Source organism: Pongo pygmaeus, chromosome 6 (genome assembly GCF_028885625.2).
Source record: "Pongo pygmaeus isolate AG05252 chromosome 6, NHGRI_mPonPyg2-v2.0_pri, whole genome shotgun sequence".
NCBI classification, from domain to species: domain Eukaryota; kingdom Metazoa; phylum Chordata; class Mammalia; order Primates; family Hominidae; genus Pongo; species Pongo pygmaeus.
The window spans coordinates 22,935,035-23,079,213 of NC_072379.2; the positions used below are offsets into that span (position 1 = coordinate 22,935,035).

A 144,179-nucleotide genomic window follows, 5' to 3' on the forward strand; every position below is an offset into this window, starting at 1 on the left:
CTGCACTCCAGCTTGGGTGACAGAATGAGATTCTGTCTCAAAAAAAAAAGTAAAATAAAATGTAAAAATTATTCTTACTTGTGAGCCATACAAAACCAGGTGGCAGGGTGGATTTGACCTACAAGCCATAGCTTGCTGACCCCTGACTTAAAAGATTTTTTTTCCAGGCCAACTTTAAATGGCATTATTCTGCCAACTGCATTGGTTGGAAATCAGTTGAGCAGTGGGTTGGTCAGCTGCTTTGAGTCTGTTTTTAACCACAGTCTATTCTAAATATAGATTACTTACATCACTTGTGTAGCCTTCTATATATGACATATTAGTCTCTGATGGGAGGCTGGTCTAGGCAACCTTGAGGATCCCTTTCACCCTAATTCTAGTCCAAAGATTTTCTAAGAAATAAAGACCACGCATGGGGGCTTATGCCTGTAATCCCACCATTTTGGGAGACCTAGGTGGGAGGATTGCTTGAGTCCAGAAGTTCAAGACCAGTCTGGGCAACATAGAAGACCCCCATCTCTACAAAAAAATTTTTAAAAATTAGCCAGGCATAGTGGTGCATGCCTGTAGTCCCCGCTACTTGGGAGGCAGATGCAGGAGGAATCTCTTGAGCCCGGGAGTTGGAGGCTGCAGTGAGCCACGATCACACCACTGTACTCCAGCCTGGGTGACAGTGAGAACTTGTCTCAAAAAAATAAATAAATAAATAAAGTTCGTTTTGACTCTCTGCCTCTGCAGCTTCTGTGGCGTGTGCCTCCCAGAGTTTCTTCCTGTAACTTCACCATTTTCCTTCTCCTGCCCAGGCTCAAGTGAGGACGTAAAGGTGGTGGTCCTGCAGGCTCTGTCCTTAGTGCTCTTCTCTTCTCCCTCTCTCTGTTGTCCCTGACCTTTACTTTTATAATTTTTTATTTTCTTGAGACGGTCTCACTCTGTCACCCATGCTGGAGTGCAGTGGCATGATCTCGGCTCACTGCAATCTCTGCCTCCCAGGTTCAAGCAATTCTCCTGCCTCAGCCTCTCGAATAGCTGGGACTACAGGTGCACGCCACCCTACCTGGCTAATTTTTGTATTTTTAGTAGAGATGGGGTTTTGCCATGTTGACCAGGCTGGTCTTGAACTCCTGGCCTTAAGTGATCCTCCTGCCTCAGCCTCCCAGAGTGCTGGGATTACAGGCATGAGCCACTGTGCCCGGCCTTTCCCTGGACTTAAATCAGACCATGTCTTCAACTATCCCCTCTACATTGGCGACCTTGTGTATGTTTAGCCCTTATATTTAGCTCTGACCTTTCTTCTGAAGCTTAAAGCATTTTCCAGTACCTGGAAGTTAAAGTCTAAGCTCCTTAGCCTGGCCCTAGGACCTGCTTAGTCTAAACTCCTGATGCACTGCCAGGCCCCTGGGCCAAGCCATGAGGTAGCTTCCAGCAGGTCATCTGCTTCTTCCTCCTCCTCATCTTTGCTCATGCTCCTCCCTCTGCCATCACAAGCGTCTCTCCTTGTCTTCACCTCTCTGCCTCTCCTCCCAGCACATGCCAAATCGATGCCCTGCCCTTTGACAACCCACTTAGAGGGCCACTTACCTGTCAGATTCAGCTCAAATACCTGTGCCTCCTTGAAGCCTTCTTTCTTTTCTTTTCTTCTAGTTAGAGTCAGGGTCTTGCTCTGTCACCCAGGCTGGAGTGCAATGTTGCGATCTTGGCTCTCTGCAGCCTCCACCTCCCAGGTTCAAGTGATTCTTCTGCCTCAGCCCCCCGAGTAGCTGGGATTATAGGCGTGTACCACCATGCCCAGCTAATTTTTTGTATTAATATTTTTAGTAGAGACTGAGTCTCTCTATGTTGCCCAGGCTGGTCTCAATCTCCTGGCCTCAAGAAATCCTCCTGCTTTAGCCTCTCAAAGTGCTGGGATTACAGGCATGAGCTACCACGTCCAGTCTGAAGTCCTGTTTCATAGATAAGGCTAAACATTTTTCCTGTGTCCCCACAGAGCCTTATGCACACCTCCACTTTAATGCTTGCTTTCTTGCTACAATTAGGTCAAAAATAATTGAATATTGTTTCAACAATACATATATATATTTGATGATATATATAAAATATATATTATATGTGTATCTTTTTTTTTGAGATGGAGTCTTGCTCTGTCACCCAGGCTGGAGTGCAGTGGTGCGATCTCGGCTCACTGCAGCCTCTGCCTCCCAGGTTCTAGCAATTCTCCTGCCTCAGGCACCTGGGTAGCTGGGATTATGGGTGCACACCACCACGCCTGGCTAATTTATATTAATTTTTATTTTTATTAGAGATGGGGTTTCACCGTGTTGGCCAGGCTGGTCTGGAACTCCTGACTTCAGGTGATCTGCCTGCCTCAGCCTCCCAAAATGTTGCGATTATAGGCGTGAGCTACCGTGCCCGGCCTCCACATCAAATATAGTTAAAAGCTGGTACCAGCTGGGTGCGGTGGCTCACACCTGTAGTCCCAGCACTTTGGGAGGCCGAGGCAGGCGGATTACCTGAGGTCAGGAGTTCTAGACCAGCCTTGGCCAACATGGTGAAATCCCATCTCTACTAAAAATTAAAAAAAAAAAATTAGCTGGGTGTGATGGCAGGAGCCTGTAATCCCAGCTACTCAGGAGGCTGAGGCACGAGAATCAATTGAACCCAGGAGGTAGAGGTTTCAGTAAACCAAGATCATGTCACTGTCCTCCAGACTGGGCAACAGAGTAAGACTACATCTAAAAAAAAAAAAAGAAGAAGAAATAGAAAAGAAATTGGTGTCATGTGGGAAGTAAAAAAGAAAAGGAAAAAGAAAGGAATGAATTCATGAGTACACTGTTATGTGGCCTGCACTGACTTTGACACAAATTAGATTGGCTTATTAGACAAGGTAGGATCTTTTCATAATTTTATTGGATGTCTTTAAATATATTTATCTTTTATTTTCTATAGGAGGAAAATTCTTCCAAGGATGGTCTCCCGCTCAGAGCTGAGGAAGCTTTTCCCCTCAGCAGATGCTGTGTGTTTTGATGTTGACAGCACAGTTATCAGAGAAGAAGGAACCGATGAGCTAGCCCAAATGTGTGGCATTGAGGACGCGGCGTCAGAAATGTAGGGATAGCTTTTATTCACTTTATGAAATGATAAAGAATTTCTAAAGAGTGACTGTTTTGGATGAAGTGCTAGACCCTGGCTATGGAACATGAGCACTAGGCTTTTTCTTTCATTCCTTAGAGCTGAATTTGATATATTCATTCATTTATATAAATATTTATGGCAAACAGATATGGATAAGACATGTTCTTAGCTTGATCAGGGGAATGACAACTGTCACTAACCAAAGAAGATGGCTTGGGGAGCGGGGCCCAAGTATCTAGCAGCTTTGTGTCATGGTTGAAAGTGTGGCCTTAATGATTCCCTGGAAAGGTTCAGAGCCTCTTGGTGGGTCCTGGGTCAGAGCCCCTCCCTCCCTCCTGCCCTCCTGCCCTGCAGCTGGGCACCTCCCTCCACAGCCCCAGTCCCCCAGTCATACACCATGTCATTTTCTTTTCTTTTCTTTCTTTTCTTTTCTCTTTTTTGTTTTCTTTTCTTTTTTCTTTTTGAGATGGAGTCTCGCTCTGTTGCCCAGGCTGGAGTGTAGTGGCATGATCTCAGCTCACTGCAACCTCCGCCTCATGGCTTCAAGTGATTCTCCTGCCTCTACCTCCTGAGTAGCTGGGACTACAGGCGTGCACCACCACGCCCAGCTAATTTTTGTATTTTCAGTAGAGACGGGGTTTCACCATGTTGGCCAGGGTGGTCTCGATGTCCTGATCTCCTGACCTCATGATCTGCCTGCCTCTGCATCCCAAAGTGCTGGGATTACAGGCATGAGCCACCGTGCCTGGCCTTTTTTCTTTTCTTTTTTTTTTTTTCGAGACTGAGTCTCAATCTGTAGCCCAGGCTGGAGTGCAGCAGTGCAATCTCGGCTAACTGCAACTTCTGCCTCCTGGATTCAAACAATTCTCCTGCCTCAGCTTCCTGAGTAGCTGGGATTACAGGCATGCACCACCATACCCGGCGAATTTTTGTATTTTCAGTAGAGATGGGGTTTCACCATGATGGCCAGGCTGGTCCCGAACTCCTGACCTCATGATCTGCCTGCCTCGGCCTCCCAAAGTGCTGAGATTTTCTTGATTTTGACAGCTCATGGCTTTCAAGAAAACTACCTATGGATAGGCTGTGTGGCTTCTTTTGTTTTGAGACTGAGTCTCACTCTGTCATCCAGGCCGGCGTGCAGTGGCGCGATCTCAGCTCACTGCAACCTCCACCTCCCGGGTTCCAGCAATTCTCCTGCCTCAGCCTCCCAAGTACATGGGATTACAGGCACACACCACCACACCTGGCTAATTTTTGCCTCTTTTTTTAGTAGAGATGGGGTTTCGCCATGTTGGCCAGGCTTGTCTCAAACTCCTGGCTTTAGGTGATCTGCCCACCTCAGCTTCCCAAAGTTTTGGGATTATGAGCATGAGTCACTGCACCCGGCCTGTTAACGTTATTTTCACACATACCTTCAGAAATTTATTCCAAGGCCTTGCTCTCATAGCAGCAAAGCCTGTCTTTTGCACAGTGGGGCTCTTGGTAGCATCTTCCTTTTGGTGGATGTTGTGTAGACCCGAAGCAGTAAGGCATGTTAACCTCAAGGACATCGGAACTGCTGGCCTGACTATTGGGTCTCCCTCCCAGGACACAGCGAGCCATGGGTGGGTCAGTGCCTTTCAAAACTGCTCTCACGGAGCGCTTAGCCCTAATCCAGCCCTCCAGGGAGCAGGTGCAGAGACTCATAGCAGAGCACCCTGGACACCTGACTCACTGCATAAGGTAAGCGGAGTCCCGGTTTTAGGTGTATTTCAGCACCAGTGTTGGGGGGCACATCCTCCTGAGAGTATCTGACTATTGCTTTAGAGTGCCCTCTGGGTGGCTTATTTATTTTCATTTTTATTCTTTAATTGTATTACTATTTTTTTAAATTTTTTTTATTTATTTATTGTTCTTTTTGAGGCAGAGTCTTGCTCTGTCGCCCAGGCTGGAGTGCAATGGTGTGATCTTGGCTCACTGCAACTTCCACCTCCCGGGTTCAAGCAATTCTGTTGCCTCAGCCTCCTGAGTAATTGGGATTTCAGGTGCCCACCACCATGCCAGGCTAGTTTATGTATTTTTAGTAGAGACAGCGTTTCGCCATGTTGGTCAGGCTGATTTCAAACTTCTGACGTCAGGTGATCCGCCCACCTCAGCCTCCCAAAGTGCTGGGATCACAGGCGTGAGCCACTGTGCCTGGCAAAATTTTATTTATTTATTTTTGAGATGAAGTCTTGCTCCATTGCCCTGGCTGGAGTGCAGTGGTGTGATCTCAACTCACTTCAACTTCTGCCTCCCAGGTTCATGCAATTCTGCCTCAGCCTCCAGATTACCTGGGATTACAGGCATCTGCCACCACAGCCAGCTAATTTTTGTATTTTTAGTAGAGATGGGTTTTGCCGTGTTGGCCAGGCTGGTCTCCAACTCTTGACCTCAAATGATCCACTTGCCTTGGCCTCCCAAAGTGCTGGGATTACAGGTGTGAGCCACCGCACCTGGCCTATTTTTTTTTTTTTTTTTTAAGAGTCAGCGTCTCATTCTGTTGCCCAGGTTGGAGTACAGTGGTATAATCATGGCTCATTGCAGTCTCAAACCCCTGGGGTCAAATGGCCCTTCCATCTTAGCCTCCTTAGTAGTGGGGACTACAGGTGCATGCCACCAAATCCAGCTAATTTATAAATAAAATTTTTTTTGAGAGACAAGGTCTCACTTTGTCACCCAGGCTGGAGTGCAGTGCCACGATCACAGCTCACTGCAGCATCAACCTTCTGGGCTCAAGAGATCCTCCTGCCTCAGCTTCCTAAGTAGCTGGGACTACAGATGTAGGCCACCATGCCTAATTTTTAAAAAAAAAATTTTTATAGACACAGGGTCTCACTATATTGCCCAGGCTGGTCTTGAACTTGTGGGCTCAAGTGATCAATTTTCCCACCTCAGCCTCCCAAAGTGTGGGAATTATAGGTATGAGCCACTATACCCAGCCTTTAAAATTTTTTTTGTAGAGATGGGGTCTTGCTATGCTGCCCAGGCTGTTCTCAAGTGATTTTCTACCTCGGCCTCCCAAAGTGCTGAAATTAAAGATGTGGCCTGTGTGGTTCTTTTTGGCACTTACACGTTGTCTTGTCTGGCCGGTTGTCTGGTCCTGTCTGTTTCTACCTTTCCTCTTTCTCCAGGGAAAACCTAAGTTTTCCTTGTTTGTCTTCACCTTGTGTTTTTCTAGGCCCGTGGGCAGAGTAGAATTCTGGAATGGTTTCCTAAAGCAGCCAAGCCCTACCCATTGATTTCTAAGTGCATTTAGAAAAACACATATAAGGCTGGACATGGAGGCTCACGCATATAATTCCAGCACTTTGGGAGACCGAGGCAGGTGGATCATAAGGTCAGGAGTTCGAGACCAGCCTGACCAACATGGTGAAACCCTGTCTCTACTAAAAATACAAAAATAAGGCTGGACATGGTGGCTCATGCCTGTAATCCCAGCACTTTAGGATGCCAAGGTGGGCGGATCACCTGAGGTTAGGAGTTCGAGACCAGCCTGGCCAACATGGTGAAACCCCAACTCGGCTAAAAAAAAAATACAAAAATTAGCTGGGTGTGGTGACGCACGCCTGTAGTCTCAGCTACTTGGAGGCTGAGGGAGGAGAATCACTTGAAGCTGGGAGGCGGAGGCTGCAGTGAGCCAAGATCATGCAGCTGCACTTCCAGCCTGGGTGACAGAGTGAGACTCTGTCTTAAAAAAAAAAAAAAAAGATGGCGACTTCAGAAGGGAGACTTTTGTAAATGGATTACTGAACTACAGCTGCCCCTGGGGAAGCCTCCTGTCCCCTCTCTGGTCCATAGCGGTGCCACAGCTGTTATCTTATCTTAGATCTCCAGATATATCAAGGAGTGACTGATAGTGATATTCTTTTTATTTTACTCTTTATTTTATTTTTTTGAGACAGGGTCTCACTCTGTTACTCTGGATGGTGTGCAGTGGCTCGATCTCGGCTCACTGCAACCTCTGCCACCCGGGTTCAAGCAATTCTCCTGCCTCAGCCTCTGGCATAGCTGGGATTACAGGTGCCCACCACAATGCCTGGCTAATTTTTGTATTTTTTTTTATTAGAGTCAGGGTTTCACCATGTTCGTCAGGTTGATCTCAAAGTCCTGACCTCAGGTGATCCATGCACCTCAGCCTCCCAAAGTGCTGGGATTACAGGCGTGAGCCACTGCGCCCATCCTAGGGGGCTGATATTCTTAAAACCAAATATTTTAAAAATGTAAATATGTTAATAGAACGTTCTTGAATGGTCTAGAGATAGAGATCATTGAAAAAAGAAGTCAAGAATGAGTGTGGTAATTATTGTAAGAATAGAAATAATTGATCAAAAATAATCTGGAATTTCCTTTTGGGTGACATTATATATTAACATTTTAAATTTAATGTATTAAGGCCAGGCATGGTGGCTCACGCCTGTAATCCTGGAACTTTGGGAGGCCAAGGCTGAGGTCAGAAGTTCAGGACCAGCCTGGCCAAAGTGGTGAAACCCTGTCTTTACTGAAAATACAAAACTTAGCTGGTGCGGTGGCATGCACCTGTAATCCTAGTTACTTGGGAGGCTGAGATATGAGAATGGCTTGAACCTGGGAGGCGGATGTTGCTGTGAGCTGAGATCATGCCATTGCACTCCAGCCTGGGCAACAGAGTGAGACTCTGTCTCAAAAATAAATAAATAAATACATAAATTTGATATATTAATATTTTATGGTGTTCTGCCATCTCAACAAGGTTTTACAATTACTGGAAGCTTAAAGGATACAACAAATTCACCCCTAGGTATTTATGACCTAATAGAGCCATCTCTACAATTGATATTTGTAATTTAAAAGCAAAGGTTAGCTGGGTGTGGTGGCTCACACCTGTAATCCCAGCACTTTGGGAGGCCGAGGCAGGAGGATCATATGAGCCTAGGAGTTCCGGACCAACCTGGGCAACGTATCAAGACCCCATTTCTATATTCATAATCGTAATCATAAAAGGAAATAAAAGCAAAGCAAAGCTTATTTATTCCCAGCAACAGGTATGGAGCTCCAGGTTGTGCGACTTTACCGAGGGCCATTTTTTGCCTTCTCAATGACATTTAAGTGAATATATCATTTATGCAGAAAGCTGGAACTGGTAAGATACATCTGTGAATCTTTAACCCTGTTTTTATTGCTCTTTTAAGGTGAATATGTAGGTTTTGATGAGACACAGCCAACAGCCAAATCTGGTGGAAAAGGAAAGGTGATTAAACATTTAAAGGAAAATTTTCATTTTAAGAAAATAATCATGATTGGAGATGGAGTCACAAACATGGAAGCCTGTCCTCCTGCTGTATGTATTAAGGGTGCTAATATTTTTTCAGGGTGTATTTTTGTTTATTTATTTATTATTTCTTAATTTTTTTTTGAGATAGATTTTTGCTCTTGTTGTCCAGGCTGGAGTGCAATGGTGCCGTCTCGGCTCACTGCAACCTCCACCTCCTGGGTTTTCAAGTGATTTTCGTGCATCAGCTTCCCAAGTAGTTGGAATTATAGGTGCCCACCACCACGCCTGGCTGAGTTTTGTATTTTTAGTATAGACAGGGTTTCACCATGTTCGCCAGGCTGGTCTTGAACTCCTGACCTCAGGTGATCTGCCTGCCTTGACCTCCCAAAGTGCTGGGATTACAGGCATGAGCCACTGCGCCTGGCCATACTTTTGTTTTAGACAGCTGATTTATCCTATAATCCCAGCACTTTGGGAGGCCGAGGCAAGAAGATCGCTTGAGCACAGGAGTTTGAGACCAGCCTGGGCAACACAGTGAGACCCCATCTCTACAAAATAAATAAATAAAATAAGAACAGCTGATTTAGAACTACATAAGATTTAAAACAGGAGTAAACAAAAAAACCTCTCATTAGAAGATAAAAATGAAATAAAAAGAAATTCAATCTTGTTATGTCAATTGACTTTGTGCAAACCCAAGAAAAGTTATGAATAAGGAACTAAAAAAACCTTTTAAAACTTTGAACAATGCCTTATCCCTGTAGGATGGGCACCACCTTTTAGCCTAGGTGCTTGCTCCATAAGTTGGTTTCATTTCCCCAAATAATACCATCAACAACTCTTATAACCAAGATTTTAATATCATTTTATACTTTATATACTAGTTCCTCATACATTACCTCATTTAATTCTCATAACAGCCCTGTGAAGTCAAATATTATGTCTTGTTTTGTTTTGTTTTTTAGGCAGAGTCTCATTCTGTCACCCAGGCTGGAGTGCAGTGGTACGATCATAGCTTATCACAGCCCTGAACTTCTGGGCTCAATTGATCCTCCCATCTCAGCCTCCTGGGTAGCTGGGATTACAGATGTGTGCCACTGCATCCCAACCACCACAACACTTTATTCCTCTGAATTAACGTCATTTTCTGAGACTAGCAGAGGTTTTATATCTTTTTTGAGACGGTCTTGCTCTGTCACCCAGGCCAGAGTGCAGTGGCACAATCTCAATTTACTGCAGCCTCGACCTCCCAGACTCAAGCAGTCTTCCCATCTCAGCCTCCTGAGTAGCTGCGACTGCAGACTCATGCCAGTACACCCATCTAATTTTGTTCTTTTTTTTTTTTTTTTTTTGTAGAGATTAGGTCTCACTATGTTGCTCAGGCTAATCTTGAACTCCTGGCTCAAGTGATCCTCCTGCCTTGGCCTGCCAGAGTGCTGGGATTATATGTGTGACCCAACATGCCTGGCCAGGGATTTTATTTCTAAGCATTTAAAAATCAATTCAGGAAGCAAATGCTATATAGCAAGTGTCATAAATATCAAAGGTGTCCATTTAACATAGGGCTTAGCCTTTATCATTGTCATTCTAACATAAGAAAAACTACACCAAAAATATAGTGTGGCCAGGAACGGTGGCTCACACCTGTAATCCCAGCACTTTGGGAGGCTGAGGTGGGTGGATCACCTGAGGCCAGGAGTTTGAGACCCACCTAGGCAACATGGTGAAACCCCGTCTCTACAAAAAATACAAAAAAAAAAAAAAAATAGCTGGGCATGGTGATGGGTGCCTATCATTGCAGCTACTCAGGAGGCTGAGGCATGAGAATCACTTGAACCTAGGAGGTGGAGGTTGCAGTGAGCCCAGATCATGCCACTGCACTCCAGCCTGGATGACAAAGCGAGACTCCGTCTCAAAATATGTATATATATAGTGCTGAAGTTTTTACCACCTAGATTCCTGAGATCTAAAAATAGGGGTTGTCAAAAAAAAAAAAAAAAAAGAGAGAGAGATAATCTTTGTGAATGATGAATGAAAAAGGATTAAAAGGAACCTTTTTGGCTGGGTGGGAAGGTGACTCATGCCTGTAATCCCAGCACTTTGGGAGGCAGAGACAGTCAGATCACCTAAGGTCAGGGGTTTGAGACCAGCCTGGCCAACATGGTGAAACCCCATCTCTACTAAAAATACAAACATTAGCTGGGCATGGTGGCAGGTGCCTATAATCCCAGCTACTCAGGAGGCTGAGGCAGAAGAAGCACTTGAACCCAGGAGGCGGGAGGTTGCAGTGAGCTGAGATCGCACCACTGCATTCCAGCCTGGGCATGACAGAGCGAGACTCCATCTCAAAAAAAAAAAAAAGGTTCCAGCCACGCTGGTATCCAACTCTCGACCTCAGGTGATCTGTCCGCCTGGCATCCCAAAGTGCTGGGATTACAGGTGTGAACCACAGCACCGAGCCTTTGGATCTTTTTTTTTTTTTTGACAGAGTCTCACTCTGTGGCCCAGGCTTGAATGCAATGGTGCTATCTCGGCTCACTGCAACCTCTGCCTCCTAGGTTCAAGCGAGTCTCCTGCGTTAGCCTCCCAAGTAGCTGGAATTACAGGCACCCGCCATTCCCAGCTAATTTTTTGTATTTTTAGTAGAGACAGGGTTTTGGCATGTTGGCCAGACTGGTCTCAAACTCCTGACCTCAGGTGATCCATCCACCTTGGCGTCCCAAATTGCTCGGATTACAGGCATGAACCACTGCACATGGCTGCCTTTGAATTGTTAGCTTAGATAATTTATTGTTAGCATAGATAATTTATAACCAATGTTGGGATTGGCTAAGCAGTGAACATTGGGCTAGTTTAATGAGGAATACATACAAGTAAAATGAAGAGTTTTTTCAGGGAGCTCCCAATCTTATTTTTAAGAAATGACAAAATCAGACAGGAGCGGCGGCTCACGCCTGTGATCCCAGCACTTTGGGAGGCTGAGGTGGGAGGATCGTTTAAGCACAGAGGGTCAAGACCAGCTGAGCAACATGGCAAAACTCCATCTCTACAAAAATTAGCCAGGGATTGTGGTGTGCACCTGTCATCTCAGATACTCAGGAGGCTGAGGCAGGAGGATCACTTGAGCCCAGAAGTTCAAGGCTGCAGTGAGCCATGACTGTGCCACTGCACTCCAGCCTGGGTGACAGGGTGAGACCCTGTCTCAAAAAATCAAAAAAGAAATGACAAAATTGGTTAGGTACAGTGGCACATACCTGTAAATCCCAGCACTTTGGAAGGCTCAGGCAGGAGGAGTTTGAGAACAGCCTGGCAACATAGCAAGACCCTAAAAAAATTTAAAAAGTAGCCCAGCGTGTGGGGCACACCTGGAGTCTCAGCTACTCGGGAGGCTGAGGCATGAGAACCACTTGAACCCAGGAGGCAGAGGTTGCATTGAGCCGAGATTGTGCCACTGTACTCCAGCCTGGGCGACAGAGCATGACTGTCTTAAAAAAAAAAAAAAGTGAAGATAAAAGGCAAATAACAGAATTTTGTACTTTCAAATGAGTATATGCAGTATTGTGTCTATATCCTGGCAGAAAAGAAGGAAGTACTATTTTCAGAAATCATTAAAAAGCGGTATCGGTTAGTACAACCAGTGAAATCATAATAAGTGTAAACAGTTTTTATTCATTTGTTGTTTTTTTCTTGAGACAGGGTCTTGCTCTGTCACCCAGGCTGGAGGGCAGTGGTGCAATCACAGCTCACTGCAACCTCAAACTCCGAGGCTCAAGTGATCCTTCTGCCTCAGCCTCCTGAGTAGCTAGGACTGCAGGCATGAGCCACTACCCCCAGATAATTTTTAATTTTTTTTATAGAAATGGGGTCTCACTATATTGTCCTTGCTTGTCTCAAACTCTGGCCACGATCTTGGCTCACTGCAACCTCCGCCTCCCAGGTTCAAGTAATTCTCGTGCCTCATCCTCCCAAGTAGCTGGGATTACAAGCATACACCACCATGCCCAGCTAATTTTGTGTTTTTAGTAGAGATGGAGTTTCACCATGTTGGTCAGGCTGGTCTTGAGCTCCTGACCTCAGGTGATCCATCCATCTTGGCCTCCCAAAGTTCTGGAATTACAGGCGTAAGCCATCGTGCTTGACTCCATCCTTACCTTTGAAAGGACTGATTGCTGAAATCATCTCTCTGAAATTCCACGTTTAAACATATTTATACTCCCAAATCATGTTTTTCAATACCGTTCAAAAGGCTATTTATAAAAATGCATTTTTTTTTGAGACAGAGTTTCACCCTGTCGCCCAGGCTGGAGTGCAGTGCTGCAATCTCAGCTCACTGAAACCCCTGCCTCCTGGGTTCAAGCGATTCTCCTGGCTCAGCCTCCTGAGTAGCTGGGATTACAGGCATGTGCCACCACACCTGGCTAATTTTTGAATTTATGGTAGAGACGGGTTTTCACCATGTTGGCCAGGCTGATCTCAAACTCCTGACCTCAGATGATCCACCCATCTCGGCCTCCCAAAGTGCTGGGATTACAGGCATGAGCCACCTTTGGGAAGATATCCAGTAGTGAGATTGCTGTTTGAACGGCAGTTCTGTTTTTATTTCTTTGAGAAATCTCCATAATGTTTTCTGTAATGGTTGTAACAATTTACATTCCCACCAACAGTGTATAAGCATTCCCTTTTCTCTGCATCCTTACCAATATCTGTGGTTTTCTGACTTTTAATTTTATATTTATTTTTTATTTTTATAGATATGCGGGTCTGATGTTGCCTAGGCGGGTCTCGAACTCCTGACCTCAAGTGATCTGCCCACCTCGGCCTCCGAAAGTGCAGAATTAAAGGTGCAAATCACCACACCTGACTGTTTTCTGACTTTTTACTAACAGCATGTACTGGGTGCGGTGGCTCACACCTGTAATCCCCGCACTTTGGGAGGCCGAGGCAGGTGGATCACTTGAGGTCAGGAGTTTGAGACCAGCCTGGCCAACATGGTGAAACTCCATCTCTACTAAAAGTACAACATTTAGCTGGGTGTGGTGGCATGTGCCTGTAATCCCAGCTACTCAGGAGGCTGAGGCAGAAGAATCGCTTGAACCCAGGAGGTGGAAGTTGCAATGAGTCGAGATTGCACCACTGCACTCCAGCCTGGGTGACAGAGCAAGACTCCCTAATAATAATAATAATAATAATAATAGCACGTGCTGTTCTGCAGCATGAGCTTAACATTGCTCCCACGGTGAGGTCGGGTCTGTGCTCCTTCTCCTTGAATTCAAGAAGGTCTGTGACTGGCAGAAGTGATTCAAGGTAGGTCATGAAAGGGGACACTTTTCTCCGCGGTCTTCCTGGGATGTTTGCTCTTTGAACCCAGCCACCATGCCGTGAGGAAGCCCAGATCACAGGGAGAGGCCACATTTTGATGTTCCAATCAACAGTCCCAGCTCAGGTTTCAGATGACAGCCAACATCAGTTTCCAGACATGGGACTGAAGAAGGCTTTGCGAAGACTCCAGCCCAGCCACTGCAACAGCATGAGACACCCCGAGTGAAAATCACCTACATGAACCCATCAACTCCCAGAACTATGAAAAAAAAAATCTTTTTTTTTTTTTTTTTTTGAGAGGGAGTCTTTCTCTGTCCCCCAGGCTAGAGTGCAGTGGCACAATCTCGGCTCACTGCAAGCTCCGCCTCCCAGGTTCTCACCATTCTCCTGCCTCAGCCTCCTGAGTAGCTGGGACTACAGGAGCCGACCACCACCCAGCTAATTTTTTGTATTTTTAGTAGAGACAGGGTTTCACCGTCTTAGCCAGGGTGGTTTCGATCTCCTGACCTTGAGTGATCTGCCCCCCTCAGCCTTCCAATGTGCTGGGATTACAGGCGTGAGCCACTATGCCCTGTTAGTTTTCATAATTTTCTTTACTTCCACTGTGGTGGGAGAATTGGCTTCAGAGAAAGCCATCCTGTACAGGTAAGTTGGCCCCACCAGGAACAGGTTTCCTTCAGGTGTTTTGGAGGCAGTGATGCCCGTGCACCCTGGTGAGAAGGGGCGTGGTGTGAACATCAGGAACCAGACTTCACCCTGGAGGAGAGGCCACAGGTGGGGCTGAAGGAGCAGTTCTCACAAGCGATCCTGTGGGCACTGGGGCCACACCACGCACCTTGGTGCACAAGTGTCAGTGTGGCTCAGAGTGGGGTGGAGGACTCAGGGTATTAAAAGCATCAAGGAATCAAGGGGAGAGCCACCACACCCAACTTTACTTTCACCCACAGGCTGATGCAGCCTGAGGAAATATTACTCCACAACGACCTCAATTCTACACACGGAACCTGTTTGCCAGCCCTTGCCACAAAATGGGGGCTGCCAAGCCTTGTTGGAATACCTGAGACTCAGAGGAAAATAATTTTTTTTTTGAGACAAGGTCTTGCTCTGTCACCCAGGCTGGAGTGTAGTGGTATGATCACAGCTCACTGCAGCCTCTATCTCCCAGGCTGTCGCCATCCTCCTACCTCAGCCCCCCAAGTAGCCAGAACCACAGGTGCACACCACTATGCCCAACTAAGAAAATAATTTAAACATTTAATTAGTTTGTTTGTTTATTATTAGTTTTTTTTTTTTTTACACAGAGTCCCTCTCTGTCATCCAGGCTGGAGTGCAGTGGCACAATCTTAGCTCACAGCAACTTCTGTCTCCTGGGTTCAAGCAATTCTCCTGCCTCAGCCTACCAAGTAGCTGGGATTACAGACGTGTGCCGCAACACCCGGATCATTTCTGTAGTTTTAGTAGAGACAGAGTTTCACCATGTTGGCCAGGCTGATCTCAAACTCCTGACCTCAGGTAATCCGCCTGCCTTGGCCTCTCAAATTGCTAGGATTATAGGCATGAGCCACTGCACTCAGCCTAATTTAAACATTTTAAAATCTTGTTTAAATTTTGAAATAAAATCTCAAGTTGGTTTTTAAAAAACTCTGTCCGGGTTGTGATGACTCACATTTGTAACTTCAGCACTTTGGGAGGCTGAGGTGGGAGGATCACCCGGGAGTTCAAGACCAGCCTGGGCAACATAGGGATACCCAGTATCTCTAAAAATAATAATAATAATACAAAAATTAGCCAGGTGTAGTAGCAGGTGTCTGTGATCCCAGCTAGTTTGGAGGCTGAAGCAGAAGGATTGCTTGAGCCTGGAAGGTCAAGGTTGCAGTGAGCTGAGATTGCACAACTGCACTCCAGCCCGGGCAACAGAGTGAGACCCTGACTCAAAAAAAAAAATAAGTGCTTAGTGCCACATGCCAGGAACCACAATGACAACAGATCGGAAGGTTGTTGAGTCAGGGCCTACCAAGAGCTGGTGGGGAGTCTGACTGGGGACCCTGCCCTTTTCCAAAAGGTGGAGGTGCAGAGAAGCTCATAAGGATCACGGCTTCTCACTCTGGCCCTGAATCCACTCACATCAGCAGCTCTCTGCACAGCCAACCGGACAGCTCACAGCAATAAATTAAACCTTATTTCTTGCTGGGCACAGTGGCTCACACCTGTAATCCCAGCACTTTGGAAGGCTGAAGTGAGAAGATTACTTGAGCCCAGAAGTTCAAGACCAGCCTAGGCAACGTAGTGAGACCCTGCCTCTACAGAAAATTAGGTGAGAGTGGTGGCATGTGTCTGTGGTCTCAGTTACTCAGGAGGCTGAGGCAGGAGGATCTCGAGCTCAGGAGGCTGCAGTGAACTATTGCACTACTGCGCTCCAGCCTGGAGGACAAAGCAAGACCTTGTCTCATAAAAAAAAAAAAAAAGAAGCAAGCCAGCAGGTCTAATCCAGACGTAAAAGGAGGGTATTGGCCAGGCACGGTGGCTCATGCCTGTGATCCCAGCACTTTGGGAGGCCGAAGTTGAAGGATCACGTGAGACCAGGAGTTCAAGACCAGCCTGGCCAAATGGTGAAACCCCATCTCTATTAAAAATACAAAAATTAGCTGGGCGTTGTGGCACGCACCTGTAATCCCAGCTACTCGGGAGGCTGAGGCAGAAGAATCGCTTGAACCTGGGAGACGGTGGTGGCAGTGAGCCGAGATCGCACCACTGCACTCCAGCCTGGGCAACAGAGCAAGAGTCCATCTCAAAAAAAAAAATACAAAAATTAGCCAGACGTGATGGCACATGTCTGTAATCCCAGCTAGATGGGAGGCTGAGGCAGGAGAATTGCTTGAACCCAGGAGGCGGAAGTTGCAGTGAGCCAAGATCACACTGCTGCACTCCAGCCTGTGTGACAGAGTGAGACTCTTGTCTAAAAAAAATAAATAAAAAATTTTATTAATTTGCAATACTGAGTTTGCAAGAAGAGTGATCTGTGGTATGGTGACCAGCACACAGTATTTTAGAGTTCACAGCGTGCTCTCTGGGAAACTGTTTTAGCCAGAGTTGTGGCATCATCTCTGACCACTCACTTTGTTCAAAAGACCTGGCTCAAAATGACTATGGAAATCAACTCTAGCCTCGAAATACAAAATCAATGTAGTTCTAAAGATATTCAAAAGAAGGTAATTAAGTTTATTAAAAAGCAATGAAGGGCCAGGCACAATGTCTCAAGCCTGCAATCCCAGCACTTTGGGAGGCTGAGGCAGCAGAAGGATCAATTGAGGCCAGGAGTTTGAGACCAGCCTGGGCAACATAGTAAGACCCTGTCTCTACAAAATAATTTTATTTTATTTTTATTTTTGGTTTTTGTTTGTTTGTTTTGTTTTGTTTTGTTGAGATGGAGTTTCACTCTTGTTGCCCAGGCTGGAGTGCAGTGGTGTGACCTTAGCTCACTGAAACCTCCACCTCCTGGGTTCAAGTGATTCTCCTGCCTCAGCCTCCAAAGTAGCTGGGATTACAGGCGTGCACCACCACACCTGGCTAATTTTTTGTATTTTTAGTAGAGCTGGGTTTCACCATGTTAGCCAGGCTGGTTTTGAACTCCTGATCTCAGGTGATCTGTCTGCCTCGGCCTCCCAAAGTACTGGGATTACAGGCATGAGCCACCGCCCCCAGCCCAAAATAATTTTTAAAATTAGCTGGGCATGGTGGTGTGTGCCTGTTGTCCCAGCTACTCTAGAGGCTGGGATGGGAGGATCGCTTGAGGCCAGAAGTTTGAGGTTGCAGTGAGACAGGATTGCACCACTGCTCTCCAGCCTGGGTGACAGGGAGAGATTTTGTCTCTAAAATGGAAATAAAGGAAGCAAGGAAGGGCTTCTCCTCCAAACACTACCACTTCATCTTGGGCAGTTACATGATTCCAGGAAACATGGAAAATCTACCTTGAGTACTTTTTTGGATGTATGCTAATGGGAAAACAAATCTCATTAATTAACTCATAGAACGGCTAAGAGGAAAGAATCTTAGGGGATGTGTGGTTTCACTCTCTAATTTTAAACATGAGGAAAATGGGTACCAAAGAGATGAAGTAACTCACCAGGTAAAGAGAGAAGAGCCTCTCTTACCACAAGGGGTCTCTCATTGGAAAATGGGCAAAACTTGTTCCCTGCCTGCATTCTCCAAGATCGTAGCCCAACATAGAATAGAGTGTCTCCACTTCAGAGGACAACCGGTTTGTCCTTTGCCTTTTACACCCCTTTCAGCAAGCAGTATTTCTCAGCTTTGTGTTTGTGCAAACTCTTGAGTAGCACACACTCCTGAGCTAAGAGACACTCCACTCTGTTTGCAATTGAGGGCAAAGGCTGGGATGCTTGGGCACAGCTCCAGGCTCCTTTCCCAGAAGACTGGGGTGGCAGAAAAAAAAATAATTTATTTTTCACACACTGAGTAGAGATGTGACTCATCATGTAGAGGTAAATTGTTTTTTTTCTTGAGATAGAGTTTCACTCTTGTTGCCCAGGCGGGAGTGCACTGGCACCATCTCAGTTCACTGAAACCTCCCCCTCCCGGGTTCAAGCTATTCTGCCACCTCAGCCTCTTGAGTAGCTGGGATTATAGGCACCTGCCATGACACCCAGCTAAATTTTGTATTTTTAGTAGAGAAGGGGTTTCACCACGTTGGCTAGGCTGGTCTCAAACTCCTGATCTCAGGTGATCCAGCTGCCTCGGCCTCCCAAAGTGCTGGGATTACAAGTGTGAACCACTGCGCTCGACCTTAGAGCTGGTATTTATTTATAAAGAATAGAAGTTTACATAGCTCTCAATTTTAGATTATGGAAGTCCAAGAGCACACCATTGACATCTGATGACAATCAGATTTCCACATCACAAAATGGCCAAAGGCATGAGGATGACAGAAGGTGAACATAAGAGAGCTTACTTTTATAATAGACCCAATTTCCTGCCAGCTAACCCACTCTGGAAACAATGACATTCATTCATTCATGAGAGTAGATCCCTCAGAACCTAATATCTTCTTAAAGGTCTAATTTATAATTTTATAACAATGGCAGATAAATTTCAACATGAATTTTGAATGGGGCATTCAAACCATAGTGATGTGTTTTTATTAGATAATTAAATTATTTGATATTTTAAAAATTATTGATTTGCCATTACTTTTAATGGCAGAAACCGCAATTACTTTTGCACCAACAAAATAATGTTTTCTTGTGTTTTCTTTTTTTTTTTTTTTTTGCTTTTGTTGTTATATGCTTTTATTCCCGTTTCTTTTCTTTCTTTTGTTTTCTTTTTTTTTTTTTTTTTTTGAGATAAGAGTTTCACTCTCGTTTTCTAGGCTAGAGTGCAATGGCACCAACTCAACCTCCATCTCCCAAGTTCAAGCAATTCTCCTTCCTCAGCCTCCCGAATAGCTGAGATTACAGGCACTTGCCACCACATCTGACTAATTTTGTATTTTAGTAGAGATGGATTTTCTCCATGTTGGTCAGGCTGGTCTCGAACTCCCAGCCTCAGGTGATCTGTCCATCTCGGCCTCCCAAAGTGCTGGGATTACAAGAATAAGCCACCGCACCTGGCTGCTTGGTTCCTTTTTCTTTTGTGTGTATAGTACAAATTTTCATTTAGTTACCAAGAGATTTACATAACACATCTCATAGATATAACAGTCTAGCTTACGATAATAACAATTCTACTTTGATGTGTAGAAAGACTCAACAGGTTTACTCTCTTCAATACATGATTTATATCACACTTTACATTTTTTATATTGTGTATCTCATAATGAATTATTTAAGCTATATGTATTTTGGATACTTTTGTCTTGTAGCTTTTATCCCTAAGTTAAAAGTAATTCATGCACCACCATTACAGGTGTCATTAGTATTTTATTCATTTTTCTCAACCTATACCTAAATAATGATATAATTTAATTCCAATATTTATTTTATATAAAATTAATCTCACAGTATTCTAAAAAATTATATTGTTTTTGCTTTGGAATATTATTTTCTTGTGTTCATATGGTTGTATTGTAGATCTTATATTTTGTGTAATAGCAATAATATATTAATAACATAAATAACTTTACCTAGTATCTTTTAAATACTTTAAAAGGTTCCATTTTCATTAGACTTTTACTAATTCTTCTAATGTATTTTTTTGTGGAAATTTACTGCTATACATTGCATGCCAATAATTAAAAATGCCAGATTTTCATAAGTTCATAGTCATATTTGAAAACTGTAGTTATTTAAAGAATTATTTTCTGATACATCTATGCTAATATTCCATATTTTATAGGTCAACATGTTTTATTTTTGTTTTTAAGTCCATTATACTGCATTTTTTTTGGTACAGGTTTCTTTTGATGATTAAATTGTATTTTTGTTTTTAACGTTACATTTATGATGTGGAAGGTAATTTTTCACTCTGTATTATTTATAAAAATGTGGTGTTTAATAGGGCCAGGCATGGTGGCTCACGCCTGTAACCCCAGCACTTTCGGAGGCCAAGGCAGGCAGATCACCTGAGGTCGGGAGTTTTGAGACCAGCCTGACCAACATGCAGAAACCCTGTCTCTACTAAAAATACAAAATTAGCTGGGTGTGGTGGTGCATGCCTGTAATCCCAGCTCCTCGGGAGGCTGAAGCAGGAGAATTGCTTGAACCTGGGAGGCGGAGGTTGCAGTGAGCCAAGATCATGCCATTGCACTCCAGCCTGGGCAACAAGAGTGAATCTCCGTCTTAAGAAAAAAAAAATGTGGTGTTTAACTCAAATATAAATCCCTGGGTTTCGTTTGGAGCAAATTTTAAAAAACAAGTATAGGTCAGATATTTCTTATTTTTGTTTGTTTGGATACGGAGTCTCGCTCTGTCACCCAGGCTGGAGTGCAGTGGCAGGATCCAGGCTCACTGCCACCTCTGCCCCCAGGTTCAAGCAATTCTCCTGCCTCAGCCTCCTGAGTAGCTGGGACTACAGGTGCGCACCACCAAGCCTGGCTAATTTTTTGTATTTTTAGTAGAGATGGCGTTTCACCATGCTGGCCAGGCTGGTCTTGAACTCCTGACCTCATGATCCACCTGGCTCAATCTCCCAAAGTGCTGGGATTACAGGCCTGAGCCACCACGCCCAGCCCCATAAGTCAGACATTTCTATTGCCTATAAAAATTACTTATGTGATATTTGCATGTATAAATATTGATCCATTTTCTTTATTAATTATCTTGTTTATTTCTTTTCTCGGGTGGTTGTCAGTGTTCTATTGTCTGGATGAGTAGTCAGAAAGGCAGTCTAAAATTACTGTCTATTTATTGTTTGAATCTATGTTATTGTGTGAGAAAAACACTCGGTATTTGAAGTAATTTTTGAAAAATGCAACTATTTTTTGACAGTTGTAAATATTTGTGATTAAAAACATAAAATTACCATCTTAAACATTTTAAAGTTACATACTTAAGCTATATGTTTAGTACTTTTAAGTATATTTACGTTATATGAAACAGATCTCTAGATAATTTTATCTTTAAAAAGTACAATCTACTGTTCAATAAACTGTCTTCTCCTTCTCTCTTTTCCGCATCTGAAGAACATCATTTTACTTTCTGTTTTGTCTGTCTCTTTTTGACTATCTTATTTTAGTCAACATATTTTTTTCTGTGTCTTTAATTTTAACAAATAAGTTATTCTCCTGTCAGTTCAGATTCATCATGAAATTGAATCATATCCAGAAGAATTAAAACTAAAAGACTAATATGTTTGTTAAAGCAATGCAGGTTGTCATACTAATAAACCCTACAATTTCAATGGCTTAGCAAAGTAATACATTTTCTGCACACAACACCCTCCCCTTTGGTTTATTTCTGGTTAAGAAAACTTCTTCATGATTATTTGGAGATTAGATTTTTTTCCAAATTTTCTATCCACATTCTCCTCTTTCTAAAGCCAATAGATGAAAAATGATGCAAAGAAGACACATTTGCTTTTTATCCACACATCACTTCCAGTCACTATGCTGAGCAGAGTCAATGTGAGCAGAGCTGAGAATAGCAGTTTTCTGGCAGGACAGCCACTTCTTGTCAAAAAATGACACAATGAAAGCATAAATCTTTCATGGAAAGCTAACATGTTTTCAGCAAATTAAGCATATGCATGAATAAAATTCTTGTGGTAAAATAAAGATTCATTTTGTTGATTCCTATTGAGCTAAGGTAATAGCAAATAAAAAGGCAGTAAATATAGAGCAAAAAAATTATTTGAAATAGAAATAATGTGGATTAAGATATTCTGTCAATTAAAGTAAAAATATTTTTATCTCATACTAATCATCTTACCTATAGTTGTATAATATCAAATGCTACCTTTTATTAACAATTGTACTTCATATAAGTATTCCATTTATATCACCCTTCTTCACTGTTTCAATGCCTTCTGCACTTCATATCAGTGAAAAACAGGCCGGCTGGTACCAGGAAATGGATGTGGTGCTATTGCTACTTTAAGAGTAATGATGAAGAGCACTTGTCTGAATTGTTCCCATGTAGCAAACACTGTTATATGGTCTAAAGTAAACACATTTATTATTTTCTTCTAAATTTACTGATGAAATACAATTCTCAGCTAAGGAAGACTTGATCTCATTCAAATACATTTTGTGAAATTTGGTTGACATTTCAGTGGCTTTGACTTAAATGGCATATTGAAAATTTCTATGAATCCAAGTAGAGTGCTATACATGAACAGTCTTTTATTAAAAACCTTTCTGGGTTGGGTGCAGTGGCTCATGCCTGTAATCCCAGCACTTTGGGAGGCTGAGGCAGGCGGATCAACTGAGGTCGGGAGTTCGAGACCAGCCTGACCAACGTGGAGAAACCCTGTCTCTACTAAAAACACAAAATTAGCCGGGCGTAGTGGCACATGCCTGTAATCCCAGCTACTCAGAAAGCTGAGGCAGAAGACTGACTTGAACTCGAGAGGCAGAGGTTGAGTTGAGCCAAGATCGCGCCATTGCACTCCAGCCTGGGCAACAAGAGTGAAACTCCATCTCAAAAAAAAAAAAAAAAAAACTTAAGATTCATAAAATTTCTTCATAATATAGAAGAAATGCGTTAACTATGTTCCCAGTAATCAACTCTGAACACTGAGCATTCTCAGTTCCCAGTATTCACTCTGAGTCATTCAGAAAAATTGGTATCTCTGTAAGGAGTCAGAAAAACGTGTTTGGGGAAGGGTCACAACATTGCACATAAATGCTTTCTACATGCATCTGTTAGGATCTTAATCTAATTGGTCTGTCATTTGCATGGCTATATAGTTACTGGATCTAGTCATACTATTTTGTGTTTTGCAGATAATGACATCTGTTACCTGTAAGTTTCATACAATAATTTGCTCAGCTGAAACATGAATCTTTTGCTAATTTACCCAAAATTGACGGACTAGATTTGCAATTTCTAATCTTCCAATGTTAGAGCAAAGTAGAGAAGAGTAATGTGTGTATGTGGTATGCATTTAAAATTCTTCTCATGTTGCCTTGGACACTGTAGACAGCCACCCAAAAAATATTCCCTACTGGTTTTTTTAGCCAGGATATTAGATTTCAAAAGGTCAAGGACTTAATAATTGGGCTAAGCCAAAATCTTGTCTTTGCTTCTTTCAAAGAGCATGGCAATTATGCCAAGCCATTGAAAGATGTGGATCTGATGACTTTTATTTGATTTCAAATGTTTTTTCTAATTGTTTGCTCTAATTGTCTTATTGTGTTAATCTAAAAGAGAAACTATCTACATAACAATTTATGCATTCAAGAAACGTTCATGTTACGATGATCAAAGTTCAATATTGTATTATAGAATAGTAGAATAGTCTAAAATTAGAAAGTCAGATTATTATTAATAAATTCATTATTTTTTTTCAACATTTTCCAATGTTGAAATTAAAGAATTGGCAAGGCTTTTTCATGATAAGTTCAATTCTAGGATAGTACTCACTGGTCTGCATGGTGTTTTTTTCCTTTTTTTTTGGCAAGAGGGGATGGAGTTTTGCTCCTGTTGCCCAGGCTGGAGTGCAATGGCATGATCTTGGCTCACTGAAACCTTCGCCTCCAGGGTTCAAGCCAGTCTCCTGCCTCAGCCTCTTGAGTACCTGGGATTACAGGCATGCACCACCATGCCCGGCTAATTTTATATTTTTAGTAGAGATGGGGTTTCTCCATGTTGATCAGGCTGGTTTTGAACTCACAATCTCAGGTGATCCACCCACTTCGCCCTCCCAAAGTTCTAGGATAACAGGCATGAGCCACTGCACCCTGCAGGTATTTTTGTCATGAATTATGTAAATCCGAGTTACCAGAATGGTGCAGAAGTGCTAATGCAATCAGAATGAAAATGAATATGGCCTTGTTGGTAGACTATTGGTATCCCAGAGACTGATCATTTACTTCAGCTGTGTAGACATTGCTTCATAATGCCAGGGAGCCCTTTCAACCAAGTTGCCTTTATTTCCCATTGATGAGGTCATGTTCTGGTCTCTGTTTTTCTTAAGCTGTCCCAGATGAGGGGTGATTATTTCTTGCATAAATGAGATCCCTTCTTTTTCCTCTGCAATGAGATCCTCCTATTCTCCTTACTGAAGGCAATATGTTGAAGGCAGAAATGGAGACAATCTACAAATATACACCTTGCCATGTGGCCACCATAAATACTTTACGACACTGCTTAAAAAGAAGTTTGATTAATTTCAGGGAAGCAGGGATATTTTTCTATGATGTGCTCTTTCGCATAAAGCACCTCCGATTAAGTTTAGCCTAATCAAGATAATCTCTCATGATAAAAAGGAAACCAATAATTAGTAATAGAAATACATGAATACTGTTTTGCCACAGTCACACACATTTTGTGACGCTCAAGAGAAAAGGATTACACAGCAGGTGTGCACTGAAGTGGGAACCTGAGGGTCATCTGAGAATTTTCCCTACCCACCTGAATAGATTTCTAAAATCACCTTTCAGTTGCTTTTGTTGTCTTTCTAAGTAAACAAAGATATCATCTGCAAATAATAATCAATTGAACTGCTTTTCAATTGTATTCATTAAAATAATTATTTTTTGGGGGCTTATATGAAGTATTTCTTATTTGTAACATACATTCACATATATACAAATATATAGCAATACAAATGTATCCATTTTCATTTTTGTTAAATTTTTAAGAATAGATGTTAAAGGTAACTTTTCTGTTTGAAGTGTTTTTATTGTTTTATTCAAGAGTATTATCTCTGGAGTTAAAGTTGATACTGTTTTAATACTGACTCTGCTATTGTGAGCAAGTTATTTCTCCCTCTGGCCCTTTTCTTTTTTTTTTTTTTTGTAAATTGAGGATAATAGTGACACCTTTGTTATTAAGTTACTTTGTCTATTAGTCCATTCTCACACTGCTGAAGAACACACCAAAGACTAGGTAAATTATAAAGGAAAGAGGTTTATTTGACTCACAGTTCAGCATGGCTGGGGAGGCCTAAAGAACCTTACAATAATGGGAGAAGGTGAAGGAGAAGCAGATATCCTTTTCACTAGGTGAAAGAGAGCAGGAAAAATTACCACTTATAAAACCATCCAAACTCATGAGAACTCACTCACTATCACAAGAACAGCATGAGTATCATTCTGCCTCTGGCCCCTTCCAAATCTCATGCCCTTTTTATATTTCAAAACCAAACGTGCTTTCCCAAAAGTCCCCCAAGTCTTAACTCAAGTTAGCATTAACCCAAAAGTCTAAGTCCAAAGTCTCATCTGAGACAAGGCAAATCCCTGCTACCTGTGAGCCTGTAAATCAAAAGCAAGTTAGTAACTTCCAAGATACAATGGAGGTACAGGCATTAGATAAATTCTCCCATTACAAATGGGAGAAGTTGGCCAAAACCAAAGAGCTACAGACCCCATGCAAGTTTGAATTCCAATGGGGGCAGTCATTAAGTCTTAAAGCTCTGAGATGTTCTCATTTGACTCCATGTCTCACATATGGGCCATGCTGATGCAATGGGTGAGCCCTCATGGCCTTGGGAAGCTCCTTTATGGACTAGAATTGTATGCCTGTGGGTTTTCTAGGTGTACAGTGCATGCTCATGGTGAATCTGTTATTTAGGGGTCTGGAGTATAGTGACCCTCTCACAACTCCAGTAGGCAGCTTCAGTGGGGGCGGGGACTCTGCATGAGGGCTCCAACCCCACATTTCCCTTCTGCATTGCCCTATCACAGGTTATCCATGAGGGCTCTGCCCCTGTAGAAGACTTCTGCCTGATCATCCAGGCATTTTTATACATCCTCTGAAATCTAGGCAGAGGTTTCTAGAGCTCAACTCTTGTCTTCTGTGCACATGCATGGTCAATACCACATGAAAGCCACCAAGGCTTGAGGATTGCACTTTCTGAAGAAACAACCCAAGCTGTACTTTGGCCCCTTTTAGCCGCAGCTGGATCTGGAGCAGCTGGGATGCAGGGCACCCAGCCCCAAGGCTTCATAAAGTAGTGGGGCCCTCCCTGGGCCTCAACCATGAAACCATTTTTTCCTCCTAGGGCTCCTGGCCTGTGATAGAAGAACCTGTCTCAGATCTTTGACATGACCTGAAGACATTTTCCCCATTGTCTTGGCTATTAACATTCAGCTTCTCTTTACTTTTGCAAATTTCTGCAGTGGCTTGAATTTCTTTCCAAAAAAATGGGGTTTTATATTCTACCTCATGGTCAGGTGAAAACTTTCCAAACTTTTATGTTCTGCTTCCATTTTAAACATAAGTTTCTCATCTCCATCTGAGACAATCTCAGCCTGGACTTTATCATCTATATCACTATTAGCATTTGGGTCAAAAGCATTCAACAAGTCTCTGGGAAGTTCCAAACTTTCCCACATTTTTCTATCTTTTTCTGAGTTCTCTAAACTGTTTCAACCTCTGCCTATTACCCAGTTCCAAAGTCACTTCCACATTTTCAATTATCTTTATAGCAGTGCCCCAAACTACTTGTATTAATTTTCTGTATTAGTTTGTTTTCACACTACTATAAAGGTACTACCAGAGAATGGGTAATTTATACAGAAAGAAAGTTTAATTTACTCACAATTCTCCATGGCTGGGGAGGTCTCAGGAAACCTATCATTATGGTGGAAGGCAAATACCTTCTTCACTAGGCAGCAAGAGAGAGGCAGAGCAGAAAAAAACACCACTTATGAAACCACCAGATCCCTTGAGAACTCACTTACTATTATGAGAACAGCATGGGGGAAAATTACTCCCATAGTCCAATCACCTCCCACCAAGTCCCTCCCTTGAAACATGGGGATTACAATTTGAGATAAGATTTGGGTGGGATAAAATTTTACAGTAACGAATTCAATACAAGTCACAGAATATAGAATTTTTTGAGAATCTCTGAGGTTTCCAGGTTTCTCGTTAATTATCCACCTTATTAAAATAATCTCTTTTGTTTCAATATTTTTCTTCTCTTCTGAAAATACATACAAACTCAAATACAAACACACTCACTTGCTACATAACTTTCTTACATATGTGTATATATATATATATATTTTTATTATATATATATATATATATTTTTTTTTTTTTCTAATGGTGTCTCGCTCTGTCATCCTGGCTGGAGTGCAGGTCTGCCACCTTGGCTCACTGCAACCTCTGCTTCCCAGGACCAAGCGATTCTCCTGCCCCAGCCTCCCTAGTCGCTGGGAATACAGGCACGTACCACCATCCCCAGCTAATTTTTTGTATTTTTAGTAGAGATGGGGTTTAACCATGTTGGCCAGGCTGGTCTTGAACTCCTGACCTCAAATTATCTGCCCCACTCAGCCTCTCAAAGTGCTATTACAGGCATGAGCCACCATGCCTGGCTGATATATCTTTAGAGTAATATATTTGTATATATCTCTGTGTAAATCAAAACTAAAAGTCTGTTTTTGTTTATCAGCAGAGAGGCCACATGTACAAAAAATATACAAAACAATTTTTTAAAAATATTTAATCAAGACTCAGAAATGTATATTAATTATAGTCATGCAATTTTTATGACCATAAAATGACCCTATGGTTAGTCATAATTCAATTGCATATATTAAAATAAAACTGTATAATGAGATTGTTTGTAATACAAAGGATAAATACTTGCTCGAGGTGATGAATACCTCATATACGCTGCTGTGATAATTAACTAGTGTATGCCTGTGTTAAAATATCTCATATATGGCTGGGTGCGGTGGCTCACTCCTGTAATCCCAGCACTTTAGGAGGCCGAGGCAGGCGTATCACGAGGTCAGGAGATCGAGACCATCCTGGCTAACACGGTGAAACCCCGTCTCTACTAAAAATACAAAAAAAAATTAGCCAGGCATGGTGGCGGGCACCTGTAGTCCCAGCTCCTTGGGAGGCTGAGGCAGGAGAATGGTGTGAACCCAAGAGGTGGAGCTTGCAGTGAGCCGAGATCACACCACTGCACTCCAGCCTGGGCGACAGGACGAGACTCCGTCTCAAAAAAAAAAATTTCTCATATATGCCATAAGTGTGTATGCACACTACCCACAAAATTTTTTAAAAAATCTAAATAGGGTAAAAAAGAATACAAATTTGATTTACGAGAAAAAAATTCTTCTACTTATTTGCAGGTTAAACCACTGGCAGGACAGGCGTGGTGACCCACACCTGTAACCCCACCAATTTGGGGCACTGAGGCAGGTGGATCACCTGAGATCAGGAGTTAAAGACCAGCCTGGCCAACATGGTGAAACCCCATCTCTACTAAAAATACAAAAATTAGCCAGGTGTGGTGGCATGTGCATGCAGTCCCTGCTACTTGGCAGACTGAAGGCAGGAGAATCGCTTGGACCCAGGAGGTAAAGTTTGCAGTGAGCTGACATCGTGCCACTGCACTGCACAGCCTAAGCTACAGAGCAAGACTCCATTTCAAAACAAACAAACAAAAAACACTGGCAAAAAAGAGATTACTAAAGATGTCATTCCCCTACATTAACAAATAGTATACTGTTACCATCTTTTACTTAGAACCTTAAGTAAAATGGGACCCATTAAATTTTATGACAAATTAACACTTCATTCAAAGCACAATAGTTTTAACACATTAAAAACAACTTTAATGAAAAAATTGACACATAATCTTTAAATATTTTTAAATTTATTGCATTTTATTACATAAATGCACAATTGATAAAAAACAATCTCTCCTATCTCTGATGAAACAACTGTTCAAATACTTTCACAAACAATGGGAAGAGTCAACATGACGGAATCTGAGACTTGAGTTACATTATTATTTGCTTTTCAGAAACTATTTTTTATAGAAGAAAGAAGCATACCTCGAAGGTAATTATAAATCTCCAAAAAAACCTACTTCTTTAACATGAATATGGTGTTAGCTTTGGATCTCTTTTACACTCAACACTCTGATTTCGTGTAATGTCTGAAGTTTCAGTGCCTTCATCTTTCTACTGTGCCTCCTCAGATGTTTATATAGACAATTTTTGATTTAATATGTTTTCCCCATTTACTGGTTCTGCAAAAATATTTAGTATAAACTGGTGTTTTCTAAGCCATAGTTTTTGAACAAATGTTTTTCACATTCATTACATGTTTAGACTTTCTCGCCAATATAAATTCTCTAACGTTCAACAAAGTTTGAGCATCTTTTTCAGATCTTCAAATTTTTCCTTTAATATAAAATGTGTACAATAAAATCTGTAATGGAAGTAAAGGTACAACAATCCTCTTTATGTTTGTATGTTTGTCTTCAGAATAACTAGTCTTTACTTTAAAGGCCTATATTTTCCAAAAGGTCTTTTTACAGTAATCACATTTATAATTTTTTTTTTGAGACAGAGGGTTTGCCACATTTTTCCCTACAATTGCAAGGTTTCTCTCCAATATCAATTATCTTACATTTATTCAGGTTTGAGGACTTTTTAAAGACATTGCCATATTCCTTATTGTAGGGTTTCTCTTCAGTATTAATTCTCTTATGTATAATAAGGGTTCAAGACTAAGAGCTTTACCACATTCTTTGCTTTTGTAGAGTTTCTCTCTAGAATGAATGATCAGATATTATGTAAGGCCTGAGATGTGCTTAAAAGTTTTGTCACTTTTTTTTTAATGTTTCTAGGGTCTCTCTAATATAAATTCTCTCAGGCTTTGGGAGGCTGACAAAGGTGGATCACCTGAGGTCAGCAGTTCAAGACCAGCCTGGCCAACATGGTGAAACTCTATCTCTACTAAAAATACAAAAATCAGCCAGTGTGGTGGCACACGCCTGTAATCCCAGCTACTCAGGAGGCTGAGGCAGGAGAATCGCTTGAACCCGGAAGGCAGAGGTTACAGTGAGCTGAGATCATGCCACTGCACTCCAGCCTGGGTGACACAGGGAGACTCCATCTCAAAAAATTTTTTAAAAATAATTTCTCTTAGGTTCATTAAGGTTTGAGGGTTGGTTAAAGGCTTTGTTACATTTTTTTAAGTTTATAAAATTTTTTTCCAATATGAATTCTCTTACATTCAATTAAGGTTTGGAACTGGTTAAAGGCTTGGCCACATTCTCTACACTTGTAGTGTTTTTTTTCCAGTATAAATTATTTTATGTATTATGAGGCCTGAGGGTGGACTTTGCCACATTATTCACATTTGTAGGGTTTCTCTGCAGTGTGAATTGTCTTATGTTTAGCAAGACTTGAATGCCACTTAAAAGCTTTGCCACATTCTTCACATTTGTAGGGTTTCTCTCCAGTGTGAATTGTCTTATGTTTAGCAAGACCTGAATGCCACTTAAAAGCTTGGTCACATTCTTCACATTTGTAGGGTTTCTCTCCAGTATGAATTCTCTTATGTTGCATAAGGGTTGAGGAGTAGTTAAAGGCTTTGCCACATTCTTCACATATGTAGGGTTTCTCTCCAGTATGAATTCTCTTGTGGTCAGTGAGGGTTGAGGATAAGCTAAATGCTTTGCCACATTCTTCACATTTGTAGGGTCTCTCTCCAGTATGAATTCTCCTGTGGATAGTAAGTGCTGAGGAGCGCCTAAAGTCTTGGCCACATTCTTCACATGTGTAGGGTTTCCCTGCAGTATGCATTCTCTTATGTCTAGTAAGGTTCGAGGATAAGCTAAAGGCTTGGCCACATTCTTCACATGTGTAGGGTTTCTCTCCAGTATGAATTCTCTTATGTCTAGTAAGGTTTGAGGACCAGGTAAAGGCTTTGCCACATTCCTCACATCTGCAGGGTTTCTCTCCAGTATGAATTCTCTTGTGGTCAGTGAGCGTTGAGAGTAAGCTATAGGCTTTGCCACATTCTTCACATGTGTAGGGTCTCTCTCCAGTATGAATTCTCTTATGTCTAGTAAGGTTTGAGGACCAGGTAAAGGCTTGGCCACATTCCTCACATCTGCAGGGTTTCTCTCCAGTATGAATTCTCTTGTGGTCAGCGAGGGTTGAGGGTAAGCTATAGGCTTTGCCACATTCTTCACATTTGTAGGGTCTCTCTCCAGTATGAATTCTCTTGTGGTTAGTAAGTGTTGAGGAGCGCCTAAAGGCTTGGCCACATTCTTCACATGTGTAGGGTTTCTCTCCAGTATGAATTCTCTTGTGGTCAGTGAGGGTTGAGGATAAGCTATAGGCTTTGCCACATTCTTCACATTTGTAGGGTCTCTCTCCAGTATGAATCCTCTTGTGGTTAGTAAGTGTTGAGGAGTGCCTAAAGGCTTGGCCACATTCTTCACATGTGTAGGGTTTCTCTCCAGTATGAGTTATCTTATGTCTAGTAAGGTTTGCGGACCAGCTAAGGACTTTGCCACATTCCTCACATCTATATGGTTTCTCTCCAGTATGAATTATTTTATGTGTAGTATGGTTTGAGGAGCAGTTAAAGGATTTGCCACATTCTTTGCATTTGTAGGACTTCTCCCTAGTTTGAATTACCTGATGTTGATTTAGGTGTGAAAGCATGCAAAATGATTTGCCATATTTTTTACATTTGAAATGTTTCTTTCCAGTATATCTTGTTTTATGTCTATTGGAATTTAAAAATTTACCAAAGACTTTGACATATTTATGAGTCTGAAATATTTTGTTTTGGGTAGTTGACAAACATTGGTTAACTTCATTATAACCTCCTTTGTGCACCTCACATTCACCCACAATTTTACAGCATTTTTTAAATTGTAAATTCTCATGTCCACATTTTCCATACGTTCTTGGTATTACTTTTTGGAGTGAATCTTTTATGCCCTGCTCTGGCTGAAGGTCTTGGGTGAAATGGGAATGCATAACTGAAAGACATAAAAAGCACAAGTTACTCCACTTTCTGGACTTATATAAATATATTCTACAAATGAAATATATAAAATTATACAAGGTACATTAGCAAAATGCCATATCAAAATACCACAGGCCATAATTCCTTCATAGATGTATAAATGTAACAAAATCACAGTGACCAAAATACCTTTGTTGGAAATTTATAAATAAAGTGTGTGCACCATGTGAGCACAATGTCCAGAGCCATATAGAGACAAAAGAAAAGTCTGCTATATTTACCCAACATAGCCCTTCCTCATGCCCAGTAGAAGAACATGGTGCCTTTAATAACAGCTTTAAGCCTTCTGAGCTCAAAAGTGAATGTTACAACTGCAGAAAGACTGCAGTATCATGGGCAGAAGATAGGTGTAGAACGTAGTTACTGACCACTAAGAAGAAATATGAAGAAGTCTTTTAATTGAAAAATAAATACAAATTGCAGACAAAACACATCCTGAGAACATGTTTGTGAGAATCCCAGAATCTCTATCAAAGACAATTGGTGTCATGCTATGACAGGAAGGAGCTGCATTATAAGGATCATGAGAGGTAGTTTTATGTTAGTGTCTAAATCTCAAACAAAGATTACAATGTATATAAAACATGAGGACAACATGGTCCAATCAAAAAAATCAAAAATTTTGAAAAAGCAACTATAAAAATAAAGATGTACATCTTGATTTTTAAAATTTAAGATAATCCATATTATGCTCAATGACAAAAATGGAAAACCGGACACCCAAATAAAATAAGAAAAATAAGTATACCAGCAAAACTTGCAATGATAAAAATAAACAATGTGGAGGTAAAAAAGAATAACTGAAAAAATTTTAAAGTAAGAAAAAAATATGTAAAAAATGAAGAAGCTAAACAAACAAACTAGGATGTACACAAAAAGATCCGCAACACAAATTTAAGCAAAGTTTCAAAAGTCACAAACCAGAAGATAATCTTGGGAGCTGCAGGATAAAAGTGAGGTATTATTTATAAGCATAGTCCTCTGAGACAACCAGTGAATTTGTAAACAGAAACCGTGCAGGTCAGAAAAGAACTGTGTAAAATGGTCAAAGGCTGAAAAAAATTTTCATGGTGAGAATAATAAAACCAGAAAAAAATGTACTACATAACATAAAGAAAAATAAAACTCTTCCATAATAAATAAATGCTGGAAAAGCTATAATCATTGCATGTGCCCTAAATAAAATGCTGTAAAGAGGTCTTTCCACATAAAATAACATGATGAAAAATATATGTAATCATATGAAAATACATAACTTTCTGAAAAACATATGCATATACAAAAGTAAAATTCTGTGGCATTATTGTGATGGTGCAGAAAATACTTTTAGTTATTTTTTAAAATTTGAAAAATATAAGCATAAAAATAATCATAAAACATAAAAAGATATAATTAGCAACATCAATAAGAAGTATAGGGTAGATTTAATGAAGACAAATTTTTCTATGCAACTGAAGTCATTTTTTTACCAGTTTAAAATATACTGTTGTAACATTTAAAATGTTTTACAGAATCTCCAATGTAGCACAAAGAAAAAATCTTTTTAGACACACAAAAGCAAATGAGTCAATTACTAGCATGAGACAAAGACTGATATTATATAATGCTAAAATGAGTCCATTTACTAGAAATCTATACCTATTGTGTCTATCTGTATGTATATGCATATATAACATGAGGGCTTCAAAATATATTAAGCAAATATTGACAGAAATGAAGCAAGAAATAAAATAGCAACACAAAATTATAAACATTAAGACCTCACTTTCAATAATAAATAAAAAATTTAAATAAAAAATCAATTAAAAAAACTGAAAACCCGAAGAATATTGTATTGCGTATGAATTTATTTTCCATTGCTATAGAAAATAACCTCAGACTGGGTAATTTATAAAGAAAAAGATTTTTTTGATTCACAGTTCAGTAGACTGTACAAGAAGTATATGCCAGCATCTCCTTCTGGTGAAGATATGAGGAAGCTTACAATTATAGTGGAAGGCAAAGAAGAACCAAACATGTCACATGGTGAAAGATGATGTGAGTGTGAGGTGGAGGAGCCAGGTTCCTTTAAGCAACCAGCTCTCATGTGAATTAATAGAGTGAGAACCCTATGATTACCAAGGGGATTGTGCCAAGTCATTCATGAGGGATTTGTCTCCATGATGCAAACAGCTCTCATTAGACCCCACATCCAACAGTGCAGATTACATTTCAACATGAGATTTGGAGGGCATCTACACCATATCACAAACCAAATAGGCTAAACAGACATGTACAGAACTCTCCAGTCAAAAGTAAGTGGATACAAAATATTCTTATTTGCACCTGGTGCATTCTGTTAGAACACATAAGTCTTAGTAAATTTCAAAAGATCAGCCAGGTGCAGTGGCTCACAGGTGTAATCCCAGCAGTTTGGGAGGCCAAGGTGGAAGAATCACTTGGGGCAAGAAGTTTGATACTAGCCTTGGGAACACAGTGAGACCCTGTCTCTACAAATAATTAAAAATTAGCTGAGCGTGGCAGAGTATGCCTGTAGTGCCAGCCACTCAGTAGGCCAAGGTGAAAGGATTACTTGAGTCCAAGAGGTTGAGGCTGCAGTGAGCCAAGATTGTGCTACTGCACTACAGTCTGGGAAACAGAGTGAGAAACTCTGAGTCAAAAAAAAATTAAGAAGAGCAAAATCATACAGTATATGTTTTCTAACCCAAACTGAATAAAACTAAAAAGAAAAAAGTAATACTGGCAAATCAAAAATACATGGAAATAAACACACTCTTCACTGTATTCTTGCACAGGGTCAAATAATTTAGATTAATTTAATTTAATATTTTTTCTCAAGGGCCAACATATTTAAGTGATGACTTAATTTGTTAAGATGTCAATATAACCCACAGTGGTGAACAAATTTAATATAATTTGTATCAAAATTCCAAAAGTATATTTATTCCTGAAATGTTGTTTAAAATTTTTAAATTTTATTATGAACCAAATCTAGAGAAACACACATGAAAAACACAGAGGTACTATACTTCATAATTTCAAAACATAATAAAAAACAGCAATAACAATAACTATGTGGTATTCACAAAAAGACAGATAAAGACATGATAGAACAAAATAGAAAGCCCAGCAATGAACTCTTCTGTGTATGACCAAATAATCTGCCTCAAGGTTGCCATGAGCAGACAATGGAGAAAATATAATCCCTTCAACAGATAATGTTGAAAACTGGACATCTACATTGAAAAAATGAAGTTGAATGGTTTAATTGCATCACATATAAAAAATATTTTAAACAAAGTACTTAGACTAAAAAAAACCTAATGAAACTCTTAGAAAAAAAGTATAGTGCAAAGACATGACATTGGTCTTGGCACATTTTCTTAGATATGCCATCAAATGCATGAGCAACAAAGAGGAGAACAGAAAAATTTAATTGGGCTAAACTTCAAAATTTCTGCAATCAAATAAAACATTTAATAGAGTGACAGTGTCTCCCAAGAAATCGGTGACAATATTTGAAAATCACACGTGATAAGACTTAATATTGAGAATATATAAACTACTCCTAGCACTAGACAACAATAATTGAATTACTTGATTTAGAAATGGACAAATGAGCCGGGTGCGGTGGCTCACACATGTGATCCCAGAACTTTGGGAGGCTGAGGTGGGCAGATCACCTGAGGTCAGGAATTCGAGACCAGCCTGACCAACATGGAGAAACCCATCCCTACTATAAATACAAAATTAGCTGGGTGTGGTGGCACATCCCTGATCCCAGCTACTCAGGAGGCTGAGGCAGCAGAATCATTTGAATCCAGGAGGCAGAGGTTGCTGTGAGCTGAAATGGCACCATTGCTCTTGTTGCCTGGGAAACAAGAGCGAAACTCCGTCTCAAAAAAAAAAAAAAAGAAAGAAAGAAAGAAATGGAAAAAAGATTAAATTAAATTTTAATAAAAAAGATATACAAATGGGAAGAAGCATTTGAAAGGCTGCACAAAATTAATAATTTATAGAAAAATGCAAAACATAATCACAATGCAAAACAAAATTACCTTACATCAATTAGGATGGCCACTATAAATTTTTTTAAAACACCAACTGTTGATGTAAAGAAATTGAAACCTATGTAAGTTGTTTTTTATGAGAAAAAGATACAGCCATCATAAAAATATCATAAATGTTCTTTAAATAATTTAAAATGAAATTATAATATAATATAATACAGCAATACCATTTATGAGTCTATATCTAAAATATGCAACACAGTAAAATGAAGACATAAAAGGTACCCTGCTTGCATATCCCCCCACAGCAAGGGGGGGATAAGCAAGCCTCTAAATAAATAAATACATATAAAAAATTTAAAAATTTTAAAAAAATTTGTAAAAACTTTAAAATATATTTCAAGGCTATAGTAATAAAAACAGAATGGCATGTGCAGAAAAATGGATGACCACCAATGAAAGAGAAACTACTATTCTCACACATTTTAGACATGATGCAAAAAAAAAATTTTAATGGTTTAGAGTTTTTCAAAAATATGCAGATATTAGTGTGTCCCCAAAAGCAATGGTAAAGCAGTCAGTTTGTGCAGTCCCTGATAACCTTTAAAGAAAACTTTGGCTCACACTGCGAACTTGAAGAAAGATTATGGAAGCAAAAGTGGAATCCTTAGAGAATTTAACAGCATGAGGCAGAAGGTGTCCCTATGTGAGAGCAAAAGAAAAAAATGACTTGAGCTTCTCAGAAACTCTTTTCATCAAAGCACAGTTCCTCAGACCACATTTTAAGGACTGGCTGCCTCCTTGATTTGTGTACCTCTCATCTGTCTCATCTGCTTCATTCGCTCTCACCTACCTGGGTGTTTGGCTACCATCTCATTTCTCTTTATATTCTGGGACTCTTTATTTTGCTCCAGACACGTGATCAAGTCTGGCTTAGAGACAGCAATACCTGTTTTATTAAGAAAAAAAAGTGACATAGATCATGCTGAATTCTTTAATTACCAAATTAGTATTATGCTTAGAGGATATAATAGAAAATTCTAGAAAATTAATATTGATTCATAATAGAACTTTCTAAATATTCAGAAAATATTTTAAATTTATAGGTCCTTAATTTCACTACTGAGTACTACTGAATCAAAAATTGGTGACAGCAACTGAATTCTAATGTGTGGGCAACGATATTTTATGCCATGGCATTTTTGGAATTCCCACTAACCTAGAGCAAAAGATACATAAGCTCAGGAAAGGGAAAAGTTCTAGTCAAGATAAAACACCTTGAAGAATTTGTTCTACACCAATGAATCCCCAAGATTTTCTTAAAATTGGAGATCTAAAATTCATTCATGCAAAGCAGAAATTACCAAAAACATCTTAGAAAAGAGAAAATAAATATATTAGGAATTATGTATTGAAGTTATCCTCACCCAGGGAGACCAGGTTTCTGTAGTTCTCTAACATCACATCTCTATATAAATTCCGCTGAGCACAATCCAGGCATTGCCATTCCTCCGGAGAGAATTCTATAGCTATGTCTCTGAATGTCAACAGTCCCTGGAAAACAAACAAACAAAACCACTCATGAACACACAAGCACTTACCGCATGGCCATAGGCAGAGATTTTTATTTGACTCAAGTTAAAAAAGAGAGTAAAAAGAAGTGGTTCTCACTTATAAGACTGACTAAAATTATTCAATAAGATAATTTTTAACACTGAAGTATTCTCTAACTCTGAGAAAATAGGATAGCATAAGATCCACAATACCACTGTAGATTTGATACTTTTCTGGATGATACATTATAAAATTAATGACATCAACATGGACATGTCTTTTTTTTTTTCTGTTTTTCTTTTCTTCTTCTTTTTTTTTTTCTTTGAGACCGAGTCTCACTCTGTTGCCCAGGCTGGAGTGCAGTGGTATGATCTTGGCTCAGTGCAACCTTCATCTCCCGGGTTCAATTGATTCTCCTGCCTCAGCCTCCTGAGTAGCTGGGACTACAAGCATGAGCCACCATGACTGGCTAATTTTTGTATTTTTAGTAGAGATGGGGTTTCTCCATGTGGACCTGGCAGGTCTTGCATCCCTCACCTCAGGTGATCCACCCACCTCAGCCTCCCAAAGTGCTGGGATGGCAGGCATGAGCCACTGCACCTGGCCGGACATGTCTATTTTTGAGTGCTATATTTACATCATATAGAATAAGTTGTGTATATTTCTCAGATAGAACAGTCATGATGAGTTGGAAGATACCTCTGAAGTCTTAGTATGTACAATAAACTAAAGATCTTGTGAGATTTTGTTTCAGGAGATTTCAGAGAAAGTCTGAATTTCTGAATTTTTAGCAAGCTCACCAATGTTTCTAGCCTAGTAAGAATATTTTGTCAAATATCCAGTAAATGGCAGAGTCTGGGTTTTTCCCAGTTTCTCTCACCTGTAAATAAAGATATAAGAGCCTTCATTTTTAAAAGACAAATATAAGCAAAAGTCATCTAAAAGGAAAGGACAGCCTCCAGATTAAATGCGATGGTTTATGCACTTCAGCTAGTAAATCTCCTAAGTGTCCTTAATAATTAAGAGAATAAGAATTAACTCTAGAGTGGAAAAAAATGTCATAGAGATCTTGAACCAAGTGAATAAAATTGCTATCAACTTTGTTAGGACACATTTTTATTATGTGCTGATGCACACATGACACAACATCACTGCTGTGGCATTTCTCTCCTCTCAGAAAAGTAAATTGTAATCTACATTACAACCCAGAATCACTGGGTTCAAGTGATTCTCTTGCCTCAGCCTCCCGAGGAGCTGGGATTACAGGCATATGCCATCACGTCCGGCTAATTTTCTATTTTTAGTAGAGATGGTGTTTCACCATGTTGGTCAGGCTGGCCTTGAACTCCTGACCTCACGTGATCTGCCTGCCTCAGCCTCCCAGTGTGCTGGGATTACAAGCCAAAGCCATTGCACCTGGCCTAAATTTAATCATAAAGAAACATCAGTTTTATGCAAAGTTGAAGGTGCAGATAACTTCCCTGTTCTGTAATTTTTATTAGTAATTTTAAGTAGTCTTTCCTTAGCACCCTGGAAAGCAAGTATCTCCTAACAGTTTTTTCAGAACTTTCTGTGTAATAAATGCCACACTGTTTAAATGAGCATTTTCTAAACGCTGTTCTGCATGGAACTAATAGAGCACACAGATGAAACCTCAATATAACATGTTTCATTTTTCACTAATATCCGAAGACAACGGTGTCTCCCCAGTAGAAATCTTGAGTATCCACACCTTCTAATGTTCAACAGCTACAACGGGAACATTTTATATATCGTAGGTTGTAAATTTGTGGTAAGAATTCTGCATGATATACAAGAATCCAAGATGAAGAGAAATGTATAGAATGCTATGGCATATAGAAAACAAATATTTTTTTCAGAACCCCTTGACTATCATAAAAATCACAAAAAATAGTTGAAACAAACTCATTAGGGATCAACAGCACAAGTAGAGAAGTAAAAAACTGCAAGTTCTGAACACAAGGCATTCCAAAAGGCAGAGTGGACAGTGCACTTGATCTGAGACATGCTCACCCGAGAAAAAGTGATTTGTCTCTTTTCCTCCACTTTCTCTGAAATGTATTTTCAGATAAGATGCCCTGGACATATCAAACCTGCATCTTGAGAATATGACTTTAAAGCACAACCTATTCACGGGCTACCACCACACACACCCACGGGCGGAAGACTGAGACTTGCAGAAAACATTCACCCATTTTTGTTGTTTATAACTGAAAAGATTTAAGAGCAATGAGAGAACAATGAGCTTCTCCACAACTATTAAAATATAAGTTTCTTTGTCCCTGCCCTCCCCTATCAGAAACCAGCAATTTTCTTTAGAGTAATGGGAACATGAACTGCACTGACCTCTTCCTACCAAACTTAAACAGGGCAGGCAGTGCAGCCTTCCTTTGATGCAAAGGTTGAACTAACTATCCTGAAAGTATCTTGAACCCCTCAAGTTTATAAATCACTTGGTAATCTTGGCCCCGCTCTATGCAACGTGATTCTGCAGGATCCAAAAGGGTCCAGGCATGGGCTTTCTCAACAAGTCCCCTGTAAATGCTGATTGTGCTTTCCCAGACACATTATTAGCATTAGCAAGTGAAAGCATGCACAGAAGAGTCCCTTACACACACCACATTTGTCACAATACTAATACTTCTGCTACAAATAAAGACAACCAATTTCCAACCTGAAATACTATATTTTTGTTGGCTTTTTTAAGTTTACAGGGACAACAGAAGACAGCAATGTCTGAGTAAACCCGCACTTGGGAAACCTGTACACATGTACTAATAAAATGTTTATTAAGCAGGTACTGTGCTCAGGAGCATGTCACAGAACACTGTACTGGGAATAACACATTTTGTGATTTAATTTTCATAGCACCCTGGGAGCTGGTACTAAGTGCTGAATAATTTTTAGCATTTAGATTAAGAGCACAGCATTTTTATTTCTTCTTATCTTTCTCATTAATTTTAAATAGAAAATGTATAGAATAATTCAATACAAAAAACATGTGAAAGGATGCAATTACATAAAAATGGAATAATCAGCTTCCAAATGGCTATTTTGGAAATAATGAAATTAAGGCAGAAATAAAATTTTTGAAACTAATTACAACCAAAATACAACATACCTGAATCTCAGGGTTAGAGCTAAGGCAGTGTTAACAATAAAATGTATATCACTAAACATCCACATCAAAAAGTTAGAAAGATCTCAATTTAAAAATCTAATGTTACAATTAAAAGAATTTCAAAAGTAAGAGCAAACCAACTTCAAAGCTCACAAAAGTCAAGAAATAACCAAAATCAGAGCTGAAATGAAGAGGTTTGAGACATAAATAACTATAAGAAGTTCAACGGGCCATGCATGTGCTGTGGCTCACTCCTGTAATCCCAGCACTTTGTGTGGCCAGGGCGGGAAGATCACGAGTTCAGGAGCTTGAGACCAGCCTAGTCAACATGGTGAAAGCCCATCTCTACTAAAAACACAAAAATTAGCTGGCCGTGGTGGCACATGCCTGTAATCCCAGCTACTCGGGAGGCTGAGGCAGGAGAATTGCTTGAAACTGGAAGGCAGAGGTTGCAGTGAGCTGAGGCCGCACCACTGCACTCCAGCCTGGGTCTAAGAGTGAAACTCTGTCTTAAAAAAAAAAAATTCAAAGGAACCAGAAGTTGATTCTATGTAAACATAATAAGATAGATAAAACACTAGACTAATGGGAAAAAAAGAAATAATTCAAATAAAAACAATTAGAATAAAAAGTAAAAACAAAAATAAAAACAGATGCTTGTAAGACTGTGGAGAAATTGAATGCTTATATGCTGCTGGTGAAAGTATAAATTTATTTAACCACTGAGAAAAGCAGCTTGGCATTTTTTCAAAAACCTGAAAACAGAATTACCATTCCCAATCCCACAACTGGGAATATACCCAGTGAATGTTAGCTTTTCTACCATGAAGACACATGCACGCATATGTTTATTAAAGCACGATTCACAATAGCAAAAACAAGAAATAATCCTGTATGTCTTCAATGGTAGACTGGATAAAGAAAATGTGGTATGTAAACACCATGAAATATGATGCAACTATAAGAAAGAACAACATCATGTCCTTTGCAGCAACGTCGATGGAACTGGAGACTGTTATTTTTAGAAAACTAGTGCTGGAACAGAAGATAAAAAACTGTATGTTGTCACTTATAAGTGGGAGCAAAATAATGAGAACACGTGGACACAAATAAGAGAACAACAGACACTGAGGCTCAGTTCAGGGTGGAGGGTCAGAGGATGGAGAAAATCAGAAAACTAATCTGTTGGATACTATGCTTAGTACCTGAGTGATAAAATAATCTGTACACAAAAACTTCATGATATGATTTTACCTATATAACAAACCTGCACATGTACCCCTGAACCTAAAATAAAAGGTAAAGAAAAAATATCAGCTGGGTGCAGTGGCTCACACCTGTAACCCCAGCCCATTGGGAGGCTGAGGCAGGCAGATCACCTGAGGCCAAAAGTTGGAGACCAACCTGGCCAACATGGTGAAATCCCGTCTCTACTACAAATACAAAAATTAGTTGGGCGTGGTGGCACACAGCTGTAATTCCAGCTACTCGGGAGACTGAGGCAGGACAATTACTTGAACCTGGGAGGCGGAGGTTGTAAAGAGGTGAGATCGCACCACTGCACTCCAGCCTGGAGGACTGAGTGAGACTCCCTCTCAAAAAATAAAACCAAAAAAAGCATTTCTTGGAAATTATTATCTTGAAGAAAATATTCAGGCCTAGGCAACCACAGACTGCCAGTTAATCTCTGATGACATAACCAAGAAATTTTCACCTGGATCTTACAAATAAGGAAACTACATAACTGTACCAAACCAATTATTGAATCTGGTTTGCTTCATCATGCAACTTATAACAGACTTTTCTTCGAGTCTCTCCCATGGATCACAACCCACAAACCACAGCTGGGTTCTCTATGATTCTTGAATCACACTTTGATCAGATTCTCATTTTTACAGTGACTCCCATACATCTCTAAAAGGAAAAATGAGGAACTAGGGACCCCAGGACCACAGCTCTTTCCACTCATGAATCTTGCACCCTGAGTCAGGATCCTCCCCTGATGACTTTCCCATCCCTGTACAATCTGGGTGAGGTGAGGTGCTGGGAGTGCAGAGCACACCAGAGAGGCCTCCAGTCCAGGGCAAAGCCAGTGCAGAGGAAAAAGACAGAGCTCCCAGGGTCCCAGCCGCTGGCCCAGGCACCATCTTGCAGCTGGAGGGGACGAGAGCCGAGCTGGGCCAAAGAGGATTTGGGTCGTCAGGCTCTCGAACCGACTGAGAGAAAGTCTGGGTCCTGCTACAGCCACGTTCTGCCGGTTCCAACCAGCCCCCACCCCTCTCTCATGATGACAGACCCAGCACTCACCATTTCTCGGCTTCCAGGGGGTCCCGGTCTTTTAGCCATAAATCTGCAGATACCTGCAGGACACAAGGACACATAGGCTTGGCCTCTAGGAGCAGAGGACACAGAGTAGTGAAGAGAAGAACTGCAGCTCTGGACGCAGAGAAACACAAAGGACCGGCAAACTTACGGAAGTAGCCTGTTCTTTCCAGCTGCATGCCTGATTGGACAGTTTCTAGTCCACGGCTCCTGATTGGATAAGGTTTCAGGCTCCACCCTTCATGCCCTGAGCGAGGGAATATTTGATCGCACACTGGGCTGAGTGAAGCAAAAACAACAGCCTAGGCTGCAGCCTTTACAGGCAGGGCTTCTTCCTTGATCTGAGCCAGGCCAACTTCAGAGGATATTTGCATTTAACCTTGTGTATAATGTCATATGCATTTATAAATGATATATAATATTTATTCATACATTGAAATAATGACAATTATTTTAAAATTTAGGATTTTATGACCTTCCTTGCTGCGGATCCTTTGCAGTGATATGGTGTGACTTTCTGGCTCCACCCAAATCTAATCTCAAATTGTAATTCCCATCCGTGCGCAGTGGCTCAGGCCTGTAAACCCGGCACTTTGGGAGGCTGAGGCAGGCAGGTCACTAGTTCAGGAGTTCGAAATAGGCCTGGAAAATATGGTGAAACTCCGTCTCTACTAAAAATACAAAAATTATCCAGGCGTGGCAGCGCGCCTGTAGTCCCGGCTACTCGGGAGACTGATGCAGAATTGCTTGAACCCAGGGGTGGAGGTTGCAGTGAGCCAAGATGGCGCCATTGCACTCCAGCCTGGGTGACACAAAGAGACTTCGTCTGAAAGAAAAAAAAAATTGTAATTCCCATTTGTCAGGGCAGGCAGCAGGCAGGAGGTGATTGGATCATTGGTGTGGATTATCCTCATGCTGTTCTTGCAGTAGTAAGGGAGCTCTCAAGATACTTGACGGTTTAAAAATGTGGCACGTCCTCCCCGGTTTTCTCTCTTTTTCCACCATGTAAGATGTGCCTTGCTTTCCCTTCACCTTCTGTCATGGTCATGAATTTAAATTTCCCAAGGATTCTGCAGCCATGTAGGACTACGATTCAATTTACTTTTAAAAGAAAATTACGTAGTTTGAGGTATTTGTTTGTAGCAGTGTGAAAATGGACTAATACATGCGGGCAGCCTGAGATTTCAAAAGGGAGGCAATCCTCTGCAGTAAAATATGAGCCACAGGTAAATTTTGAATTTTCTAGTAGCCAAATATTAAAAAGTAAAAAGAAAAAGGTGGGGCCGGGAGCAGTGGCTCACGCCTGTAATCCCAGCACTTTGAGAGGCCGAGGTGGCGAACCACCTGAAGTCAGGAGTTCGAGACCAGCCTGGCTTACATGATGAAACCCCTGCTCTACCAAAAGTAGAAAAATTAGCTGGGCGTGGTGACAGGCATTTGTGATCCCAGCTACTAGGGAGGCTGAGAGAGGAGAATCACTTGAACCCAAGAGGCAGAGGTTGCAGTGAGCCGAGATCACACCACAGCACCCCAGCCTGGCAACAGAGCGACTCTGTCTCAAAATAAAAAAGAAAGAAACAGGTGGAATAACGGTAGAATTGATTGCAACAACTTAATCAGCCCAGTATATCCAAAATATTATTATTTTAATATGTGATTAGTATGTAATGGTTAATAAAGCATATACATTTTTGAAGCTAAATCTTTGAATGTAATCTTGTATTTTACCTTTCTAGCACATTGCAGTTCACACTAGCCACATTCCAGCACCCTGTAGCTATGTCAGAGGCGTCTGAAGCAGAGAAACTGCATCTGGAATAGGTGCTGGGTAAAATGGGGCTGAGACCTACAGGACTGCATTTCCATGAGGCCCGGCTTTCTAAGTCACAGGATAAATAGAAGATTGGCACAAGATCCATTTTACAAAGACCTTGCTGAGAAAACACTTTGCAGTAAAGAAGCCACAAAAATCCACCAAAACCAAGGTGGGAATGAAAGTGACCTCTGATTGTCCTCACGAATCATTACACACTAATTATAATGCATTAGCATGTGAAAGACATTCCCACCAGCGCGATGACAGTTAATGAATGCCATGGCAACATCAGAAAGTTACCTTACATGGTCTAAAAAGAAGAGAAACACTCAGTTCTGGGAATTGCCCACCCCTTTCTTGTAAAACTCATGAATAATCCACCCCTTAGTTAGCATATAATCAAGAAATAACTGTTAAGTATCCTTAGTTGAGCGGCCCAGTAGCCATTTTTTATTTCTCTACTTTCCTAATAAATTTGCTTTTGCTTTGCACTGCAGACTCATCCAAAATTCTTTCTTCTATCTTTTTTTTTTTTTTTTTTTGTCTTTGAGACAGCATCCTGCTCTGTCACCCAGGCTGGAGTGCAGTGGCGCCATCTTGGCTCACTACAACGTCTGCCTCCTGAGTTCAAGAGATTCTCCTGCCTCAGCCTCTGGAATAGCGGGGATTACAGGCATGCGCCACCATGCCCGGCTAATTTTTTTATTTTTAGTAGAGATGCGGTTTCACCATGTTGGCTAGGCTGGTCTCGAACTCCTGACCTCAAGTGATCCTCCCGCCTCTGCCTCCCAAATTACCAGGGTTACAGGCATAAGCCGGGGTTACAGGCATAGGGCTCTAAATTATTTCTTGTAGGAGATCCAAGAACCCAATCTTCGTTTCTGAATTGGGGCCATTTCTGGAAGCTTCTTTTCAGTGAATTACAAAAGGATGATACTAAGGAAACCTGCAACTCAAAGGAAATAGACTGAATTACCAATTGGCTAACTTTTTGTAAGTGGTGGCATACCCGTGTAAAGAATGGGATCAGGTTAGTAGCCCAATTTAGTGGAGTTAGAGTGTCTCCTAAGACAGATAAGATAAAAGGTCCCTTTTAATAAAAGGCAAGAACATTTGAAAGACTTGTGTTTGAGGTGCAACTTAGAAAGGTTAGAGTCTTTCCTAAGATTTAGGGGGTTAGAGGCCCCTCTCAGTAAAGTCCCTCTCAGCTAAGATTAGATTTGGCATTATGGAATATTAACCATTGCTGTCTTTGTGTTTGTTTGTTTTTTTGTTTGTTTTGAGACAGAGTCTCACTCTTGTTGCTGAGGCTGGAGTGCAGCGGTGAGATCTTGGCTCACTGCAACCTCCACCTCCCAGGTTCAAGCAATTCACCTTCCTCAGCTTCCCAAGTAGCTGGGATTACAGGCGCTGACCACCACACCTGGCTAATTTTTGTATTTTTAGTAGAGACAGGGTTTCACCATGTTGGCCAGGCTGGTCTCGAACTCCTGACCTCAGCTGACCCACCTGCCTCAGCCTCTCAAAGTGCTGGGATTACAGGCACGAACCGAACCAGGCCTTGTCTTTGTATTAATTTGCCTTGCATTTTTTGCTAATGGCTGTGGCTGACAGAATTAGGTGAGTACAGAATCATGGAACATGTGGAGATTTTTCCTCCCTAAAGTGGGAAACTTGAGAGCAGATGGGACTGCAAAAAAGATTCTTTCACAACCAACAAGCAGCCACCTAAACTTTTGATTCAGTGCAATGCTTGGGTCTTTCTCTGGCTTTCCTGAGCTCCTCACCTCTCCTGCCCTGCCATAGGCAATGTCTCTCTCAATCTCTCTCTCTCTCTTTCCTTTCCTATCTTTTCTGTTACTCTAGGCCACCATCTTGCGCAGAGATCACATGTTGAAACTTCTGGTCAGAAGTCCCTGAAACAGGCCAGGCATGGTGACTCATGCCTGTAATCTCAGCACTTTGGGAGGCCGAGGTGGGCAGATCACCTGAGGTCAGGAATTGAAGACCAGGCTGGCCAACATGACGAAACCTCGTCTCTACAAAAAATACAAAAATTAGCCCAGGTGGTGGCAGACGCTTGCAGTTTCAGCTACTCAGGAGGCTGAGGCAGGGAGAATTGCTTGAACCTGGGAGGCAGAGGTTGCAGTGAGCTGAGTTCATGCTACTGCACTCCAGCCTGGGAGACAGAGCAAGACTCCATCTCAAAAAAAAAAAATACCCCCAAAGAAACAAAAAAGAAGTCCCTGAAACAAACAACAACAACAACAACAAAATAATGGATGAAGTTTCCCTCTTGTTTTATGTTCTTGGGAGCTTGACCTTGTAGCCATGTGGCAGTATTTTCTCTTGGTTTCTACCATGCAGCATACAGAAATTTTGAAATTTATGTTATACTTAACTCTAAAAATGATCTTGAGCAGTTCAAAACCTTTGCAAGCTCAAAATCGGCTGCTGGAGGCTTCTTCTGGGAGACTCCAATGGCGACTGCTTCGTGCCGTAGCTCAGTAGCTGGGCTTTGCTGTCTCACAGTGGCAGCCCAGGTTCAGGGTTCAATTTCTCACTTAGGAAATGAGTCCTTTCTGATTTGATATCTGTGTGAACATTTGTTGATTCTCTTCCCCTCCACCAACCATCTTGGATTTTCCTTTCTCTGAGCTACCTTTGAAGATTCTAGATTTTGTAAAACTGCTTGCCACCTTTTTGAAAATATCTTGTACACTTGTCGTTAGCTTCATAACCTTAGTTAAAGCTTATTGGTTTCAGGAGATGGAGGTTGCAGTGAACCAAGTTTGGCCACTGCACTCCAGCCTGGGTGACAGAGGGAGACACTGTCTCAAAAAAAAAAAAAAAAAAAAAAAGGCTCATTGGTTTCACTTGGGAGGTTATCGTAGTAAAGTTCAAAAGTCAGAAATATTGGCATTTTGGCATGGCTAAAGTCAAGTAGTAAGACAATTAAATAATTTTTTTAAAAAAGAGCATCATGGTTAAAAGTCAGCTTAATTGTATTATTTTTTGAGATGGAATGCAGTGGTGCAATCTTTGCTCACTACAACTCTGCCTCGGAAGACCGAGAAATTTTCCTGCCACGGCCTTCTGAGTAGCTAGGATTACAGGCATCCACCACTACACCTGGCTGATTTTTGAATTTTTTGTATTTTTACTAAATACTAAAAAAAATAGTGGAGTTTCACTATGTTGGTCAGGTTGGTCTTGAACACTGACCTCAGGTGATCCCCCTCCTCGGACTTCCAAAGTGCTATGATTACAGGCGTGAGCCACCACGCCTGGCCCTAAAGTTGACTTAATTAATTGTGGATATTCAAGCTCTAACAGCCTGGAACTCCTTTGAAAGAACAGAGGAGGTGCCACAATAGGCATTTTGGGTGCAACTCACAGGAAGTGTTGACTCTGGTCCTGAAGCTGGGGCGTGTGAGAGATTGTAAATTTGATCTCTGGACTTTTCACAGGTGTGATTGTGTCATATAGCTTCGCTCAGTATCTGACTGATTTTTCTCTTTTGCCTAGGCCCCGCCTACAGTTTAGATTGTGAAATATACTTAGGTTGAGCGCCTAGATAATGTGACTTTCCTGCTTGGGCTCTGCCCTCCCAGGGTATTGTGACATATCTCTGGGCCAATCACGTAGGTGATGTGACTCTCCCTTTCTCCCTGGGCCAGTCTACAGGGGTTACTGTGAGATATCTTTAGGACCATCACCTATGTTATGTGACTCTTTTTTGCCTTGAATCTGTTTGCAGGAGGAATGATTACATATCACTGGGCCCATCACCTAGGTGAGGTGACTGTCTTCTACCTGGAACATGTTTACAAGGTGGATTGTGACATATTGCTTTTCCTAGCACCCAGGAGATGTGACTTTTATTGCCAGGACCCTGCCCATAGTAAAAATATTGACATATCGCTGGCCCAGCACCTAGTTGATGTGACTCTCCCTCCTAGTCTTTTCCCACAGGTGGGATGGTCACACATTAGGCCCAGCTCACAGGTATAATGAAGACTCGCGTGTGTGAACCCAGCCAATAGAAGATATTTTAACTCTTCTAGCTAAGCTTAGAAAAACAAGTAAGGATCTGGGCCTTCTAAATGTAGAAAGATCACACAATATATCACACATGTATATTCTATAAAGTCTTTGAGTGATATAAAGAGTGTTAAAACAGAGTCCAGCACAGAGGTAAAATTGTGACTCTTATAGGCACACTTAGTTGACAATTAAAATTGTCTCCCTCACACATTGACAAAACTTATTGGTGAGGTCTTGACTCTCATATGAGGACACGATACACAGTTAGAATATTGACCATCCAATGTGGATCTGGCCAAAGGTCAGATGGTGAGTCATATGTGGACCCAGCTTACAGGCCCAGCGATGACTCTTATACCTGGACCCAGCCAGTAGGAGAGGTATTGACTTTCATAGCTGGGCTTAGGCCAAAAAATATAGTTCTGGGTTTTCTACTTTAAGAAAAATCACAGGTGATTGCCACACACATGCATGTTGTGTAAAGCCCTCAGATGGTACAGAGAGTGTCCTAATAAGACCCAGCACAACACTGAGGTTGTGACTATTGTATGCACACTCAGCTGACTGTTAAAATTGTCACCTTTATATAGGGAGAGAGCAAAATAGTTTCTGAATCTCACTGACAGATACAGTCCACAGTTGGATCATGTCTGCCACATGTGGATTGAGCCACAGGAGGGATGCTGACCAATTTCTGTAACCAGATCACAGGAGCAAAAATGACTCTCCTACCTGGAACCAAAAATAGGAAAGATGTTGACTCTCATGCTTGGGCTTAGGGCAATGGGTGTGATCCTACATTTGGGATTGTAACAAACGCCTGGGCAAGCACAAAGGTCTGAAATCAGATTGTGAGTCTCACATGTGCCATGTAAAACCCTCAGGTGGTACAGACAGTGTCATAACAGGGAGCAGCAAACAGGTGAGATTGTGACTCTCATATGCACACCTGGCTAACAGTAAGAATTGTCACCCTCCCCACCTGAACACAGCCTCCTTACAACGTCCTCAATCTCACACTCAGAGGCAGTCAAAGTTGGAATTATGACTCTCATATGTGAACGCAGTCCACAGGTAGCATGGTGATTCCCACACCAAGATTCAGCATCCCTGTGAGGCTGTGACTCTGCTACTGGGATACTGTAAGTGGGGTTCAGGCTCTCATGCACAGAGCCAGTCCACTGTTGAGGTTGTGAGTCAAATACTTAACCATATCTCGCAAGATATGTTGACTGTCATAAGTGAAGCCAGGACATTTGTGGGGTTTTAAATCTTATCTTTAAACCTTTCTGCAGGTGTAATTGTGACATATACATTTTCCCAGCCTCTGATTAATTTTACTCTAGTGCCTGGGCCCAGTGTACAGTTGAGATTTTCACATATACCTGGACCATGCGCTATATTTAGTTCCTCTTCTGCATGAGAGCTGTCCTCAGGGGAAATTGTGATGTATCTCTGGACCAATCATCAAAGGAAGTGACTCTCCTTTTCTGCCTGGGTCCTGCCCTTAGTTGGGATTGTGAAATATCACCGGACCTTTAACCCAAATGATATAACTCTTTTTTCTGGGTTCTAATTACAGAAGGCATTGTGAAATATCTCCAGGCCCATCACCTAGGTGATGTGACTCTTCTTTCCTGCCTGAACCCTGCCCCCAAGAGACATTGTGACATATCACTGGGCCCAGCTTCCAGGTGATGTAACAGTCCTGCCTTGGCCCTGCCCACAAGGGGCATTGTGACATATTGCTGAGCCCAGTAACTAGGTGATATGACCCTCCTGAATTGCCCCTGCACTCAGGGGAGATTTTTGATCCTGCCCAAAGTGGCAATTGTGACATATCTTTGGCCATCACCCAGGTGATGCAACCCTTGTGCCTGGTCTCTCTCCACAGTTGGTATTAGGAAATACACAAGGGCACAGCTTACAGGTGGAATGATGACTCATACCTGAAGATATTTTGACCCCTGTAGTCTTGGGGCAAAAACTAAGGTCCTGTATCTTCAACTTGTAGGATGGTCACGGAATATCACAACTTGCATGCACATTGTATGAAGCCCTCAAGTGCTACAAAGAGTGCCAAAATATAGCCCAGCTAAAACTGTGGTCAAACTATGGCTGTTGTACACAAACTCAAATAAAAGTAAGGATTATCAGCCTTCCACATTAACAGAACCCACTGTTGAGGTTCTGAATCGCACACCAAGAGGCAATCAAGTTGGAATTGTGAATCTCATGCATCAATCCAATCGACAGATGAGATGATAACACCAAGTCCAGGATTTAGAACACCTGGGGGCTCTGACTCCCCTATCAAAACAGTCTGTTGGTGATATTTGGGCTCTTGTGCATTGATTTAGTCCACTGTTGTGACTGACTTCCATACTTGAACTCAACCCACAAGAGGTGTTGACTCTTATACCTTTAGCAGGAAAATGTCCAGGATTGTAAATGTCTGCTATTGACTGGGTCCAGGTATGAGTTTTATTGCTGTTTCTGTGAGCTGGGTTCAAAAATGAGTCACTGTCTCACCTGTAGCTGTATCTATATATGACAGTCACAATTCCAAGTCTGGATTGCATTTGCATGTGAGATTTAGGACCTCACCAGTGAGAACTAGCTATGTGTGAGGGTGACAATTCTATCAGATGGATGTGCATATGAGAGTCACAATCTCATCTTTGTTCTGGGTCCTGTTATGACACTGTATCATTTGAGGGCTTTATACAATATACCTTGGTATCATAATACACTATGACCTTTATTTAAGTAGGAGACCCAGGACCTTATCTGTTGCCCTAAGCCTAGATATCAGAGTCAAAATCTGTTCTCTTAGCTGGATCCAGGTATGAGAGTCATCATCTCACCTGTGAGCTGCGACCATGTATATGTCGCAATTTCACCTGTCAGCAGGAACCAGACATGAGAGTCCTATCACCTGGGTGCTGGGTAAGTGATATGCCACAATTCTTACTTGGGCAGGGTCCAGGCAACAGAGGAGAGACACATCACCTATATGACTGGCCCAGCAATGAGTGAAAATCCTCTCTCAGTAAAGGGCCTATTTAGGAGAGTCATATCACCTAGCGGCTTGGCCAAGCAACATATCACAATGCCCCCTTTGCACAGGGCCAAGACAGGACAGTTACATCACCAGGGAGCTGGGTCCAGCTACATGTCACAATTCCTTCTGTGGAAAGTGCCCAGGCAGAAGAGCAGAGTCACATCACCTAGGCGATGGGCCCAGAGAGATGCCACAATGCCATTTGTGGGCTGGGCTCTGAGAGAAGAATAACATCACCCGGTGCTGGGCCCAGCAATATGTTGTGATCCCAACTAGAAAAAGGTTCCAGACAAGAAAGGAGAATCACATCATCATGTTGATAAGCCAAGAGATATTTACAATCCCCCCTGTGCACATGTCCCAGGCAGAAGACTTGAATTACCTTTTTACTTAGACCAGCAATGTCACAATGCTTCTTCAGGGCAGAGCACAAACAAGACAGGACAATCACATCATTAACTGCTAGGCTTAGTGATATGTCATAACTTTACCTGTGGGCAGGGTCCAGGCAAGAGAAGATTTACTTCACCTAGGTGCTCAGTAAAGAGATATATTACAATACCTTTGAGGGAAGTAGCCAGGCAATATAGTCACATCACCTCGGTACTTGGCCCAGGTATAACTCACAAGATATCTGTGTGTTGAGCCCAGAAGGACAATAAAATTACTAAGTTTCTAGGTAGAAGTGCATGTCACAATTAAACTTGCAGGCAGGCCCAGGAATGAGACTCCCAATTCCACACATTTCCCCATTCCAGGTGTAAGAGCCAACCATTCCTGAGACTTAGGTCCAAGCGCATGAGTCACAATCTCAACAGTGGATTGCATCCTCCCATGAGAGCCCCAATTTCTTCTCCAAGCTGTGTTCCAGTAGGGGAGTCACAACCTCAGTGCTGTGCTGAATCCTGGTTGGAGAGTCCCCACTTCACCTGTGGACTGGATCCGTATATGAGAGTCACAATTCCAACTCTTGACTGCCCCTGGGTGTGATTCAGAACCTCAATTGTGACTTGTGTACCCTTGGGCATGTGACAATTTCTACTTTTGGCTGTGTGTTCATACAGGACTCTCAATCTCACCTGTGTTCTGGGCCGTTATGAGACTTTCTGTACCACCCACGGGGTTTATTTAATATGCATGGGTGTCATAATCATCTGTGATATTCATACAAGTAGAAGACACAGGACCTTACCCATGGCCCTAGTCCTATCTATGAGAGTCAAAATCTCTCTCTTTGGCTGGGCTTATGTGTAAGAGTTATCACAATGTCTGTAAGCTGACTCAAAGTATATGTCACCATCTCAACTGTGGGGATGCACAGGCAGGTGCAGTGAGAGTTGAGATGGGAGGAGGATTGTGATGTCCTCTGTCAGAATGTAATTGTTATTGTTTTGGGGTTGTTTTTAGATATTGTCAAATAAAATCAATTTAGATGTAGGTAAGAAGTAACTTTATTCTAAAGTAATGTTGTGGCTGGGCACGGTGTCCCACGCCTGTAATCTTAAGCACTTCGGGAGGCCAAGGCAGGTGGATCACTTGAGGTCAGGAGTTCAAGACCAGCCTGGTCAACATTGTGAAACCCTGTCTCTACTAAGAATACAAAAATCAGCTGGGTATGGTGGCGGGTACCTGTAATACCAGCTACTCGGGAGGCGGAGGCAGGAGTATCGCTTGAACCTGGGAGGCGGAAGTTGCAGTGAGCCAATATCACACCACTGCACTCCAGCCTAGGTAACAGAGTGAGACTCTGTCTCAAATAAAATTAATAAATAAAGTAGTGTTGCAATGGGGGAAGCACCAAATATAATATCTGCAAACGTCTCAAAAGTTAAGCTGAAAAGGGCTGTCATTCATATGGAGGAGCAAGCAAGATTAGAAAGAAGGTGGGAGAGGAGGGCAGAATGGAGGGTGGCAAAATCAACGCAAGATTAAAGAATGTTGCACCCTGAAGTCAGCCTGTTCTTGGTAGAGACATCAAGAGGGGTTGTATGTTTGCTCAGACTGGAGGTGGGGCAGAGTCCAGGGGTCTGGGGGAAAGAGAGAAACTTAAGCAAAGTTTGCTTAGCAAGTATTTTATTCTGAATCCTGAAGACAAAATTATTTAATTGTGTGTGAAGAACAATGGGAATGTGGAGTCTGTGAATCTGTGATATCTAAAAGCGGGCATATCATCATCTCAGTCATAATGGTAAGGATCTTTCTTTGCAGTAAGCTGTTCTTACAGAACACAAAGCATTAGGGAGTTTTCTTAATTGTAACCATTTACCAGGACTCACTACCCACCCCGTCTTTCTCTCCCACTTTTCTGTGCTCTATACATTTTTTTCCAATTGTCATTTCCTGAATTTTATTCTTTATAGTAACCTGGTAAACATAGGTAGAGTGTTTTGCCAAGTTCTGTGAGTAGTTTTATCAAATTATTAAACTTCAGGGAGAAATTTAAGAAAGCCCATGATTTATAGATACCTGCTTAGAGGTATAGATGGGCCCCTGGTGCTTGTCCCTGACATGTGCACTGGGGACTATATTGAGGAATTGAGTCCTGAAGTGGTCGGGTCATGGTGACTCTGGATTCTGTCAGAATTGAGTTGTTGAACATCCAGTTGGTGTTGAAGAGTTGGCTGGTGTTCAACAAATGCCGCATATTTGGTGTGAGAACAAAGACATCACAGTAGCCTTGGCTGGAGTGAGACTGTGGGTCTTTTGGGGAATGGATACTCTATTCTTCTGCACACAAGCTGTTGCACTGTGAATTGTCCTGTGATTCCAGGTCTCATCCAGGTTCAAAGGAAACTGAGAACTCAAAGGAAAGCAACTCTGAGGACAGGCTCCTCTCCCCACACTGCTGCTAGAAAGTGATTTCTGCACGCTCACACCCATGCACACTGGGCAGTGATGTAGCCACACTCCTCCCATGGCAAGGCTTCACCCTCAGAAATTGTGCTGAGAGAACTTCTCCTTCTAGAGTTTTCCTCCAATAGGCTACGTAAGTGCCGAGAGGACTCATGGCTTATTTTTATGCCCAGATCTTGAATCTGCACCAGTGACCCATTTTCTCCACTAGCTTAGGCTTCTGGGTCATCCCTCCCTCCCATCTGCCTACATGCACACATTTATAAGTCAGAGCTACCTGTCTGGACCAGTATCTGCAGCACTAACCAGTCTTTTCACCAACTGGGTACTGTTCCCCACCCATAGGTTTTTTTCTCCTCTCCTCTCCTCTTCTGTCCTCTCCTCTCCTCTCCTCCCCTCCCCTCCCCCTCCTCTCTCTCTTTCTTTCTTTCTTTTTCTTTCCTTTCTTTCCTTCCCTCCCTCCCTCCTTCCTTCCTTCTTTCTTTCTTTCTTTTTATTTTTTTGAGACTGAGTTTTGCTGTTTTCACCCAGGATGGAGGCAGTGGCGGGATCTCAGCTCACTGCAGCCTCCGTCTCCCAAGTTTAAAAGATCCTCTTGCATCAGCCTCCCGATTAGCTGGGATTACAGGCGCCACCACCATGCTCGGCTCATTTTTGTATTTTTAGTAGAGATGAGACTTCACCATGCTGGCTAAGCTGGTCTCGAACTCTTGACCTCAGGTGATCCACCCGCCTCGGCCTCCACAAAGTGCTGGGATTACAGGAATGAGCCACCGCACCCAGCCCCCGTAGGTTTATTTATAGCACCTTCTCTTATTCTGCCTTCTTCTTTTCCACAAACGCTCTTTCACAAACACAAGGCCACACCTCTGGTGCCTAAATACAAACCCTACTGGAAATCATATGTCCACAAGTTCAGGATAAATTTTTTGGACCTGCTTATTGTAAGCATAAATACAAAATAAAGATAAGGCAATCATTCAACTAAAAAATAAAAATGGGAATTTACACTTCTTTTTTTTTCTTAAAATGTTAAATACCTTTTACATGTAAATTCTTTCTCTGCTTTTTATCTTTTTTCTTGTCTTTTCAATATCTATGAAATCTATTTCTGCTCTAATTTTTATTATTTTTTCTTTCATTTATTTTTATTATTTATTTATTTATTTTGAGACGGAGTTTTGCTTTTGACACCCAGGCTGGAGTGCAGTGGTGCAAACTCGGCTCACGGCCACCTCTGCCTCCTGGGTTCAAGCGATGCTTCTGCCTCAGCCTCCTGAGTAGCTGGAATTACAGGCGCCTGCCACCACACCTGGCTAATTTTTGCATTTTTAGTGGAGACGGGGTTTCACCATGTTGCTAGGCTGGTCTCGAACTCCTGACTTCAGGTGATCTGCCCACCTCAGCCTCCCAAAGTGCTGGGATTACAGGCATGAGCCACTGAGCCCGGCCTGTTATTTTCCTTACATTGCTAACATTGGGATTATTTATTTGTTCTTTTTCAAGTATTTTGTGAATTAAAGTTATGTTTTCTAGTTGACATCTTTTCCTTTCTCTTAATATAGAAATATAGCACTATAAACTTCTGATTTAGAACTGTTTTGTGGGGTTTTTTTTTGTATCCCAGGAGCTATTGTATGTTGTTTCTATTTTCTTTTTTCTCATTATACTTTCTGATTTCCCTTTGCTTTTTCTCTTTGACCCATTCGTTGTCCAGGAACATGTTGTTTACTGCCCACATATTTGTGAGTTTTAAAATTTTTCTTTGGCTATTGATTTCTAGTTTTATTAAATTGTAAATTTAAAAATTGATATGGCTGGGCGCAGTGACTCCTGCCTGTAATCCCAGCACTTTGGGAGGCCTAGGCAGTTGGATTACCTGAGGTCAGGAGATTGAGACCAGACTGACCAACATAGTGAAGCCCCGTCTTTACTAAAAATACAAAATTAGCTAGGCATGGTGTTGCATGCCTGTAATCTCAGCTACTTGGGAGGCTGAGGCAGGAGAATTGCTTGAACCCGGGAGGCGGAGGTTGTAGTGAGCTCAGATCATAACATTGCACTCCGGCCTGGTTGACAGAGCGAGACTCCATCTCAAAAACAAAAAACAAAAAAAAGTTGCTGTAATTTTAATCTTTTTAAATTTGAATAGAGTTTGTTTTTTTTGTTGGCCCAACATATGCTCTATCATGGATAATGTTCCATTTGTGCTTGATAAGAATACGTATTCTCATACTGCTACTTGAAATAGTCTACATATGTCCGGGATTTGCAGTGTTCCTCAGCACTATCCAAGCACATTGTTTTCTTTCTAGCTTTCTGTCTGAATAATCTATTGTTTTCAGTAGAGTAACAAAGTCCTCTATTATTGTCATATTTGTTTTTTCTAAAGTTCTGTTTATATATGTTTATATATTTATGTCCTCTAATATTGGGTGCATATATTTTTTAATTGTTATATCCTCTTGAAAAATTATCCTCTTTTTCATTTTGTAATAAAAAAACTGTATTATTTTATTTAATATTCATTCTTAAGTTAACACAATCTGCTTCTAATCCAAGAAATCCTAGTATAATCTGAAACACATGCATATACATTTAGTAAGACCTTCTACATTTCTAAATAAATTACATGCATGATATACAATAAAGAGTACTAATATGAGAATTCAGGACATTTATTTTTCTGCATGGAAATTTAACTACTGTTCCAGACACACATATACAAAACAAACCCACAAAGCAACAGTGTGTAATAGGTAGTGAGAGACACACAAAATAGGCATATTTAAAATGCCTACAGCCTTTTTTTATTTTTTAGGTAACAAAATATATCCAGTCCTTGACATCTTCTCATACTCACCTAGCACCACGGATGCAAGGACCTAACAGTAACATGTACAATCTCATGCTTAACACTTAAAGCATGCACTGAATTGAACTTATATGTTGTGATCTATTCAACTAAGTATGCAACACATACTTTTTCTTACTAATATTTTATACATTAAATTACCCTGCAGCATCTTGAAATTTTAACATCGATGTAAAACAACTTTTGAAAGATTTATGAAACAAGTTTCAAGGTTCACCTTCAGGCTGGTTTGGTTAAGTGGAAAAATGGCAGCAGCCTCAAGGTTCACACTGAAAGAAAATGCTGTTATGTGCATGTCAACCCATGTAAAAAATACCTGTATGCAAGATGGCACGAAGACTTGTGCAGTTGGAATCACCAGTGCAAATGCATGCATTTGAGGTACTTATTTTTTCAATGGTTAGATATAATTATGCATAGTCATTTTCCTCAAGTGCTAAAGATTTCAGACCTGATCAAATGAAAAGCTATCAGTGTAAATATGAGCTATTTATATATTTAATTTCAAAGTGCTATGCTTTTAATGAACATTTAACATTATAGATTTATATATTTAGTTTAAAATATTCATATTACCAACCAATAAGTTTTCTCACTATAAAGAGACTGACTGGCAATTACACCTGGCTAAGTAATTTAAATAGCATACTTGCAAGAACTGTAGTGAAAGAGTTAAATACTTCATGATTGCTTCGTTGAACTGAGAAGCCCAAAAGGCATAGATCAATGATGCTCAATGATGAAAAATGAATACCCCCAAAATGACCTCTGTGCAATAAAAACTAAGTATTCTCCACGTTATCAATGCCATTGGCACCCACATGGGTATCAGGCTCCTCATACAAAGATGAGGGAACAAAGTGGCTAATAGCGGGACACAAACAGCCCTTATGCTCTGGCAATTCTTGCTTCAGGCATTCCAATTGGTTGTTCTGGCATCCAATCATATATCCTATCATAAAATAGACCATTAACTCCAAGTTCCTTCAATTTTCTTCTGTTTTCAGGATCACTGCTGTCATCACCCCAGCAGAATATGACTAGTCCCTTAGCTTTTGCCTCTTGAATATAAGATGGGTTTCTGACCAAGTCTTCAGTATGTGCATTTATCTCCAGTAGATTTTCTTTTCTTTTCTTTCTTCTTTTTTTTTTCAACAAAGTTTCGCTCTTGTTGCCCAGACTGGAGCGCAATGGTGTGATCTCGACTCACTGCAACCTCCACCCCCTGGATTCAAGCGATTCTCCTGCCTTAGCCTGCTGAGTAGCTGGGATTACAGGCGCCCACCACCATGCCCAGCTAAGTTTTGCATATTTAGTAGAGATGGGGTTTCACCATGTTGACTAAGCTAGTCTTGAACTTCTGACCTTAGGTGATCCACCCTCCTCAGCCTCCCAAAGTGCTGGGATTACAGGAGTGAGCCACCGCACCCAGCCTATCCCTAGTAGATTTTCAAACTGTGCAAAGCTCATTGCAATGGGGGTTGTCGGAGATCTGAGGTCCATGAGCTCAGGATAAATCTCAGATTTTCCTTGAATTAAAAATAATATGGGATATTTGTTCTGCTTTTGCCGAACCATTGTGCAAATATCTGCATCAAATGAAGAAAACACTATTCTCTCTTCCCAGAATTTTCTAAAACAGTTTTTAAATTTATATCCAAAAAGATTCATGTCAAAATATGTTACCATTCCACATTCCATCCCTTTGTTGGCAGATCCATTTTATTTCACTGTTAAACCCTACATCTTCTGGCAAACACTCTAAAACCATCTTACCAGAAGGAAATGGCTGATTTTCTGAAAAGGAATTTTCCTCCTGGACCACAGATTATTTCCGATCCTTAGATTTCAGTGCAGTCACATGAGTGAGCTTTAACAACTGGAGATGGTCAAATGTTAATTTTTTTACTGGAATTTCAAATAATTCAACTGGATCAGGATCAAATTTCTTTTTCATAGTCAAACAACAGGTAAGATCATAATATACCACGGGCACAAATTCCTTTGAAAGGTGTACATCAAATTCTACAAAGGCTGCACCATGACTATCAGCATTTCTTAAAGAAGCAATAGTATTTTCCTTAGCCAGCTGGGTAGTTGTAGCGTTTCCTGCACCTCGATGGCCAACATCCAATGGTATTCTTGGCTTCCAATACTTGGAAAATGAAGATTTCATGTCACAACTGTATCCTGGCAATGGCTTAATAATTATATAGTCAACTCTCACTTTGCCTATTGTTTTCCTGGAATTTCTGCTTATGATGGGAAGAGTAAGAATTCCAGCACTCTTTCCACTCTCAGCAATGGTGGATGATAAGAGACAAGCTGTATCCACACGTCCATGGAGAGCATCACCTTGAACTACATGCTCACTGAGATTTTCTTCAAAAAAATCAAAGATTAGTTCCAGGTTATCTGGTCCCATTGTCCGTATGCTGTACTCTGTCCAATGATCAGACTGTAAGCCATAACCACACTCCAGCTGTGAATGCCTGCACTTGAACTCATTGTCACTTATTAAGGAGATCTCCATGCTATTGGATATTTTGTGAAGTACAGTGGGAGATACCCTATCATCGTCATCTTCCTCCAGGCCCTCTAGTGTCAGCTTCACCCTAAATCTAGATTTTTAAATTTTTTTCTTGGTTATTGGCACAGGAGGTTTTTCAGAACAATGCAAACGTAATCTTGTTTCAATCTGACATGCCAACCATCCAGAATCCAGAGTTTCAACACCACTGTGGATTCCAAATTGTCCATCGTCAATAACAATTTCGCTTTCTGACGGGGTTATTGATCGTGGTTGTAGATGAATCTCCCACTTGTGAACTATCACTTGACATGGACCACCGATAGTCTTTGGTTCTAAAAAGTACCCTTTGAAGTAGCGATGCTGAACTTATACTCCTCCACTGAGTACAATGGTTGCTTTCCATAACATGCTGGCTCTGCTAAGACAGGTTTTAGGGCATTGTCCTCATTCTGATACAATCTTAGCTCCTTCCACCTGTCTCATTCTCTGGAAGAAGAGACAGCATTTTGAGGATTCCAGTTTCCCAAAAGCATCACAGCTTCCACATATTGCAAAAACTTCTGGTAAAAGAGTTCCTCTTATTTCAAAGGTAACCTGAGAAGGTGTCATTCTGATGGGTTTATTTTATGACGTCGTGCTGCCAGGTTCGCTAGTCCACAGGTCCGCATCGCTGCCGCCCTGCCCGAGAGCGAGGACCGCGGGCAGAGGTACCGGACACCCGCTGTCGGTGCCTCGCCAGCGCTCCCCAGGGCGGCCAGTCGCAGCGCCAAGCGACAGGAAGCGGCTACGCTCAAACCAGTTTCAGCTGCTCCAGACCAAACTGCCAGGCCACCCCGCGGGGCGGGGCCGGAGGGCCAAATTATCCTCTTTTTATTGTAGAGTGATCTTTGTCTCTTGGGACAGATTTTTTTCTAGAAGTCTGTTTTTTCTGATATAAATATAGCCACTCTTACACTCTTTCAATTATTGGTATGGGTTTTTAAAATTCTTTAACCATTAACCTATGTGTGCCCTTAAATCTAAAATAAGTCACCTGGGTGAAGCATACTGTTGATTCTTAAAATCTATTTAGAGATTCTGTGAATCTTTTCATTTTCTGCTTTAATAACAGAATATTCTAGAGTTGGTATTTTATAAAGAATAGAAGTGTACTTAGCTCACAATTTTAGATTATGGAAGTCCAAGATCATCCCATTGATATCTGATGAGAATCATATTTCCACATCACAAAATGGCCAAAGGCATAAGAATGACAGAAGGTGTACACCAGAGAGCTTACTCTTTATTTATTTATTTATTTTTTTTTTTGAGACAGAGTTTCGCCCTTGCCCAGGCTGGAGTGCAGTGGCACGATCTTGGCTTACTACAACGTCTGCCGCCCGGATTCAAGCGATTCTCCTGACTTGCCCTCCCAAGTAGCTGGAAATACAGCCACGTGCCACCACGCCCCCCAGCTAATTTTTTTTTGTATTTTTAGTAGACACAGTGTTTCCCCATGTTGGCCAGGCTAGTCTTGAACGACTGACCTCAGGTGATCCACCCACCTCAGCCTCCCAAAGTGTTGAGATTACAGGCGTGAGCAACCACACCTGGCCAGAGCTTACTTTATAATAAACCCACTTTCCTGCCAACTAACCCACTCTGGAAATAATGACATTAATTCATTCATGAGAGTAGATCCCTCATAACCTAATATCTTGTTGAAGGTCTAACTGTATAATTTTATAACAATGGCAGTTAAATTTCAACATGAATTTTGAAGGGGACATTCAAATCATAGCAGTGCATTTTTATAATTATTTGATATTTAAAAATTGTTGATAGGTAAGAAGTTACTACTGCCATTTTGTTAATTGTTGTCTGACCGTTTACTATTACACTTTAGTATTTTTGCCATTACTTTTAATGGCAAAAACCACCATTACTTTTGCGCCAACCTAATAATGTCTTTTTTTTTATTCATGCTGTCTTCTCTTGTGTTTTGTCGAATTTTTTTTTTTTTTTGCTTTTGTTGTTGTTGTATGCTTTGATTCCTTTTTCTTTTTCTTTTCTTTTTTTTTTTTTTTTTTGAGACAGAGTCTCGCTCTGTTGCCCAGGCTGGAGTGCAGTGGTGCGATCTCGGCTCACTGCAAGCGCCGCCTCCCGGGTTCATGACATTCTCCTGCCTCAGCTTCCCAAGTAGCTGGAACTACAGGCGCCCGCCGCCACGCCCTGCTAAATTTTTTTGTGTTTTTAGTAGAGATGGGGTTTCACCATGTTAGCCACAATGGTCTCGATCTCCTGACCTTGTGATCCACCCGCCTCGGCCTCCCAAAGTGCTAGGATTACAGGCGTGAGCCACCACGCCTGGCCTTTTTTTGTTTTGTTTTGTTTTGTTTTGTTTTTTGAGTTGTTGCCCAGGCTGGAGTACAATGGTGTGATTTTGGCTCACCGCAATCTTTGCCTCTTGTGCTCAAGCGATTCTCCTGCTTCAGCCTCCCGTGTGGCTGGAATTACAGGCCTGTGCCACCATGCATGGCTAATGTGGTGGCTAATTTTGTATTTTTAGTAGAGATGGGGTTTCTCCATGTTTGTCAGGCTGGTCTTGAACTCCCGATCTCAGGTGATCTGCCCGCCTCAGCTTCCCCAAGTGTTGGGATTACAGGCGTGAGGCACAACTCCCAGCCTCTTGATTCCTTTTTCTTTTGTGTATATACTACAAATTTTCTTTTAATTACCAAGAGGCTTACATAAATCATCTCATAACAGTCTAGCTTAAGATAATAACAATTGAGCCTCTATGTATAGAGACTCAACAATTTTACTCTCTTCAATACATGATTTATGTCACACTTTACATTTTTATACTGTGTATCTAATAACAAATTATTTCAATTATATGTATTTTTAATACTTTTGTCTTGTAGCTTTTATCCCTGAGTTAAAAGCAATTCATCCACCACCATTACAGACTAGTATTTTACTCATTTTTCTCCATCTATAACTAAATAATGATATAATTTAATACCAATATTTAATGTATAATCTCACAGTATTATAAAAATTATATTTTTGTTTTGCGATATTATTTTCTTGTTCATATGGCTGTATTATAGATCTTATATTTTGTGTAATAGCACCAATATATTCATAACATTACCTAGTATCTTTTAAGTACTTATTAATTAAAAGGTTCCATTTTCATTAGTCTTTTATTAATTCTTATAATGCATTTTTTTGTGAAATTTTACTGCTATACATTGCATGCCAATAATTAAAAATGCCAAAGTTCAGTCACATTTGAAAACTTAGTTATTTAAATAATTATTTTTCTGATACATCTATGCTAATATTCAGTATTTTGTAGGTCAACATGTTTCATTTTTTAACTCCATTTTACTGCATTTTTTTAATGTAGGTTTCCTTTGATTAATAAATTGTATTTTTGTTTTTAACATTATATTTATGATTTGGATGGTAATTTTTCACTCTGTATTATTTATAAAAATGTGGTGTTTAATTAAAACATAAATTGCTAGGTTTCACTTGGGGCAAATTTAAAGAAACAAGTATAAGTCAGACATTTCTTTCTTTTTTTTTTTTTTGAGATGGAGTCTCACTCTGTCATGCCCAGGCTTCCTGGGTTCAAGCAATTCTCCTGCCTCAGCCTCCCGAGTAGCTAGGACTACAGGGTGCACCACCATGCCTGGCTAATTTTTGTATTTATAGTAGAGACAGTGTTTCACCATGCTGGCCAGGCTGGTCTCGAACTCCTGACCTCGTGATCCACCTGCCTCAGTCTCCCAAAGTGCTGAGATTACAGGCGTGAGCCACCACGCCTGGCCCCATAAGTCAGACATTTCTATTGCCTATAAAAGTTACTTATGTGATATTTGCCTGTATAAATATTGCCCCATTTTATTAATTATCTTGTTTATTTCTTTTCTCAGGTGGTTGTGTTTCATTGCCTAGATGAGTAGTAAAAAAGGCAGTCTAAAATTACCATCTATTTATTGTTTGAATATATGTTATTGTGTGAGAAAAACACTTGTTATTTGAAGTAATTTTTGAAAAATGTAACTATGTTTTGATACATATAAATATTTGTGATTAAAAACATAAAATTACTATCTTAAACTTTTAAAGTTGTACATTTCAACTATATGTTTAGTACTTTTAAGTATATTTACATTTTTTGAAAGAGATCTCTAGATCAATTTTATCTTTAAAAAGTACAATTTAATGTCCAATAAACTGTCTTCTCTTTCTCTTTTTTGCTTCTGAAGAACATCATTTTACTTTCTGTTTTGTCTGTCTCTTTTTAACTATTTTATTTTAGTTAACATATTTTTTTCCCACATCTTTAATTTTTACAAATAAGTTATTCTCCTCTCAGTTCAGATTCATCAGGAAATTGAATCATACCCAGAAGAATTAAAACTGAAAGACTAATATGTTTGTTAAAGCAATGCGGATTGTCATACTAATAAACCCTAAAATTTCAAAGGCTTAGCAAAATAATGCATTTTCTGCTTACACAGCCATCCCCTTTGGTTGATTTCTGGTTAAGAAAACTTCTTTGTGATCATTTGGAGATTAGCTTTGTAAAAATTTTCTAACTGCATTTTCCCCTTCCTTCACCCAACAGATGAAAAAAGATGCAAAGAAGACACATTTGCTTTTTATCCACACATCACTTCCAGTCACTATGCTGAGCAAAGTCAATGTGAGCAGAGCTCAGAATAGCAGTTTTCTGGAAGGACAGCCACTTTTGAGCAAAAAATGACACAATAAAAGTATAAATATTTAATAGTAAGCTAATATATTTTCAGCAAATTAAGCATATGCATGAATAAAATTATTGTGGTATAATATTCATTTTGTTGATTCCTATTGCGCTCAGGTAATATCGGATAAAAAACAGCAAATATAGAGCAAAAAAAGTTATTTGAAATGGAAATATTGTGAATAAAGTTATTCTGTCAATTAAAGTAAAAATATTTTTATCTCATACTAATCGTCTTACCTAAAGTTGTACAATATCAAATGCTACTTTTTATTAACAATTGTACTTCATATAAGTATTCCATTTATATCACCCTTCTTCATGGTTTCAATACCTTCTGCACTTCATATCAGTGAAAAACAGGCCAGCTGGTACCAGGAAATGGATGTGGTGCTATTACTACTTTAAGAGTGATGACGTGTAATCCTAGCACTTTGGGAGGCCGAGGCGGGCAGATCAAGAGGTCAAGAGATCGAGACCATTCTGACCAACATGGTGAAACCCCATCTCTACCAAAAATACAAAAAGTAACTGGGCATGGTGGCATGTGCCTGTAGTCCCAGCTACTAGGGAGGTTGACGCAGGAGAATCGCTTCAACCCGGCAGGTGGAGGCTGCAGTGAGCCAAGATCGTGCCACTGCATTCCAGCCTGGTGACAGAGTGAGACTCCTTCTCAAAAAAAAAAAAAAGAATGATGATGAAGAGCGCTTGTCTGAATTGTTCCCACGTGGCAAACACTGATTTGGCCCAGAGTACACACATTTCTTATTTTCCTCTAAATTTACTGATGAAATAAAACTCTTAGCTAAGAAAGGTTTGATCTCATTCAAACATGTTTTATGAAATTTGGTTGACATTTCAGTGTCTCTGACTTAAATGGAATATTGAAAATTTCCATGAATCCAAATAGAGTGTTATACATGAACAATCTTTTATAAAAACCCATTCTGAGGCAGAGTAATATTCATAAAATCTCTTTATAATATAGAAGAAATGTGTTAACTCTGTTCCCAGTAATCAACTCTGAACACTGAGCATTCTCAGTTCCCACTATTCACCCTGAGTCATTCAGGAAAAACTGGTATCTCTGTAAGGAGCCAGGTGTTCGGGGGAGGGTCACGACATTGCACATAAATGCTTTTTACATGCACCTTTAGGATATTAATCTAATTGGTCTATCATTTGCCTGGCTAGACAATCACTGAATCTAGTCACACTATTTTGTTTTTTGCAGCTAATGACATCTATTACCTATAAGTTTCATACAATAACTTGCTCAGCTGAAACATGAGTCTTTTGTTAATTTACCCTAAATTGAGGGACTACATTTGCAATTTCCAGTCTCTCAATGTTAAGGCAAATCAGAGAAGAGTAATATGTGTATATAGTATGCATTTTCTTGCCTATTAAAATTCTTCTCATATTGCATCGGACACTCTAGGCAGCCACCTAAAAAATAGTCCCTCCTAATTTTTTAGCCAGGATATTAGATTTCAAAAGCTCAAGGACTTAATAATTGACAAAGCCAAAATCTTGTCTTTGCTTCTTGACCATTTCAAAGAGCATGGCAATTATGCCAAGCCATTGAAAGATGTGGTTCTGATGACTTTTATTTCAAATGTTTTCTCTGATTGTGAATATTATTGCGTTAATCTGAAAGAGAAACTATCTACATAAAAATTTATGCATTCAAGAAATATTCATGTTAAGGTGTTCAAAGTTCAATATTGTATTACAGAATAGTAGAATTCTCTAAAACTATACCATCAGATTATTATTAATAAATTCATTGTTTTCTCAACATTTTCCAATGTTGAAATTAAAGAACTGGGTATGCTTTTTCATGATAAGTTCAATTCTAGGAGGGTACTCACTTGTCTACATGGCATTTTTGTCATGAATTATGTAAAATGGAGTTATCAGAATGGTGCAGAAATGCTAATTTAATCAGAATGAGAATGAATACAGCCTTGTTGGTAGACTATTGGTATCCCAAAGGCTGACCATTTACTTCGGCTGTGTAGACATTGCTTCATAATGCCAGGGAGCCCTTTCAACCAAGTTGCCTTTGTTTCCCATTCATGTGATCATGTTCTGGTCTCTGTTTTTCTTAAGCTTTCCCAGATGAGTGGTGATTATTTCTTGCATAAATGAGTACCCTTCTTTTTTCTCTGCCAGGACATCCTCCTATTCTCCCTACTGAAAGCAACATGTTGAAGACAGAAATGGAGACAATATAAAAATATGTCCTTTGTCATGTGGCCACCATAAGCAGCTTACAATCTGGCTTACCTGGAAGTTTGACTAATTTCAGGGAAGCAGGAATGTTTTTCTGTGATGTGCTCTTTCTCTTAAAAGCACCTCTGATTAAGTTTAGTCTAATCAAGATAATCTCTCTTATGATAAACAGGAAACCAATAGATTAGTAACCTAATTACATGAATAATGTCCCGCCACAGTCACACATTTTCTCACACTAAGAGAAAAGGATTACACAGCAGGTGTGCACTGAAGTGGGAACCTAAGGGTCATCTGAGAATTTTGCCTACCCACCTGAATAGATTTCTAAAATAGCCTCAGTTGCTTTTGTTAAGTAAACGAAGATATTATCTGCAAGCAATAATTAATTTCACTGCTTTTCAATTTTATTCATTAAAATAATGATTTATCTTTTTCTGGCTTATATGAAGTATTTCTCATTTATATTATACATTCACATACATACATATATAACAATACAAATGTGTCCATTTTTAATTTTTGTTAAATTTTTAAGAATGGATGTTAAAGATAATTTTTTTTTTTTTTTTTTTTTTTTTTTGTGAGATGGAGTCTCGCTCTGTCGCCCAGGCTGGCGTGCAGTGGCCCATCTCAGCTCACTGCAAGCTCCGCCTTCTGGGTTCATGCCATTGTCCTGCCTCAGCCTCCCAAGTAGCTGGGACTACAGGTGCCCGCCACCATGCCTGGCTAATTATTTTGTATTTTGTTTAGTAGAGACGGGGTTTCACCATGTTAGCCAGGATGGTCTCGATCTCCTGACCTCGTGACCGGCCCGCCTTGGCCTCCCAAAGTGCTGGGATTACAGGCATGAGCCACCACGCCCAGCAAAGATAACTTCTTTTCTGTTTGAAAGTGTTTTTATTGTATTCAACAGTATTATCTCTGGAGTCAAAATTCCTTGTGTTTTAATGCTAGCTCTGCTACCGTGAGCAGGTTATTTCTGTGGCTCTGTTTCTTTCTTTGCAAATTGAGGATAATAACAATACCTTTGTTATTAAGTTACTGAGTGTATTACTCCATTCTTACACTGCTATGAGGGCATACCCAAGACTAGGTAAATTATAAAGGAAAGAGGTTAACTTGACTCACAGTTCAGCATGACCAGGGAGGCCTCAGGAGATTTACAATCATAATGAAAGGGGAAACAAACACGTCCTTTTTTATATGGTGGCTGGAAGAGAAAACGTGCTGAGCAAAAGGGAGAAAAGCCCCTTATAAAACCATCAGATCTCATGCGAACTTACACACTATCAAGAGAACAGAATGAGGGTAACTCACTGCAGGATTCAATTACCTCCCACCAGGTGTCTCCTATGACACATAGAAATTATGTGAACTACAATTCATAATGAGATTTGGGTGTGGACACAGCCAGACCATATCACTGTGAGAACAAAATTTATTAACACATGTATAGTATTATGGTTAATGCTCAGTACAAATTTTCTATTATTAACGAGATATTTATATGCTGAATTATGTTAATACATGCTTTCAAATATTTTTCCATTACACGAGTTTTCCAACCAATAGATGAATATATAAATTACAATTTTGTTCTAAATATGGTATATACATTTAGAATAATAGTATACACAATGGAATATTATGTAGCCTTAAAAGGGGGAAATACTGTCAATTGAAAAAATATGGATAAATTTAGAGGATATTTTGCTAAGTACAATTAGCCAGACACACAAAGAAAAATACTGCATGATTTCACTTATATGTAGAATCTAATAAAGTTGAAATAACAAAGTAGAATGTAGATAAATTGGTTACCAGAGGCTGTTGTTGATAAAAGAATGCAAAGTTCTACAGACAGGATAAAGAGGTTTTCAGATCTATTGCACAGTAGGGCGATTATAATCCATGATAATGTAGGTATATTTCAAAATAACAATAAGTTTTAATGTCTCACCACAAAAAATGATAGGTGAGGTGATAGATATGTTACCTTGACTTAATTAGTCCATATTTTATACATATATCAAAACATTACACTGTACCACATAAATGTATACAATTTTAATGTGTCAATCAAATATCCCAGTAATACGTTTTTTTAAACTAACTTTAAAAAATAGGACCAGAGAAATAGATGTTTCTTCATATCTTATAATTTCAGGAACAGTATACATGTAGTTTTAATTACACATGGCTTATCACTCAATAAAATATTAATTATCACTGTTAAGAATAATACAATGCTTTCTTTCTTTTTCTTTTTTTTTTGAGACGGAGTTTTGCTCTTGTTGCCCAGGCTGGAGTGCAGTGGTGTGATCTCGGCTCACTGCATCCTCCACCTCCCAGGTTCAAGTGATTCTCCTGCCTCAGCCTCCCAAGTAGCTGGGATTACAGGCATGCCCCACCACGCCTGGCTAATTCTGTATTTTTAGTAGAGATGGGGTTTCTCAATGTTGGTCAGGCTGGTCTCAAACTCCTGACCTCAGGTGATCCGCCCACCTTGGCCTCACGAAGTGCTGAGATTACAGGCATGAGCCACCACACCTGGTCTTATTTGAAAATATACTACTTTCAAAGACAGACTCTAAAGCAACTGTTTAAAGTAAAATTCTCTCAAGATAAATGATTTCCTTCACTTATAGAGAAAAGTTATTTAAATATAGATTTTAAACTACCTTTAAATTTATCAAGTGAACATAAAAAATTAGTTGGCAAAAAACAATTTATTAAGCAAGTAGATCAGAAAACAATTTGCCTCTTTGCCTAATTTTAAAACTGAACAACACTCAGCATTTAAGTGCTTATCATCTGGCATTTCTAGAGTGGTAAAGAGCAGTACAAGATGAGGGATCTTTCTTTAGTACTTATATTCATGCTGTATGAGAATATATGAGAATTTGCCAAGGATAATATTAAAAATATCCATCAACCACTATATTCCCAAACTGACCAATTAAAATGAACATGGATTAAACCCCTTGGTGTGGACACCTTGTTGTTCCCAGGCTTAACATTGGTTCTGATCTAAAAAAACTATACAAATCACCAGAGCTAATAAATTTTCTGTACACTCACTATATGCTGGGCACTCTTCTGACACCTTTATTTGTATTAATTGCTTTAATTTTACCAAAAACCTAGGATTTAGGCAGTGTTATCCTTACTGTAAAGATGAAGAGTCAAGCACAGAGATGTCAAGAAACTATCTCCAGGTCACACAGCCCATAAGTGTCAGAACCAGGATGCAATCAGGGACCACCAGATACTGAGCTTTAATATTAACCATTATGGCCAGCCTCTTCTCACTCAATGTTTTTTTTTTCCATTTTTTATTTAACATTTTTGGTTTGAATTTTCTAATTTAGTAGAAATGAAGCAGAATTTAAAAACAACTTTTTTGACCCTTAGATAGTATGGAGAACTTCATTTTGCATTCAAAGTACTCATAACAAAGCCTAACATAAATACTTTGGTTGGTAAATGCTTTCTAACCATGTTATTCCTCTCATTACTTAAAAGAGTCACTAATGGTACTTTTGAAAAATAGCTTTTACACTAAGAGCTACAATGAGGCTGGGTGCAGTGGCTCAAACCTATAATCCTAGGACTTTGGGAGGCCAGGCACGTGGATTACTTGAGGTCAGGAGTTTGAGACCAGGTTGGCCAACATATTGAAACTCCATCTCTACTAAAAACATAAAAATTAGTCAGGTGTGGTAGCAGTGACTGTAATCCCAGCTACTCAGGAGGCTGAGGCAGGAGAATCACTTGAACCTGGGAGGCAGAGGTTGCAGTGAGCCGGTATCACGCCATTGCACTCCAGCCTGAGCAAAAGAGCAAAACTCCATCTGAAAAAAAAAAGCTAGAATAAGCCTATTATTTTATTTAAAATTTGTGATCTAAACCTTATTCATTGAGTGGTCTGAAGTTTCTGAAAGTTTTGAAAACACTAATAAAAGAATACTTTTTCATATGGAATGATTAAAGAATATTGTTTTCTCAGTGACTAAAATGAAACAAATTAGAATTACTAATCAGTCGCTTACAATGTGGTTTTAAATGTTATTTAATGACCACGTGTAGTTTCTTTGATCTCATTTTAACAACTTATTTCTATTGCTTCTTCACTTGTTAGAAAATAATTAAAATTTATGTTACTAAATAGGTGTGAATTTTATTTTAATCTTAGTGATCATCGTAAAAGACCTTGTATACTTATGATCATAGAAACCCTATTCACTACTTACATTTAGAAGAGAAATAATTGCTTTGCAGTAAACCAAACGGGGTAATTGTTGCTCAAAATTATCAGTGATTGCAATATTAGTACCATCATCTAGATAGAACTTATAGATATCGGCATGTTGAAATTGTTTTAACTTACAATATTTAGAAACCATAAAGTTCTATAAAGAACTAAAAAATGTATCAATGCATTTTTCTCAGTTTTTTTTTTTGTGCTGTTGGTTATTTAATTTGTCAGCAATAGCAACAGAAACTGCATATTGTGGGTCCAGCAGAGCACGGGACGAGCCAATGTGCTTTTGGGCTTTTACTTTCAGCTTGGGCACCTTTAGTTTCTGGTGCTGATGGCAATGTAACGGAAGACACTAAAAATCATGTGCTGCCCTCTGTCACATGATTGGTCACTCTGTGAACATAATAAACGTCTTTACATGAAAAACAACTGAGTAAATGTTTTAACTCAAAAGCTGCCATAATCTCCAACATTTTCCCAGAAAAATGACCAAAATGTTGGCTACACTTAGGTGACTAAGAGTGAAAACTGTAGACTGTGACCCTCACCCACTCAAAAATAATCATAAAATAATGGAAAAATCTCTCAAGATTGTAAGATTAATATGAAAAAAGAAATATTATTCCAAATTTTAAATCCACAGCTCATTTTATTTGCAACATTTAACATTCACACTAAAAAATACATGATTCTGCATGAAAACATAAGTTGTGCTATAAATATATCATAAAAATTACATTTAATTATCCCTTAATATTAACTCTCTGATAAGTTTAATTTCTAAGATATATTTTCTAACTAATTTTGTATATGCTACACTTTGTCTTAGAATCTAATAAAAAATTTTTACTAAGACAAACAGTGCTTCCTGATTTAATCTTCTCACCTGTAGACAGTGTATGCCTCTTACCTCAATTAACTGATCTGGAAGTTACATCAAGAAGCTATAAATAAGCTCAAACTCCCAAGTTTAACATAGTTTTTCACCATATTAAAAAATTCCAAACTTCTCATCAGAACCTACAAAGTACTATGTGAAATGACATGGTACAGAGAGAACAGTGAGAAAACTGTAGCCATATCACAGAAAAAAGGGGAAGGGCTGTAATGGACACATCATTTGGATAGACATAAAAAGACACAAAACAAGATAATCAGAAAATTTGAAAAGCAGAATTTTTATTTAAATTCAGAGACGCCGTTCTGCAGCCTGGGAACAGATGTCCTCTGCACATGCACAATCAATGTTACATTTTCACCATGAATATTTTCCATCTGTGGCTGAGAGTTACAAAGAAACTCAAACAGGAATAATTATGGCTGATTATGAAGCATCTAGGACACAGATAGCCCTATCTTATATTTGTGCATTAGTCTCTTTTTACACTGCTATAAAGATACTACCCAAGCCTGGATAATTTATGACGAAAGGAAGTTTAATTGCCTCACAGTTACACATGGCTGGGGAGGCCTCAGGAACCTTAAAATAATGGGAGAGGGTGAAGGAGAAGCAGGTAGCTTCTTCACCAGGTGGCAAGAGAGAGGGAAAGGAGGAAAAATTACCACTTATAAAACCATCCGATCTCATGAGAACTCACTCACTATCATGAGAACACCATGGGTATCATTCTGCTCCTGGTCCCTTCAAAATCTAATGCTCTTTTTATATTTCAAAAGTAAACATACTTTCCCAACAGTCCCCCAATGTCTTAACTCATTTTAGCATTAACCCAAAAGTCTACATCCATCTGAGACAAGGCAAGTCCCTGCTACCTATGGGCCTGTAAATCAAAAGCAAGTTAGTTACTCCCAAGATACAATAGGGGTACAGGCATTAGATAAATTCTCCTATTTCAAATGGGAGAAACTGGCCCAAACCAAGGAGATACAGGCACTATGCAAGTTTGAGTTCCAACGGGTCAGTCATTAAATCTTAAAGGTCTAAGATGATCTCATTTGACTCCATGTCTCACATGTGGACCATGCTGATGCAAAGGGTGGGCCCTCATGGCCTTAAGCAGCTCCTTCATGGATTGGAATTGAATGCCTGCGGCTTTTCCAGGTGCACAGTGCAAGCTCATAGTGAATCTGGCATTTTGGGGTCTGGAGTATAGTGGCCTTCTCACAATTCCAGTTGGCAGCTTCAGTGGGGACTCTGCATGAGAGCTCCAACCCCACATTTCCCTTCTGCATTGCCCTAGCACAGGTTCTCCATGAGGGCTCTGCCACTGCAGAAGACTTCTGCCTGAATACATATTTGACCTATGGGAAAAAAAAAATTCTTCAACTTATTTGCAGTTAAAATCCACTGGCAGGACAGGCGTGGTGGCGCACACCTGTAATCCCAGCACTGTGGGAAGCTGAGGCGGGTGAATCACCTGAGATCAGGAGTTGGAGCCCAGCCTGGCCAACATGATGAAACCCTGTCTCTACTACAAATACAAAATTAGCCAGGCGTGGTGGAATGTGCCTGTAGTCCAGCTACTTGGGAGGCTGTGGCAGGAGAAACACTTGGACCCAGGAGGTGAAGGTTGCAGTGAGTCTAGATCGCACCACTGCACTCCAGCCTGGGCAACAGAGCAAGACTCCATCTCAAAACAAACAAACAAACAAAAAACACTGGCAAAAAAGATATTACTAGAGATGTCATTCCCCTACATTAACAAATAGTATATTGTTACCATCTTTTACTTAGAACCTTAAGATGGCAAATTAACACTTCATTCAAAGCACTATAGTTTTAACATATTAAAAACAACTTTGTTTAATGAAAAAATTATGTTCACACAGTCTTTAAATTTTTCAAAGTTTATTGAATTTTATTTACATAAAGGTACAATTGATAAAATAATTTACTACTAATATTCAAATGTTTTACTCTCACTAGAATTCAGAATATTACTCTGAACACCTGCCTTATACATCACTAAAACAATGTTAAGTCAACAACAAAGAGCCTCTCCATTTACATTTTCATTATGCATCTTACAACTTAATGTCCTTACTCTTCCATAGAAAAGTTCATGAATAATAGACACCTAATAAAAAACTCTCTCATATCTCTGATGCAACAATTGTGCAAATACTTTCACGATGGGAAGAAAGAATCAAAATGAAGTAATCTGAGACTTCAGATACATTATTATTTGCTTTTCAGAAAATCTAATGTTTTTCACAGAAAAAGCAGCATACCTCGAATGTAATTATAAATCTCTAAAAAAATCTACTTTAAAATGTATATAGTGTTACCTTTGGACCTTTTCTACACTCAACACTGATTTAGTGTAATGTCTGAAGTTTCAGTGCCTTCATTCTTTCTACTGTGAATCCTCAAATGTTTATACAGACTTAATTTTTGATTAAATATATTTTCCCCATTTACTGGATCTGCAAAAATATTTAGTATAAACCAGTGTTTTCTAAGCCATAGTTTTTTGAACAAATGTTTTTTCACATTCATTACATTTTTAGACTTTCCAATATAAAGTCTCTGATGTTCAACAAAGTTTGAGCATCTGCTTCAGGGTTTTCTTTTAATATAAAATGTGTACAATAAAATCTGAAATGCAAGTAAAGGTACTACAATCCTCTTTTTGTTTGTAATGTTTGTCTTTAGAATAAATAGTCTTTACTTTAAAGACCTGTATTTTCTGAAAGGTCTTTTTATAGCAATCACATTTATAATGTAATCACATTTATAATGGATGGAGTCTTCCTGTTACCCAGGCTGCGGGTGTAGTGGCTTGATCTCAGCTCACGGCAACCTCTGCCTCCCAGATTCAAGCAATTCTCCTGCCTTAGCCTCCCGAGTAGCTGGGACTACAGGCACACACCAACACACCCAGCTAATTTTTGTACTTTTAGTAGAGATGGGGTTTCACCATGTTGGCCAGGCTGGTCTTGAACTCATAACCTTGTGATCCACCCACCTTAGCCTCCCAAGGTGCTGGAATTGTAGGTGTGAGCCACCACACCAGGCCTTTAATGCTTTTATTAAGTATGAACTTTCTGATATTAAGATGTGAGTGGATATTAATGGCTTTTCACATTCTTGCATTTGTACAATTTTTCTCTAACATAAATCCTTTCTGGTGCAACAAGGTGTGAGAATTTGCTAAAAGTTTTGTCACATTCTTCATAGTTGTAGTTTTCTTCAGTATAAATTATCTTACCTACCATAAACGTGTGACTACCATTTAAAGGCCTTGCCACACTGAACACATTTCTAGAGTTTCTCACCAGTATGGTTTGTTTCTTAGAAATGACTGACATGTGGTTAAATGCTCCATCACATTTTTTATGTATGTGGAGTTTCTCTCCAGTATAAAATTGTTTAATTAATAAGGATGGAGAACCAGTTAAAGGCTTTGCCACATGTTTTTTCTACAATTGCTGGGGTTCTCTCCAATATCAATTATCTTACATTTATTCAGGTTTAAGGACTTTTTAAAGACATTGCCATATTCCTTATTGTAGAGTTTCACTTCATATTAATTCTCTTATGTATAATAAGGGTTCAAGACTAGTTAAAAGCTTTACCACATTCTTCGCTTTTGTCGGGTTTCTCTCTAGAAAGAATGATCGGATGTTGTGTAAGGCCTGAGATGTGCTTAAAGGTTCTGTCACATTTTTAACCCTTGCAGGGTCTCTCTAATACAAATTCTCCTAGGCTTTGGGAGGCTGAGGCAGGTGGATCACCTGAGGTCAGGAGTTCGAAACCAGCCTGTCCAATATGTTGAAACCCCATCTCTACCAAAAATACAAAAATCAGCCAGTGTGGTGGTATGTAACTGTAATCCCAGCTACTCAGGTGACTGAGGCAGGAGAATCAATTGAACCGGGAAGGCAGAGGTTGCAGTGAGCTGAGATAGTGCCACTGCACTCCCGCCTGGGTGAAAAAGTGAGATTCCATCTTTAAAAAAAATTGTTTTTAAAAATAAATTCTCTTAGGTTCATTAAGGTTTGAGGGCTGGTTAAAGGCTTTGTTACATTTTTTTACATTTACAAGATTTTTGTCCAATATGAATTCCCTTATGTACAATAAAGGTTTAGAACTGGTTAAACGCCTGGCCACATTCTCCACACCTGTAGTGATTTTTTTCCAGTATAAATACTTTTATGTATTATAAGGCCTGAGGGCTGGACTTTGCCATATCTTCACATGTATAGGGTTTCTCTCCAGAATGAATTTACTTACAATAAAAGTGAGCACAAATTAAAACCTTTGCTACATGCCTTACAATGGTAGGGGTTCTCTATCATATGAATTATCTTATATTCAGTAAGGATTGAGCATTGATCAAAGACTTACCACATTCTTTACATTTCTAGGGTTTCTCTCCAGTATGAATTCTCTTATACTTAGTAAGGTTTGAGAACCAGTTAAAGGCTTTGCCACATTTTTCACATTTGTAGGGTGGCTCTCCAGTATGAATTCTCTTGTGTCCAATAAGATGTGAGCTCTGGTTAAAGGTTCTGTCACATTCTTCACATTTGTAGCATTTCTCTCTAGTATGAATTTTCTGATTTTTGGTAAGGATTCAGCCATGCATAAAAGCTTTTTCACATTCTTCACAGTTGTACAGTTTCTCTCCAGTACGAATCCTCTTATGTTGAGAAAAGTATGAGAACCAGTTAAAAGTTTTGCCACTTTCTTCACATGTGTAGGGTTTCCTTCCAGTATGAGTTATCTTGCGTCCAGTGAGATGTGAGCCCTGGTTGAAGCCTTTGGCACATTCTTCATATTTGTAAGGTTGCTCTCCAGTATGAATTCTCTTATGTCCAATGAGGTGTGAGCACTGGTTAAAGACTTTGACACATTCTTCACATTTGTAGGGTTTCTCTACAGTATGAATTCTCTTATTTCAAATAAAGTTTGAGAACCAGTTAAAGGCTTTGCCACATTCCTCACATTTGTATGGTTTCTCTCCTGTATTATTTCTCTTATGTTGAATAAAGATTGAGCACCAGTTAAAAGCTTTGCCACATTCATCACATTGAAAGATTAACATTGGTTAAGTCCATTATAACTTTTTTTCTGTCCCTTACACTAACCCACACTTTTCTAGTCTTTTAAGTTTAAATTTTCAATGCCATAGCTTTCATATCTTCTCATTATCACTTTTGGGATAAATGTTTTATGCTCTGCCCAGGCAAAAGGTCTGGAGTAAAATGAGAGGATACAGCTAAAAAAAATAAAAATAAATTATACCACTTATTAGACTCAGGTGAGTATACTTTACAAATACAAAATATAAAATTATACCAAGCACAATAAAATGGCATAATACCACAAGCCCAAATTCCTTAATAGACAAGTAAACTTAACAAAAATATATTGACCAAAATGCCTTTGTAAGAGCTCTAAAAACAAGTTAAAAGACTGCAATGCCACAGATGAGAATGATGCCAAAAGCCACATAGAAGACAAAAGAACATTTGTTACATTTACCCACCACAGCCATACCTCCTACCCAAAACAAAATAATGCCTTTAAGTGTAAACTCTCAACTCCTGGCTTTTCTCTCAAAAGTGAAAAAAAAATAGTGGCACATGTGTCCATACTTCTGGCTTTGAGGGGTCTTTCCAAAGACTGGTTTCTGTCTACTGTGACACAGAATGCTGAAAGAAATGGTGCTATGCTTTGAATGACAGGTTAGTGTCTATGAGACAAAAGGTAAATGATTGTTACAGCGGCAGAGAGACTGCAGGACCACAGAGAAACAGCAGGTGTACCAACTAATTACAGGCTCTTCAGCAGAAACATGGGCAAATCCACATAACTCAATAAAGGGAACACAAATCTAGGGAAGAGACATCTTAAGAACGGGTTTGAGAAATTCTCAATATCTAGCCTGGCTCACTTTGGGAGGCCGAGGCTGGCAGATCACGAGGTCAAGAGATCGAGACCATCCTGGATAACACAGTGAAACCCCGTCTCTAATAAAAATACAAAAAAAAAAATTAGCCGGGCGTGGTGACGGGCACCTGTAGTCCCAGCTACTCGGGAGGCTGAAGCAGGAGTATGGCGTGAATCTGTGAGGCGGAGCTTGCAGTGAGCCGAGATTGCGCCTCTGTACTCCATCCAGCCTGGGCGACAGAGCGAGACTCCGTCTCAAAAAAAAAAAAAAAGCTACCCCAGTGTTAACCTTTTCAGTTAAAGGCTGAGAGAAATCACACCTCTCTACAGTGAATGCCTCAACTAGATACTTCCACATGACCAATTACTATTATATCAACAATCATAACTTTATTCTCCATTATTCAACTAAAACTATCAAAGTTCATTTACCACACACCCCCTACACCAAAAATAATTAAAACACAAAAACGTTAACAACCCTTGAGAACTAAAATGAACGAAAATCAGTTCACCTCATTTACTGCCCCGACAATCCTCGGTTTACCTGCAGCAGCACTCATCATCATCTTTCCCACCAAACTGCTTCCAACCTCCAACTATCTAATCAATAACCGATTGATTTCTATTCAACAATGACTAGTTCAACTTGTTCTAAAACAAATAATAATCACACATACTATTAAAGGATCAACCTGATCCCTTATACTAATATCCCTAATTCTCTTTATTGCCTTAACCAATCTCCTTGGGCTTCTACCCCACTAATTTACACCAACTACCCAACTATCAATAAATCTCAGTATAGCAATCACCTTATGAGCAGGCACAGTAATCACAGGTTTCCACTTTAAAACCACAAACTCCTTAGCTCACTTCCTACCACAAGGCACACCCATACCACTTACCCCTATACTAGTAATCATCCAAACTGCTAGTCTACTTATTCAACCAATGGCACTAGCTGTACGTTTAACAGCCAACATTACAGCTGGTCACTTACTCATACACTTAATTGGAGGAGCCACACTAGTATTACCAACTATTAACCTCCCCACAGCTTTAATCACCCTTATTATTCTAATTCTATTGACCACTCTCGAATTCACTGTGGCCCTTATCCAAGCTTATGCTTTTACACTATTAGTAAGCCTTTATTTATATGACAACACATAATGACCCACCAAACACACACTTATCATTTCATCAAACCCAGCTCTTGGCCGTTAACAGGGGCTCTCTCAGCTCTCCTAGTAACATCCAGCTTAGCTATATGATTTCACTTTAACTCTGTTACTCTTTTAACCTTAGGCCTACTAACCAATACACTGACTATATATCAATGGTGGCATGATATTATCCGAGAAAGTACATTTCAAGGCCACCATACAACAATTGTCCAAAAAGGACTCTGATATGGAATAGTCCTATTTATTATCTCAGAAGTATTTTTCTTTGCTGGATTCTTCTGGGCATTCTACCATTCTAGTCTAGTCCCAACTCCAGACCTAGGAGGACACTGACCCCTAACAGGCATTTCTCCCTCGACCCTCTGGAAGTACCCCTCCTGAACACATCTGTATTACTTGCATCAGGGGTTTCAATTACTTGAGCCCATCACAGCCTAAGAGAAGATAATCGAAAACAAATAATTCAAGCACTACTTATCACAACTACCTTAGGTATTTACTTCACCCTCCTACAAGTCTCAGAATACTCTGAGGCTCCCTTTGCTATTTCCGATGGAATTTATGGCTCAACATTCTTTATAGCTACAGGTTTTTAAGGACTTCATGTCATTATTGGATCAACATTCCTCACTATATGTCTCCCCTGCCAATTAAAATATCACTTTACATCTAGCCATCACTTTGCCTTTGAAAACGCCACCTGATATTGACACTTTGTAGAATGTAGTATGACTATTCTTGTATATTTCTATTTACTGATGAGGATCTTACTCTTTCAGTATAAACAGTACCACTGACTTCCAATTGTTTAGTTTAGACAACATCCAAAAATGAGTAATTAACCTAATACTAGCCTTCGTAATCAACACCCTATTAGGCCTATCACTAATAGTTATATTTTGGCTCCCACAACTTAATATTTATATAAAAAAATCCAGCCCCTATGAATGCGGATTTGACCTGTTATCCTCCGCCCGCATTCCCTTCTCCATAAAATTTTTTCTAGTAGCCATCACATTCCCCCTATTTAACTCAGAAATCGCCCTACTACTTACTACCCTTGCCATAAGCCCTTCAAACAAGCAATCTGACACTAATAAACAGCACAGCCCTTATGCTAGTTATCATTTCAGTCCTAGGGTTAACTTATGAATGAACTCAAAAAGGATTAGATTGAACTGAATTGGTAGATCATTTAAGCCAAAATAAATGATTTCGACTCATTAAATTATGATACAACATATTTACCAAATGCCCTCTATTTATATCAATATCATATTAGCATATACCATATCACTTCTGGGGATATTAATCTATCGATCCCACCTGATAGCATCCCTACTATGCCTAGAAGGAATATTATCATTATTCATCATAAATACCCTTATACCTTTAAATATATATTTCACCCTGGCATTCATAATACCCATTATCCTCCTAGTATTTGCTGCCTGCGAAGCCGCAGTGGGCCTTGCCTCACCAGTTTCAATCTCCAACACCTATGGCCTAGACTATGTATACAACCTAAATTTACTTCGATGCTAAAAATTATTATTCCAACAATTATACTGCTACCAATAACATGATTCTCTAAAAACTCAATAATCTAAATCAATATGACTATTCACAGCCTAATCATTAGCTTCATTGCCCTATTATTTTTTAATCAATTCAATGACAATCTATTCAACTTTTCATTAAGTTTCTCTTCTGATCCACTGACATCACCTCTCCTAATCTTAACAGCCTGACTACTACCTCTTATAATTATAGCAAGCCAGTACTACCTGTACAATGAGTCACCCCCATGGAAAAAGCTTTATATTTCCATATTGATTACCCTACAATTTTCTTTAGTTATGGCATTCACAGCCACAGAACTTATTACATTTTATATTCCCTTTGAAGCTACACTCATCCCTACCTTAATTATTATCACCCCCTGGGGTAACCAACCAGAACACCTCAATGGAAGCTCATATTTCTTATTTTATACACTAGTGGGATCTCTTCCCCCTACTTATTATACTTATTTATCCTCAAAATACCTTAGGTTCGCTGAACATGATAATAATATTTAACACCCAAGAACTACTAATTTCCTGATCAAATAACCTTATATGATTACTATGTGTTATGGGTTTTATAGTAAAAATACCCCTATATGAACTTCACCTATGACTTCCTAAAGCCCACGTAGAAGCCCCTATTGCTGGCTCAATAGTACCTACAGCAGTTCTCCTAAAACCAGGCAGCTATGGCATAATATGGCTTACCCTTATCCTCAGCATCCTGACAGAATATACAGCCTACCCCTTCCTCATGTTATCCTTATGAGGGATAGTTATGATAAGCTCTATTTGTCTACAACAAACTGATCTAAAATCACTTATTGCATATTCTTCCGTAAGCCATATAGCACTTGTTATTATGTCTATCCTCATTCAAACCCCCTGAAGCTTTACCGGTGCAATTACCCTCATAATTGCCCATGGACTTCCTTCATCCTTACTACTCTGCCTAGCACATTCAAACTATGAGCAAATCCATAGCCAAATCATATTACCCTCTAGAGGGCTTCAAACACTACTCCCACTAATAGCCTTTTGATGACTTACAGCAAATCTTACTAACCTTGCCTTACCCCCCACCATTAATCTAATGGGAGAACTCTTTGTAATGGTGGCTTCATTCTCCTGATCAAACATCACCATTATGCTTATAGGACTTAAAATTAATCACAGCCCTTTATTCCCTATACATACTTATCACAATACAACAAGGAACACTTACATATTACATTAATAGCATTAAATCTTTCTCTACACAAGAAAATATACTAATACACACACACCTTGCACCTATTCTCCTATTATCCCTAAACCCTAAGATTACTATAGGTTTTATACCCTGTAAATATAGTTTAATCAAAGCATTAGATTGTGGGTCTAATAATACAAGTCTGCAACTTTTTATTTACTGAGAAAGTATGCAAGAACTGATAACTCATTCCCGTGTGCCTAACAACATGGCTTTCTCAAGTTTCAGAGGATAAGAGCTATCCATTGGTCTTAGGAACCAAAAATACTGGTGCAACCCCAAATAAAAGTAATAATCACGTATTTTTCCATTACTACAATATAATCTCCTTAACCTTATCAATTACTACCACCTTAAGCAACCCTCACAAGAACTCGTATCCATATTACGTAAAAATATCTATCGCATGCACCTTCACCATTAGCCTCATTCCCACAATGTTTGTGGATATAGACCAAGAAGCTATCATCTCAAACTGACACTGAATAACAATCCAAACCCTTAAACTCTCACTAAGCTTCAAACTAGACTACTTCTCCATAAAATTTATCCCAGTAGCACTATTTGTCACCTGATCTGTTATAGAATTCTCGATACATAAAATCAGATCCTAACAATCAATTTTTCATTTACTTATTTTTCTCACCACAATATTAATTCTAGTTACCGCCAACAACCTTTTTCAACTTTTTATTGGATGAGAAGGCGTAGGAATTATGTCTGTTTTACTAACTGGCTGATGACACGGCCGAGCAGATGCTAATGCAGCAGCCCTCCAAGCGATTCTGTATAACCGCATTGGTGATATTGGCTTCATTTTAGCTGTAGAATGATTCCTCTCATCTTACAATACATAAGAACCTCAGCGAGCATTTATCCTAAATCCTACCCCTGATCTTCTTCCATTAATTGGCCTTCTCTTAGCAGCAGCAGGAAAGTCAGCTCAATTTGGCCTCCACCCCTGACTTCCTTCCGCCATGGAAGGTCCAACCCCAGTCTCAGCCCTATTCCACTCTAGTACTATAGTTGTAGCAGGAATTTTCCTGCTTATCCACTTCCACCCCTTAATAGAAAATAATATGTTAATCCAAACTCTTACAATGTGTTTAGGGGATACTACCACCTTATTTACAGCAATTTGTGCTCTAACACAAAATGTGATCAACAAAATCGTAGCATTCTCCACCTCAAGTCAACTAGGCCTTGTAATAGTCACAATTGCCATGAATCAATCACACCTAGCATTCCTACACATCTGCACCCACACCTTTTTTAAAGCTATATTATTTATATGTTCAGGATCCGTCATCCATAACCTCAACGATGAACAAGATATCCGAAAAATAGGAGGACTGTTTAAGACTTTACCCCTTACTTCCTCCTCTCTTATTATTGGCAGCCTACCACTTACGGCTATGCCTTTCCTCACAGGCTTTTACTCTAAAGATCTCATTATCAAAACCACAAACACATTCCTATACCAACGCCTGAGCCCTCTCTACTACTCTTATTGCCACTTCCCTAGCAAGTGTCTATAATATCCAAATTATTTTCTTTGCTCTAATAGGACAATCCCACTTCCCAACCCTAATCAGCATTGACAAAAATAACTCTTCCCTAATAAACTCAATTAAATGCCTTATATTCGGCAGTATCTTCGCTGGGTTTCTTTTCACCAATAGCATTATCCCTACTTCATCCCCCCAAACAACAATATCACCTCACCTAAAACTCACAGCCCAAGGTATAACCATCCAAGGACTCTTACTGGCAACGGAAGTTAGTTTTATAACTAATAATCTTAAGATAACATATCCATTACAAACATTCAACTTCTCCAATATATTAGGATTCTACTCAATCACAATTCACTGTACAACCCCTCACTCAAACCTATCTACAAGCCAAAACTGGCATCACTTCTGCTAGACCTAATTTGACTAGAAAAGTCCATACCAAAGACAATTTCACAGACCCAACTCACAGCCTCCATTACCATAACTACTCAAAAAGGCCTCAGTAAATTTTATTTTTTCTTTTGTTATTCCATCCTTTTTAACTTTACTCTTAATTATCTAATCTGTTACCCAGAGTAATTCAACTGCAACATAAATAATAACAATGTTCAACCAGCAACTACCAACAATCAATACCCATAATTATATAAGGCACCCGCACCCACAGAATCCTAATGTATTAACCCTGGCACCTCCCCCTCAAAAATTATTCAATTTCCCACACTAATAAAATTAACTATGATGACCACTCCATCATACTCACTATTCATCAAAGTAACAACAACTCTATTAGTAGCCCCAATAATAAAGTTTCTAAAACCTCAATACTTGATCCTCATGCCTCAGGGTATTCCTCAATTGCCAACACCACAGTATAACCAAAAACAACCATCATCCTCCCCAAATAAACAAAAAAGACTATTAGTCCCATAAAAGCCCCACCATAATTCAACACAATAACACAACCTACAGCACCACTAAGAATTAACCCTAAACCCCCATAAATAGGAGAAGGTTTAGAAAAAAACCCTACAAATCCCATAACAAAAGAACACTTAGTAAGAATAAAGCATATGTCATTATTCCCACATGGGTTATAGCCATGACTAATGATACGAAAAACCATCATTGTACTTCAAGAACACTAATGACCATTATATGTAAAACAAACCCACTACTAAAAATCATTAATTACTCATTCATTGATCTCCCCACACCATCTAATATCTCTATATGATGAAACTTCGGCTCACTTCTTGGTACCTGTTTCTGGCCATACACTACACACCAGATACCCCAATTGCTTTCTCTTCTATTGCCCATATTAACCGAGATGTGGACTATGGCTGAAGAGTCCGCTATTTTCACACTAATGGCTCTTCAACATTCTTCATCTGCCTCTTCCTACACGTCAGCCGAGGCTTATATTATGGGTCATTCGTATATTTAGAAACCTGAAACACTGGCATTATCCTCCTACTCATAACCACAGCAACAGCATTTATACGCTATGTGCTTCCATGAGGCCAGATACCATTCTGAGGCGCTACAGTAATCACAAACCTACTATCAGCCATCCCATACATTGGAACTGATCTTGTTCAATGAATCCGAGGTGGATTTCCAGTTGACAAAGCCACTCTTACACGATTCTTCACCTTCCACTTCATTTTACCTTTCACCATAATAGCCCTGACAATTCTCCACCTTTTATTCCTACACAAAACAGGGCCTAATAACCCTTCAGGAATTTCATCACATTCTGACAAAATCACCTTCCACCCTTACTACACAACCAAACATATTCTAGGTTTAATTTTTCTGCTCATTTTAATAATTCTAGTACTGTTTCTGCCTGACCTCCTGAGCGACCCAGATAATTACAACTTAGTCAACCCCCAAATACCCTGCCCCACATAAAACCACAGTGATACTTTTTATTTGTATATACAATCTTATGATCCATCCCCAATAAACCAGGAGGTGTACTGGCCCTTCTATTATCCATTCTCATTCTAGCAGTTATACCTGCACTCCACAAATCCAAACAACAAAGCATAATATTCTGCCCATTAAGTCAATATCTGTTCTGAATCTTAGTCACCGACGTATTCACACTCACATGAATCAGAGGACAGCCAGTTGAACATCCTTTTATTACCATCGGACAGATAGCATCTATGATGTATTTCTCTATTATTCTTGTTCTCTTACCACTCACTGCCCTAATCAAGAATAAACTACTTAAATGAAACTGCCCTTGTAGTATAATCCAATATGCCAGTCTTGTAAAGCAGAAATGGAGAGTCCTTTCCCTAGGGCAACTCAGAGAAAAAGCATTCCCACTTCATCATCAACACCCAAAGCTGAGATTCTAATTAAACTATTCTGTATTCTTTTTGGCACGCATTTTAACTACTATGTAAGTACTGACCATCAGCACTAATACATTAATACTTTTATGTACTTCGTGCATTACTGCTAGTCCCCATGAATAATATATAGTACTATCAATGCTTGATTGTACACAGTACATTCACAGATTGTATGACATTACAGGCTTGCTCCACAAGCATATAAGCAATTATTAGCAATTTCTTAACTATCGTATATAATACTACACTTAGAGAACTAGTTCCATATGGATATCACCTAGTACTCAAAATTCTTAATATTACATAGTACATTCATTGGTTCATTAGACATAGCACATTTCAGTCAAAACCACCCTCCCAACATGGTTATCTCCTACAAAATTTTGGTCTTTTAGTCTACCAACCTCCGAGAAATCATCATCCCACTTGGACATGTTACCCTCCTCGCTCCGGGCCCGTAATACTTGGGGGTGACTATACTGAAACTATACCTGGCATCTGGTTCTTAGCTCAGGGTCATAAAACTAAGACTGCCTATACGTTCCCCTTAAATAAGACATCTCGATGGACTAGTGACTATCACCATATTAACCAGACACGGGAGCACTGTCACGCATTTGGTATTTTTAACTTTTGGGGATGCTATCACTCACCATCGCAAAAGGCCTGGTCCCCTTGCCATCAGCTGTAGTCATACTTGGATTTGACTTCCACCAAACCAAAAATTGTAGAAATTGCACCTACTCCTCATGTGATCCACTCGACTCGGCCTCCCAAAGGGCTGGAATTACAGGCATAAGCCACCGTGTCTGGTGCTTTTTTTCAATTTAAAAAAAGATTTTTTTGACCAGGCAGAGTGGTCACACCTGTAACCCCAACATTTGGGGAAGCTGAGGTGGAAGGATCGCTTGAGCCCAGGAGTTCAAGACTAGCCTGGTTAACATAGGGAAACCACTTCTTCCCTAAAAATACAAAAAATTAGCCTAGTGTGGTGGTGTGTGCCTGTAGCCCCAGCAGCCCCAGCTACTTGGAAGGCTGAAATGGGAGGATTGCTTGAGCCAGGAGTTCGGGGCTGCAGTAAGATACATCTTAAGGCAGGGTAGGTAGTCAAGGAAGCGAACACGTCCTTGAGACATGCCAATCACAGCGCTGAGACATGTGACATGTGAACAAGCATGTACAGCTACTGTGCATATGCAACCAAAGGACAGCCCAAAACGTGCTTACACCTCTACCCAGCTCCTTAGGAATTCACCATGGAAGACTCCCAGAAAAGGAGTTTCCCCAGTAATAATCAGCGCTGTCTCATTGCTATGAGCAGCCTGCCCTGAATTCTCTCTCTCAGGGTGAACTGTGTATTTTGCACTTTACTAATTTTTTTGAGAAGGGGTCTCGCTCTGTCACCCAGGCTGGAGTGCTGTGTTGCAATCTCAGCTCACTGCAACCTCCACCTCACAAGTTCAAGCAACTCTCCCATCTCAACCACCCGAGTAGCTGGTATTACAGGCACACGCCACCACACCAAGCTAATGTTGGCCAGGCTGATTTGAACTCCTAAGTTCAAGTGATCCACCTGTCTCGGCCTCCAAAAGTGCTGAGATTAGAGGGATGAGCCACTGTGTCCGGGCTATTCTGCACTTAACTTCCAAAATATTTTTTTCTTTGCAATAAATTGCTCTATGCTGCATCGCCTTTGCTGTGTGATTCTTGTTTAAATTCTTATTTATTTATTTATTTGAGACAGGGTCTCACTATGTTGCCCAGGAGGGTCTCGAACTTTTGAGCTTAAGCGATTTGTCCACCTTGGCCTCCCAAGACAGACATTAACCACCGCACCCAGCCTAAACCCTTTTAAACTCAGAACTGCAGCCCCAAAACAGCTGTCAATAATCTCGCCACTGTACTCCAGCATGGGCAACAGTGCAAGGCCTCATCTCAGAAAAAGAAAAAGATATATTTAAAAAAAGAAAAAAAACTTTAAAAATCCTTACACTCTGGGATGCTGAGGTGTGTGCATCATCTCAGGTCAGGAGTTCAAGTCCAGCCAGGCTAACACGGTGAAACCGTCTCCACTAAAAAAAATACAAAAATTAACTGGGCATGGTGGCAGGTGCCTGTAATCCCAGCTACTCAGGAGGCTGGCGCAGGAGAATCCTTTGAAGCCAGTAGGCGGAGGTTGCAGTGAGCCGAGATTGTACCACTGCACTCCAGCCTGGTCAACAGAGTAAGACTACATCTCAAAAAAAAAAAAAAAAAAAACACAGGGTCTCCCTCTGTTGCCCAGGCCGGAGTGCAGTGGCATAGTCATAGCTCATTGCACCCTTGACCTCCCAGGCTCAAGTGATTCTCCTGCCTCAGCAGCTGGGACTACCGGCACACATCACCATGCCTGACTAATTTTTTAATTTTTTTGTGGTGATGGTCTCGCTATGTTGCCCAGGCTGGTCTTGAACTCCTAGCCTCAAGTGATCCTTCTACCAGGGCCTCCTTGCAAAGAGCTGAGAGGACAGGCATAAGCCACTGTGCCTGTTCCCCCGAAGCTGCCTGTTCCTTGAGCACGATGTGTAGCAAGGGGAGCTGGAGTGAGACCAGCACCATGGGGAAGGGACAGGACAGCCACCCTGAGCTGTGTGACGTTAGGCCAAACTCCTCTTCTCCAAGCAAGGTCAACCACATGGGTGATTTCAGGAGCCTGTGTCCGCTCAGACAGGCTGGATTTTAGCTTTGTAGGTGGATGGGAACCTGTAAGGGTTTAGAGATGCTGGGAGCACCTTTTTCCTGGGAGAGCCTTCCAAACAGGGAACAAATAGAGCCACTCTGGGTCCCGCGGAGGGAAGATCCTACCAGAAGCCCTCACCACTGTCCTGCTCCACGCCGGTGGTGACAGTGATGTCGTCGATGTAGGTGGTGGGTGTCGTGTACAGAAGCACAGACCGCTGCAGTCCCGCGTACTTGAAGATGTCAGTCTGTGTTCTGGACAAAGCAACCCTTGGGATACCCAGGGTGGGAGGACTGTGGTTCACTGGGCCCTTGCCCTGGGTCCTTTGACTTCAGCTCACAGGCCTCCCCAGCCTCCCCAGATCCAGGGCCTCCACTCTGCGAAGACCACCCTGTCCCTAGCAGGAAGACCACAGGGTGGGATGGGAAGGTGGGTGCGTGCGGTGGAGACAGGATGGTACCCACTTGGAGGTGTCGGTCATGTAGCAGATGGTCCCTGGTGGCAAGGTCCCCTCCCCCTTGGGGTTGAGCATATTATTGATGGTGATTAGTGATGTGGAGGCAGGAGGGCAGGGGCCCCACCTGGACCATGCTGCTGATGTCAGCCCCTCATGCTCTAGCGTGTTGACACCATTCACCCACTGCAGACACAGGAGATATGGGTAAGGGGTGGCAGGTCAGGGCATGAGAGGCCCTGCTATCGGGCACTCCCTCACATAACCTGCAGCATGGGGCTCAGGGGCCTGCCAGGCAGATGGGAAGAATGGCACCCCGATGGGGTAGATCAGGCCACCTATCCCCCTACACAGGACATAGCCCCCAGGGCAGGGCAGAGCAGGCACCCCCACCATCCCACCCCAGAAGACAGGCTGTGGGTGGTTGCTAGGGGTCCCATGCTGGTCGGCGGCCATTCTCACCCACCCACCCTGCCTGCTCCTGGCTGCACTGACCACGATGTCATAGGAGTGGGCACTGCCAATCCTCAGCACCACTCTTGTGCGCAGGTCCTGGGTCCATTGCTCCGGCAGGGTCACCTCCCATTCGTACAACACATAGCTAACAAAATGTCGCAGGCGCCAGTCCTGGCCAATGTCGTTGAAGCTGGAGGGAACCAGCACGTCCAGGGTGGGGCCCGACTGCGGAGAGAGGGGCCAGGCTCAGTTCCTAGGTCCCCAAAAAGATCTGGGGTCAGTGTGCTGCACAGCTGTGCCACCCAGGCCTAGCGCAAGTCCTGACATATAGCAGGAACCCTTGGCGGAACGTACAGATAACTTGCTGCAACAAGTCAACTGCCAGGGCGGTTTGTGCACCTGGGCCAGTGGGGCCAGGAGTTCCTCCTCGGGAGTGGATGGGGCCCAATATCTCCTGAGACAGATGACCTACTGCCTGTCACAGGGAGGAAGGCTGGTTGGGGGGATGGGGGAGCTTTGCTTAGGACACTGTGAGTGGGGCGCACGCTAGCACACAGCCCTCTCCTCTTCCTCCTGTACTGAATGTCGCAAAGTCAGAAAAAGAGAATGTAGAATAGGCAAACGCAGCCCAGACCTCACCTGGTCCCATTTCTCTACTGACCACATCCAAGTCAGAAGGGGAACAGAGGTGGCGTCCTTGGCCTGATGTCATGTCCTGTCCTCTATCTGAACCTTGAAAACCAAGGGACCTTCCTGCCTCAGCAGAGCTGACCTCAGAACGTCTAAACTGTCCCCTCTTCCCAATCCCCAGGCCCGGCTCTGTGCAGTACATGCCGCTCTGGCTAGATGAGTGTCTGGGTGGCTCATGCCTGTAATCAGCGCTTTGGGAGGTCAATGTGGGAGGATGGCTTGAGGCCAGGAATTTGAGACCAGCCTGGGCAACATAGTGAGACCCTGTATCTTAAAAAAAAAAAAGCTTTTTGTTTTTTTTTTTTTTGAAATGGAGTCTCACTCTGTCACCCAGGCTGGAGTGCAGTGGCGTTATCTCGGCTCGTTGCAACCTCCGCCTCCCGGGTTCAAGCGATTCTCCTGCCTCAGCCTCCCAAGTAGCTGGGATTACAGGAATGAACCAACCACACCTGGCTAATTTTTATATTTTAGTAGAGGCAGTGTTTCACCATGTTGGCCAGGCTGGTCTCGAACTCCCGGCCTCAGGTGATTCGCCCGCCTGTGCCTCCCAAAGTGCTGGGATTACAGGAGTGAGCCACCTAGCCTGTCCAAGTTTTTTTTCTAATTAGCCAGGCGTGGTCACCCCAGCTAACTTGCAAGGCTGGGGCAGGAGAATCACTTGAGCTCAATGGATTGCACCACTCAGCTCCAGCCTGGGTGACAGGGCCAAACCCAGTCTCCAAAAAATTTAAAAATTAAAAATAAACATCAAAAAGGAAACTGCCCGGGCTCACCCTTCACCTCAGGAGGGGGCTCGGCAGGAGCGCTTCCTCCTCTTCCCACCTCCTCTGCCTCGGTCTTCCCAGTTTCTCCGGGTCCGCGTCCCCCAGTCCCGCTCCAAGCCCATTGACCTTTAACCTCCTTTGGGCCCCCAGCTCCGGGATGCCCAGGGGAAGGAGCCTGCAGGGGGCTGGGGCTCCTCTATCCCACTGCTGGGCTTCTGGGCGCCTCCTGGCCCTGCCCCGAGTCCTCACCTCCTGCAGCAGCCGCAGGTACCACTGCTCCTTAAAGCCCTGGCGTCGGTTGTCCAAATCGGCGGGGAAGCTCCAGAGGCCACCCAGCTCCTTGGGCTCCCGCGACAGGCTCTCCTGGGGGTACAGCATCCTCCCTTGCAGTGCCAGTGCACAGCAACAGCGGCCCAAATGCCGTGCAGGCCACACCTGTCCACTAGGTCACACTTTCCGCTCCACTGCTTGGCCACCATCTGCAGGGCTAAGAGCAGAGCAGGAGGAGGCCGCGGACAGGTCGCATCAGGTACCTGAGACGATCCGCGCCATCTTTGCTGAGGGCGAGCGCCAGGCCTAGAGGAGCGGGATGGGCCTGGTGCTGCCCAGTGGGGCCTGCAGCTGGAACCCCGGGCTAGGCCTTTGGGGAAGCGGGACCCTCACTCTCCGGCCCAGCCAAGAAGGGCAAGGTCGGTTCCCCACCCCAGCACAGTCTGGACGATCCAGGGCCGCAGGCCAGGACAGAACCCCTGAGATTGGTGGGATCCCCGTTTCTTCAAGGAGCACCTTCTCTTGCTTTCCATAGCAGGAATTTGAGCAGGCCACAGCGGAGCCTCTTCCATGCCTGTTGGATGCAATAGAGTGAGATTCCACCTTGGGAGGCCAAGGTGGGCAGACTGCTTGAGTCCAGGAGTTTGAGACCATGGCAAAACCCTGTCTCTACTAAATATACAAAAATACTAAATACCAAAATACAAAAACTAAGGCTAGGCATAGTGGCTCACACCTGTAATCTCAGCACTTTGGGGGCCAACGTGGGAGGATCTCTTGAGGAAAGGAATTTGAGACCAACCTAGGAAACGTAGTGAGATCCCAATCTCTACAAAAAATAAAATTAAGGCCGGGAGTGGTGGGTCATGCCTGTAATCCTAGTACTTTGGGAGGCTGAGGCAGGCAGATCACAAGGTCAGGAGTTCGAGACCAGCCTGGTCAATATGGTTAAACCCCGTCTCTACTAAAAATACAAAAAAATCAGCTGGGTGTGGTGGCATGCGCCCGTAATCCCAGCTGCTCGGGAGGCTGAGAGAGGAGAACCACTTGAACCCGGGAAGAAGAGGCTGCAGTGAGCCAAGATCACGCCACTGTACTCCAGCCTGGGCCACAGAGGGACACTGCTTCCAAAAAAAAAAAAAAAAAAGAAAAGAAAGAAAAGAAAAGAAAAAAGAAGAAATGAGCAGCCTGGTAGGAAGATGGGGCAGCCCTGAAAGGCTCAGTGAATGTACCAGCCTGAAGCTAACACTCCGCAGATCTGGGATGCTGCCTTCCAAGATGTGGTACACGCTGACAGCTTTCTTTTCCCTCTTCCTCCTCCCCCTCATTTAAAGGCAGGAGCCAGCATGCCTGGCTGTTTATTCCTCTTCCCTCTCCTACTTTACAGGCGTGAGCCATCAAGCCTGGCTTCCTCCTCCTCCTCCTTCACAGGTGTGAGCCACCTCCTCTGGTTCTTTGTTGTCCTCCTCATTTAAAGGCGGGAGCCACTGCCTGGCTATTACTTTCTCCTCCTCATTCTCCTTTACAGATGTGAGCCACCACGCCTGACTGTTTCTTCCTCCTCCTCCTCTACAGACCTGAGCCACCTTGCCGGGATGTTTCCTCCTCCTTCCTCTCCTTTAGTCATCAGCCACAACTGGCTGTTTTTTCCTCCTCCTCCTCCTCCACTTTTACAGGTGTGAGCCACCACGCCTGTTTTCTCCTCCTCCTCTTACACATGTGGGCCGCTGTTTCCTCCTCCTCCTTCTCCTCCTTTACAGGTGTGAGCCATCCCACCTGGCTGTTTCCTTTTCCTTCCTCTCTTCCTCCTTTACAGATGTGAGGCACCACGACTGTTTTTTCCTCCTCCTTTGCAGGTGTGAGCCACCAAGCCTGGCTGTTTCCTCCTCCTTCTCCTTTAACAGGCATGAGCCACGGCACCTGGCAGTTTCCTCCTCCTCTTCCTTTACAGGCGTGAGCCACCACACCTGGCTGTTTCCTCCTCCTCCATAAGTATGAGCCACCTCGCCTGGCTGTTTCCTCCTCCTGCTCCTCCTCCACCTCCTCCTCCTCCTCTTATACAGGCGTGAGCCACCGTGCCTGTCTCCTCCTCCTCCCCCTCCTCCGTCTTCTGGCATGAGCCACTTCACCTGGCTGTTTCCTCCTCCTCCTCCTTTACAGGCCTGAGCCACCAAGTCTGGCTATTTCCTCCACCTCCTCCTCCTCCTCCTCCTCTTTGACAGGCATGAGCCACCACGCCTGGCTGTTTCCTCCTCCTCCTCCCTCCTCCTCCTTCTCTTTCATAGGCGTGAACCATCTCGCCTGGCTGTTTCCTCCTCCTCCTCCTCTTTTACAGGCGTGAGCCACCACACTTGGCTGTTTCCTCTTCCTCCTCTTTTACAGGCGTGAGCCACCGTGCCTGTTTCCTCCTCCTCCACCTCCTCCTCTACAGGCGTGAGCCTCTGTGCCTGGCTGTCCTCCTCCTCTTTTAGAGGCGTGAGCCACCACCCCTGGCTGTTTCCTCCTCCTCCTTCTCTTTTACAGGCATCAGCCACCATGTTTCCTCCTCCTCCTCCTCCACAGGCATGAGACACCACACCTGGCTGTTTCCTCCTCCTCCTCTCCTCTTTTAGGGGCGTGAGACAACACACCTGGCTGTTTCCTCCTCCTCCTCTTCCTCTTTTAGGGGAGTGAGACACCACGCCTGGCTGTTTCCTCCAACTCTTCCTCCTCCTTCATAGGCCTGAGCCACCATGCATGGCTATTTCCTCCTCCTCTTTTAGGAGTCTGAGACACCACGCGTGGCTCTTTCCTCCTCCTCCTTTACAGGCGTGAGCCACCACGCCTGGCTGTTTCCTCCTCCTCCTCCTCTTACAGGTGTGAGCCACAACACATCGCTGTTTCTTCCTCCTCCTCCTCCTCCTTTAACAGGCATGAGCCATGGCACCTGGCAGTTTCCTCCTCCTCTTCCTCTACAGGCGTGAGCCACCACACCTGGCTGTTTCCTCCTCCTCCATAAGCATGAGCCACCTTGCCTGGCCATTTACTCTTCCTGCTCCTCCTCCACCTCCTCCTCCTGTAGAGGCGTGAGTCACCATGCCTGGCTGTTTCCTCCTCCTCCTCTTTCACAGGCGTGAGTCACCATGCCTGGCTATTTCCTCCTCCTCCTCTTTTATAGGCATGAACCACCATGCCTGGCTGTTTCCTCCTCCTCCTTCATAGGCATCAGCCACCTCGCCTGGCGGTTTCCTCCTCCTCCTCTTTTATAGGCATGAACCACCATGCCTGGCTGTTTCCTCCTCCTCTTTCATAGGCATCAGCCACCTCGCCTGGCTGTTTCCTCCTCCTCCTCCTCTTACAGGTGTGAGCCACAACACATCGCTGTTTCTTCCTCCTCCTCTAGAGGCGTGAGCCACCACACCTGGCTATTTCCTCCTCCTTTTCCTCTTTTAAAGGCACGAGCCACCATGCCTGGCTGTTTCCTCCTCCTCCTCCTTTTACACGCGTGAGCCGCTGCGCCTGTTTCCTCCTCCTCATCATCTTTTACATGCGTGAGACGCCACGCCTGTTTCCTCCTCCTCCTCCTCCTTTACAGGCCTTAGCCAACTTGCCTTGCTGTTTGCTCTTCCTTCCCCTCCTCCTTTAGTCGTGAGCCACCACAATTCGCTGATTTTTCATCCTCCTCCACCTCTGCAGGCGTGAGCCACTGCGCCTTGCTGTTTCTTCCTCCTCTTCATCCTCCTCCTCCTTTACAGGTGTGAGCCACTGAGCCTGGTTGTTCCTTCATCCTCCTTTACAGGTGTGAGCCACTGCACCCGGCTATTTGCTCCTTCTCCTCCACCACCTCCTTCACAGGCATGAGCCACCATGCCTGTTTCCTCCTGTACCTCCTCTTCTTTTACAGGCATGAGTCACCACACCTGGCTGTTTCCTCCTACTTCCCCTCCTCCTTTACAGTCCTGAGCTACCACAACTGGCTGTTTTTTCCTCCTCCTCCTCTTCCTGTGCAGGCTGAGCCCGCTGCGCCCAGCTGTTTCCTCCTCTTCCTCCTCCCCTATAGACATGAGCCACCATGCCTGGTTGTTTCCTCCTCCTCCTCCTCCTCCTCCTCTTCCTCCTCCTCTACAGACATGAGCCATCACGCCTGGCTGTTTCCTCTTCCTCCACCTTTACAGGCTGAGCCTCCGCGCCTGACATTTTCCTCCTCCTCCTCCCTTCTCCTCCTCCTTCTTTTCCTCTTTGTTTACAGGAGTGAGCCACCAAGTCTGGCTGTTTCTTCTTCCTCTTCCTCCTTTTTTTCTTCATTTTAAGATAGGGGCTTGTTCTTTTCACCCAGGCTGGAGTGCAATAGCGGGATCTCAGCTCACTGCCACCTTCACCTCCTGGGTTCAAGCAATTCTACCTCAGCCTCCCCAGTTGCTAGGATTACAGGCTCCTGCCAGCACACCCAATTTTTGTATTTTCAGTAGAGACGTGGTTTCACCATGTTGGCCAGGCTGGTCTCGAACTCCTGGCCTCAAATGATCCAAAAGCCTCAGCCTCCTACAGTGCTGGGATTGCAGGTGTGAGCCACCATGCCCACTTGGCTATTTTTTTTTTTAATGTGTTAGCTGGGGTCTTGCTAGGTTGCCCAGGTCTCCCAAAGTGCTAGGATTACAGGTGTGAGCCACCACTCCTGGCATAGGTCACTGTGATACCCTGTTTGAAAGGGATGGGGCCTGGACAGGGCAGAGGCTGTGATGGGAGCCCCCTCTTCCCTTCCCATCCATGACCCTCACTGCCCCTTGCCCAGTTTTCTCTGCTTTTTTTTAAGTTTTTTTTTTTTTTTTTTTTTTAGAAACAGGGTCTCACTCTGTTGTCCAGGCTGGAATGCAGTGGCGTGATCATAGCTCACTGCAGCCTCTACTCCTGGGTGCAAGTGATCCTCTCGCCTCAGCCTTATAAGTAACTGGGATTTACAGGCATCCGCCACCATGCTGGGCTCATTGTTTTATTATTGGGTAGAGGTAATAACACAGGGGTCTCCCTGTGTTGCCCAGGCTGGTCTCAAATTCCTGGCCTCAAGCATCCTCGCACCTTGCCCTTCCAAAGTGCTAGGATTACAGGTCACCCCGCCCTGCCTCTCCAGTCCCTGACCATCCCCACTGGCCAGCCCTGGAAAGCGCAGCAAGGAGGGAGCCAGGCTGGGGCAGGAAATACGTTAACAGCCTCCTCTTGCACCCACTTTATTTGGGGGCAGGCATGGGAGGACCTAAGCCTGCTGTGCCTGCAACAGCGCCCATACCTGGCGGATCTGCCCGTTGAAGCTGGAGCATGCAGTGCCACCCAGGGCACCGTACTGCTCCACACTGTGCCCGTAGTCCCACATGTGGCTCGCATTGCCTGAGAACAGGGGCTGGGGAAAGAGGAAGAGGTGGGCCAGGGCATTGGGCTACCCCGACCTCCAGGCACCTAGGCTCACCTCCTAGGAGGTGGCGCTGAGGCAGCTTCCTCCATGCCCTGATCTGCCTCCACTGCCTGTGCCCCTTCCCCTTTTTTTTTCTTTTTTTTCTTTTTTTAAAAAGTCTTGCTCTGTCCCCCAGGCTGGAGTGCAGTGGCACGATCTCACCTCACTGCAACCTCCACCTACCTCCCAGGTTCAAGCGATTCTCCTGCCTCAGCCTCCTGAGTAGCTGGGATCATAGTACTGTGCCACCACGCCTGGCTAACTGTTGTATTTTTAGTAGAGACAGGATTTCACCACGTTGACCAGGCTGGTCTCGAACTTCTGGCCTCAAGTGACCCTCCCACCTAGGCCTCCCAAAGTGCTGGGATTACAAGTGTGTGAGCCACCAGGCCGGTCCGCCTGTACCCCTTACTGAGCTCCCCTGCCCTCTGAGGGGCACCCCATCTCCTCACCCTCCCCCTGGCTGCTACACACTCGCCCCTTTGAGGACTGGGTAGTAGGCGAGGTCAGTGGCCAGCATGTTGGGGTGAGGGCCTGTCCCATATTCTCTCAGTGAACCTAGGGGCGTAGGTGGACGAGTGGTGAGCCCTGGGCACCCTGGGGTCTGACACTGTCAGGCCCAGGACCTGTCCCTCTGCCAGGATGTCCCTGCCTTGGGCAGATCCTCTCTTACCCATTCGGCTCTCACTCTCAGCTTGAACCATCTTCTCGTAATTATTGATCATATTTAAGTGCGCTATTAACGCTTACTGGCCTGTAGGTTTTACTGGCCTTTACGTTTTCAAAGAGTCCTTATGTTTAGCATGCATCACATGGTCCAGTAGATTAGTTTTGTTAGGAGACAGGGTCTTGCTCTGTTGCCCAGGCTGGAGTGCAGTGGCCATCATAGCCCACTGCAGCCTGGACTCAAGGGATCTTTCAGCCTTCGCCTCCCGAATAGCTGGGACTAAAGGCGTGCACACCACTGTGCCCTGCTAATTTGTTGTTGTTGATTTGGGCTTTTTTGAGACAATGTCTTGCTCTATCACCCAGGTTGCAGTGCAATGGTGCAATCATGGTTCTCTGCAGCCTTGAGCTCCTGGACTCAAGGGATTCTCCCACATCAGTCTCCTGAGTGGCTGGGACCACAGGTACACACCATCATGACTGCTAATTTAGTTTTTTTAATTTTAGAGACAGGGTCTCCCTGTGTTGCTCAGGCTGGTTTTGAACTCCTAGGCTCAAGTGATCCTCCTGCCTCAGCCTCTCAAGGCACTGTGAACTACAGACATGAGCCACTAGGCCTAGCCACTGGAGAATTTATTAAAAATACAAATTGCTGGACAGCCATGGTGGCTCACATCTGTAATCCCAGCACTTCAGGAGGCTAAGGCTAGCGGATCACCTGAGGTCGGGAGTTCGAGACCAGCCTGACCAACATGGTGAAACCCCGTCTCTACTAAAAATGCAAAATTAGCCGGGCGTGGTGGCGCATGCTTGTAATTCCAGCTACTCGGGAGGCTGAGACAAGAGAATCGCTTGAACCCGGGAGGTGGAGTTTGCGGTGAGCTGAGATCGCATCACTGCACTCCAGCCTGGGCAACAAGAGCGAAAACTCCATCTCAAAGATAAAATAAAATAAAATAAAATAAATAACAGATTACTGGGGACCACCCCCAGAATCTCTGATTCAGCCATCTAAAGTGGGGCCTCACATCACATTTCTCAGGAATTCTGAGGTGATGCTGGTGCCGCTAGTTGGGGGACTAGCTTTGAGAAACACTGCTTTCTTTTATTTTTTTTAGATGAAGTCTTGCTCTGTTACACAGGCTGGAGTGCAATGGCGCGATCTCTGCTCAATGTAATCTCCATCTCCTGGGTTCAAGCAATCCTCCCACCTCAGCCTCCCAAAGTGCTAGGATTACAGGCATAAGCCAGCGTGCCTGGCCCACGTCCTGAGGTCTCACCTGCTGTCTGACAATGGCGAAGTAAACAGAATGATGGTGCTAATGCTCAAAGTGGTCCCGGGGCAAGGTGGAGAGGGGAGGCCAGGAAAGTGGTGGGGCTCCAGGGGTTGTACCTTCGGGCGGCGCTCATGGCTGTGTGGATGCCCTCATCATCAGAGTTGAGTTTGAAGGTGCCCTTGGCCCACTCCTCAGCCACCTATAGCAGGTAGCAGCAATGCCAGGGGTCAGGTGAGCAGGCATCAGCAGCCACGAGAGCCCCTGCCCTGGTCCCACCCTATCCCTGATGACTGCCTGTCCCTGTCCAGGAGCTGAGTCCTGGAAGCACACCCTGGAAGGGGGGCATCTCGGGCCCAGCACATCTTTACCCATGAGCCATGTGGGCCACAGGGGTCACGAAAGGAGGGAGAGAGGCGGTCATCAAGGCACACAGTTAAACAGCACGTAAGAACATACTTAGTTCAACATGAAACCACAGACTGGCAACACTGCACTATCTGCTCAGGGATTTGGTGGGAGCCTGTGGCCACACAGAGGGGGCCTCGGGTGGGGCTTGGGCCACGGCAAGTACCTTGTCTAGGCCATGGAGTATCTGATCTATCTCGGCCTTGGTGAGGAGCCCTGAGATCACGCCACTGGACTACAGCCTGGGTGACAGAGCGAGACTGCATCTCAAAAGAAAAAAAAAAAAAGAGAACAAAGTGAGTGATTAAACGTGGCTCTAAGATCTCACCCATGCCCTCAATAGGTATTATTTAGCGTATGCTGTGTCAGATATTGCAGGGTACCTAGGAAGCAACAATTAATAGGACTCCTTCTCTCTCCTGAGCCCACAGTCCAATCAAAGAGAGAGCCAAAGAAATAACAGCAGTGCCTGGTGAGAACACTGGGAGAGCCAGGTTTGGGCTGCAACAGGGGCAGAGCATGGGAAAGGCTCCCTCAACCTGTGGTAGGCGAGGTAAACCTCCCCACAGAGGGGACAGCTATGAGGATACTGGATACTTGGACACCAGATAGGAATCTTTTCAGCCATGCATCGTGGGACTCATGCCTGTATTCCCAGTATTTTGGGAGCCCAAGGCAGGAGAATCACTTCAGGACAGGAGTTCAAAACCAGCATAGCAAGACTCCATCTCTACAAAAAATTTTAAAAATAGGCTGCACATGGGGGTGCATGCCTGTAGTCCCAGCTACTCAGGAGGCTGAGGCAGGGGAATCGTTTCAGCCCAGTAGTTCAAGTTTGCAGTGAGCTATGATGGCACCACTGCACTCCAGCCTGGGCAACAGAACAAGACCCTGTCTAAAAAAAAAAAAAAATGGCTAGCACAGTGGCTAATGCTTGTAATTCCAGCACTTTGGGAGGCCAAGGCAGGAAGATCAATTGAGTCCAGGAGTTCGAGACCAGCCTGGGCAACACAGCAACATCCTATCTCTAATGTCTTTTTTGTTGTTGTTGGAGACGGAATTTCACTCTTGTTGCCCAGGCTGTAGTGCAGTGGCGTGATCTCGGGTTGTAGTGCAGTGGCGTGATCTCGGCAACCTGATCCCAGGTTGCCGCAACCTGGGAGCTCAAGGCTGCAATAAGCTGTATTCAGGACATTCCACTCCAGCCAGGGTGACAGAGTGAGACCATCTCAAAAAAAAACAAAAAAAAACCGGGCCTCCCAAACATCAGAAAGCTCAGAGGACCACACCTGCCGTTCACCTCTCCTGGGCTCCTGCTGAAGCCAGGGCCACCAGATGGGGGCAAAAAACCTCCCTTAAGCAAGTCCCAAACCACCATTACCTCCAATAAGTACAGACAGGTTACTTGACGGAGATCTGGTCATTCACCAGCCCTGCAGGAGGCAAGAGAAACCAGGGCTGAGGGAGGGATATGACCTGGGCCATACAAACAGAAATGCCTCACAGCCACCACTCCCAGGCAGCCATTTATTTCTGTTGTTTTTTTTTAATTTTTTAATTTTTTTTTTTTTGAGACAAAGTCTTGCTCTCTCAACCAGGCTAGAGTGCAGTGGCGTGATCTCGGCTCACTGCAACCTTCACCTCCAGGGTTCAGGTGATTCTCCTGCCTCAGCCTCCTGAGTACCTGGGATTATAGGCGTGCACCATCATGCCCAGCAAATTTTTGTATTTTTAGTAGAGACGGGATTTTGCCACGTTGGCCAGGCTGGTCTCCAAAACCTGATCTCAGGTGATCCACCCGCCTCAGCCTCCAAAAGTGCTGGGATTACAGGAATGAGCCACCGCGTCTGGTGCTTTTAATTTTAAAAAAGACTTTTTTGGCCAGGCGCAGTGGTCACACCAGTAATGCCAACACTGGATCACTTGAGCCCAGGTGTTCGGGGCTGCAGTGAGCTACAATCTTGAGGCAGGTAGTCAAGGAAGTGACCGCGTTCTTTGGATGTGCCAACCACGGCACTGAGACATGTGACGTGTGAACAAGCAAGTACAGCTACTGTGCATGTGCACCAAGAGAATGACCCAGAACATGCTTAGAGTAACACCTCTTCCCAGCTCCTTAGGAATTCATCATGGAAGACTCCCAGAAAGGGAGTTTTCCCCATAATAATTAGTGCTGTCTCATCCTTACGAGCAGCCTGCCCTGAATTCTCTGTCTCAGGGTGAACAGTGTATTATGCACTCTGTCACCCAGGCTGGGGTGCAGTGTTGCATTCTCAGCTCACTGCAACCTCCACCTCCTGGGTTCAAGCAATTCTGCCATCTCAATCTCCTGAGTATCTGGTATTACAGGCACACGCCACCATGCCCAGCTAATATTGGCCAGGCTGGTTTGAACTCCAGGGCTCAAGTGATCCACCCACCTAGGCCTCCAAACATGCTGGGATTACAGGCATGAGTCACTGCGCCTGGGCTATTCTGCACTTAACTTCCAAAATACTTTTCCTTTGCAATATATTGCTCTATGCTGCATCGCCTTTGCTGTGTGATTCTTGTTTAAATTCTTATTTATTTATTTTATTTTTTTTGAGACAGGGTCTCACTATGTTGCCCAGGCGGATCTCGAACTTTTGAGCTCAAACGATCTGTCCACCTTGGCCTACCAAAGTGCTGGGATGACAGGCATTAACCACCATATCAAGCCTAAACTCTTTTAAACTTGGAACTGCGGCCCCCAAAACAGCTGTCAATAATCTCACCACTGCACTCCAGCCTGGGTGACAGTGCAAGGCCTCATCTCAGAAAAAGAAAAAGATATAAATTTAAAAAAGAAAAAAAAACTTTAAAACTCCTTACACTCTGGGAGGCTGAGGCAGGTGCATCACCTCAGGTCAGGAGTTCAAGTCCAGCCAGGCTAATATGGTGAAACCCCATCTCTACTAAAAAAAAAATAAAAAAATTAACCAGGGGTGGTGGCAGGTGCCTCTAATCCCAGCTACTCAGGAGGCTGAGGCAGGAGAATCTTTTGAATCCAGCCTGTGGAGGTTGCAGTGAGCTGAGATTGTACCACTGCGCTCCAGCCTGGTCAACAGAACGAAACTCCGTCTCAAAAAAAAAAAAAAACAAAAAACACAGGGTCTCCCACTGTTGCCCAGACTGGAGTGCAGTGGCGCCGTCATAGCTCACTGCACCTTTGACCTCCCAGGCTCAAGTGATTCTCCTGCCTCAGCAGCTGGGACTACTGGCACGCATCACCATGCCTGGCTAATTTTTTAATTTTTTGTGGTGATGGTCTTGCTATGTTGCCCAGGCTGGTTTTGAACTCCTGGCCTCAAGTCGTCCTCCCACCAGGGCCTCCTTGTAAAGAGCTGGGATGACAGACGTGAACCACGTCTGGCCCAGCAAAGCTGCTTGTTCCTTGAGCATGATGTGTAGCATGGGGAGGGGGAGTGAGAGCAGCACCATGGGGAAGGGACAGACTGCCACCCTGAGCTGTGTGACATTAGGCTAGACTCCTCTTCTCCAAGTGAGATCAACCACACAGGTGATTTCAGGAGCCAGTGTCCACTCAGAAAGCCTGGATTTTAGCTCTGCAGGTGGATGGGAACCTGTAAGGGTTTACAGATGCTGGCAGCACCTTTTTCCTGGGAGAACTTTCCAAACAGGGAACAAACAGAGCCACCCTGGGCCCCGTGGAGGGAGGGTCCTACCAGAAGCCCTCACCACTGTCATGCTCCACACCGGTGGTGACGGTGATGTCATCGATGTAGGTGGTGGGTGTCGTGTACAGAAGCACAGACCGCTGCAGTCCCACGTAGTTGAAGAAGTCAAAGTCTGCGTTCCGGACAAAGTAATCCTTGGGATACCTAGGGTGGGAGGACTGTGGTTCACTGGGCCCTTGCCCTGGGTCCTTTGACTTCAGCCCACATGCCTCCCAGCCTCCCCAGATCTAGGGCCTCCACTCTGAGAAAGCCACCCTGTCCCTAGCAGGAAGACCTCGGGGTGGTGCAGGAAGGTGGGTGCGTGTGGTGGAGACAGGATGGTACCCACGTGGAGGTGTTGGTCACGTAGCAGATGGTCCCTGCTGGCAAGGTGGAGGGGATGAGCATGTGGTTGATGGCGATAGTGATGCGGCGGCGGGAGGGCAGAGGGCCCACCTGAAACAGGCTGCTGATGTCGGCGTTGAAGGGGAGGTAGACCCCTCATGCTCTAGCGCGTCGATGCCATTTACCCACTGCAGACACAGGAGATATAAGGGACGGCAGGTCACGGCTTGAGGAGGGGCCCTGCTATTGGGCACTCCCTCACATAACCTGCAGCATGGGGCTCAGGGGCCTGCCAGCCAGACGGGAAGAATAACATCCCAATGGGGTAGATCAGGCCACTTATCCCCCTACACAGGGCACAGCCCCCAGGGCAGGGCAGGGCCGCCCACCATCCCACCCCAGGAGAAAGGCTATGAGTGGCTGCTGGGGGTCCCATGCTATTCAGCAGCCGTGCCCACCCACCAACCCTGCCTGCTCCTGGCTGCACTGACCATGATGGCATAGGAGTGGGCACTGCCAATCCTCAGCACCACTCTTCTGTGCAGGTCCTGGGTCCATTGCTTCAGCAGGGTCACCTCCTGTTCATACCACATCTGGCTTACAAACTGCAGCCGCCAGTCCTGGCCAATGTCATTGAAGCTGGAGGGAACCAGCATGTCCAGCGTGGGGCCCAACTGCAGAAAGAAGGGCTGGGCTCAGCTCCCAGGCCCCCAAAGGGAGCCAAGACCAGTGTGCTGCACAGCTGTGTCTTGAGACATAGCACAAGCCCTGACAGATAGCAGGGACTCCTGGCAGAACGGGCAGATAATTTGCTGATGACAGGTCAACCGTCAGGGCGGTTTGTGCACCTGGGCCAGTGGGCCCAGGAGTTCCTCCTCAGAGGGAATGGGGCCCAATATCTCCCGAGACAGGAGCAAGCCCAGAGCCACATCCCGACCCGAGGAAAGAAGGTTCAGACCCCTGACTAAGAGGCAGATGACCCACTGCCTGTCACAGGGAAGAGGGCTGGTTGGGGGGATGGGGGGCTTTGCTTAGGACACTGTGAGTGGGACCCATGCTAGCACCCAGTTCTCTCCTCTTCCTCCTGTACTGAATGCCGCGAAGTCAGAAAAAGAGGATCTAGAACAGGCAAAAGCGGCCCAGACTGCACCTGATCCCACTTCTCTGCTGACCACATCCAAGTGAGGAGGGGAACAGGGGTGGTATCCTTGGCCTGTCACGTCCTGTCCTGTACCTGAACCTTGAAAACCAGGGGACCCTCCTGCCTTGGCAGAGCTGACCTCAGGACGTCTCAACTGTCCCGTCCTCCCGATCCCTGGGCCCAGCTCTGTGCAGTGCCTGCCCCTCTGGCCCACTGAGTGTCTGGGTGGCTCATAGCTGTTATCAGAACTTTGGGAGGTCAATTGTGGTAGGATGGCTTGAGGCCAGGAGTTCCACACCAGCCTGGGCAATGTAGTGAGACCCTATATCTTAGAAAAAGTTGTTTGGTTTTCTTTTCTTTTCTTTTTTTTTTTTGAGACGGAGTCTCACTCTGTTGCCAAGGCTGCAGTGCAGCGCGGTGATCTCGGCTTACTGCCACCTCCGCCTCCCGGGTTCAAGCAATTCTCCTGCCTCAGCCTCCCAAGTAGCTGGGTATGCACCACCACACCCGGCTAGTTTTTACATTTTTAGTAGAGACAGTGTTTCACCATGTTGGCCAGGCTGGTCTTCAACTCCTGGCCTCAGGTGATCTACCTGTCTCGGCCTCCCAAAGTGCTGGCATTACAGGCATGCGCCACCAAGCACGGCCACATTTTTTTTTTTTGAGACAGAGTGTTGTTCTGTCGCCCAGGCTGGAGTGCAGTGGCGCGATCTCGGCTCACTGCAAGCTCCGCCTCCCGGGTTCACGCCATTCTCCTGCCTCAGCCTCCGGAGCAGCTGGGACTACAGGCGCCCGCCACCACGTCTGGCAAATTTTTTAATTTTTTGTACTTTTTTTTTTAGTAGAGATGGGGCTTCACTGTGTTAGCCAGGATGGTCTCGATCTGCTGACCTCGTGATCCGCCGGCCTCAGCCTCCCAAAGTGCTGGGATTACAGGCGTGAGACACCGTGCCTGGCCCTTTTTTTTTTTAATTAGCCAGGCGTGGTGGCCCCAGCTAACTTGCAAGGCTAGAGTGGGAGGATCGCTTGAGCTCAGAAGTTAGGACTGCACCACTGCGGTCCAGCCCGGGTGACAAGGCCAAACCCAGTCTCAAAACATTTTTTTTAAATTAAAAATAAACATTTAAAAGATGGACATTGCCCGGGCTCAGGCTTCGCCTCCGGAGGGGGCTCCGCAGAAGCGCTTCCTCCTCCTCCTCTGGCCTCCTCTGCCTCGGCCATCCTGGGTCCCCCAGTCCCCCCACCCCGCGCCCCCCAAGCCTGCTGACCTTTAACCTCCTCCCGGCTCCCAACTCTGCGGCGCCCAGGTGAAGGAGCCTGCGGGGTGGCCCAGGCTCCTCCACTCCCGCTCCCGGGCTTCCGGGGGCCTCCTGGCCCTGTCCCAAGCACGCACCTCTCGCAGCGGACGCCAGTAACACTGCTTCTAGAAGCCACGGCACCGGTTGTCTGGAAGAAGTCGGCGCAGAAGCTTCAGGGGCCATCCAGCTTCTTGCGCTCCCGCGACGGCCTCTCTCAGGGGTACAGCATCCCGCACTGCAGCGCCAGCGCGCAGCCCCACAACACCAACCCGAGCACCTCTCAGGTATCCGCCGCTCCCCGGACCATCCTTCCCGCTCCCCCGCTGGGCAGCCGTCTGTGGCGCTAAGAGCGACGCGGAAGGAGCCCTGCTCGCGCCGTTCGCGCGATGTGACGCGCGCCTCGGCAGCCGACGCACCTGAGGCCGTCCGCGCCATCTTTGTTCAGGGCGACTGCCAGGCCTTGAGGGGCGGGGCGGGGCGGGGCGGGGCGGGGCGGGGCGCGGCGCGGCGCTACCCAGCGGAGCCGGGAACCCCGGGCTAGGCCCTTAAGGAAGCGGGACCCTCGCCCTCAGCCCCAGCCAAGAAGGGCGAGATCTGCTCCCCACCTCGGCCCAGGACTGACGATCGAGAGCCGCAGGCCGGGACAGAACCCCTGAGATCGTTGGGATTCCCCTCTTTCTTCAAGGAGCACTTCCATCGCTTTCCCCAGCGGGACTCCGAACAGGCTCCAGCGGAGCCTCTTCCATGCCTGTTGGATGCAGCCTCTTGGAGGGATGCACGTTCTTGGGATCCGCCGGTAGCCTTGATCCTGGGCCTCTGGGGCCCTGACCCTAACCCGGGGGCTAACCCGGAGAGCTCCCTCTTGGCATTGCAGGCACATAAAGATGCAGGGAGAGGGGTGGGCGCGGTGGCTCACGCCTGTAATCCCAGCACTTTGGGAATCCGAGGGAAGCAGATCACTTGAGGCCAGGAGTTCGAGACCAGCCTGGCCAACATGTCGAAACCCTGTATCTACTAAAAATGCAAAAAAAAAAAAAAAAAAAAAAAAGAAAAGAAAGAAAGAAAAAATTAGCCAGCATTGGTGGTGGGCGCCTGTAATCCCAGCTACTAGGGAGGCTGAGGTGGGAGGATCACTTGAGCCTGGGAAGTGAGGCTGCAGTGGGCCCAGATCACGCCACTGCACTCTGGCGTGGGTACAACACGCCAGACAGACTCTGTCTCATAAACAAAACAAAACAAACACACACACACGCACACACACATAGAATAAATGCAACTAAAAACCTAAGCAAATTATTAGGCTATAAAGGAGTTTTATTTTATTTTTTAGTTTTGAGACAGGATCTCACCATGTTGCCCAGGCTGGTCTCAAACTCCGGGGATCAGTGGATTCTCCAACCTGAGCCTCCCAAACTGCTGGGATTATAGGTGTAAGCCACCATATCTAGTCAGTTTTTAATTTTATTGTATTATTATTTTTTCAGACAGGATCTTTCCTCTGACAAGCAGGCTGGAGTGCAGTGGTAAAATCATGACTCACTGCAGCTTCGAACTCCAGGACTCAATCTGTTCTCTCACCTAGCCTCCCGAGTAGCTGGGACTACAGGCACATGCCACCACACCTAGCTAAGCCTTGTATTTTTTTGTAGAGATGGGGTTTCGCCATGTTTCCCAGGCTGGTGGATTTATAATCATAACAAAAACAATAATAATTATAGCTACTATTTATTGAACAGCCACTATATGTGGGATAAAGTCAGTCAACTATAAATTGTGTAATCTATGAAACAAATTTTGGGTTATTGTTGTCATTTTACAAATTACAAAAATAAGTCTCAGGAGTTTAAATTTCCCTAGGTCACAGTGAGTAAATGGAAGGAGCAGAGCTTAAACCTAGGACTGTGTGACATCAAAGGTCATGTTCCTTCCATTGGTGCTGCTAACAACACAAGGAGAAACAGTTAAAATTTTTAAATGAAGGCATGGTGTGGTGGCTCACAGCTGTAATTCCAGCACTTTGGGAGGCCGAGGCAGGCGGATCACCTGAGTTTGAGAGTTTTGGACCAGCCTGACCAACATGAAGAAACCCTGTCTGTACTAAAAATACAAAAATTAATCGGGCATGATAGTGCATGCCTGTAATCCCAGCTACTTGGGAGCCTGAGGCAGGAGAATCGCTTGAACCTGGGAGGTGGAGGTTTCAGTGAGCTGAGATCGCCATTGCACTCTAGCCTGGGCAACAAGAGCAAAACTCCATCTCAAAAAAAAAAAATAATAATAATTAATAAATAAATAAATATAAACTTTTAAATGAAAAGTAACCAAAAGCACTAAATATCTGCCATATAAAAAATAAATGCTCAGAGAATTTCAGGTACTTTTTCCTACTTTTTAAAGGAAATTATATGTAAAATAACTTTAAAACATTTCAAGAGGCTGAATATACAGTTATTAGCTGAATAATTGAACACACACAATATCAGATAAAAAATGTTGGCCGGGTGCGGTGGCTCATGCCCGTAATCCCAGCACTTTGGGAGGCTGAGGCGGGAGGATCATGAAGTCAGGAGATCAAGACCATCCTGGCTAACACGATGAAACCCCGTCTCTACTAAAAATACAAAAAATTAACCGGGCATGGTGGCAGGTGCCTGTAGTCCCAGCTACTTGGGAGGCTGAGGCAGGAGAATGGCATGAACCCGGGAGGCGGAGCTTGCAGTGAGCCGAGATCGCGCCACTGCACTCCAGCCTGGGCAACAGAGTGAGACCCTGTCTCAAAAAAAAAAAAAAAAAAAAAATTTCTTCTTTCTAAAATACAAAAAAAGGCCCAGATATTTAAGATTTTATAACCTAGTAAAATTTTTCTTATGTGTTTTTTCTGTAGAAGAAATGCTGAAGTTACACAACTTGCAACATCACCATTAAATATATCCAGTTTCAAATGTGTTCATCCCTGTCTACTTTTTTTTTTTTTGAGACAGAGTTTCGCTCTTGTTTGCCAGGCTGGAGGGCAATGGCACTATTTCGGCTCACCGCAACTTCTTCCTCCCAGGTTCAAGCTATTCTCCTGCCTCAGCCTCCTGAGTAGCTGGGATTACAGCCATGCCCCACGACGCCCAGCTTTTTTTTTTTTTTGTATTTTTAGTAGAGACGGGGTTTCTCCATGTTAGTCAGTCTGATCTGGAACTCCCAACCTCAGGTAATTCGCCCAACTCGGCCTCCCAAAGTGCAAGGATTACAGGAGTGAAACACAGCGCCCAGCCGCCCTGTCTACCTTTACCTTTGCAACTGAGTTCTACAATTCAAATGAACCATCAACTGTGAAATTACTTTTCATTTTGATGATATTCTGGTTTTTATGACAAAATCCCTAATTCTAGAAATGATGTACTTTATAAATGAAAGAGGAAAGAGAGAAATTTAGTTATTTTCAAGACTTAAAATCTTATTTAAGGCTGAGCATGGTGGCTCACATATGTAATCTCAGTACTTTGGGAGGCTGAAGCAGGAGGAATGCTTGAGGCTGTGAGTTTGAAACTACCTTGGGAAACAGAGCGACCCTGTTTCTAGAAAAATTTAAAAGTGAGCCAGGCACAGTGGCATGTGCCTGTAGACCTAGCACTCAGGAGGATAAGGTAGGAGGATTGCTTAAGCCCAGGGGTTTGAGGCTGCAGTAGCTTTATCATGCCACTGCATTCCAGCCTGGGCCACAGAGTGAAACCCTGTCTCTAAAAATAAAAAATAAAAATAAAAATAAACTCCACATCTCTTATTTAAGATATGCTTCATCAAGGCCAGGTGTAGTGGCTCATGCCTGTATTACCACCACTTTGGGAGGCTGAGGCAGGTGGATCACCTGAGCTCAGGAGTTCAAGACCAGCCTGGCCAACATGTGAAACCCTGTCTCTACTAAAAATACAAAAATTAGCTGGGTGTGGTGGTGTGCACCTGTCATCCCAGCTAGTTGGGAGGCTGAGGCAGGAGAATCGCTTGAACCTACGAGGCAGAGGTAGCAGTGAGCTGAGATCATGCCACTGCACTTTAGCCTGGGCAACAGAGTGAGAGAGTGAGACTTTGTCTCAAAAAAAAAAAAAAAAAAAAAAGATACGCCTCATCACAAGTTAGTAAAAACAGAAGTGACATTTTTAAAAGGAATGAAAAGTCTCTTTTAAATACAGGCTTATATTTCTCAATAACGATATCAAGTGAAGGCTTTAGCCTTCTGAGTAGCTAGGACTACATGAGTGTGCTACTGCACTTGGCTGAAATCCACCTTTTTTGGAAAGTTCACTATATATATAGATAGATAGATAGATAGATAGATAGATAGATATAGATATATATAGATATAGATAGATAGATAGATAGATAATAGATAGATAGATATGGAGTCTCATTCTGTTGACCAGGCTGGAGTGCAGTGGCACGATCTTGGCTCACTGCAACCTCTGCCTGCTGACAGCAATTCTCCTACCTCAGCATCCTGAGTAGCTGGGATTACAGGCACACACCACCATGCCTGGCTAATTTGTGTATTTTTGGTAGAGACAGGGTTTCACCATGTTGGTCAGGCTGGTCTCAAACTCCTGACCTTGTGATCCACCTGCCTGGGCCTCCCAAAGTGCTGGGATTACAGGCGTGAGCCACCACGCCCAGACTAGTTCACTTAATATTTTTGCAAACATATGTTACACACTTACTTGTAATTATAATCACTATTAAATTACTAGCCCAGGGCCGGGCGCGGTGGCTCACGCCTGTAATCCCAGCACTTTGAGAGGCAGAGGTGGGTGGATCACAAGGTCAGGAGTTCGAGACAAGCCTGGCCAGCATGGTGAAACCCTGTCTCTACTAAAAATACAAAAATTAGCTGGGCATGGTGGCGGGTGCCAGTAATCCCAACTACTCAGGAGGCTGAGGCAGGAGAATCGTTGGAACCCAGGAGGTGGAGGTTGCAATGAGCCAAGATTGTGCCATTGCACTCCAGCCTGGGTGACAAGGTGAGACTCCGTCTCAAAAAACAACAACAACAAAAATAAAACAACCAAACAAAAAAAAATTACTAGTTAGGGAAGGTAGCTCATGCCTGTAGTGCCAGTACTTTGGGTTTGCTTGAGCCCAGGAGTTTGAGACCAGCCTGGGTAACTTGGTGAAACCTTGTCCCTACAGAAAATATAAAAATTAGGCAGGTTTGGTGGTGCACACCTGTGGTCTCAGCTATTTGGGGGCTGAGGTAAAAGATAAACTTTTCAGGGAGGTCAAGGCTGTAGTGAGCTAAGATCACACCACTACACTCCAGGCTGGGCGACTGAGCAAGACCTTGTCTCAAAGAAAAAAAGAGAAAGTAAAAGCAAACAAAACTTAGTATGCCAAGCTGTTCTAAGCATTTAACTTTTTTTTTTTTTTTTGAGATGGAGTCTTGCTCTGTCACCCAGGCTGGAGTGCAGTGGTGCGATCTCGGCTCACTGCAACCTCTGCCTCCCAGGTTCAAGCGATTCTCCTGCCTCAGCCTCCTGAGTAGCCGGGACTACAGGCACGTGCCACCACACCCAGTTAATTTTTGTATTTTTAGTAGAGACAGGGTTTCACTATGTTGGCCAGGATAATCTTGATCTTTTGACCTCATGATCCACCCACTTTGGCCTCCCAAAGTGCTGGGATTACAGGCATGAGTGACTACACTCCACCCAACATACTTTTTATTTTCGTGTTTTTTTAATTTTTTGAGGAGTCTCCCTCTGTCACCCAGGCTGGAGTGCAGTGGGCGATCTCAGCTCACTGCAACCTCCTCCCCCTGGGTTCAAGCAATTCTACTGCCTCAGCCTCCCGAGTAGCTGGGACTATAGGTGATCACCACCACACCTGGCTAATTGTTGTATTTTTGGTTTTTTTAGTAGAGATGGAGTTTCGCCATGTTGCCAGGCTGGTCAAACTCCTGACCTCAAGTGATCCACCACTTTGGCCTCCCAAAGTACTGAGATTACAGGCATGAGTGACAGTGCCTGGCCTTTATTTATTTATTTTATAAAAGTTTATTCATAAGTGTACAACAGCTCCAAGACTATGCTTAATTCCAGCTATAGGTGGCAAAAGATGTTATGGTAGGGAATACAGATGTTTAAATATGGATGAAAAAAGGGTCACCATTTCCTCAGACTCAAGGAACAGCTCACTTTTTGCCAGATTTCTTTTTTTTCTTTCTTTTGTTTTGAGACAGAGTCTCACTCTCTTGCCCAGGCTGGAGTGCAGTGGCGCGATCTCGGCTCACTGCAAGCTCCTCCTCCCAGGTTCATGCCATTCTCCTGCCTTAGCCTCCTGAGTAGCTGGGACTACAGGCTCCAGCCACCATGCCTGGCTAATTTTTTGCATTTTTAGTGGAGATGGGGTTTCACTGTGTTAGCCAGGGTGGTCTCGATCTCCTGACCTGGTGATCTGCCTGCCTCAGCCCCCCAAAGTGCTAGGATTACAGGCATGAGCCACTATGCCCGGCCTTGCCAGATTTCTTAATTCCACCTGTGTCTATGGGCCCCTTCCCTGTGGCCTTCCCTTTTAGCTCCTCGAATTTCTTCTACTCCTCTTTTTGTTTCTGCTTGAAAGCCTTGTCTTCCTCATCCATCTCCTTGGCCTGCTTCTGGGGCTGTCAGGGGTTTCTTGCCACCTTTGCAGCTGGACATGGCTCCTGCTGCCCCTTCCCCCTGGCCTTTATTTTTTATAAATATATAGAGCTGGGGTTTTGTCATGTTGCCCAGGCTGGTCTCAAACTCCTGAGCTCAAGCAACCCACTAGGCTTAGCCTTCCAAAGTGCTGGGATTACAGGTATGAGCCACTGTGCCCAGGCTAACATATTTTAAATAATTCATTCAACTCCCCAATAATCCTATGATCTGGTGTATGTGTATATAACATATTTTAAAATGCTCTCGCACACACACACACACTATATATATATACGTATATATATATATACATATATATGTAAACTAAACTCCTAGAATAAGTTTATTATTTAATATCTGGTTTTCTAGAATTATGAAAATAATCTATACTTTAATCAAATTAATGTGACATCACTACACATAGATGATAAAAACTTCAGAAGTACAGAAAAGGAGTTACTACTTAAAACTATGGGCCAACACTTGAGGAGGCTAAGGCGGGAGGATTACTTGAGCCCAGAAGTTCAAGATCACCCTGGGCAACACAGTGAAACCTGGTCTCTGCAAAAAATTGTAAAAATTAGTCAGGCTTAGTGGCACACACTTGTCATCCCAGGTACTCAGGAGACTGAGGTGGGAGGATCACATGAGCCCAGTAGGTTTCGGCTGCAGTGAGCAGCCATTGCACTCCAGCCTGGGTTATAGAGACCCTGTCACAAAAAAATATAAACAAAGAAACAAAACTATGGGCTGGGAATGGTTGCTCATGCCTGTAATCCCGACACTTTTGGAGGCCAAGGCAGGAGGATCACTTGAACTCAGGAGGTTGAGACCACCCTGGGCAACATTTTGAGACCCCTCCTTTATATTAAAAAACAAATATTTTTAATTAAAAAATAAATATAGCCAGGCATGGTGGCTCATTCCTGTAATCCCAACACTTTGGGAGGCCGAGGTAGGCAGATCACCTGAGGTCAGGAGTTGGTACAGCCTGGCCAACATGGTGAAACCCTATCTCTACTAAAACCACAAAAAATTAGCTGGTTGTGGTGGCATGCACCTGTCGTCCCAGCTTCTCGGAGGCTGAGACAGGAGAATCACTTGAACCCAGGAGGCAGAGGTCACAGTGAGCCGAGATCACACCACTGCACTCCTGCCTGGGTGACAAAGCAAGACTCTGTCTCAAAAATAAATAAATAAATAAATAAATAAACAAATAGGACACTGTTACCTCTCTTACCCACATTCTCTTCCATAGGCCGGTAAATCTTACCATCAAATCTTTGAAAATGTTTTTTATATATATATGATATATATTACATATTATATAATATATATAATATGTAATGTATATTATATATAATATATAATATATATGTTATATATAATATATAATATATTATATATAACATATAATATATATTATATGTTATATATATTATATATAACATATAATATGTAATATATTATATATAACATGTATAATATAATATATTATATATAACATGTATAATATAATATATTATATATAACATGTATAATATAATATATTATATATAACATGTATAATATAATATATTATATATAACATGTATAATATAATATATATAACATGTATAATATATATAACATGTATAATATATTATATATAACATGTATAATATAATATATATAACATGTATAATATATATTATATATAACATGTATAATATAATATATTATATATAACATGTATAATATATTATATATAACATGTATAATATAATATATTATATATAACATGTATAATATATTATATATAACATGTATAATATACTATATTATATATAACATGTATAATATACTATATTATATATAACATGTATAATATACTATATTATATATAACATGTATAATATACTATATTATATATAACATGTATAATATACTATATTATATATAACATGTATAATATACTATATTATATATAACATGTATAATATACTATATTATATATAACATGTATAATATACTATATTATATATAACATGTATAATATAATATATTATATATAACATGTATAATATAATATATATACCATAATATATAATATAATATATATAACATATAATATATAATATATTATGTATAACATATATAATATATAATATATAATATATATTATATAATATATATTATATATAATTAATATATAATATGTATTATACATATAATATATAATATATATTAATATAATATGTAATATAATATATTAATATATAACATATATAATATATAATGTATAATATATAATATATATTACATATAATATATATTAATATATAACATATATAATATATAATGTATAATATATAATATATAATATATAATTAATATATAGTATTTATTATATGTATAATATATAATATGTATAATATATATAATATATACTATGTATAATATATAATATATAATATATACTATGTATAATATATAATATATAATATATACTATGTATAATATATAATATATACTATATACTATGTATAATATATAATATATACTGTATATAATATATAATATATACTGTATATAATATATAATATATACTGTATATAATGTATATTATATAATATATACTGTATATAATATATAATATATAATATATAATATATACTGTATATAATATATAATATATAATATATACTGTATATAATATATAATATATAACATATACTGTATATAATATATTATATATTATACATATAATATATATAATATATAATATATAATATGTCATATATAATATGTATAATATATAATATATAATACATTATATATATACATATGCATTGAAAGACATTCCATTATTAAAATCATTATCACTTAAAAATGAATTAAGAAGGCCAAGTGCAGTGGCTTATGCCTGTACTTTGGGAGGCTGAGGAGAATGGAGCTCTTTGAGCTCAGGTGTTCTAGATCACCCTGGCCAACATGGCGAGCAAAACCACGTCTACAAAAAAATAACAAAAATTAGCCAGGTGTGGTAGTGTGTGCCTGTGATCTCAGCTACTTGGGAGGCTGAGGCTGCAGAATTGCTTGTACTCAGAAGGCAAAGCTGGCAATGACCTGAGATTGCTCCACTGCACACCAGCCTGGGGGACAGAATGAGAACTGTCTCAGAAAAAAAAAAAAAGAATTAAGGTCCAAGCAAAAATTAAATAAAGCTATTAGTTGCCTCTTTTTTTTTTTGAGGCAGAGTCTTGATCTGTCACCCAGGCTGAGTGCAGTGGTGCTATCTTGGCTCACTGCAAGCTCCACCTCCTGGGTTCATGCCATTCTCCTGCCTCAGCCTCCTGAGTAGCTAGGACTACAGGTGCCCACCACTATGCCCGGCTAATTTTTTGTATTTTTAGTAGAGACAGGGTTTCACCGTGTTATCCAGGATAGTCTCAATCTCCTGACCTTGTGATCTGCCCGCCTCAGCCTCCCAAAGTGCTGGGATTACAGGCATGAGCCACCGCGCCTGGCCTATTAGTTGCCTCTTTTTATCTGGCTTGTGAGAATATATTCTAGTCAGTAAATGGGGAGATATACAGTAAGGAAAGTACAACTCAGAAACAGTATGAATCTGGCACTATTAAAACACAAATACCATACCAGATGAGCCTAAGTATTCAACATACAAGGCACATGTTCTTTTGTGGACAAGGAAGAATTCATTTTTTTTTTTAATAGCCTGAATGAAATTTTCCTTAAACCCATCCAACTCTGGCTTTTATTCACTTTGATTCTCTGTTTGGGATCATTCCTAGAAATTGCAGAATGGATATGAGCCTTGAATCACTGGAAATATACATGCTCCCGTGATAAACAAATGCCTGCATATGAGCTGTATTAGTGAGATCTCAGCCCTGAAATCCAGTCTGATCATCTCCAGGCAAAATGCTGTATTACAGTTTCTGGGTATACAAACCAGAAGCCCACGTGTGTCTTTGATTGTGTGAATAAACACTGATGGATGGGCACATGTCCTTAAAAGTTTCTGCCAGTTTATTACAAAATGAGTTCAATAAAGACCATGTGCTCTCATAAAACTAAATTATTAAATTTATATGACCTTCCTGTGTTCTGATAGTATCTTCTTCCCATTTTAAAAAATTAAATCTGGCATCCTTTTGTGAATACTTTCAGCACCCACTCTGAGTTTTTCTTCCCTGGCCCATTAAATCCAGAAGTCTGGGATTAGTTGCCTGGGACTATAAGGAACTATCAAAATTGCCTGTTTTTTGTTTTTTGTATTTTTTTTTCCTGAAGGATGGTCAAGCTTAGTATTTGATCTAGTACTTAAATTTGCAACATGTTGCTACAAGTAATGGAATGTTGCATTATAACCATCTGTTTAAAAACTTTTAAAAATTACTTTGCGGATGTTTTATTTTACTAACTGAAACAAAGTTATAGATAAATAAGCAGAAGAAAATTTTAGAAATTATGTTATTTTTCATTTATAGGGTTTTTTGTTTGTTTATTTGTTTGTTTGAGAGGGAGTCTCCCTCTGTCACTCAGGCTGGAGAGCAGTGGCACAATCATGGCTCACTGCCACCTCCATCTCCCAGGTTCAAGCGATTCTCCTGCCTCCGCCTCTTCCCAAGTAGCTGCAATTACAGCACTTGCCACCACACCTGGCTACTATTTGTATTTTTAGTAGAGATGGGGTTTCACCATGTTGGTCAGGTTGGTCTGGAACTCCTGACCTCAAGTGATCCTCTTGTCTTGGCCTCTCAAAGTGCTGGGATTAGACGTGAGCCGGTGCACCTGGCCTATTTACAGCTTAATAGAATTTTAAAATAAACAAGGTAACTCAACTGTATCTAATTTAGTAATTTTAGCAGGAGAGGGTGGCTGTAATCCCAGGTACTCAGGATAATGAGAAAGGACAATAGTTTGAGCCCAGGAGTTGAAAACCAGCCTAGGCAGCACAGCAAGACTTCAGCCCAACAAACAAACAAACATCAAACAAACATACCCGGAGTGTAATTCAGTCCTTTAAACCAGCACTGGTCTAGTATATATAAAAATAATGTATAGGCTGAGCATGGTGACTCACGCCTGTAATCCCCGCATTTTGGGAGGCTGAGGTGGGTAGATCACTTGAGGCCAGGAGTTTGAGACCAGCCTGGCCAACATGGCAAAACCTCGTCTCTACTAAAAATACAAAAAAATTATCTGGGCGTGGTAGCACATGTGTGTAGTCCCAATTACTCAGCAGGCTGAGGCACGAGAATTGTTTGAACCCAGGTGGTAGAGGTTTCAGTGAGCCAGGATTGCACCACTGCACTCCAGCCTGAGCAACAGAGTGAGACTCTGTCTTAAATAAATAAATAAAGAGATTCAACAACTAAAAAAAATTATAAATGAAGGGAATAGTTCTCATATTAAGTAACTTTCCCTAGATGACGTTTTCCTTCATCATCTCGGCAATTTTTGCTTGTTTGTTTCCTTTAAAGCAGGTAACTGCAATCTGTCATTTATTCATTTGTCTTTAATTTTTTGCCTGTTTTTCTCAGCAGCATTTAATCTCCTTGAGGTCTCACATTGATCTTTGTTGTTGTTGTTGTTGTTGGAGACAGGGTCTCAATCACTGCTCACTGAAGCTTTGACCTCCTAGGCTCAAGAATCCTCCCACCTCAGCCTCCCAAGTAGCTGTGATTATAGGCACAAGCCATAATGCCCAGCTAATTTTTGTAGAGATAGGATTTCGCCATGTTAGCCAGGATGGTATCAAACTCCTGAGCTCAAGCCATCTGCTCACCTTGGCCTCCCTAAGTGCTAGGATCACAGGCATGCACCATGATGCCTGGCACACATTGGTCTTATTTACCATAGTGGCTCCAGCATTTAGTATGCGCTCAAAAAACATTGACTGTGTGAAAATAATAGTGTTTTTCAGAAAGGGGTACCTATTGAGCGTTTAATATGTGCTAGGCAGTGGTACTAAATTTGAGTATCACTATGTCATGCAAATCAAGATCATGAATGAATGTGATTCATTTATGAAGTCATTCTCCTTTTAAAATGTGTTTCAAAAAGAATGTAAGTATAACCAGATGAAGCATCCTGTCCTCTCTCCTAGTAAGTTACAGGCCCCACGGCCCCCATCCTCCCTACCACTTTTTTTTTTCTTTTTGAGATGGAGTCTCGCTCTGTCACCCAGTCTGGAGTGCAGTGGCACGATCTTGGCTCACTACAACCTCAACCTCCCAGGTTCAAGCCATCCTTCTGCCTCAGCCTCCTGAGTAGCTGGGACTACAGGCACGCACTACCACACCTGGCTAATTTTTGTATTTTTAGTAGAGATGGAGTTTCACCATATTGGACAGGCCAGTCTCGAACTCCTGACCTTGTGATCTGCCTGCCTCTGCCTCCCAAAGAGCTGGGATTATAGGCGTGAGCTGCCATACTCGGCTTTTTTTTTTTTTTTTTTTTTTTTTTTTTTTTGAGATAGAGTTTCACTCTTGTTGGCCAGGCCAGGGTGCAATGGCTTGATCTTTGCTCACCGCAACCTCCGTCTCCCAGGTTCAAGTGATTCTCCTGCATCAGCATCCCAAGTAGCTAGGATTACAGGCATGCACCACCACGCTTGGCTAATTTTGTATTTTTAGTAGAGACGGGGTTTCTCCATGTTGGTCAGGCTGGTCTCAAACTCCCGACCTCAGGTGATCTGCCCACCTTGGCCTCCCAAAGTACTAGGATTACAGGTGTGAGCCACTGTGCCTGGCCTGGGGATCAGATTTCAAAACGACATTTGGAGGGTTCAAACAAACCAAACTGTAGCAGACCCCAACACCAAAAAGTTTTCATTAACGAAGAGCAATGTCCATGGTTCATTATCTGTTAACAAGAAAATCTATAATAAAAAAAAAAACAACAAGCAAACCACACTGCACATATTTCTGTAAAGAGTGACATCTCCTTAAGATCAGCCTCAGGCAGGTCCTTCAGGAGGTATTCCAGAAGAAGGCGTTATTATCATGGAAGATGGCAGCTCCTTGGATGTTATTGCCCCTGAAGACCTTTCAATGGGATAAGAGGTGGAAGTGGAAGACAGTGGTATTGATGATCCTGAACCTGGTTAGGCGTAGGCTAATGTGTGTGTCTGTGTCTTAGTTTTTAACAAAAGCTAACTTTTTTTTTTATTTTGAGACAGAATTTTGCTGTTGTCGCCCAGGCTGGAGTGCAATGGTGCAATCTTGGTTCACTGCAACCTTTGCCTCCTAGGATCAAGTGATCCTCCTGCCTCAGCCTCCGGAGTAGCTGAGATTATAGGCATGAACCACTGCACCTGCCACAATCACTTTTTATTTTTTGAGATGGGTTCAAGCGATTATCTGCCTCAGCCTCCTGAGTAGCTGGGATTACAGGCATGCACCACCACACCCGGCTAACTTTTGTAATTTTAGTAGAGACGGGGTTTCACCATGTTGATCAGGCTGGTCTCGAACTCCTGACCTCAGGTGATCCACCTGACTCGCCTCCCAAAATGCTGGGATTACAGGTGTGAGCCACTACGCCCAGTCATAATCACTTATTTTTTATCATTATGGACACATAGGTATTTATTTTACACCTTGGGTTATGAATCAAGGTATAAAATGCCTTGATTTATAAATCAAGGTATAAAATGCCTTGATTTATAAATCAAAGTATAAATGTTTTATATTTTGTTGCCTAAATTGTTTTGGTTTTGGCCGGTTGAAATGATAGTTGATTTTGTTGTTGTTGTTATTGATTTGTTTGTTTTCAAGTTTTCTTCTTTCTACATAGCTCCTGTTTCCTCCAATTTCTATTTTCCTATGCGTGGGTTTACTATATCTTTCACATTAGACATTTTCCTTCAGTGTTTGATTATCTTTCGTGCTCTGCATATTTGAAGTGAAGGGAACAAAAAAGCTGGTGTGTTGGCCGGGCATGGTGGCTCACGCCTGTAATCCCAGCAGTTTGGGAGGCTGAGGCGGGCAGATCACCTGAGGTCAGGAGTTTGAGACCAGCCTGCCCAAAATGGCGAAACTAGTCTCTACTAAAAATACAAAAAATTAGCCTGGTGTGGTGGCACATGCCTGTAATCCCAGCTACTCGGGAGGCTGAGACAGGAGAATTGCTTGAACCTGATAGGCAGAGTTTGCAGTGAGCTGACATCGCGCCATTGCACTCCAGCCTGGGTGACAAAAGCGAAACTCCATCTCAAAAAAGAAAAAAGCTGGTGCAGGACCCTTTGAGCCTAAGAGGAACCGACTCACTTTGTGCATCCCTGCCAGTGAAGTGCATGCCTTGAGTCAGTATTCTCATGACTTAGCTCTTAGCTTCATAGCTGACCATCACTGGTCAGCCTCCCAGACAAGACTTGGTGGAACTGATTCCTAGAGGTTACAAAGACATAGTTGCCACCTCTCTACAGAAACAAATAGGTGGTACAGGGAAAAGAAGGTGGGGTTGTGGTGTTTCAGCATTCAATTGATATATGTGGTCACCTAATTAATGTAGCTATTAGAGTAAGTCATTCCTGCCTACAGCTGATGCATTCCATTATAGACTGAAGCTTGGATCTTCAAAGGTTCAACATCCCCTTTGCTGTTTAGAGAGTAGAGTGTTGAGATAGACTTTCAGCAGCTGGACTGGGGATGGGGTGTTCCTTAAACAGCTTACAACCCATTTTTTATTTTAGTATTGCACTTTCAGTTCCAGAAGTACTTGGAGCCTCCATTCCTGAGCATTTTGAAGATACTGTGATGTATACTGACTTAACTCTACTCTTTTCCTCCCTACTAATTTAAGATTTGGCTTTCTCGGGTCTTCTAAATGAGTTTGTTTCTTAGCTCTCATCCATAATTTTATTTTTATTTTTGTTGTCTCCTCCTCTGTTTGCCCCATCTTTGTGAAATGATGCCCATAGTATCAAAGCTGCCTGCAGAATGTAAATTAGTTTAACCTCTGTGGAAAGTAGTTTAGAGGTTTCTCAGAGAACTAAAAATAGAATTTCCATGCCACTCAGAAATCCCAATACTGGGTATATGTCCAGAGGAAAATAAATCATTCTACGAAATAGACACCTGTACCCGTATGTTTATCGCAGCACTATTCACAGTAGCAAAGGCATGGAATCAACTGAGGCACCCATCAACAGTGGATTGGATAGACAAAATGTGGTACATACACACCATGGAATACTATGCAACCATAAAAAAGAAAAAAATCGTGTCCTTTGCAGCAACATGGATGCAGCTGGAAGCAATTATCTGAAGCAAATTAATGCAGAAACAGAAAACCAAATACCACATGGTCTCACTTATAAGCAGGAACTAAACATTGGGTACATAAGGACATAAAGATGGGAACAAGAGACACTGAGGACTCCAAAGGCAGGGCAGGAATGGGCCAAGGATTGAAAAATTTTGTATTGGGTACAATGTTCACTATTTGGGTGATAGGATCAATAGAAGCCCAACCCTCAGCATTAGGAAATATACCCACATAACAAACCTGCACATGTAACCCTGAATCTAAAATTAACATTATAGTAATAGTAAAGCTGCCCACAAATTCTTTGCTATTCCTCCAATTTTGAGGTGGAGTCTAATCCCCTTATCCTAATCTGAACTGGCCTTAGTGCTTCTTCATCCAATAAAATACAGCAGAAAAGACAATTGACCATTTTGTACAACCAGGCCTTAAGAAACTTAAGGCAGCTTATAGTTCTGCCTCCTCTCCCTTGGGACACTCACTCTTGAAATCCATACTGTGAGGAAGCCCAAGCAGCCATGAGGAGGCCCATGTGGAAGTAGATAAAGATCCCTTACCAACAGGACAAGGCTGAACTCCCAGAAGACCTCAACCATGTGAGGGAGCTCCCATAGAGATAAAATCTCTATGTCTACTTAGGCAACTCCAGCTGATGCAATATGGAAAAAATATGAAGCTGTTCAGCTGAGTTATTCCTGATTTCCTGATCACAAATCATTAGCAAAATAAAATTAAGTTAGTAAGTTTTGGTGTAGTTTGTTGCACTGTAAGAGATAACCAAAACAGGAACTTTAAAAAAATTCCAGCCATGTGCAGTGGATCATGCCTGTAATCCCAGTTCTTTGGGAGGCTGAGGCGGGTGGATCATGAGGTCAGGAGATCAAAACCATCCTGGCTAATATGGTGAAACCCTGTCCCTACTAAAAATACAAAAAATTAGCTGGACAAGGTGGTGGGCACCTGTAGTCCCAGCTACTCGGGAGGCTGAGGCAGGAGAATGGCGTGAACCCAGGAGGCAGAGCTTGCAGTGAGCTGAGATCGCCCCACTGCACTCCAGCCTGGGTGACAGAGTGAGACTCCATCTCAATAACAAAAAAAGAATATTCCTTTTCGGCAGGGTGCTGTGACTCATGCCTGTAATCCCAGCACTTTAGGAGGCCAAGATGGGCGTATCACAAAGTCAGGAGTTTGAGAGCATCCTGGCAAACATGGTGAAACCCCATCTTTACTAAAATATACAAAAAATTAGCTGGGCATGGTGGCATGCACCTGTAGTCCCAGCTACTCAGGAGGCCGAAGCAGGAGTATCGTTTGAACCTGGGAGGCAGAAGTTGCAGTAAGCCAAGATCGCACCACTGCACTCCAGCCTGGGCCACAGAGCGAGACTCCATTTCAAAAAAATAAATACGGCTGGGCGCAGTGGCTCACGCCTGTAATCCCAGCACTTTGGAAGGCCAAGACCGGCAGAACAGAAGGTCAGCAGATCAAGACCATCCTGGCTAACACAGTGAAACCCCATCTCTACTAAAAGCACAAAAAAATTAGCTGGGCATGGTAGCGGGCACCTGTAGTCCCAGCTGCTCGGGAGGCTGAGGCAGGAGAATGGCGTGAACCCAGAAGGCAGAGCTTGCAGTGAGTCGAGATCGCGCCACTGCACTCCATCCTGGGTGACTAAGCAAGACTCTGTCTCCAAAAAATGAATAAATAAAAATTTAAAAATCAATAAATCAATAAATAAAAAGTCCTTTTCTGTGGATTAATGTGCTATGGCTGCTGGCCTAACCATGAACTGGGTGGTTTAAACAATATCAATTAGTTATCTCACAGTTTTGGAGGCTGTAAGTTCAATGTTAAGGCACTGGCAGGGTTGATTTGATTCTAGGACCCCTCATCTTGGCTTTACAGATGGCCATGTTCACTCTATGTCTTCACATGCTCTTTCTTCTCTCTCTTTCTTTTCTTTTCCCTTCCTTCCTTCCTTCCTCTTCTTTCTCTTCTTTCTCTTCTTTCTCTCTGTCTCTCTTTCTTTCTTTCTTCCTTTCTTTCTTTCTTTTTTGAGACAGAGTCTCGCTCTTGTACCCCAGGCTGGAGTGCAATGGCATGATCTCGGCTCACTGCAACTTCCGCCTCCCAGGTTCAAGCGATTCTCCTGCCTCAGCCTCCCAAATAGCTGGGATTACAGGTGCCCACCGCCACACCTGGCTAATTTTTGTATTTTTAGTACAGATGGGGTTTCACAATGTTGGCCAGGCTGGTCTTGAACTCCTGACCTCAGGTGATCTGCCTGCCTCAGCCTCCCAAAGTGCTGGGATTACAGGTGTGAGCCAGGTCCACATGGTCTTTCTTCTCTTTTCACACATCCCCAGTATTGGAACGAAATGGAATGGAATGGAATGGCGTGGAATGGAGTGGAATGGAGTGGAGTGGAGTGGAGTGGAATGCAGTGGAATGTACTGGAATGATGTGGAACGGAATGGAATCGAATTGAGTGGAGTAGAGTGGAATGGGCTGGAATGTAGTTGAATGGCATGGAAGGAGTGGAGTTGAATGGAATGGAGTGGAATGTAATGTAATGGCATGGAACGGAGTGGAGTGGAGTTGAATGGAGAGGAGTGGAGTGGAAAGGACTGGAATGGAATGGAATGGAGTGGACTGGATTGGAATGGAGAGGAGAGGAGTGGAATGCAATGGAATGGAATGGAGCAGTGGAGTGGAATAGTGTGGAGTGGAATGGAGAGGAGTGGAGTGGAATGGAGTGGAAAGGAGTCGAGAGGAATGGAGTGGAGTGGAGTAGAGTGGAATGGAATGGAACGGAGTGGAATGGAATGGAGTCGAGTGGAGTAGAGTGGAGTGGAATGGAGTGGAGTGGATTGCAGAGGAGTAGAGAGAAGATGAATGGAATGGAGTGGAATGGAGCGACGTGGAGTGGAATGGAGTGGAATAGAGTGGAGTGGAAGGCAGTGGATTGGAGTGATTTGGAGTTGAATGGAATGGAGTACAATGGAATGGAGAAGGAGGGAGTGGAGTGCGGTGCAGTGGAGTGGAGTGTAATGGAGTGGAGTGGAATGGAATGGAGTGTAGTGGAGTGGAATGGAGTGGAATGGAATGGAGTGGAATGCAATGGAGTGGAGTGGACTGGAAAGGAGTGTAATGGAATGGAATGGAATGGAGTGCAATGGAGTGGAATGGAGTGGAGTGGAGTAGAATGGAGTGGAGTGGTGTGGAATGGATAAGAATGGAGTGGAGTTGAATGCAGTGGAGTGGAGTGGAAAGTAATGGAATGCAATGGAGTGGACTAGAATGGAGTTGATTGGAGTGGAATGGAGTGGAATGGAATGTAATGGATTGGAGAGGAGTGGAGTGGAGAGGAGTGGAATGGTGTGGAATGGACTGGAGCGGAGTGGAGAGTAGTGGAATGGAATGGAATGGAGTGGAGCAGAATGTAATGGAATGGAATGGACTGGACTGCAGTGGAGTGGAGTGGAATGGAATGGAGTGGAATGGAGTGGAGTAGAGTGGAGTGCAGTGGAATGGAATGGAATGGAGTGGAATGGATTGGAAAGGAGTGGAGTGGAATGGAATGGAATGGAATTGAGGGAGGTGGAGTGAAGTTGAGTGGAGTCGAATGGAGTGGAGTGGACTGGAAAGGAGTGGATAGGAGTGGAATGGACTGGAATTGAGTGGAATGGAATGGAATGGTGTGGAATGGAATGGAGTGGAGTGGAGTGTAATGGAGTGGAATGGATTGGAATGCAGTGGAGTGGAGTGGAGTGGATTGGAATGGAATGAAGGGGAGTGGAGTGGAATGCAGTGGAGTGGAGTGGAATGGAATGAAGGGGAGTGGAGTGGAATGCAGTGGAGTGGAGTGGAGTGGAATGGAGTGGAGTGGAGTGCATTGGAGTGGAATGGATGGAGTGTCATGGAATGGAGAGGGGTGGAGTGCAGTAGAGTTGAGTTGAATGGAATGGAATGTAGTGGAGTGGAGTGGAATGTAGTGGAGTGGAGTGGAATGTAATGGAATGGAGTGGAATGGAAGGGAATGGAAATGAGTGTAATGGAATGGAGTGTAATGGAATGGAGTGCAATGGAATGGAGTGGAGTGGAGTGGAGTGCAGTGAAATGAAACGGAACGCAGTGGTGTGTAGTTGAGTGGACTGGAATGAAATGGAATGGAGAGGAATGGAATGGAGTGGAATGGAGTAGATTTGAAAGGAATGGAATGGAGTAGAGTGAAATGGAATGGACTAGAGTGGAGGGGAGTGGAGTGGAATGGAATGGAGTGGGGTGGAATGGAATGGATTGTAGTGGAGTGGAATGGAGTGGAATGGAAGGGATTGGAGTGAAATGGAGTGCAAAGGAATGGAGTGGGGTGGAGTGGTGTGGAACAGAATCGAATGGATTGGAGAGTAATGGAGTGGAATGGAAAGGAGTGGAATGGAGTGGAGTTGAGTGGAGTGGAAAGGATTGTAGTGGAATGGAACGCAATGGAGTGGAGTGGAAAGGAATGGAATGGAGTGGAATTGAATGAAGTTGAGTGGAGTGGAGGGGAGTGGAGTGGAATGGATTGGAGAGGACTGGAATGGAGTGGAGTGGAATGGAGTGGAGTGGAATGGAATGGAATGGAATAGAGTGCTGTGGAGCGGAATGGAAGGGAGTGAAGTGGAGTGGAATAGTGGGGAGTGGAGTGGAATGGAGTGGAATGGATTGGAGTGGAGTGGAGGGGAGATGAATGGAATGGAGTGTTGTGGAGTGCAGTGGAGTGGAATGGAATGGAATGGAATGGAGTGGAGTGGAATGGAGTGGAGTTGAGCAGAATGGATTGGGATGGAATGGAATGGTGAAATGGAAATGTGAGCTGATATTGTGCCACTGCACTCCAGCATGTGTGAAAGAGTGAGATCCTGTTGAAAGGAAGGAATGCAATATAATGGAGTGTATTGGAATGGAATGGAATGAAATGGAGCAGAGTGGAGTGGAGTGGAATGGAGTGGACTGGAATAGCGTGGAATGGAATGGGATGTAATGGAGTGGTATGGAGTGGAGTGGAGTGGAATGCAGTGGAATGGAATGGCACAGAATGGAGAGGAGTGGAGTGGAGTGGAATGGAATGGAAAGGAATGGAATGGAATGGAATGGAATGGAGAAATGAAATGTGAGCTGAGATTGTGCCACTGCACTCCAGCTGGTGTTACAGAGTGAGATCCTGTCGAAAGAAAGTAATGTAATGGAATGGAGAGGAATGGAAGGGAATGGAATTGAATGGAGTGGAGTGGAATTGAGTGCAGTGGAGTGGAGTAGAGTGGAGTGGAGTGGAGTGGAGTTGAGTGGATTGGAATGGTGTGGGATTGATTGGAATGGAGTGGAGTGTAGTGTAGTGGAATGGAATGGAATGGAATGGTGAAATGAAATGTGAGCTGAGATTGTGCCAATGCAATCCAGCCTGGGTGACAGAGTGAGATGCTGTCAAATGAAAGGAATAGAATCGAGTGGAATGGAATGGGATGGGATGGGTTGGGATGGGATGGGATGGGATGGGATGGAATGGGATGGGATGGGATGGGATGGGATGGAGTGGGATGGGATGGGATGGAATGGAATGGAATGGAATGGAATGGAATGGAATGGAATGCAGTGGAGAGGAGTGGAGTAGAGTAGAGTGGAGAGGAGTGGAATGCAGTGGAGAGGAGTGGAGTAGAGTAGAGTGGAGAGGAGTGGAATGGATTGGAATGGTTTGGGATGGAACGGAATGGAATATAGCAGAGTGGTGGGTAGTGGAATGGAGTTGAATGGACATGAATGTAATGGAATGGAATGGCATTGAGTTGAGTGGAGTGGGTTGGCGTGGAGTGGAGTGGATTGGAATTAAAAGGAATGGAATCAAATGGAATGCAATGCAATGGAATGGTGAAATGAAATGTGAGCTGAGATTGTGCCACTGCACTGCAGCCAGGGTGACAGAGTGAGATCCTGTCGAAAGAGAGAATGGAACGGAACGGAGTGGAATGGAAAGGAATGGAGTGCAGAGTGGTGGACAGGAGTGGAGTGAAGTGGAATGGTTTGGTAAGGAGTGGAACAGAATGGAGTGGAGTGGAGTGGAGAGCATTGGAGTGGAATGGATTGGAATGGAATGGGATGGAATGGAATGGAGTGGAGTGGTGTGGAGTGGAATGGACTGGAGTGGAATGGAGTGGAATGGAATGGGACGTAATGGAATGGAGTGGAGTGGAGTTCCGTGGAGTGGAGTGGAATGGAATGGAATGGAATGGAAGGGCATGGATTGGAATGGAATGGAATGGAATAATGAAATGAAATGTGAACTGAAATTGTGACACTGCACTGCAGCCTAGGTGACAGAGAGAGATCCTGCCAAAATTAAGGTATGGAATGGAATGGAGTACAATGGAATGGAATTGAATGGAGTGGAGTGGAGTGGAGTGGAGTGGAGTGGAGTGGACTGGAGTGGAGTGGAGTGTAATGGAGTGGAATGGAATGGGATGGGATGGAATGGAATGGAGTGGAGTGGAGTGGAGTGGAGTTGAGTGGAATGAAACGGAATGGAATGGAGTGGAATGGAGTGGAGTGGAGTGCATTGGAGTGGAATGGAATGGAATGGAATGGAATGGAATGGAATGGAATGCAATGGAGTGTTATGGCTTGGAGTGGAGTGGATTGGAGTGGATTGCAGTGGAGTGGAGTGGAGTGGAATGGATTGTAATGGAAAGGGATGGAATGGAATGGAAAGGAGTGGAGTGGAGAGGAGTTTAGTGGAGTGGAGTGGAATGGAGTGAAAAGGAATGGGATGGAATTTAATGGAATGGATTCGAGTGGAGTGGAAAGGAGTGGAATGGAATGGGATGGAGTGGAATGGCGTGGGGTAGAGTGGAGTGGGGTGGATTGGTGTGGATTGAAATGAAATGGAAAGGATTGGAATGGAATGCAGTGGTGTGGAGTAGAGTGGAGTGGAGTGGTTTGGAATGGAATGGAATTGAATGTTATGGAATGGAATGGTGAAATGAAATGTGAGCTGAAATTGTTTCACTGAATTCCAGACTGAGTGTCAGAGTGAGATCCTGTCGAAAGAGAGGAATGGAATGGAATGGAGTGGAATGGAATGGAAAGGAAGGGAATGGAGTGGAGTGGAATGGAGTGCAGTAGAGTAGAGTGGAATGCAGTGTAATGTAGTGGGGTGGAGAGCAGTTCAGTGGAGTGGACAGGAGTGGAATGGGATGGAATGGAATAGAATAGTATGGAATGCAATGGTGAAATGAAATGTGAGCTGAGATTGTGTCACTGCACTCAAGCGTGTGTGACATAGTGAGATCCTGTTGAAAGAAAGGTATGGAATGGAATGGAGTCAAATGGAAAGGAATGGAATGGAATGGAATTGAGTGGAGTGGAGTGGAATGGAGTGGAAAAGAATTGGATGGAATGAAAAGGAAAGGAATGGAGTGGAGTGGACTGGAGTGGAATGGAGTGGAGTGCAATGGAATGGTATGGATTGGAGTGGAGTGGAATGGAATGGAATGGAATGGAATCAAATGCAATGGAAAGGGATGGTGAAATGAAATGTGATCTCAGATTGTGCCACAGCACTCCAGCCTGGGTGACAGGGTGAGATCCTGTCGAAAGAAAGGAATGGAATGGAATGGAGTGGAATGTAATGGAATGGAATGGAATGCAATGGAATGGAATGGAGTGGAAAGTAATGTAATGTAATGGAATGCAATGGAATGGAATGGAATGGAGTGGAATGGAGTGGAGTGGAGTGGGCTGGAGTGGAGTGGAGTAGAGTGGAGTGGAATGGCATAGGATGGAGTGGAATGGAATGGAGTGGAGTTGAGTGGATTGGAGGGGAAAGGAGTGGAATGGAATGAGATGGTGTGGAATGGAATGGAGTGGAGTGGAGTGGAATGGAGTGAGATGGTGTGGAATGGAATGGAGTGGAGTGGAGTGGAATGGAGTGAAATGGAGTGGAATGGAATGGAATTCAACGGAGTGGAATGGAATGGAGTGGTGTGAAATGGAGTGGACTGGAGTGGAGTGGAGTAGAATGGAATGGAATGGAATTGAATGGAATGGAATGCAATTGAATGGAATGAAAGTGAATGCAATGGAATGGATTGGTGAAATGATATGTGAGCTGAGATTGTGCCACTGCACTACAGCCTGTGTGACAGAGTGAGATCCTGTCAAAGGAAAGGAATGGAATGAATGGAATGGATTGGAGCGGATTGGAGTGGAGTGGAGGGGAATGGAATGGGATGGAGTGGAAAGGAATGGACTGGAGTGGAGTGGGGTGGATTGGAGTGGAATGGAATGGGATGGAATGAATACATTGGAGTGGTGTGGAGTGGAGTGCAGTGGAGTGCAATGGAGTGAAATGGACTGGGATGGAATGGAATGGAATGGAGCGGAGTGCAGTGGAGTGGAATGGAATTGAATAGAACGGAATGGAATAGAAAGGAATGGAATAGAATAAAATGGAATGGTGAAATGAAATGTGAGCTGAGATTGTGCCACTGCACTCCAGCATGGGTGAGATCCTCTACAAAGAATGGAAGGGAATGGAATGGAGTGCAATGCAATGGAATGGAAATTAATGGATTGGAGTGAAGGGGAATGGAGTGGAGTGGAGTAGAATGGAATGGGAAGTAATGGAATTAAGTGGAGTGGAGTGGAGTAAAATGGATTGGAATGGAATGGGATGTAATGGACTGGAGTGGAGTGGAGTGGTAAGGAAGGGAGTGGAGTGGAGAGGAGTGGAATGGAAGGGAAGAGAAGGGAAGGGAATGTAATGGATTGTAATGGAGTGGAATGGAATGGAATGGAGTGCAAGGGAATGGAATGGAGTAATGAAATGTGAGCAGAGATTGTGGTGCCGCACTGCAGCCTTGCTGACAGAGTGAGATACTGTCAAAGGAAAAGAATGGAATGGAATGGAGTGGAATGGAATGGAAAGGAATGGAGTGGAGTGGAGTGGGGTGGAGTGGAGTGTAGTTGAGTGGAATGGAGTGTAATGGAATGGGATGGAATGGAATGGAGTGCAGTGGAGTGGTGAGTGGAGTGGAGTGTAGTGGCATGTAGTGGAATGGAGTGGAATGAAATGAGATGGAATAGAATGGAGTGGAGTGGAGTGGAATGGAATGGAATGGAATGGAATGGAGTGGAATGGAGTGGAGTCGAGTGGAGTTGAGTGAATTGGAGTGGAGTGGAATGGAGTAGAATGGAATGGGATGGAATGGAATGGAATGGAGTGGAGTGGAGTGGACTTGAGTGCACTTGAGTGGAGTGCACTTGAGTGGAGTGCACTTGAGTGGAATGGGATGGGATGGAATGGAGTGGAGTGGAGTGGATGGAGTGGAGTGGAGTGGAGTCGAATGGAATGGAAAGAAATCGAAAGTAATGGTGAAATGAAATGTGACCTGATATTGTGACACTGAGCTCCATCCTGGGTGACAGAGTGAGATCATGTCCAAAGAAAGGAATGGAATTGAATGGAGTGTAATGGAATGGAATGGAAAGGAATGCAGTGGAGTGCAGTTGAGTGGAGTGGAGTGGAGTAGAGTGAAGTGGAGTAGAGTGGTAAGGAGTGTAATGGAATGGGATGCAATGGAATGGAATGGAGGGCAGTGGAGTGGAGTGGAGAGGAATGGAGGGGAAAAGAATGGGACGGAAACAAATGGAGTGGATTGGAGTGGAGTGGAGTGGATTGGAGTGGAATGGAATGGAATGGAGTGCAGTGGAGTGGAGTGCAGTGGAATGGTGTGGAATGGAATTGAATGGAATGGAATTGAATGGAATGGAGTGGAGTGCAGTGTAATGGAATCGAATGGAGTGGAATGCAATGGAATGGAGTGGAATGGAAGGGAGTGGAATGGAATGGGCTGAAGTGGAGTGGAGTGGAGTGGATTGGAATGGAAAGGGATGGAATGGAATGGAGTAGAATGGGGTGAAGTCCTGTGGAATGAAGTGGAATGGAAAGGAATGGAGTGGAGTGGAGTGGAATGGAAAGGAATGGAATGGAATTAAATGCAATGGAATGGAACGGAATGGAATGGAATGGTGAAATGAATGTGAGCTGGGATTGTGCCACTGCACTCCAGCGAGGGTGACAGAGTGAGATCCTGTCGAAAGATAGGAATGGAATGGAATGGAGTGGAATGGAATTTAGTGTAAAGGAATGCAGTAGAGTGGAGTGGAGTTGAAAGGAGTGGAATTGAATGGTCAAATGAAATGTGAGCTGATAATGTGCTACTGCACTCCAGCCTGAGTCACAGAGTGAGATCCTGTTGAAAGAAAGATTGGAATGGAATGGAATGGAATGGGATGGAATGGAATAGAATGGAATGGAGTGGGCTGGAGTGAAGTGGAGTGGAATTGAATGGGATGGAATGGAATGAAGTGGAGTAGGGTGGAGAGGAGTGGAGTATAGTGGAGTGGAATGGAGTGGAATGGAATGTAATTGAAAGGATTGGAGTGGAGTGGAGTGCATAGGAATCGTATGGAATGTAATGGAATGGAAAGGTGAAATGAAATGTGAGCTGTGATTGTGCCACTGCACTCCAGCGTGGGTGACACAGAGAGATGCTGTCGAAAGAAAGGAATGGAATGGAAGGGAGTGGAATGAAATGTAATGGAATGGTGTGGAGAGGAGTGGAGTGGAGAAGAGTAGAATGGAATAGAATTGGATGGGGTGGAATAGAATGGAATGGAGTGGAGTGGAGTGAAGTGGAATGAACTGGAATGGAATGAGATAAAATGGGGGGGAGTGGAGGAGAGTGGAATGGCGTGGAATGGACTGGAATGTAATGGAATGGAATGACGTGGAGTAGAGTGGAGTGGAGTGGAGTGCAATTAAATGATATGGAATGGAATGTAATTTAATGGTGAAATAAAATGTGAGGTGAGATTGTGCCACTGCACTCCAGCATGTGTGACAGCATGAGATCTTGTCGAAGGAAAGGAATGGAATGGAATGGAATGGATTGGAATGGAATGGAATGGAATGGAATGCATGGAATGTAGTGTAGTGGCGTGGAGTGGAGTGGAATGGAATGGGATGGAGTGGAATGGAATGGAGTGGAGTGCAGTGGAGTGGATTTGAGTCGAATGCTGTGGAATGGAATGGTAAGGAATGGAATGGAGTGGAGTGGTGTGGTATGGAGTGGAGTGTTGTGGTGTGGAGTGGATTGGAGTGGAATAGAGTGGAATGGAATGGGGTGGAATGTAATGGAATGCAGAGGAGTTGAGTGGAGTGGAGTGGAATGGAATGGAAAGGAATGGAATGTAATAGAATGGAATGGTAAAATAAAATGTGAGCTGAGATGGTGCCACTGCACTCCAGCCTGGGTGACAGAGTGAATTCCTCTTGAAAGAATGGAATGGAATATAATGGAGTGCAATGGAATGGAATGGAACGGAATGGAGTAGAGGGTAGTGGAGTGGATTGGAGTGGAATGGAATGGGAAGTTATGGAATTGAGTGGAGTGGAGTGGAGTGGAATGGACTGGAATGGAATGGGATGGAGTGGTAAGGAGTGGAGTGGAGTTGAGAAGAGTGGAATGGACTGGAAGAGAATGGAATGGAATGGAATGGATTTGAATGGAATGGAATACAATGGAATGGAATGGAATGGAGTACAATGGAATGGAATGGTGAAATGAAATGTGAGCTGAGATTGTGCTACCACACTCCAGCCTGGGAGACAAAGTGAGATCCTCTCGGAAGAATGAGATGGAATGGAATGCAGTGCAATGGAATGGAATGCAAATGGAATGGAATGGAGTGGAATGGAATGGAGTGGAGTGCAGTGGAGTGGAGTGCAATGAAGTGGAGGGGAGTAGAATGGAGTGGAATGGAATGGGATGGAATGGAATGGGGTGGAGTTGAGTGCTGAGGAGTGGAGTTTAGTGGAGTGGAGTGGAGTGGAATGGACTGTACTGGAATGGGATGGAATGGAGTGGAGTGGTGTGGAATGGAGTGGAGTGGAGTGGCGTGGAGGGCAATACAGTGCAATGAAATGGGATTGAATGAAATGCAGTGGAGAGGAGTGGAATGGAATGGAATGGAGTGGAGTGCAGTGGAGTGGAATGGAGTGGAATGCAATGGCATGAAATGGAGTGGAAAGGAGTGGAGTGTGGAGGCGTGGAGTGGATTGGAGGGCACTTGAGTGAAATGGGATGGTATGAAATGGATTGAAGTGGAGTGGAGTGTAGAGGAGTGTATTGGGTTGGAGTGGCTTCGAGTGGAATTGAGCGGAATGAAATGTGATAGAATGGAATGGAGTAGAGTGGAGTGGAAAGGAATGGAATGTAATGGAGTTGAATGGAGTGGCGTGGAGTGGAGTGGAGTGGACTGGAATGGAATGGGATGGAATGGGATGGAATGGAGATTAGTGTAGTGGAGTGGAGTGGACTGGAATGCCCTTGAGAGTTATGTGATGTGATTGGATGCAGTGGAGTGGAGTGGAGTGGAATGGAATGGAAAGGAATGGTGAAATGTAAAGCGAGCTGAGATTGTGCCATTGCATTCTATCCTGGGTGACAGAATCAGATCCTGGCTAAAGTAAGGAATGGAATGGAATGGAGTGGAATGGTATGGAATGGAAAAGATTCCCGTGGAGTGCAGTAGAGCGGAAAGGAGTGGAGTGGAGTGGAGTAGAGTGGAGTGGTGTAGAATGGAATGGAGTGGAATGGAATGGGTTGCAATGGGATAGAATGGAGTGAAGTGGAGTGGACTTGACTGGAGTGGAGTGGAAAGGAGTGGAATGGTATGGGATGGAATGGAATGGAGTGAAGAAGAGTGGAGTGTAGTGGAGTGGAATGGGATGGAATGCAATGGAATGGCATGGCATGGCATGGAATGCAGTGGAGTGGAATGGAATGGAATGGAATGGAATGGAATGGAATGCAACTGAACGGAATGGTGAAATGAAATGTGAGCTGAGATTGTGCCACTGCACTCCAGCCTGGGTCACAGAGTGAGATACTGTCGAAAACAAAGAATAGAATGGAATGGAGTAGAATGGAATGGAATGGAATGCAATGGAGTGTAGTTTAGTGGAGTGGTGTGGAGTGGAGTGGAGTGGAGTGGAATGGAGTGGAGTGGATTGGAGTGGAATGGAGTGGAATGGGATGGGATGGAATGGAATGGAATGGAGTAGAGGGGAGTGGAGTGGAGTGGAATGGAGTTGAACGGAATAGGATGGAGTGGGATGAAGTGGAGTATAGTGGAATGAAGTCGAGTGGACTGGATTGAAGTGGAATGTAGTGGAATGGAATGGGATGGAAAGGCATGGAGTGGAGTGGAGTTGAGTGGAGTGGAATGGACTGGATTGGAATGGAATGGAATGGAAGGCAATGGAGTGGAGTGGAGTGGAGTGGAATGGAATGGAAAGATGAAATGTAGTGTGAGCTGACAGTGTGCTGCTGCACTCCAGTCTGAGTGACAGAGTGTGATCCTGTGGAAGGAAAGTAATGGAATGGAATGGAGTGGAAAGGTATGGAATGCAAATGAATGGAGAGGAGTTGAGTGGAGTGCAATGGAATGTGATGGAATGGAATATAGCTTAGTGGAGTGGAGTGGAGTGGACTGCAGTGGAATGGAGTGGAATGGAAACAGATAGAGTGGAGTGGAATGGAGTGGACTGGAATAGAGTGGAATGGAATTGAATGCAATGTAGTGTAGAGTGGAGTGGAGTGGATTGGAGTGGAGAAGAGTTGAATTAAGTGGAATGGAGTGGAATGGAATGGAATGGAATGGAGTGGAGTGGATTGGAGTGCAATTAAATGGAATGGAATGGAAAGGAATGGATGGGAATGGAATGTGGAAATGAAACGTGAGCTGATATTGTGTCACTGCACTCCAGCCTGCGTGAAAGAGAGCGATCCTGTCGAAAGAAAGGAATGGAATGGTATGGAGTGGAATGGAATGGAATGGAGTGGAATGGAATGCAGTGGGGAGGAGTGTAGTGGAGTAGAAAGGAGAGGAATTGAATGCTCAAATTAAATGTGAGCGGAGATTGAGCTACTGCACTCTAGCCTGAGTGACAGTGAGATCATGTCAAAAGAAGGAATGGAATGGGATGGAGTGGAATGTAATGTAATGGAATGGAATGGAATGGGATGGAATGGAATGGAATGGAGTGGAGGGGAGTGGAGTGGTGTGGATTGGAGTGGAATTGAATGTGATGGAATGGAATGTAGTTGAGTGGAGTGGAGAGGAGTGGAGTATAGTGGAGTGGAAAGGAGTGGAATGGAATGGAAATGAAAGGAATGGAGTGCAGTGGAGTGGAGTGCAGTGGAGGTGTATGGAATGGAATGGAATGGAATGGTGAAATGAAATGTGAGCTGTGATTGTTCCACTGCACTCCAGCGTGGGTGACAGAGTGAGATGCTGTTCAAATAAAGGAATGGAAAGGAATGGAGTGGAAAGGAAAGGAATGGAATGGAGTGGAGAGGAGTGGAATGGAGTGCAGTGGAGTGGAGTGGAGAGGAGTGGAATGGAGTGCAATGGGATGGGTGGAATGGAATGGAATGGAGCGGAGTGGAGTGGAGTTGAATGGAGTGGAGTGGAATGGACTGAAATGGAATGGGATAGAATGGGATGGAGTGGAGGGGAGAGGAATGGAGTAGAATGGACTGGAATATAATGGAATGGTATGGCGTGGAGAAGAGTGGAGTGGAGTGTAGTGGAATTAAACGGAATGGAATGGAATGGAATGGAATGCAATGGAATGTTGAAATAAAATGTGAGCTGACATTGTGCCACTGGACTCCAGCATGTGTCACAGAGTGAGATCCTGTCGAAGGAAAGGAATGGAATGGAATAGAGTGGAATGGAACGGAATGGAATGGAATAGAGTGGAATGGAATGGAATGGAATGGAATGGAATATAGTGGAGTGGAGGAGAGAGGAGTTGAATGGAGTGGAAAGGAATGGGATGAAGTGGAATGGAATGTAGTGGAGTGGAGTGCATTGTAGTGGATTTGAGTGGAATGCAGTGGAATGGAATGGTAAGTAATGGAATGGAGTGGAGTGGTGTGGAGTGGAGTGGAGTGGAGTGGAATGGAGGGGAATGGAATTGGATGGAATGTAATGGAATGGAGAGGAGTGGAGTGGAGTGTAGTGGAAGGGAATGGAATGGAAAGGAATGGAATGGAATAGAATGGAATGGTAAAATGAAATGTGAGGTGAGATGGAGCCACTGCACTCCAGCCTGGGTGACAGAGTGAGTTTCTCTCGAAAGAATGGAATGGAATGGAATGGAGTGCAATGGAATGGAATGGAATGGACTGGAATGCAATGGAATGGAATGGTGAAATGAAATGTGAACTGAGATTGTGCTACCGCACTCCAGCCTGGGAGACAGAGTGAGATCCTCTCAAAAGAATAGAATGGAATGGAATGGAGTGCAATGGAATGTAATGGAATGGAATGGAGTGGAATGGAATGGAATGGAATGGAGTGGAGTGGAGTGGAGTGGAGTGGAGAGGAATGGAACGGAATGGAATGGGATGGATTGGAATGGAGTGGAGTGGGGTGGCGTGGAGCTGAGTGGAGTGAAGTGGAGAGGAATGGAATGTGATGGAATGGGATGGGATGAAGTGGAATGGAGTGGAGTGGAATGGAATGGGATGGAATTGAATGGAGCGGAGTGGATTGGACTGGAGTGGAGTGGATTGGAGTGCACTTGAGTGGAATGGGATGGGATGTAATGGATTGAAGTGGAGTGGAGTGGAGTGGCGTCGAGTGGAGTGGAGTGGAATGTAGTGGAGTGGAGTTGAGTGGAGTGTAATAGAATGGACGGGAATGGAATGGAATGGAAAGGAATGGAACGGAATACAATGGAATGGAATGGAACGGAGTGCAATGGAATGGAATGGTGAAATGAAATGTGAGCTGAGATTGTGCTACCGCACTCCAGCCTGGGAGACAGAGTGAGATCCTCTCAAAAGAATGGAATGGAATGGAGTGCAATGGAATGGAATGGAGTGGAATGGAATGGATTGGAGTGGTGTGGAGTGGAGCTGAGTGGAGTGGAGTGGAGAGGAATGGAATGGAATGTAATGGGATGGGATGGAGTGGAGTGGATAGAGTGGAGTGGAATGGAATGGAGTGGAATGGAATGGGATGGAATGGAATGGAGTGGAGTGGATTGGACTGGAGTGGAGTGGATTGGAGTACACTTGAGTGGAATGGGATGGGATGTAATGGATTGAAGTGGAGTGGAGTGGAGTGGCGTCGAGTGGAATGAAGCAGTATGAAATGGGATACAATGGAATGGAGTGGAGTGGAGTGGAAATGAATGGAATGGAATGGAGTGCATTGGAGTGGAGTGGAGTGGAGTGGACTGCAATGTAGTGGAATCGAATGGGATGGAATGGAATGGAATGGAGTTTAGTGGAGTGGAGTGGAGTGGACTGGAGTGCACTTGAGTGAATGGGATGTGATGGGATTGAGTGAAGTGGAGTTGCGAGGAGTGGAGTGGAGTGGAATGGAATGGAATGGAATAGAAAAGTTTGGTGAAATGAAAAGTGAGCTGAGATTGTGCCACTGCACTCCATCCTGGTTGAGAGTGTGAGATCCTGGCAAAAGAAAGGAATGGAATGGAATGGGATGCAGTGGAATGTTATGGAATGGAAAGGATTGCAGTGGAGTGCATTAGAGCCGAGCAGAGTGGAGTGGAGTAGAGTGGAGTGGTGTGGAGTGGAATGGAGTGGAATGGAATGGGATGCGATGGAAAGGAACGCAGAGGAGTGTAGTGGAGTGGAGTGGATTGGAGTGGAATGGAGTGGAATGGAATCGGATGGAATGGAATGGAGTGAAGTGGAGTGGAGTGCAGTGGAGTGGAATGGAGTGGAATGGATTGGAATGGAATGGAATGGCATGGCATGGAGTGGAGTGGAGTGGAATGGAATGGAATGGAATGGATTGGAATGGAATGGAATGGAATGCAATGGAATGAAATGGAATGGAATGCAATGGAATAGAGTGGTGAAAAGAAACGTAAGCTCAGATTGTGCCATTACACTCCAGTCTTGGTGACAGAGTGAGATTTTGTCGAAAACAAGGAAAGGAATGGAATAGAGTAGAATGGAATGGAAAGGAATGCAATAGAGTGTAGTGTAGTGGAGTGGAGTGGAGTGGAGTAGAGTGGAATGGAGTGGAATGGGATGGGATGGAATGGAATAGAAAGGAGTGGAGTGGAGTGGAGTGGAATGGAGTGGAACGGAATGGGTTGGAATGGGATGGAGTGTAGTGTAGTGGAGTGAAATACAGGAGACTGGAGTGAAGTGGAATGGAGTGGATTGGAATGGAATGGAATGGAATGGAGTGGAGTGGAGTGGATTGGAGTGGAATGGAATGGGATGGTGAAATGAATCGTAAGCTGATATTGTGCCACTGCACTCTAGCCTGGGTGACAGAGCGGGATCATGTAGAAAGAAAGGAATGGAATTGTATGGAGTGGAATTATATGGAATACAAATTAATGGAGAGGAGTGGAGTGGAGTGCAATGGAGTGTGATGGAATGGAATGGAATGTAGCTTAGTGGAGTGGAGTTTAGTGTAGTGGAGTGGACTGGAGTGGAATGAATGGAATGGAAAGAGATGGAGTGGAGTGGAATGGAGTGGAGTGGAATGGAGTGGAATGGAATGGAATGCAATGGAATGTCGTGGAATTGAGTGTTGTGGAGTGGAGTGCATTGGAATGGAGTGGAGTGGAATGAAGTGGAATGGAGTGGAATGAAATGGAATGGAAAGGAATGGACTGGAGTGGATTGGAGTGGAATTAAATGGAACGGAATGGAAAAGAATGGATTGGAATGGAATGGTGAAATGAAACGTGAGCTGATATTGTGTCACTGCACTCCAGCCTGGGTGACAGGGTGAGATCCTGTCGAAAGAAAAGAATGGAATGGAATGGAGTGGAATGGAATGGAATGGAATGGAATGTAGTGGAGGCGAGTTGAGTGGAGAGGAGTGGATTGGAGTGTAATGGAGGGGGATGGGATGGAATGGAATGGAGTGGAGTGCATTGGATGGGGTGGAGTGGAGTGGAGTGGAGTGGAATGGAATGGGATGGAACGAAATGGAGAGGAGAGGAGTGGAGTGGAGTGGAATGGAATGGGAGGGAATGAAATGGAGTGGATGGGAGTGGAGTGGGGTTTAGTGGAGTGGAGTGGAATGGACTGGAACAGAATGGAATGGAATAGAGTAGTGAAATGAAATGTGAGCTGAGATTGCGCCACTGCACTGAAGCCCGGGTGATGGAGTGAGATCCGGTCAAGTGCAAGGAATGGAATGGGATGGAGTGGAATGCAGTGGAATGGAATGGTGAAATGAAATGTGAGGCTGAGATTCTCCCACTGCACTGCAGCCAGGGTGATGGAGTGAGATGATGACGAAAGCAAGAAATGGAATGGAATGGAGTGGAGTGGATTGGAATGGAATGGAATGGACTTGAGAGGAGTGGAATTGAGTGTAGTGCAGTGGAGTGGATTGGAGTGGAGTGGAATGGGATGGAATGGACTGGAGTGAAGTGGAGTGCAGTGTGGAGTGGAGTGGTGTGGAGTGGAGTGGAGTGGAATGGACTGGAATCAAATGGGATTCAATAGGATGGAGTGGAGTTGAGTGGAGTGGAGTGGAATGGAATGGAAAGGAATGGAAAGGAGTCAAGTGTAATGGAATGCAATGTTATGTAGTAGAAGGGAATGGAATGGAATGGTGAAATGAAATGTGTGCTGAGATTTTGCAACTGCAATACAGCCTGGGTGACAGAGTAAGATCCTGTTGAAAGAAAGGAATAGAATGGAATAGAGCGGAATGGAATGAAATGGAATGGAGTGGAGTGGAGTGGGGTGGAGTGGAGTTTAGTAGAGTGGAGTGGAGTGGGGTGGAGTGGAGTTTAGTAGAGTGGAATGGAGTGGAATTGAATGCGATGCAGTAGAATGGAATTGTGTGGATAGATTAGAGTAGAGTGGAGTGGAGTGGAATGGAATGGAATGGAATACAATGGAATGGAATGGTGAAATGAAATCTGAGCTGAGATTGTGCCACTGCACTCCAGCCTATATGACACAGTGAGATCTTGTCAAAAGATTGAAATGGAATGGAATGGAGTGGAATGGAATGGAATGGAATGGAATGGAATGGAATGGAATGGAGTGGAATGGAATGGAGTGGAATGGAATGGAATGGAATGGAGTGGAATGGAATGGAGTGGAATGGAATGGAGTGGAATGGAATGGAGTGGAATGGAATGGAATGGAATGGAGTGGAATGGAATGGAGTGGAATGGAATGGAGTGGAATGGAATGGAGTGGAATGGAATGGAATGGGTTGTAATAGAATGGAATGGAGTGGAGTGGAGTGGAGTGGAATGGAGTGGAATGGAAAAGGATGGAATGGATTGGAAAGATTGGAGTGGAGTGGATTAGAGTGGAATGGAGTAGAATGGAATGGGATGGAATAGAATGGAGTGGAGTGGACCAAAAAAGATTGGAATGGAATGGGATGGAATGGAATGGAGTGGAGTGGAGTGGAGTGCAGTGGAGTGGAGTGGAATGGAATGGAGTGGAATGACATGGAATATAATGTAATGTAATTGAGTGGAATGCAGTGGAGTGGAGTGGAATGGCAAGGAATGGAATGGAATGGAACGGAATGGAATGGAATGGTGAAATGAAATGTGAGTTGAGATTGTGCCACTGCACTCCTGCCTGGGTGACAGAGGGAGATCCTGTTGAAAGAAATGAATGCAATGGAATGGAGCAGAATGTAATGTAATGGAATGGAGTGGAGTGGAGTTACGTGGAGTTGCGTGGAGAGGAGTGCAGTGGAGTAGAATGGAGTGGAATGGAATGGGATCTAACGGAACGGAATGGAGTGGCGTGGAGTGGAGTTGAGCGGAGTAGTATGGAGACGAATGGAGAGGGAATGGAGTGGAGTGGAGTGGACTGGAGTGGAGTAGAGTGGAATGGAGTGGAATGGAATGGAATGGAGAGGAGTGGAGATGAGTTGAGTGGAGTGGTGTGGAGTTAAATGGAATGGAATTTAATGGAATGGGATGGTGAAATGAAATGGAGTGCTATTGTACTCCAGCCTGTTTGACAGAGTAAGACTCTGTCGAAAGAAAGTTATGGGATATAATGGAGTCGAATAGAAAGGAATGGAATGGAATGAAGTGTAGTGTAGTGGAATGCAGTAGAGTGGAATGGAATTGAATGAAATGGAATGGAATGGAGTGGAGTGGAGTGGAGTGGAGAGGACTGGAGTGGAGTGAAATGCAGTGAAATGGAATGGGATGGATTTTAATGGAGTAGAGTGGAGTGGAGGGGTGTGGACTGGAATGGAATGGAATGGAACGGAATGGAATTGTGAAATAAAATGTGAGCTGAGATTGTGCCACTGCACCCCAGCCGTGGTGACAGAGTGAGATCTGGTCAAAAGAGATGAATGGAATGTAATGGAGTGGAATGGAATGGAATGGAGTGGAGTGGAGTGAAGTGGAGTGCAGTGGAGTGGAGTGGATTGGAGTGGAATGGAGTGGTATGGAATGTGATAGAGTGGAAGAAAGTGGAGTGGACTGGTGTGGAATGGAGTGGACTGGAGTGGCATGGAATGGAATTTAATGGAACGAAACGGAATGGAATGGTGAAATGAAATGTGAGCTGAGATTTTGCCACTGCACTCTAGCCTAGGTGACAGAGTGAGATCCTGTCGAAAGAAAGGAATGCAATGTAATGGAGTGAATTGGAATGGAATGGAATGGAGTGGAGTGAATTGGAGTGGAGTGGAGTTGAATGGAGTGGAATGGAATGGGACATAATGGAATGGAATGGAGTGGTGTTGAGTGGAATGGAATGGGATGGAAAGGAGAGGAGTGGAGTGTAATGGAGTGGAGTGGAGTGGAATGGAATGGAGTGGAGTTGAGTGGAGTGGAATAGAATGGAATGGAATGGAATGAAATGCAATGGAATCATGAAAAGAAATGTGATCTGAGATTGTTTCCCTGTACTGCAGCCTGGGTGACAAAGGTAGATCCTGTTGAAAGAAACGAACGGAAAGGAATGGAGTGGAATGGAATGCAATGGAATGGAATGCTGTGGAGTGGAGTGGAGTCCACTGCAGTGGAAATGGATTGGAATGGAATGGGATGGAACGGAGTGGAGTGGAGAGGAGTGGAATTGAGTGGAATTTAGTGGAGTGGAGTGGAGTTGAGTGGAGTGGAGTGGTGTGCAGTGGAATGGAATGGAATAAAATTGAATGGAATGGAATGGTGAAATCAAATGTGAGCTGATATTGTGCCACTGCACTCCAACCAGTGTGACAGACTGAGATCCTGTAGAAAAAAATGAATGGAATGTGATGGAGTCGAATGGAAAGAAATGGAATGGAATGGAGTGGAGTGGAGAGGAATGGAGTGGAGTAGAGTGGAATGGAATGAGATGGATTGGAAAAGAATGGAGTGGAGTGTAGTGGATTTGAGAGGAGTGGAGTAGAATAGAGTGGAATGGAGTGGAATGGAATAGGATGGAGTGGAATAGAGTGGAGTGGTTTGAATTGGAGTGGACTGGAGTGGAATAGAGTGGAATGGAATGGGATGAAATGGAATGGAGTGGAGTGGAGTGGAGTAGAATGGAATGGAATGGAATGGAAAGGAATGGATTGGAATGGAATAGAATGGTGAAATGAAATGTGACCTGAGATTGTGCCACTATACTCCAGCCTGGGTAACAGAGTGAGATCCTTTCAGAAGAAAGGAATGGAATGGAATGGATTGGAATGGAATGGAAAGAAATGGAGTGGAGAGGAGTGGAGTGTTGTTGAGTGGAGTGTAATGGATTGGAATGAAATGGGATGGAATGGAATGGAGTGGAGTGGAGTAGTGTGGAGTGGCGTGGTGTGGAGTGGAGTGGAATGGAGTGGAATGGAATGAGATGGAATGGAATGGAGTGGAGTGGAGTGGACTGGAGTTAAGTGGAATGGAATGGAATGGTGTTGAATGGATTGGAGGGGAGTGGAATGGAGTGGAGTGGAATAGAACGGAATGGAAAGGAATGGTGAAATGAAATGTGAGCTGATTGTGCAACTGCACACCAGACTGGGGGACAGAGTGAGATGCTGTCAAAATAAAGGAATGGAATGGAATGGGGTGTAGTGGAATGGAAAGGAGTGGAATGGAGTGGAATTGAGTGGAGTGGAGTGGACTAGAGTTCAGTGGAGTGCAGTGGAGGGGAATGGAGTGGAAA

The 144,179-nt window shown here is 42.9% G+C and overlaps 3 protein-coding genes, 1 long non-coding RNA gene and 1 pseudogene across 11 annotated transcripts; 2 read left to right on the forward strand and 3 right to left on the reverse strand.

Moving 5' to 3' along the window:
• Positions 1-28,937: 28,937 nt before the first annotated feature.
• On the reverse strand, positions 28,938-51,574 carry LOC129041236 (zinc finger protein 479-like). Of its 6 annotated transcripts, none has more exons than XM_054496652.2 (6): positions 48,378-48,602; positions 43,316-43,411; positions 43,150-43,202; positions 37,574-37,700; positions 37,000-37,095; positions 28,938-32,089 (listed from the first exon to the last, which is right to left on the reverse strand). In XM_054496652.2, exons 2-6 carry the CDS (start codon positions 43,341-43,343, stop codon positions 30,441-30,443), a joined length of 1,953 nt encoding a protein of 650 aa, XP_054352627.1. In that variant the 5' UTR covers positions 43,344-43,411; positions 48,378-48,602; the 3' UTR covers positions 28,938-30,440. The 6 variants fall into 6 exon arrangements, with proteins under 6 accessions (XP_054352627.1, XP_054352628.1, XP_054352630.1 ...); XM_054496653.2 differs by having other exon boundaries at positions 43,316-43,543; XM_054496655.2 differs by lacking the exon at positions 43,316-43,411 and adding an exon at positions 47,383-47,811 and having other exon boundaries at positions 48,378-48,515.
• Positions 50,967-65,204, forward strand: LOC129041238 (uncharacterized). The gene is made up of 3 exons (XR_008503824.1): positions 50,967-51,976; positions 57,968-58,200; positions 64,980-65,204. It is a non-coding gene; the product is annotated as an uncharacterized LOC129041238 (long non-coding RNA).
• On the reverse strand, positions 58,892-61,568 carry LOC129041237 (glycerophosphocholine phosphodiesterase GPCPD1-like). Its single transcript, XM_054496659.1, has one exon. It carries the CDS (start codon positions 60,350-60,352, stop codon positions 59,648-59,650), a length of 705 nt encoding a protein of 234 aa, XP_054352634.1. The 5' UTR covers positions 60,353-61,568; the 3' UTR covers positions 58,892-59,647.
• Positions 65,205-72,251: 7,047 nt separating the features above from the next.
• On the reverse strand, positions 72,252-103,366 carry LOC129040255 (beta-glucuronidase-like). Of its 3 annotated transcripts, XM_063668339.1 has the most exons (9): positions 103,230-103,366; positions 100,891-100,942; positions 99,676-99,775; positions 97,000-99,303; positions 91,716-92,310; positions 90,052-90,237; positions 89,567-89,742; positions 89,228-89,371; positions 72,252-73,884 (listed from the first exon to the last, which is right to left on the reverse strand). In XM_063668339.1, the coding sequence occupies exons 5-9, from the start codon at positions 91,842-91,844 to the stop codon at positions 73,575-73,577; spliced, it is 945 nt and encodes a 314-aa protein (XP_063524409.1). In that variant the 5' UTR covers positions 91,845-92,310; positions 97,000-99,303; positions 99,676-99,775; positions 100,891-100,942; positions 103,230-103,366; the 3' UTR covers positions 72,252-73,574. The 3 variants fall into 3 exon arrangements, with proteins under 3 accessions (XP_063524409.1, XP_063524411.1, XP_063524410.1); XM_063668341.1 differs by lacking the exons at positions 97,000-99,303; positions 99,676-99,775 and having other exon boundaries at positions 91,716-91,953; XM_063668340.1 differs by lacking the exons at positions 97,000-99,303; positions 99,676-99,775 and having other exon boundaries at positions 91,716-92,339.
• On the forward strand, positions 78,764-79,657 carry LOC129040253 (ATP synthase subunit a-like; annotated as a pseudogene).
• Positions 103,367-144,179: the final 40,813 nt, after the last annotated feature.

Bases quoted from the DNA above. Each gene is read 5' to 3' on its own strand.
- LOC129041237 (XM_054496659.1), bottom strand. From the start codon at position 60,352: ATGGAGATCTCCTTAATAAGTGACAATGAGTTCAAGTGCAGGCATTCA.
- LOC129040255 (XM_063668341.1), bottom strand. From the start codon at position 91,844: ATGCTGTACCCCCAGGAGAGCCTGTCGCGGGAGCCCAAGGAGCTGGGT. The intron at 89,743-90,051 runs GTCAGTGCAGCC...CTGTGTCTGCAG, and splicing joins CCCACTCCTATGACATCGTG to TGGGTGAATGGTGTCAACAC. The intron at 73,885-89,227 runs GTAGGATCTTCC...TTTTTCCCATAG, and splicing joins GACAGTGGTGAGGGCTTCTG to GTCAAATATGTATTCAGGCA.
- LOC129041236 (XM_054496652.2), bottom strand. From the start codon at position 43,343: ATGCAGCTGGAAAGAACAGGCTACTTCC. The intron at 37,701-43,149 runs GTGAGTGCTGGG...TTTGTTTTCCAG, and splicing joins CCCCTGGAAGCCGAGAAATG to GGACTGTTGACATTCAGAGA. The intron at 37,096-37,573 runs GTGAGGATAACT...TTAATAAAACAG, and splicing joins CAGAAACCTGGTCTCCCTGG to GTATTGCTGTCTCTAAGCCA.